Genomic DNA, 140905 nt, shown 5'->3' with positions numbered 1-140905 from the left:
TATACGGAGAGAGTATTTTTAGAAATAGGGAGTATGATGGAACTGAACAATCAGAATGAAGTTTTGAAAAGAAAAATACTTTAAAAATTAGAGAATAGTTGAAATCAAGGCATTGAAAAGCTACAACTAATACATAGGAAAATAATTGCTTCTTTGAGTGGAAGACAAAATGCAAGCAATTTGGTGAGAAACGTATAAAGTAGAGAGGAAGAGGAAGAGTTTTTCTTTTATATAAAGCAAAGAGAAAGAGGAAAAGTTTTTCTTATATTCAGAATTTATTAAAATAAAATAATAAAATTCAGAATAATTATGATAAGAAAATTACATAAATACCCTTATTTTGAACGAAAAAAAAGAATCACAGACTTCTTTCTTTTTATTATAATAAAGATGCGTGAGTTTTCCTCTCGCACTTTAACTTCAAAGAACTTGAAAAGAAATATGTTTGAACTATAAAGGTATTTATTGCGCATTTACTATCATAACTTAAATCTAATCAGAAACATAGAGTTTGACTTGTCTTGGAGGGATAATCTTGCTATTATTTGTGTAGTTGTAGTTGTCTAAAGTCTAAATCATAATGGTGAACCGAGTAAAGTACGTCCAAGATAAAATATCAAAATTCAATCTTAAGTTAATGAACTGAAATATCAATTTTTGGTATCAATCTGATGAATGATTATATTATTTTAGTGACGTTGTAAGGTTCCTTTATATATCTTGTCACACACACAGGAAAGTTTCTGAAGTATTAAAATTTAGGATCATTAGCAGTGACGGTTTCAAAGCCCTAATATTCCAAACAGTGCAGTTGTACATCTGCAAAACTGCGTGTATAAATGTAGGGCATGCAGGTACAGTCAGTACAAAAAAGAGGTATTGAAAGCATGCACAATTTAAATCCCACCCCACAAGAAATGCATTTAAAGGGTGCACCAACCCTAGAAGCCCACAACTAACATTGGTGAAATAAATATATAGGGGCCAAGGCGCGCTACTCTTATTGTGTCACATTAACTCAGCCTCCGAATGTGTTATATGGAACAAATTAATCTAATCGCAATTTTGACTTTGATCTATGTTTTTGAATTAAACCAAGGCAAAACACTGGCCATCAAGAAATTAATGAGTACGTAACCTTATGTATTAATTACTACATTGTGCAGTTGCCATGTGAATTACATCAATAGTGCTGTTTCCTACTAGACCGAGGAGGGTAAAAAAGCTATATAGGTTTGAGGAAGTGGGTGAGCACTCGAGATCCATATCAAGTTTAGGATTTAATTTGGCTTGAATTGAATAGCCTGCAATGTTGGTTGAGGAATCTCACTGGAATCAATTATGTATGGATCAAATTAATACTTTGTCATGGGTGAAGGGATGTTAGTTGAACCGTTTCTCCAGCCAAATTATGTGATGTCAAGGATATTAGGTGTCGAGTAGTTGGTATTATAAAGTCTATACAACTCATACAGTTATTCTTATTTTGATTATATATATATATATATATATATATATATATATATATATATATATATATATATATATATATATATATATATATATGTGTGTGTGTGTGTGTGTGTGTGTGTGTGTATGTGAGATCCATTTAGTTTAAGAGTAAGTTTATTTAAACTTACTTAACTTAATAAATCATGTTTTACATCAAATTTTAACTATTCAACCGTTAAATTAAAAGTTCTTAATGCATAGATTAAGTCTACAAAATTTTAAAAAATTAAAAAATTATTTTATATTCTGTTTCATTAATTTAAATCAACGTATAAAATATTTTTATAATTAACCGTCAATTTAAATTAATAAAATCGAGTATTAAATAATTTTTAATTGTTCTAAAATTTTGCCGACTTAATTTATGTATTAAGAACTTACACCAAATTTTAATAATCAAACTATTTAATGATTATTTGTCAATTTAAATTAATGAAACAAAATATTAGATAATTTTTAAATTTATTAAAACTTAGCAACTTAATATATAATTAAAAAAATTTAATTCAACGATTAGATAATTAAAATTTATAAAATATTAATTATTAAATAAAATAAATTTAAAAATAAATTTACTTTTAAAATAAATAAATCTCTTTATATATATATATATATATATATATATATATATATATATATATATATATTTAAGTGGCCCTTGTATATAATCAATATATATTATCATATAAAGTGGTCCTTGTATATAATCAACATCAATGTTTAAAGGATACCAAAAAGTATGGGGGTCTCCCTGTCACCATACGTGTCTTTCTTTTAGCTCTACTATTTATGATGAGTTCTTTTAATTCCTTAAAATAAAAAACTTATAATTTTGTTTTAAGAGGTCAAGAAAAAATACATCACGTATATGGCTACTTACTTAATGTGTGTTTCTTTTAGTTTACAATTATATCAGTGCTACACATTACATATTTGACTTATCTAGGTTAAGTCAGTAATTAATGTGTGTATACCATATACGGAGTATTTTATAAAAACTGGTTTTTAATTAATTAAGTTTAGTTATAAGTTAATGTGAGTTTTTAGTTAAAAATATTTACTGAAAAGTGACTCTAATATGATAATTGTTGTTTGAATAAATACTTCGAATAATTTTTTCTGGAATTTTTTTTTCTAAAGAAAATCAATTGAAGTTTTCATCACAATAATAGCAACAAAATATTACTTTTGAGGTTTGATAATAAAATGAATTCAGTTTTATTATAAGTTAAAAATAGCTTATGTTTAATTTAATTTACTAGTGAAAAATCAGTCTTTTACGTTAATTATTTGTCGTCAGACATACAAATAAGTGACATAAAAAAGATGCAGTAACAGTTTTGAAAATAAGTCAAACTATTATACGTTGGATTACATAGGGTCCGACGTAAAATTTAAAATCTACGTCAGACAGAAGCCACAACCGACGTAGATTTGAAATTTTACGTCGGACCCCTATTTAGTCCGACGTAAAAACCTTTTTATATCCCTGGTCGCGCCTTCGTCTTCCTCGTGCACGCGACCTAGGTTAATGTGTTTGGGCAATTTTCGACGAAGGTGAGAACGAGTTCTGGTTGCGTTTTGAGCTTCGGCGACTTCCAGCGAAGGGCGGCTCGTCATTGGTGGGTCATTCTCCATCTTTTTGACCGATTGGAATCCGGTGAAGGGCGTTTCTGAGTTTTCGGCGAAAGTGAGTTGTTATATATTTCCGGCGAGCCTTCCGTTCATTTCACTTTCATTGCCTATATATGAATCTTCGACGTTTTTGTTGGGGGAGGCTTTAGCGTCATGGTAGATGCTGGGGTTTGTGAGGTCAAGGATGGTGATGGAGAGCGGTTGAGTAACACGTGAGGTTGTTTAATGTGCGTAGAGGGCTAGGAGGACGGCCTCGAAGCCGACCTAGGGCTTCCGGTCGGTGACGCAGGAGAGGTAGACGTCGCCGATGACGGAGAAGATGTTTTATGTCAGACATGGTGGATCCGACGTAAATTTGCGTTTCCCACATTAAAGTCGGACTTATTTACAAGGTAAAAATTCCAAAATAACCGACGTAAAATACCTCTTTTGCATTAGTGATTATTAATAAACTCTTTTTTTTCAAATTCTCTAAAAATTTGTTTTAATTTATGTATAAAATAATTTTTTTTCTTTTATAACAAATTCATGAAGATAAAATTAACTGGGTTTGTTTTGTAAATTAAAATCAAATTATACGTACATTTTAATTTTTGAAAAAAATAGATGAAAAAACTTCTAGACAAAGCTAAGAGTATACACATTAGTTTAAAATCAACTTATACACTTTAGCTATAATAGGAGAAATACATTTAATTTATTTTATTCAAAATCTAATTGAAAGTTTTTCGTTTTTCTTACATTAAATATATATATGCCTACTAAATTTTATCTTTATTATATAAATTAGTGAAAAAAGACACTTCATGTTTTGTGGTGTCTTCCTTTTAAATGCACATGTTAATAGAAGTAGTGTGCAGTTAGGCTATTTTAAGAATAAATTAAACTTCTATATATAAAAAACTTTTACGTTTTTTATTAATTATTATCATATGATTCACACGATTTTTGTATAAGTTTGAAATTGTCAAAAATAATAAATGCGTCAAAAGAAAGAATCTCTTTTATATATAAAAATAGATTCAACGGAATTTTTCTTTACAACAAGCTTATAAAACACGTGACACAAAATTTCAAATTATATTTATAGCAGCAAACATTATTGTATGTATTAAAATATTCTACAGAGAGAAATAAAACTTAATAATTTTAGCATCTAATTAAAAAATAAATAAAGAAAATGAATAATTTAAATAATAACGAAGAATATTCTTAGTAAAAAAAAACACTCGCAACACTTATATAATGCGACGGAAAAAAACACTGTTTTATTGATACATTAATATGCACCAATAATTGATAACCAAGGTCTCAACTTGGCTATTGACCTTCATATACTGCTTTAATTCAATTTAAAGTTTCACTTATTACTAGCGAATTTATGGAAAATTCTAATACATTGACTCTATTAACTGTAGATATTAAATTCTGCAACCCTTTGAAATCATCTAAAGTGGAACTTGACCTATATCTACATATAACATTCGGATAAAAGAGTATTGAATATATATTATATTATATTATATGAGTTAATCATCGATATATTGTTAGTATAAAATTTTTTATACTAACAATCAATTATATTTTTTATTTTTTTATCATTAAATAAGTAAATAACATGACACTATTAAAAGATGTAATTGATTGCGAATGTAAAATGTTTACACGAATAAAATATAGGTGATTAACTTATATTATATTATATATATATATATATATATATATATATATATATATTATATATATATATGAGTTTATTTATATGAACATAGCTCTCACACAACGACCTTAAAAGACTCGTACGAAAACAATTATATTGTTGCTATTATTTTAAAATTAATATTTTCTGTATTTTATATAAATTAAATTATAAAAATAATAAAGTGAAGATAAGGGTCATCTTTATTATAATAAAAGGAAGGAAGTCTGTGATTCTTTTTTCCCGTTCAAAATAAGGGTACTTATGTAATTTTATCTTATCATAATTATTCTGAATTTTTATTTATTTTAATAAATTCTGAACATAAGAAAAATCCTTCCTCTTTCTCTTTACTTTATATAAAAGAAAACTTCTTCCTCTCCCTCTCTGCTCTATACGTTTCCTATCAAATTGCTTGCATTTTATCTTCTACTCAGAGAAGCAATTATGGATATCTATTTTCTATGTATTAGTTGTAGCTTTTCAATGCCAATTGATTTCAACTATCCTCTCATCTTTAAAGCATTTTTCTTTTCAAAACTTCATTCTGATTGTCTAGTTCCATCATACTCCCTATTTCTAAAAATACTCTCTCCATATATACATTGTCCACTTTTTCATTTTGGTACTTTTGTACTTCTAATATGAGGAATCACACTTTCTCTATCAATCATAGGAAAATCATTTTTAGATAAACTTGTATGAAGTTTTAATTTTAAAGGTTGGTTATTTTAATGTTGATGTATAGTAAACATATTATTAAAATTTTTATCCTTTTTACTTTCATCTTCTTTTTAAAGGACATGGCTAAGAGGTTTACATTACAAAAGGACATTGCAGTGGGGAGAATTGACTAGAAGATAAGAGTTCGTATAATAAGATTGTAGAGGCTGCCAGAGTTTAAGAATCCATTGCAAACAAATTCCTTGGAGATGATTTTTGTGGATGAAGAGGTTATTTTCTTCATAAATTATAACATTTATAAATTTCATTGTTGGATAGTGTAGTTTTTGTTTTTGCTTCTATTTGAAATTGTCATCTTCACAAAAAAAAAAAATATGATTAGTGAAAATATTATTAAAAGTTTTATCCTTTTTACTTTCATATTCTTTTTAAAGGACATGGTTCAGAGGTTTACATTACTAAAGGACATTGCGGCGGGAATAATAATTGACTAGAAGATAAGAGTTCGTATAATAAGATTGTGGAGACTGCTAGAGTTTAAGAATCCATTGCAAACAAATTCCTCAGAGGTTATGCCTCATACATGTACTGAAATTTTTTTTGAAAAATTATGTTGTATATATATTTCTTACTCTATGACTATTCTTCTCTCAATATGATTTTTTTTCTCTCTTTCAATGGTAAAGATCTCATTGCCTCGTTTATTTACTGCCAAACATATACCGTGCATGTGATTTTTAAATTATCTAACCATTTATTTGCTTGCCAAACTATAGTTTTCTAAATGTTTATGGTTTTGATTCATATTGAAAAGACAAAGGATTGTTGTATAACTATTTATGATTGTTTAGAAGGTTTTAATTGTTAATTTAAAAGGAAAAAAAGAACTTAACAGGTGGGCATTTGGCTTCTATTAGTACACTGCATACCCTCCCGGTAATATTGTCATTTTAGATTTGGTTCCCAAGCGAGATTCATTTAAGAAAATAAATAAATAATTTTATTTATTGACAGGTCGAACTTCTTAAATTTTCTTTCAATGTTAAACATTGTAAATTATTTATAATAGATATTTAACATTTTCTTTAGTTTATTCAGATTTTGAGTATTTAGAGACAAACAATGTTATGAATGATAATGTTATAAAAAAAATGAAATAACTCAAAATCATCCTGTGAAAATGTTCAATATTGTAATTACAGTAAATGTGTCAGAGTGTGTCATTCAAATGTCACTAATGGTGAGTGATAATATGTCTCAATGTTACATATTAACAATAAGAAATATTTTTCTATCAAAGTATTTAATTATATAAAGCACTTTAAAATGTAATTAATATATGAGTGTGTATTTTACGATTACAAGAAATAATATTCTAAGTGATCATTCCCGTGGACATTATCTAAATAATTTTATTAGAGGAAGTGCATCTAATCAAGTAGAATTATGTAGTATTTCATTGTTGGATATTACTAATGGTAAAATTAAATTTTGTAAAAGATGTCTCATTCTATTTATATGTTTGAAAATTAATGATTATTCATATTTTGTTATCATTATTACTAGGCGCCAACAGTCAAAATGTTTCCCCCTCTTTTGCTGGAGATAAACTATTATTTGGTAAAGTTGCACCTATGAAATAATATGTCTCAATCTTCTGATGTAACAACTGTCAATTTAACAGGTTAGTATTAACCAAAATTTTTTTGATATATTGTTTATTTCTCAAAATTATTTATGGAGAAATTTATTTACAAGGTTTTTTTTTTTTCATTCAATGATAGCACACATAATACACGTCGATCTAACACTGTCTTAAATAGAGTTGTTAGAAGAGGTGTATACATGAAAGAATAATTTACTCAATCTCCATTGTCAAATGTCACAAATGGTAATTTATGGAGTCTTATTTCTTTTGATATAACTATATTATTTAATTTTATAATATTTATATTTTTCATTTCTTATTTGATTATCCTTTTGTTTTGTTGTTTTGTAGTTAAGATATTATCTAACCAAAGAGCAAATCGCATATCAAATCAAAACCATGAATTTGGTGACATGTTGTTCGAAGAATGTGAAACAAATCATAATAACCATGCACAAGGGAAATGACCACAAAAATTAATATGGAACAATGATAGATTAATCAGAACTTCAAAGCAAAATGTACTCATTGACGGTATACATGAAGGTGTATCCACTACCGATTGTATGTCTTCAATATTGTATTTTATTTTAAGTTTCATATTTTAACCATTAATCTATTACACAAATGCTTATTATTTTCTTATAATAATAAACAATTTATTGCGATATTGGTGATCCTACTTGTGAGTGCCAAGAATGTGGAGCAATATGTGGTATTCTAAGAGAGTGCAAAAGGGTTACAATCCAGCAAATCCTAGATTCTCTTTGTGTTACATGTTCTATTGAAGGACAATTAGGTACACCTAATGATGTTTATACTCCTGAATTCCTTAATATTATCACTGCTTCTGAACTTCCAAATCATGAGGTGAAATTGAAAGTTGGTGTTCCGATAATATTGTTGAGAAATATAGATCAATCTTCTGGGTTGTGTAATGAAACTAGACTTATCATAACTCAGTTGGGTAAATATGTTTTGGAGGCAAAAGTGATATTATGCAGCAATATTGGACAAAAGATTTCTATACATCGATTGTCCTTAATTCCATCATATAAGAGAATTCCTTTCAAATTTCAACATAGACAATTTCCAATAAATGTCTCCTTTGTTGTGACAATAAATAAAAGCCAAGGACGATTATTGAAGCATGTTGCCATCTATCTTCCATAACCTGTTTTTTCACATGGTCAATTATATGTCGCAATATCTCGAGTCACATCTCGCAGTGGTCTGAAAATTCTTATTTGTGATGTTGAGGTAAATGGTTCAACATCTATTACTAATGTAGTTCATAAAGAAGTCTTTCAGACTCTCACATAGGTAACTTGCATTTTTTTATAATATTATAAAAGGAAAACATGTCTACTTTAGTTTTAATTTTACCAATTTTTCAACCATTTCACCAAGTTTATTTTTCAATGATGGATGTGTTCAGGAGTCATTACATAATTAATGTATAAGGTAAAAATTTAATTTTGTTTCCTTTCTATTTGAATTACTACATCTTTATACCATTTTAATATTACACCTCTTTTAAGTTAATTATAAGATTTATTTTCTTCATATTAATGCATTAGCTCATATTGTAGATGTTGATATTTTTGAAGCTGAGACACAATGCAAATTAGTTTTCCTAATACTTCATATTATGATGTTTTTAATCGTTTATGATTTTCATTTTATTTATATATTAAGATATTTTTCTTCATGCTACGTTTAGTTCAATTAATTTTCACAATTTTATATATATTAGTTATTAAAATAAAATTTATTAACTATAATAATTTATTTTCCGTGCAACGCATGAGCATAAGTCTAGTTGTTATAAAAGGGAAGAGTATTATATATTGAGTAATGGAGAGAATACGAAAACAAAATTTAATGAAAGACACTTCATTACGACAACTCGAAAGAGCATGGATAATATGAAATTAAAAAATTTTAACAATCTAATCATTAAATTAAAAGTTCTTAATATAAATATTAAATATACAATTTTTATAAATTTAATTTCTTTTATTTTATTTTATTAATTTAAATTAATGAATAATTATAAAATTATTTTATATATTAATTTAAATTCATATAATTCAGTATCATATGATATTCAAATTATTTAAAAATTAATAAACTTAATTAATACATTAAATTTTTTTAATTCAATGACTAGATAGCTAAAATTTGATATAAAATATAAATTATTAAATAGAGTACATTTATCAATACTTATTTTTTTAGAGTAAATGAATTCCTCTTTCTATATATATATAAAAAAGTAAGTTACACTAATAATACTCAGTTTTTATGAAATTGTACAAATGTTGCATACTTTTTCTATTTCTATAATAATCTATTTTAATTTTTTTGAAAAATATTACACTATCATTCTATATAAATTACTTTAATCCCTCTTAACTATTTGAAAAATATTACAGCATCACTCCTATCATTTTTATTTTTTATTTTTCAAGTATATATCCTCACAAGAACGAAGCAGATAAAGTGAATTAATGTAACTTCGTCGGCTTAACCAACCAACCATAGATTGGTCCAAAAGTGAGTCAACTAAGCTTGTTCGATATATACGATCATGGGTTGATTGAGTATATTACTCATATAACGTATGGATCATATATTGCGCGAAATTAAAATATCTTGCACTCCACTTTCAAAGTGTTATACCAATTTTTAACTTATTCTTTTTTAGTAAATTAAGATATCACTTAGTAAGAATCAAAAACTAATTTTTTTATATATTAAGATCTATTAAAGATGACTAATTTCTAGCTTACACGTAGGAGTTAAAGCACTCCCGATATATGTTTTAATAAAAATGATATTTGTTAATTTGTATTAAGAAAACTACAATAATTTTGTATTATTTTCATTATTTTCCAGTTAACTCCTTATTGCATTGAGGAAACTTCACATTAAAAATCATCTATTATTTTGTGAGGATAATTAAACTAGATAAAAGTCGGTGTATACTGATCGTAGTGTAGGTTTTCTAACACTTAAATTTGAAATAACATTTTTTAATTAAACTCAAAATTATAAACTATAAAATTAAAATATACTTTTTTATTCATGTAAAGTTAACGAGATTTGATTTTAGTCCCAATGTATTTGTTTTAACACTTCTAAACTTTTTTTTTATAAATTTTTAAAATAAATATTATTTATCGACTTTAAAATGAACATTAGAAACAAAAATAATAACATTGAGTAAAAAATAACATTTTTCAAAATTTGAAAGAAAAATAAAACTTCATAAAATTAAAATCAAAATTCGCTCATTTTACATAAATTTAAAATATATGAAAGGAATTAATTTTTTACTTCAAGAAATAAATGTTTGACAATATATAATGGTAAAGTTTAAATTTGGTGGAGTTTGGAGATAATGAGCGTCATAAAGTCTCATGAAGTCTGATACCCTTGATGAGATTCATATGTTTATAAATCAATTTTCGACTTTTTTACTTTAAACATATAAAACTTTGATTGTATTTCAACTTCTAAGTTAAGATAAATTTTTTTTTGAATAAATTAGTAAAGATAAAAAAATAGTTAAAAGATTATAACCATAAATTAGTTTAATCAAACAAATTTATTTTAATTAAATTAATTAATTAATAAATAAAAACTTATAAACTTTTCAAATATCATTTCAAACGCACATTGTAAATGGTGGAAAGAAACATGTTGAAAATGGGAAGAATAGTTTCATTTAGCCCCTCTTTGTTTCAAGGGATTTACTATTCACGACGAACGAAAGGTGAAGAAAGTTGACGTTTGTTTCCGCTGATTTGCACCGAAAGAAAAACGAAGAAAAGCGGGAGAATCCACGTGGCTGTTTCTCGCGAAGTTGTGAAGAAAAAGAGATGAAAGCCACGTAAAAAATGAGAAAACTCGATAATACCCCTGCCCAAAAGCTGAAAAGAGATGAAAAACTGAACCCCAGTGAGCATAATCGATTATGCATGACACATAATCGATTATGGGCTGAGGCATAATCGATTATGCCAGCCCATAATTGATTATGCCATACATAATCGATTATGGTGGCATATTTTTGCTTCCAGGCGTGCCTGGAACGGGCTGTTCCAGAATTAGAACGGCCCGTTCCAAACTACTAAAACAAGGATAATTTAGTAGCCTAGAACGGGCCATTCCAAAACTGGAACGGGCAGTTCCAAAACTGGAACGGGCCATTCCAAACTAGTAAATTGGCTTAAAAATCCTAGTTGAGAACGGGCCGTTCCAAATTGGCTGTTATGAGTAAAAATGCAACCCCAAATTTGTAATGTTAAAAATTTCTTAATTTTTTAATTGGTAAAAATTAACTTGTACAATTAATAAATGTATCTTCATTTCATTTTAATTTATGTCAATGATTTATCAATTTTTTTTAATTTATTAATTAACTTTCAAAAAATTTATTGTACATTTTTTTTATATTAAGAAAATTCTATTATTCAAATATTGACATCAAAAAGTGGAAATATAAAAGAAATAAAGTAATACATGTTTATAAAATTAAAATAATAACACTTTCATAAACATTAATAAAATAATGTTAGAAAATATAATTATCATAATATATTTTGTTATTATTATTTATTATTATAAATATTATTATTATTATCATTATTATTAATATTATTATTATTTATTATAATTAGTATCATTATTATTTATTATGATTCTTATTATTTTTCTAATATTTATTATTATTATTATTATTATCATTATTTATTATTTTTTTAATTAATTATACCTATTAATATAATTTAATTGTAATTATTATTATTTACAATAAATAATATTCTACTCATTTTTAATCCAAGGGTAAAAGTGTAAATTACATATTCATCTATTAAATTTTTAATTTTTATCTATCACATCAATCAATTTCTACACAAATTCTTACAAACTTTTCACTCACTTTTCACTATCTTTCCCTTAATCCAAACAACCTCACTTTCCACTCTCTTTCTCTTCAAATCTTTCCTTTTCCACTCTCCCAAATCCATCCTTCAATCCAAACACAACCTTAGCCCCTGTTTGTTTCAGGGAATTTACTGTTCACGACGAACGAAAGATGAAGAAAGTTGACGTTTGTTTCTGCTAATTTGCACCGAAAGAAAAGCGAAGAAAAGCGGGAGAACCCGCGTGGTCGGTCCTCGTGAAGTTGTGAATAAAAGAGATGAAAGTCACGTAAGAAATGAGAAAACTCGATAATACCCCTGCCCAAAAGCCGAAAAGAGGTGAAAAACTGAACCTCCAGCGAGCATAATCGATTATGCATGGCACATAATCAATTATGGTGGCATATTTTTGCTTCCAAGCGTGCCTAGAATGGGCCATTCCAAAATTGGAATGGCCCGTTCCAAAATTGGAATGGCCCGTTCCAAAATTGGAATGGCCCGTTCCAAACTACTAACACAAGGGTAATTTAGTAGCCTAGAACAGGCTGTTCTCAAATTGGAACAGGCCGTTCCAAACTAGTAAATTGGCTTAAAAACCCTAGTTGAGAACGGGTCATTCCAAATTGGCTGTTATGGGTAAAAATGCAACTCCAAATTTGTAATTTTAAATTTTTTTTTAATTGGTAAAAATTAACTTGTACAGTTAACAAATGTATCTTCATTTCATTTTAATTTATGCAATGATTTATCAATTTTTTTAATTTATTAATTAACTTTCAAAAAATTTATTGTACATTTTTTTATATTAAGAAAATTCTATTATTTAAATATTGACTTCAAAAAGTGGAAATATAAAAAAAATAAAGTAATACATGTTTATAAATTTAAAATAATAACACTTTCATAAACATTAATAAAATAATGTTAAAAAATATAATTATCATAATATATTTTGTTATTATTATTTATTATTATAAATATTATTATTATTATCATTATTATTAATATTATTATTATTTATTATATTTAATATCATTATTATTTATTATGATTCTTATTATTTTTTTAATATTTATTATTATTATTTATTATTTTTTTAATAAATTATACCTATTAATATAATTTTATTGTAATTATTATTATTTACAATAAATAATATTCTACTCATTTTTAATCCAAAAGTAAAATTGTAAATTACATATTCATCTATTAAATTTTTTATTTTTATTTATCACATTAATTAATTTCTACACAAATTTTCACAAACTTTCCACTCACTTTTTACTATCTTTCTCTTAATTCAAACAACCTCACTTTTCATTATCTATCTCTTCAAATCCTTACTTTTCTACTCGTTCAAATCCATGCTTCAATTCAAACACATTTAAGTGGTAAATGTCCTATAGTCCCATGGAAGGAAATTGTCGGTTGTTTTGTTCCTTATGATTGGTAATACTGCAGAGTGCAGAGTGCAAATCAGAGATTTACATGTTTTTCCCCTCATATGACTTCAGTCAGGGCCTCAGGCACATGGATCATGATTTTGTCAGACATGACCTCACTCTCATAATTTGCAACTACCTGCGCTAAGTGGGCCATATATTCACCTTTTTCAAAAATCACACATTATATAAGTCCCTTCCTCATTCCTCTACATGCATATCAAGTTTATATCTGCATATATATATATATATATATATATATATATATATATATATATATATAGTGCAGAGTATTAGTCCCAGCTTTGTTATTAATTAATTGTGATCTCTAGTGTGACCATGGCCAGTTGTATGGTTTTTGCATGTTACAATATTGTTATAGGAATAGTGGTGGCGCTAGGGAGTTTAACAGGTGCCGAGGCAAAACGTGCGTTCTTTGTGTTTGGGGATTCGCTTGTGGATAATGGCAACAACAACTTTCTGGCCACTTCAGCTCGAGCAGATTCTCCTCCTTATGGCATTGATTACCCATCTGGCAGACCCACTGGCCGTTTCTCTAATGGCTACAACATTCCTGACTTCATCAGTTCTGTTAATTAACTAACATTCATTCATATTTATGTCACATGCATCATCTCATTGATTATCATATTTATGTCCTATATATTGTGTAGGTCAACAACTTGGCGCCGAATCCACATTGCCTTATCTAAGTCCTGAGCTCAACGGGGAAAGATTGCTTGTTGGTGCCAACTTTGCTTCTGCTGGTATTGGAATTCTCAATGACACTGGAATCCAATTCGTAAGTGACATTAATCAATCTAACTAACTGACATTTATATAATACGTCACACATGTTCATTAATAATATATATATTAATATCGTCACTATGCACTTTTTTAGTTTTATTATATGTAGAGTCGAGTGTATAATATATTTTGTTGCAATCACAGGTAAACATAATCAGAATATACAGACAATTGGAATACTTCGAAGAATACCAGCAGAGAGTGAGTGCTCTGATAGGAGCTGAGGCGACTGAGCGCTTAGTAAATGGAGCATTAGTCCTAATCACTCTTGGAGGCAATGATTTTGTGAATAATTATTACTTGGTGCCTTTCTCTGCAAGATCCCGCCAATACAACTTACCAGATTATGTCAAGTATCTTATCTCTGAGTATAAGAAGATTCTGAGGGTAACTAATTCCATCAATTGTCTTTACTAGGTTAATTATAATAAAAATAAAAAAGTGTGATGACATGGGGTGTAAAATAATGTGATTATATATTTCAGAGGCTATACGATATTGGAGCACGTAGGGTTCTGGTGACGGGAACAGGCCCATTGGGTTGTGTTCCGGCGGAATTGGCCCAGAGAGGCAGAAATGGTGAATGTTCAGCTGAGTTGCAGCGTGCTGCGTCATTGTTCAACCCTCAACTTGTTCAGCTAATCAGCCAACTCAATAGCGAAATTGATTCCAATGTCTTCATTGGAGTCAACACGCAACTCATGCACACTGACTTCGTCACTAACCCTCAAGCATATGGTAAATTAAGTTACTTGCCAATTATTATGCTGCTACAATTATTAATATATTATACAGACATGACATGACCGTTGACCACGTACTTTTCATTAATTATTCAGCAGCAGAATAGGTATGCATGCCGTCCAAAGAAAATGTGGAGGGACAAAATTTTAAAATTCCTAAAAATGTGTTTTATTATTTATTCATTAATATTTTTTTTGTTATATAAGTTCTTGTATTTTAAATTCCTAAAAATGTATTTTCATAAGAGCCATGAATTATTTCATCCCTCACTTTTTAATATCCCAAGTTTTATAAAGATCTAAAACACATTTTTTCTTTTTAAAATTTAAACTAAAAAGAAAATAAAAAAAAGTATTTTTACATTATTATTATTCGGATTTTCTTAATTGTCTCTCTTTTTCTACAAGAGTCACGCATCTCACGTACAGTACACAAAAGGGGCTATTTAATAGGGATAAAGTTAATTAATTTAGGTAGAAGACACTTAATAGAGGCATGGCCCATGCATCAATCATATGGTGGGGAAGAAGATATCCTTTTTCTTTATTTTTCTTTGTTAGGATTTCAATAAATGTATAGAATTAATAGGGTCTCAGCTTTCAAACGATAGACCTGATTTTTTTTTTTTGTTGGAGGTGTGGGTACTTGTTTTCGCGACTAAATAAGATAGATAGCTAGGAAACTGATATTTCAAAAAAGATCAGCAATGTGGTATATAAGGATTCCTTAAAAGGTGGTATTGTGTCTACATGTGGCATTAAAGATTTTATGCTCTATAGTATATACTATATAGTAAAGGTGGTGGTTGAACATGCAGGATTTATTACAGCAAAAGTAGCATGCTGCGGTCAAGGACCCTATAACGGTCTTGGACTGTGCACCGTGGCATCCAACTTGTGCCCTAACCGTGACATCTATGCGTTTTGGGATGCTTTTCATCCTTCAGAAAGGGCTAACAGCTTCATCGCTCGAAAGATATTTTCAGGTACCACAGAGTATATGTATCCGATGAATCTCAGCACCATTTTGGCTTTGGATTCCAAGAACTAGATAGATAATCAAGAATTAAATATCATTTTAGTATCGCGTCGTCTCTTAATTTTGTTTCTAGCAAAAAGTCTACATGGTTAATTTGTGATATATATATATGTGTTGAAATTTGGTGTGTCATGTAAAGCAATCTCCAAGTGATATAGTGTGTCACTGAGTAGTATTTTGAAATGTGGTGATGGATGGATGATGGTCTTCCTTCTCATATTTCTCTTGGGCAGTACAAAAGAAATACTGCATATATAATAATTGAGTGTTTTTTATTTTAATTTTTTATCTCCAATCATTTCTTTTTTCATTCCTTTTAGTTATCGTACCCTCTTGTGTGAATGGTGATTATTACATTCCATGTGTTTGGTTCGGAGTTCAAGGCCCACGACGTGCCTCAAAAACGTTATCAAAATTTAAGTTTTATGGACTAGCTTTCGCCTTAAATGTCTGAAGGGGACGTAATTGCTGGGAACAAAAACTTTTTCTTTACTAACAACAAGGTGGAGAGAACATAATATAAAATTAAACATTAAAAAAAAAAAAAAAGAGGTGGGGCGAGGGGCGGAGGCGGATATAGAAATATCATAAAAATTAATTTATTGTGATTCGAGTTTTATGTCAATGTCCATGGCAGTGTTAGGATGATTCGTAGTTGTGATTCGACTTTAATTTCAATGTCCAAGGCAGTGTTAGAACGATTAGTAGTCTGTTGTCGGCTGAACAGAAATTTGCTCGGATATACACAATTAATATCTATTCAAATATATGTTAAATGGATACTTGAAAATTTTATTAATTTCAGCAGATATCTATATATCATAGACATCTATATATTCTATTGAGTTTTTTTTATTTATAAATAAATTAATATATATAGAGAGAGGAAGGCAAAATCCACTTACTTAAAAATAAATTTATCTAAACTTAATTTACTTTACCAAATAATTTATATTCTGCATAAAAATTTAACAATTCAATCATTACATAATTATTAATGAATAAATAAAGTTTGTAAATTTTCATTAAAAATATGAAAATTATTTGATATTTATTTTATTAATTTAAATTGACAAATAATTATAATAACTTAATTTGAATTATTGAAATGGTATATTAAATGGTTTTCAATTTTTTTTAAATTATAGTCTTAAATTATGCATTAAATTTTTTTGATTCAATAATTAAATCGTTAAAATTTAATGTATAACATAATTTATTAATTGAAGTAAGTTTAGGTAGACTTATTTTTTAAAATAAGTGGATCTCTCCTCATGTGTGTGTGTGTATATATATATATATATAGAGAGAGAGAGAGAGGATTCAAATGTCATCAATGTAATTTTTATCAACTATTATACCGCTCAATGACTTTCAATTAAATGTAATTTTTGTATTTAATCATTGAATTGTAATTTCATATCACCTAGTATATAAAATATGCAAAATTTAAAAAATATTGAATACTATTTGGTACCTTATTTTTTTTTATTCAGGTTGACGAATAATTATCAAAATATTTTATATGTTGATTTGAATTAATGAAATAAAATATCACATACTTTTCAAAAAATTTATTATTAAAAAAATGATTTATTTATTTATTAAGAACTCAATAGTAGTGGACTTACTTTTTGAGTACTTTCAATTAAAATGTTTGGTAGCTATTTATTTTTCTTTTTGAGAAATATAATTTCTTGATAAATATTTCTATTTCAATTTCTCAGAAAAATATTTTTATGGGAGTAGAAATTGAACTTTCATGTTAAGAGAAAATTTTTATGTATATAAAAAATATCACAATATCCATTTTAAAAAAATATCTTTCTTTCTCTCCTCCCATTTCTCTTGTTGCCTTTCTTTTCAACTCTGTCTCCTTCTATTTTTCTTTCTTATCTCTTTCTCACTCTCCGTTGCTTCCTCCCCCCGCCCCCCCCCCCCCCTCTCTCTCTATATCAATCTCCTTCTCATATCTTTATTTTTTTTTTTTTGTATCTCATTATTTATTAATACTGTTAATTTTAGTATTATTAAAGTTTATTTTGTTTATATGTTTTAATGATGTTTGTTAATATTTTATTTATGTATTTTTATTTTTTATTTGAATAAAATAAAATAATATATTTTTTATTCTTCTTACTTATAATGTAGTATTTTTCTTTCTTTTCTATTTTTGTTGATATGTGAAAAATTGTACTTGATCTTTTTAGTATCAAATTTTGTGGGTAGAAAAAAAATGTGTCAAAGCCTGTGGATGCATCAATCTAATAGTATAACTGGAAAAATATGATTTTTCCCACTATTCCTTTTCCAGAAGAACAAAATAAACTCCATTCACTTGAGTACCAAAAATATCGATGAGCACTAAGATAGTTGAGCCCGGACATTGACCTTCATATGGATACAGCCCATATTTGGTCTTTGAGATCCCTTCCGATATAAGGCCCAAACGGATGTTCCAACTTTCCTCCATCTTGAGCTGCCCACATGCTCAATTGAACTTAAAGCCCACATACCTTTTGAATACAGTGTGGGTACAACGATCACAGTACACACTCGATTACAAGTTGATAACAAAAAACACCATGTTGAATGTAGTGTTGGAAATACCATGGTAATATTATTCGAAAAATTATTAAGTGTTTTGGGTATTATATTATATTATAATTATAATTATAATTATATTTTAGAAATTTACATAATAAAGATAAATACTAAAGATTTGTATACATTATTAACGTCAAAATTTATTTTTAATTAGAAAATACCACTTATAGTTTATAAAAATAAAATAAATGACAGCATATTTGTTTTTTATGAAAAGGACGAGATAAAATAATTTTTAAATTATCTAAAAAATTTACTTAAGTTTTATTTAAATTACTATTATTGTTTTAATTTTTATTATAATATTTTAGAATCATATATTTATTAGTCTCTTTAAAAGTTTATATTATTTAACTCATAAAAAAGAATAACTTTTGCATATTCAATGAGTTTTCTTTATAAAAAAAAGACTTTAACTAATTTATAAAGCATTTTTTTTTGTTAAACATTGTGAGACCCGTAGCTTATTGCTTTTCCCTCGCTTCTCTCACTTTCATTATTCACTCATATTCTCTTCTCCCCAATTTCCCTACTCATTGTTGCCTGATTCTTCCTTCTTTGGTGAGCTAGGTGTTGAGTAGCTAATGATCTTGCTGACATTTCTCCTCCTCCGTTCTTCATTTCCTCAAGCTTGTTCTTCTACGTTTAAGCTTCTCTTTTTCTTCCCGTTGTCTCGGAGCTCGGTTTTTCTTCACACCGAGGTAAGGGAAGCTAGTTACTTTGCTGTTTTTGGTTGAGAATGAGTCTATTAGAAACTCATTTGCTGTTTGTTGGTGGTTGATCTTTGGCTGAGATTTAAGAAAAACTAGTTTTTAGGGTTTTTCGGGGTTGGGTGAAATTTTGGGGTTTTCCCTTGATTTTGGATGCATGTTGAAAATGAGTTATTTTTCTTGATGTTTGATGGAAGTGTAAACTTTTGGATGGTTTGCATGTTGGTTTCCTAGTATTTTTCGCAGGTTTTGATGAAATTTTCGAAGTAGGTAAGGGTTCCTGTTTGAATTTGCACCGGGCGCAGTTCTTTGCACAGGGCGTGATTTGAAATGAGAAATCTCTGGGTGAATCGCGCCGGGCGCGGGGAGAACCACGCCGGGCGCAATAGACCTCTGTAGGTCTCCGATTGAGAATTGAGCCGAGCGCGTTTTTAATGCGCTGGGCTTGCATTTGATTTTCAGAATTGGACTTTATAGTCTTCGTGAAAGTTATAGCCTTGGATGTTAGCTTTCCAACAGCGCTGGAATCACCCAAAAAGGAGTTTTAGAACTCCATATATGGCTATTATAGTGAAGAGGGGTCAAGCTGCTAGCATTACTTATAGCTGTTGCGGTTTTTAGAATTTTTAACAAGGTAGATGAAGGAATTAGGACTTGGTGTCTTCATGAGATTTGTAGGAAATCTTCTTATATTTCATATGAGATAAGGATGAGTATGGTAGGAGTAGTATAACTCCTGATGCGCTGTTTTCTGTGAAGGCTGCCATTTTACTTTTAGTGATTTGGTTAAGTTGAAAGTTGTTTTAGGTGCTTAGGTGTATTGGTGTTGTTTGGGTGAGTAATTTGACAAGATAGATGAGTTGTAAACAAGATGGTTGGGTCGTATTATGTGTTGAACATGTTGTACGTTGTGAAGTTGTTGATCATGCTGTTTTAAGTTGTTAATGATGAATGTTATTGAGCTGAATGATGATATTGATGTGCTGCGCTGAGCGCGGCCCTTGTCGCGCTGGGCGTGAGACTCCTTGGGAGTCTCTGCCTCGAGGGCGCTGGGCGCGAGACCAAGGGAGGTCTCTGCCTTGCCTGCGCTGGGCACGGGTTGGGGCACGCCGGGCATGTGAGACTCCTTGGAGTCTCTGCCTAGCCTGCGCTGGGCGCAATTGGGTATTGCGCCAGGCGCGAGAGAGCTTTGGACTCTCTGGCTAAGTCTCGCCGGGCGTAGGCACGCTTGCGCCGGGCGCGTTGGCCCTGGAGCCCTCTGGTTGTGCCACGCCGGGCGCGACCATGAGTGCGCCGGGCGCGTATGAGGATGTGAAGTTATATGCTGAACTTGCTGATAATATGGTTTTATGCTGATTAATGCTGCCAATGTCGTGTGATGAAAAGTTGTGTTGTGTTGTGTTGTGTGATGCTAATGCTAAACCTTATTGTTTGAGTTGAGCTGAATGATATGTTGATAGTTGTTGAATTATGTTGTAATTGCTGAGCTGAGATGTAATTGATAAATATGTTGTGCTGACTAGGGTAAATGCTAAAAAAATGATGTTAAGCTGTAATAGATGTATATCGCTATGCTGAGCTGGGCTGTTATTGATGATTTTAAATGCTGATTTATAATATGGTTGTGCTCTAGAATGATGAGCTGAGTTGTGAGTAGTAAGCTGTGTTGAATACTACTTAGCTGTGTTGTATGCTGATTTTGTTGTGTTGTGCTGTGAGCTGTTTTGCTGTGCTGTTTATTGCTGAGCTGTATGCTGTGTTTAGCCACTATTGTGGTGCTGTTATAGCCGCTATGTCTGTGTTGTTAGCCACTATTGTGGTGCTGTTATAGCCGCTATGTCGGTGCTGTTAGCCACTATTGTGGTGCTGTTATAGCCGCTGAGCGGTGTTGATATTGCTGAATTTGCTGTGGTGTAGTATAAGCTGTACGGGTGTGCTGATAGTTGTAGATGCTTTTATTTACATATTTATGTATGTATGTCACTAGCTTACCCTTTGTTGTTTCCATGTGGTTTAGACTGCGATAATCATACTATGTATGGGAGCAGAGCAGGGATAGGTTGGTGGCTAGTGGTGAGTCTGCAGCTGGCAGGCGGAGCTGATCCTTGTTGATGTTTTGTTGTTTCAGCTACTTGGTGTAGTAGCTTTGGATGTATTTTTGTACATTTTGAATCTAGTCAGACTTGGACATGTATATATATATATATATATATATATATATGTATATATATATATATTCTAGACACTATATGTATACACTTGTTCCTTTCTGTCCGATTTCAGATGTACGGTGTAGTGTGTAGTGACCAGCCGGGTCGTTACAAACATAGCCTAAGTATTTTTTTTTTCTAAAAGAAATACATGGACCCTATACCTGAAATTGTATCTCTAACTCTTTTATTAATTTCCCCTTCTTTGTTCCTCACTTTACTACATATCGAATATTCACCAACTAATGACATAGTTAAAATAATATATATATAAACGAAAGATAATTTTTATCTTATAAATCATATTTTTAAGATTGAATTAAATTGAAATCTATATTTTAAAATAACATTAAAACTATCCTATATTTATTTAAAATGATCACTTATTAATTATAAATATATATCAAGTATAGTAATATTGAACATTAAAAATGTATATCCATTTAAAAGGACTAACCAGAACTGGCCCAATCATTATAAGATAGTTAAAGCCTTAACTTTAGCCTCCAAAAATATTTTTTATTTATTTACAGAATTTAATGAATCAATTGTATTAGTACTAATTTTGTTTTGTTAGTCACTGTCTAATAAGTCTAGCATCGTAAGAAATAAGGTTCGTTTTTAGTATTGTAATTTTTTGTTGAGAATTTTATTTTTATTTTTATGGGTTACTTTTGATTTTCTTGTCATTCTTTCATCTTAAAAAAAAATCCAACTTTATAATTGGCTTTAGGCCTTAAAATCTGTTGAGCCGACCCTAAGACTAACTACCATTTATAAATATATCAAGCTCAATAAAATTGAGGGTTAAAGGTGCATTAATTTTTTTTCAAAATTTATATTTTTGTTATTTCATTATTTGTGAGTATTTTTCATCAAATATAATTACTAAAAACATAATAATTTACCGTTTATCCGTACCCCAATAAGAATGTAACAGGAAAACAGTTAATATGCTGGAAAACAGTTTTGAACAGTTACAAATAAATTCACTTTTTTGAGAGTACGTTTTCATTTAAATGTGCTAGAAATAAAGGTTTGGATGATAGTTTTGAACAATGCACTCGTGACTTTGTATTAACTAATATAAGTGATATACACACAACCATTTATAGTTTCGTTTACTTTTATTGATTAATCATATAATTCAAAGGGATGGACAGTAGCCGTTTTTTATATTTAATTTTTAGTTTTATGGGGGCATGTTATTGACTTTCTTTCACACTTTTCTTTTTTACTCAACCTTTATATATTAAATATAAATAATTCTCTTGTATAAGAGTATTTTTAGAGATTTAATTTTTTTGGTAAAATTTTTAGGAATTCTCTTAATTTCTTATTTAATTCAATTTTTATTTATTATAATTATTTATAAATTAAATTTTAATATTTTTTAAAATGAATTAATGATAAATAAAAATAATCTTATATGTTACAATATAATTTATTTATCATAAATCTAAAATATAATATATATATAATATTTTTTATATAAATTTTAAATATATATTTATATATTAAAATATAGTATTTTTTTTATATATAATTTATTATAAGTTTTAGTTAAATATAATAAATATTTAATTTATGCATTATTCAAAATAAGATACTAGTTTTATTCTGTACTGTGATATGATACTAAAAAGCATGCAAATATTTTTAGATCATATCAATATCAATAATTGTGCTATTATTTATTTATTTTTATATAACCCTTAGGGTTAACACTACATAGACTCTTTAAAATTAGTTAGAAAATTTCGTACACTATAATATTTCTCTCTCTTTTTCACAAGGATGAAATTGAAAGTAATAATTAATACTATCTTAAAATTTTAAAACAGTAAACAAATTGAAATAAAATATTTATTAAAAGTGATAAATAAAAATAATATTAACTTGTCTAAGAATTTAGTTAAAATATAATAATTATTTTTTATATTTTGATATTCAATTATGATTATGATAGGTAGGAAGAAACGTAGTACATGACAGTAAAAAATGGTATTGGAAGTGAGAAATAATTATTAACAGAGAATTAGTAAAGTGGGAAAAAGGTGAAAGGCGTTTGGAAGAACCAAGTTCAACTCGTGAGTAGCGAGAATTATTCATGACCTATAATATTAGTTGTATTAAAAGCATGCATCAACAACAGGAAACATACATGTTTTCACTTTTCCCCTTTTTTCGTCTCTTTCTCATTCTACAGAGGGGCTTGGGCGGCGGAAATTACTTCCATTCACGTACGTACTAGCTCGTCACTTTTCACGTGCCTCATGCACCTTTATAACAAGAATCATTCAATTATTCATTTTTAATTAAACACCACCTAAAAGTTGACGTACACAAAACTTAATTCGCTACTCAACTCTGCCCAAAATTCTTCTTTTATCTTTCTATATTCACTTTCTAGTTTGAAAAAATAAAAAAAAAACACACATAGTTAACCGGCTATAAAAAGCCTTGAACTCGATCACACTGTATCAACATCAACATCAACATCAAAGGTTGTTTTCAACTCAATGGCACTTCCCTCAGGTTTTGTTACCATGGTGACACTTTTTGGTGTGGTTTTGATAGCTGGGGTCATTGTCCCAAGGGTTGAGGCCAAAAGGGCTTTCTTTGTATTTGGAGATTCACTTGTTGACAGTGGTAACAACAATTACTTAGCCACCACTGCACGAGCTGATTCTCCTCCTTATGGCATTGACTATCCAACTCGTAAACCAACCGGTCGTTTTTCTAATGGCCTCAACATTCCTGATCTTATTAGTTAAGTATTGTTTCATAACTGTATATCTTTCTCTTTTGTTTATTGACAATCATTATGTCTTAATTTATGTCAAAGTTTACGGTGTTAAATAATAGAATATATGTATTTTAAATTGGACCAGTAGAATAAAAAACAAAATAATTAATGCAGTAAAAAATAATTACTAAGAGAAAGATGTGTTGTAGTAAGATCATGGCCTCAAAGCAAACTGTTTCATCAACCATGCACGTAACCAAAACTACACATGCATTTTCGCTTTTCATGTCCTATGGTAATTGTTAGCTAATGTGTTTAGTTTAATTTATTTTAGAGAATTAAAGTCTTCTTTTTAGATATTAATAAAACATTTTTTTTATATATATAAATTAGTCTGTTTCTCTTGAAGTAAGTGTCACTAAGCATGCGCTTACATGGTAATTAATCCAACTTTTTGTAGACATGTAATCGTAAATGTGTTAGTTAATTAACCTGCATGTTTTTGTTGATTATCAGGTGAAAGAATAGGTGCTGAGTCCGTGTTGCCATATTTGAGTCCACTGCTAAAAGGTGACAATCTTCTTGATGGAGCCAATTTTGCTTCCGCTGGAATAGGCATTCTTAACGACACTGGAGCTCAGTTTGTAAGTCTGCTACTATTTTTGTTATTATTATTTTTGTTTCCTCATTGGTTACTTCCTAAATAATTCTGTTTGAAACTCTGTCAATCGTTAATTACCAACACTCAGCTAGGGATTCATTTCTCATTGTACGAAGTGAGAGCAATAACTTTTAACGAAAAGTAAAAGTATTGCATTATTTATACAATATTTTTTCTACAACACGTACATGGGTTGTATAAACTTATTGTAAACAAATAATCTGCCAAAATTAAATTGGTGGGCAATGACTTAATTAATTTTGCAGCTAAATATAATCAGAATGTATAGACAATTGGACTACTTTGAAGAGTACCAGCAACGAGTAGCAGATCAAATTGGACTAGCACGGACTAGGAAACTTGTAAATCAAGCATTGGTCCTCATCACTGTTGGTGGCAACGATTTCGTAAACAATTACTACTTGGTGCCTTATTCTGCAAGGTCTCGCCAGTTTTCGCTACAAGAGTATGTCAAATATCTCATTGTGGAGTACCGTAAACTCTTGCAGGTAATCAAAAAACACACATTAATTAACTTTTTGTAACCAATTAAATAATAATATATTAATATGCTAATTAATAGCAGCTTATGTTGTATATCTAGCCAAATGAAATTAATGTTTTTGTGTGTAACAAATTAATTATTGCAGAGACTGTATGATCTAGGAGCTCGAAGAGTAATTGTGACAGGCACTGGACCAATGGGTTGTGTTCCAGCAGAATTGGCCATGCGTGGAACAAATGGAGGATGTTCTGCTGAACTTCAACGAGCTGCATCACTTTACAACCCTCAACTGCTACACATGATACAAGGACTCAACAAGAAAGTTGGCAAAGACGTTTTTATCGCTGCAAATACAGGACTGATGCACAATGATTTCATTAGTAACCCAGAAGCATACGGTACTACCTATGCATATCGTTCTATGTCAACTTTTTTCTATGAATAGCATTCACATTAAAGCTTAATTAACTGTCAACTTGTTGGGCAGGATTTACTACATCAAGAATTGCTTGTTGTGGGCAAGGACCCTACAATGGGATTGGATTATGCACACCACTCTCTAACTTGTGCCCAAACAGAAACTTGCATGCATTTTGGGATCCATTCCATCCATCAGAAAAGGCAAACAGACTCATTGTGGAGCAGATTATGTCCGGTTCTAAACGATACATGAAACCAATGAACCTCAGCACCGTCCTAGCATTGGATGCTAGAAAATAATTAATGATAACACTCATGTCTTCTTTCTGATTGTTATAAACTTGTATCAACTATCAAGTGTTTGTGACTCTCATAGTATTTAGAGTTGTGATTTCTCCAACAAATTATTGATCAATTAAATAACTGACTCATCTTCTGTTTTCCGTCGCCTTTCTTTTATATAAATTAAACGTCACTCTGCATCTTGCTAACAAAATAATTGAGGACATCAGCAAGAAAGTCAAATATAAAATTGGCGTTGGAAAAAAGAAAAAACTACGATGACCCGACGAATGAAGATTGCAGTATACAATTATTTGGAATTTGACTGTTAAGACTTGGCTATTTTTACTTTTTATATCTTAATCCAAGAATCACAATAACTCATCATTTATGTGATTTTGTTTGACATTTGTCCTTCAACATTGTTTCACTGAACATTACGAAAACTGTCACTATGTTTATGTTAAAAAATTTACAATTAAATGATTAATATGATTTCAAATAAAATAATTTAGGAAGGAAAGTTTCTTCCTTGATGGATTCTGAAATTTAAATAAAGTGATTTTAAAGTTTAAACAAACAATTATATAAAGAAAAAAACAGGAAAGTAAAATAAACAAGAATAATCAAGAATAGAAGGATATAAACAGTTTGGACTTTGATTTGCTTTTTAGCACAAATTTCAGTTGTTGGTGTTTCTTAAGATTATAACATGCATATAGTTCTTAAAATTCTCACACGAGTTATATAATTCTCATATAAATATTCGGCTTCTCGGTTCGAAACCAGCAGAGACTAGAGAGAAGAAAGGAGACCTAAAGACATATTGTAGATACCCTCAATCAAAAGGAGATACAACCAGTAAAATCCGGAACCTTTAACCATTCATAACAAACAAGATAACCCAGATTTGCCTCCTGCGCCAGAATAATTGACCGAAGCAACCCCAGTCCTGAGGCTGAGACATTGTATTCCATTCACATATCATCCATGACATGCTCCATTTATAATCATGGCATGCCAAACAAATCCAAACGGGCTGAAGGGTTACAGTCATAATCAAGTGTATTAGCTTTATTATACAACCTTAATAGAGACTTGATTTTAATCATTTCAAGGATGTCCTCTGTCTGCAGTCATATTAATACCTTGAAGATTTCTTGATTCCTTGCCATAAATGTGTTAGAATTTTCCTCTCCTTGATTGATCAAGCATCATAAACATGTTGAAATTAAAATAATTGTTGTGTGTATATCAAGGTATTACTCTTGAAGATCACCGCTGCTGTTGAAGGAAGAGAATGCATTTGACGGGATCCCTCGATCCTCTATAAACAGGCTTGTGAAGTGATGAGGTATCTTATTTATTCCCTAAAATCCTCTTGGAGAGAAGAAGAGTTGTGTTTTATCATATTTGGTGAAAAATTGGAGAGATCATGTTCAAGAAGAGTGAGATATTATTTAAGTTATCCTTATGAGAAAAAAGAGACAAATATCGTAATCCTACTTTTATAGTGGAAATTATTTGTTGGACTATGCTTCATTATTTTTTCTCATTCACTAATACAATTAGATAAATAATGTAAATTAGTTAAATAGTGTAAAACAAGCATAATTAACTAATGCTACATTATTTATCTAACTGTAATTTTCAAATTGAGAAGGTTTTTCTTGTAAAAATTCTGATGTTACCCCTCTACTCTTTGCATGTATGTTTGCTTTTGTACGGTACCTATTTTGTATTCACATGGAAGGGAATTTGATCACGGTTAACTCTCAATAGTGATATCAAAGCTCACTTGCAGAGCTTCTAGTTTATGCAACTCAAGATGGAGGAAGTTGTTGAAAGACAAAGAAACACATATAAGGGGAATTGAATGTGCATGTGTAAATTTTTCGCAAGTCTTTTTATAAGTAAGAATTAAGCAATAAGTTATAATACAGTTTTGTCCACAAAGCGTGAAAACGCAAGAAACAAAGAACATAACTATTTTTATACTGATTCACTCCACTGATCTACGTTCCATTACTTTTATAGCAGAATTCTATTGACAAAGGATAATACAAGTATTATTTACGGTAGTTTCATTTATGGCTGACACAATATTCTCTATGTTGGCCAAAACCGTAAACTCAATATGTATAAGTAAAGAAAAGGCCCTTTTATACAGGCTGGTTCTTGCAATTAATAGCCTTCAAGATGATATTACCATTTTTTTTAGCAATAGTACACATGTTTTGAGGACTGTTGTTTGCCAACAGACGCAACCATCCTTAATGAAGACGGGAGTTGTATCGAAATCATCATATATGAGATATTTTATGGTAGTTCCACCAACAGCCAGAACAGAGATCCTTGTTATTTTGTATATGGGCATGGAACCACGATCAAAAGAGAGACATTTGCTTGACTCTATGAGTTCATTACAACTCATCAAATCTAAGGATATTGGGTTTCATTCCTTTCCATATTCTATATATGACATTCACAACGTTTTAAATAGATTGATAGGTTGATCTGAGACATATATACATTGCAAGAAGGCAATGCTCTTAACTGATGCAACAAGAATTATTTTTGTCCGTTTGTAATTATTTTTTTCTTTTTTCTTATTGAACTATACCAAAACAAATATATGAGAAATTATAACATGGTTTTTAAACTTGTATTATAAATAAAATTTTAGTGACTTTCACTTTTATCACAAACAAAGTTTATTAATTTTTTATCTTGCACACCAATTGTATAGATTAAAGAAATAAATTTTTTATATATATATTTTGAAAGTATTTTCTATTTTTTTAGATAATAAACAATATTTGTGAGTGTGTACATGTTTAGTGTCTTTTTATGCATCAAATATGCAACAGAAAAAGTTATAATCACTTGATTAAATTTTATAATATAATACATATACATAATTTTTAATTTAAACAATGAATAGTTTTATTTTAATATTTTCTATACACTTTTAAATAACATTCTATGAATATTTGCTTTTGAACATGAAACATTTATTAATTCATAGCTAAAAAACATTCGACCTCAATTAAATATTTTAGAATTTGTAAGAATATGATTAAAAAACAAATTTTATAAATATTATATTGTAAAAAATATTTAATTTAAATATTTAAAGAATGGTAAGATATTATTTTTAAAACATTTATCATATATGGATATGATTTTATTTTTTAATTATTAAAATTGAATTTTTTTTTAAAAGTACATTATTGAAAAGATTGAAAAAGACATAACATATATATTTTTATTTAATAAAATTAAAAAAATTAAAAATTAATATTTTTAACTCATTTATTTTAATACAAGGTGTTCCTGTGTTAGGATACACACTTCAATTATCCTAGTTGTAGCGGGTCGGGTCTTGGGTTTCGGTCTTCTCGTTTCTTTCCGGGTAGTCCGAAGTGAGGGGGGTGTGCCTGCAAAGACACTCCAACGCTCAAGTAAGTGCTCGGCGTAATAAATGCGGTAGTTGAAAGTTGGTTACGTACCTTGAAAGGAGGTCTATTTATAGTGTTTCTTATTGGGTCGTGATTAGGGACTGGGCCCTGAAAAATTAGGGGACTAAATCGGCATATTACGTAAATTAATCTTTCCGTAATCACTTTGGTATAAATTCGTGCCTAGGCCGAGCACACCGACACGTTCCGTTCCATTAGTGGTCGGTTAGCTTGGGTGCTCGGTTCAGTCAGTCACAGGCTCGGGTACTCGACGTATTCGGGTACAGGGAATTGTATTATTAAATTCATGAATTGTCTTTAATTAACTATATAGATCTATTATCGTTACGCAACTTATCAATGTGGTTAACTATGTTGAAATAAAATGTAATCTTAAATAAAATTTAAAAAATGACGTTTCACCTTTTTTTTTGTAATGTTTATATTATTATATTTAATTCCTTGAAAAAAATATTATTATATTTAATTTAGAGAGATAAAATAACAGAAAGAGAAAATGGTAAATATAATAGGTAATGTGGTGAAAATAAAGAAAGAGATAAATTTTATAAACTATTTAAGAAAGAAATAAAAATAATAAATGTGATATATAATAGTCTTGGAAATTTATGAAACATTAATGATAAAGTTAAAAATGTAAAGGAAGGCAAATGATAAAGTCAAAATTTACTTGACAAAGCATAATAATATACGACCGAACAAAACAATGCCTTTTATATTTAATATAAATAGATTCTCTCAAAACTGGCAAATGGGAAATCTACACAAGAGTTAAAGTGAAATCTAATTCGATTTTGTTACGAATTAAAACTGGTTGCTATGAATGGATATATATAAAGAAAAGTAGGATTGTGAATCTCAAGCTTTCTATATATACATACGAAGCATTTCTTAACTGTTAATCTATTTATACATGGAATCTTTTTACTATTTAAATAAAGATTTTTACAGTTTTTAAGTGATAGCCAAGCTTTTTTATGAGCATCATCCATAAAAGGATACGGGGAATCCATAAGTTGGATTTGGATTGAATAATACTTACATGATTAGATAATAATTATTACTCATCCAATATACGAAAAAATATAATTATTGCGTATCCATTTGGGTGTTGAAAGTAATAACGTGATTTTTATCGAACAGGAAACAGATTGCTGAAATATTTTCATATCTGAAAAAGAAAAGAAAAATGAAACACAAGTTCGAACTACCATAACGGCTTCTCTTTTCTCTTTCACTTTAGCGTATATTTGTCCCCGATGAAAAATACAGGTGCATGTTGCTGAGTATTTATGCGGCTCAGGGTAGGACCGAATGATGTACCTTTCACTCTTTCATCATCGATTAATTTCTTAACAAGTTCCCAAGTCAAAGTGAGTGTTCGACCATATTTTCTCTAATTTTGTTATTCTCATTATAATGCAAAACATTTTCATAGTGATCCCACGTGTATGCATGCATGTCATTTCCTAAACTTTTGTTGATTACTTAACCCGAATATAGTTAATTTGTTTGTAGACTATTGTGCTATAAATAACTTGGAGTTGGAAACATAGGAGCAGTGACGAAATCAATGATTGTAATGGCTAACAACAAAATTTCAGCGCTGATTGTTGATGATGACTCTATTATTCGCAAAATCCACAAGACGATGCTTGAGCGTTTATTTAACATAGAGGCAGAAACGGTTAAGGATGGAAAGGAAGCAGTGGAACTGTGTCGTTCTGGGGCAAACTTTGACATTATTTTCATGGACAGAGAAATGCCTATCATGGATGGTGCTGAGGTACTAAATTAATTAACTAGTGTAATATGAATATGATTATAGTTGTTAATGATAAAATGTTTAATTTTATAATAGGCGACAAAACAGTTACGTGCTATGGGAGTGAAGAGCACGATTGTGGGAATCACTACCCGTGCTGGTGGCGAAGATAGAGAGGAATTTCTAGCTGCTGGTTCCAACCATTGCTTTGAGAAGCCTCTTGATCGTGCAAAGGTTGAAGTTGTCTTGCGGGAGCATAAAAAATTTACCATTTGATTCACCTTTCTCATTTTTGTAACAGACCATATAGCCAATTTTTTATTTTAAAAAAAAGAATACCATGTAGCCTATACGACCAACGTTTCTGCTGTGATGAACTATCTGCAACTTTATGTTTCTATTTGTTATTATTGGAACCAATAGCCTCGCACGTGGCCTATTTTTTCCAATAAAGAAATATTAATAACATGAATACTTTTCATGTTTTTTATTTTAAATAAATTTTATCTAAACCTCTAATTATACGGATTAGATTTACTCTTACTGGGAAAGAATCTTGATTGCATGTATGCACGATGTCAGTTTCTAATTTTGTTATTGCATTGGTAAAAAAATGTACTCTTTATTCAATAACATTCAAATAAAATTTATTTAATAATAAATATAATTAAAAATACATAAAAAAATATATATATTACGTAATATATATTATTTTAACAGTTAATTTAAGTAGACTAAATGTCGTTTGAATTATTAGAGATAGTAAAGGAGTAACATGAATATGATAGATGCTAAGTTCATTCATAATACCGATATCGTAACCTTTTTTATTAAAAAAAAAAATAAGTGTCATTTTAATATTTGCATGGGAGGATGCAAGTATCCTGAATCAATTTATATTTAAGGCTTTTGTCTAAAGGGAGCATCCTCAAAAAAAAAAAAAAAAAAAAAAAAAAAAAAATATATATATATATATATATATATATATATTACACTTTTTATTATTTTTCTTAGAGTTAATCACCTATACATTACCAGTGTAAACTTTTTTTACACTGACAATCAATCATATATTTTAATAATGTCATGTCAGTTACTTATTTAATGAAATAATAATAAAATAAATAATTTTAAAAGAAATGATTGGTTGTTAGTGTAAAAAACTTTACACTAACATTGTATAGATGATTAACTTTTCTTATATATATTTTGTCACTCAATTTTTAAAGTTATATATTTTGTTACTTCATTATTCAAAAATTATATTTTTATCACTTTATTTATTAACCATTTAATATTATTAATTCATCATTAATGTGATGTGTCAAACACTTATATAACATGTTAATTATCAACAAAAAAGTTATTGATGTAATATATGTGATAAATTTATAATCAACAAAATATGTCATGATAATTGTTAAGTATGAAAAAAATAAAATTTACAAAGTTTTAAGAATTGAGTAACAAAATTTGAAAAACCTAAAAAAAGGTGACAAAAAGGATATAATTAGGAAAAAAGAGTTTTCTTTATTATTATTTTTGTATAAATATGTAAACTAAATTTATAAAAAAGCTTTGTTAAAATTTAATTAATTTCACGATTTAATTTGATAAATCTCATACTCTGTATGGTTATGTCCTTTATAGCTAAAATTCTATAATACAATAGAAATCTATATTAAGAAGAAAAAAGAAATCGAATATTACATGCAATTAATACATAACGTTCTACTTCATATATATAGTAATTTTATATGTACTGTAACGTGACGCTGTAAATTGTTTTGCACGTGATGTTACACTGTAAACGAAAATAATTATCAAAATTCTAAATCTATAAACCAGTTATAATCCGACATATAAAATTTACAACAATAAAAGATAAATGGTTTATTCTTTGATGATATTTTATATATTTAACCGAAGAGTTAAAATAGTCTAATTCTTATTTATAAAATTTTAAGTTCAAATTTTACATTCATCATTATAATTTTTATAGATAAAATAAAAATAGTCTAATATTGTCACCGTAAATGTTCGAATGTATTTTATAATAAATGCTTGACACAGCAAGGGTAAATTTTTATTTTCCTCTTTCTCATAAATGTAACAAAATTTATTTATTTTTAATTAATTTTAGTCATAAAGATTTTTTTTAATAATCCTTATTATCTACATTGCTGTACAAAAATTCCATATTATTATTTAATGATAACGTAACATGCATTTAAACAAGTTTCCTCATATGCATTTTTAGGCCTCATAAGTCATAATGATTGCTTACATGTCACATTATAATTAAATAGTGAAATAGATTGTTTTAAAAAAATGAAATTTATATAAACTAAAACTAATAAAAGTTTTCTTCGAGCACTAAAATTCAAATTTACTATATTTACAAATATTAAAGACATATGAATATTAATATTATTTAAATAATTATATATTTTCCTTTTCTTTTTTCTAAATAATAAAAAAGAAATCTTAATCTTTTGTTTCTAACCTTTTTCTTTACATCCCAATAATAATAAAAAAATTGTTTTCTTTACTTTCATTCCTTAAGAGAATTGTCACACTACTCTGATTCACTTCAAGCTTTTTTTAGTCTTTATTTAAGACAACCACATCTATATTACAGTAGCTCATGAATGAATGCTACTTGATGTTTGTTTACAAATAAATATATTAAAAAAAAACAGCAATTCTTGGACTAATTTATGGGTATATATACATTGAAGTCGATGGGTTTATTTTTTGAGAAGCATTTGAGAAGTTCGTGGACTAATTTTTGGGTATATTGAAGTCAATGGACTTGATTATTGGGTGACAGGGTAGTGCTAAAATGAAGCAAGGATCCCACCAATGCACAGTTTATTATTATTATTATTTATTTTTTAATACAGTTGATTCAAATGAAATACACACTAATCATTATACTAAAGTAATTAAAGTATTAATGCATTAAATCAAGTTTGGATTTTAAAGTGGATTACGTTATATATTATAATTGTTTATTATATTTGATGATTTATAATCGAGATGAGAACACTACTAATCAATATCAAATAGGACATGTACCAAAATAAAATATATTGAATATGATAATTTAAATTTAAATTTTCAAAAAAAATTAAGAATCGTGCATAAAATAAATTTAAGAGATGAATCAAAGAATCATGTACAAAGTTGAAAAGGCTTAAATATATATATATATATATATATATATATATATATATATATATATATATATATATATATATATATATATATTACTTTGGTTAAACATACTTTTTCCATCTCCAGCCTTAATATAGTTAATGTGTGGCATTGATTAATCCCACATTGTAATAAGCTCATAAGTCTTAATATGATTAAAGTGTTACATTGAATATTTTTCACAATTCAAGAAACTCGTATTGAAAGGTTAATTTTAGGATTTTACAAATAAAGGTAATATCTCATACGGACAACCTGACTCAAAATCATGGTCATCATTGTAAAGTTTTGAAGTGATTGTCACATTGTATAAATCACATCAATATCTATTCTAAAAAGTTAATTTTGGAGCGTATTAAGATTTAAAAATATCTCTTTTATATTTATACCTATCTAAATAAACTATATATTTTTCTGCAATATTTTTTTAATATTTATTTGCCTTTTTTCTTTCTTATTTATTTTATTTATCTAAATAAGAAAAGAGTCATATCTCAAAAGTACAAATTAATTTTTGATTATCAATTTTAAAATATTGTATAAGCTATGTCCATAAACAAATAAAAATAAATAAAAAATCAAAATGAGTTGAGCTCAACAAAAAACAGTTCAAATTCTTATTAATTAATTATTTGTTACAATTAATAGTTAGTTACTTAATTCTCTTGTAATACATATCAATATAAATAGCCAAATTGTACACAGATAAAATTAGATTTTGCAATAATACTTTTTGAGCTATTTTAGCTTTCTTTGTGTTTAAAATTGATTTATCTAGCTAAGCATATTTGTTTAGATATCACGTGATGAAGATCATATTGTCTAAGAGCGAGTAAAGGTAAAAATACATATAAAGTTCTCTAACAACCAAATTAGTATTTGAACAATTGTTAATTATCATATTAATAATTGATTTTTTTAGTAATTATTATCTTTTATTTTTCAAAATGTACTCCCCTCATTTAGATAATCAAATTCGATATAAATTGGAAGCATGAAAATTGAAAAAAATATAATTATGCACAAAAAAATAAAACAAAAATTATGCATTCCCCTTCATTTTCTATTTTTATTTTCTTTTTGTCACTCCCACTTGTTTCCCCCTTATTTTCTTACTTCAGAATTCAGATGCATGTATATAGCCTCCGTAACGACAATAGAAGGTGAAATACAGCATAGAAGGAGGGCATTTTAGTCATACAGACAAAAGCGATACCTGCTGAGCCTTGCAATTGAAGACTCGCTGATGTTTATGTACCTACCGAGAGTAGTGGAGGTGGAGTGAGAAACGAAGAAATTGTAGTTTATCTTTCCTCTGCTGTTATATGCTTCGCGCTCTGCTTTTCCCTCAACATTGATTCGGAAATTGGTGATGGCTGTTCCAGTCGAAGAAGCCATTGCTGCTCTATCGACATTCTCGCTGGAGGTACTTCCTTAACCTCATTTTCTTTCTCTATTTGAATCCAATTTCTGTCACATTTTTCTCACCTCTTTTGTTGTGAACATTGAAATGAGCTTGTGGATCCTCTTTCCTTGCTACTTTTGCTATTGGTTGTCCGATTCAGTCCATCATTCGCTTAATTGGAGCTAATTCTAATTACAGAAACATCCGTTTGGTTTTGAAGTTGTGTTTGTTATAGGCAGCGAGCGGCTTCTATCTTTTCCTTATCCGAAATGTTTATTAGTCAAACATTGACTGAAACAGACTTCTGATCTGTGAATGCTAGATATACATGTAATTTGATGTTGAGGTTCCAAAATTACGCGTTGCAGGAACTTGAGGTTTTTGTTTCCATATATAGTTATTTTTCACGTGTAATGTTTTAGGGTTTGTGATTTGTTATGTAGGATGAGCAACCAGAGGTGCAAGGACCTGGAGTGTGGGTATCAACCGAGAGAGGTGCAACAGAAAGTCCAATAGGTACTTCTGTTTCTTCCTCAATTTTATTCTTCTTTGGATATGTTATGCATTTATGCTGTGGCTGTACTTAAATGCTTGAGCACTTTTGGCTTTGCTTCAAAGATGCATAGACTTATTGGTAATTACCATTTACCAAACTCCTTTTTGTAGAGTATAGTGATGTTTCTGCATACCGTCTATCTCTATCAGAGGACACAAAAGCTCTCAACCAGCTGGTATGCAGCTCTTGGACTATTTTTGTTGTTTAATTTTCCTTTATCTTTTGTTTGAGATTTTTATTTTTTTATTTTTTTATTTTTTCTGATTATAAATTTTAACTGCTTTGGCTAATACAAAATGCAGAATGTCCTTACCCAAGAGGGAAAGGAGATGGCATCAGTGCTTTACACATATCGCAGCTGTGTCAAAGCACTTCCGCAGGTAATTTTTCTCTTAAGCTACAGGTAGTTGAAATCAGTCAATGTATATAAAGTACATTGTCTTTTAGATAAATGAAGAAATTTTGTCAGAACAAAGAGAGTTAATCTTTTGGACTTGGAAGGACATTGTATTCGAAGACTACAGGGAATAATCCAAACTTACCATTTTTTTGGCTAGTTTTTCATGAACTATATATATATATATATGTGTGTGTGTGTTTATGTCAGCATGTGCATGTTGCTTTTTCAAAAGGCAAAGTTATTCAAAAACTGTTTATGAACAATTTATTTTTTATTTATATTTGTTTGGATGGTCTGGACCCAAAGTTCCAACTTCAAACCTAGATTTTTTTTATTTTTTTTTGGGGGGGAGGGGGAGGGTAATGAATGAATTTAAGTTTTGTGTGACTGATAATTTCGCTTAATGCAACATCATAATCTTATACGTTGCCATTTTCTTTTGCTTTGTTGATAATTGGCTATATTAAATTGACCATACATACTGGAGATCCATTTTAGTCTTTCTATATGCCTATATTGTTTTATGTAATTTATGCATTTTGCTACGATGGGGCAGCTACCTGATTCTATGAAGCAAAGTCAAGCTGACTTATATTTGGAGACATATCAAGTTCTGGATTTGGAAATGAGTCGTCTGCGTGAAATTCAGCGATGGCAAGCATCAGCTTCCTCAAAAGTACGAGATTTTCTTTTTCATATTATAGGGTACTTTATTATTTTACCAGAAACTTAGCTGGTCCAGACTTAGGACATTAAGTAAATCTGTAAATGTCATTTTTTATGCAGTTAGCTGCTGACATGCAACGTTTTTCTAGGCCTGAACGACGCATTAATGGCCCTACAATATCTCATTTGTGGTGTGTTAAAATGACTATGCTTTTTGTTGTAGTTTTTTTTTTGTATTTTTTTGTATTTTTTAATAGCTTTGTTCTCGACTCCAGGTCTATGCTGAAGTTGCTTGATGTTTTGGTGCAACTGGATCATCTTAAAAATGCTAAGGCAAGCATACCTAATGACTTTTCATGGTATAAAAGGTATGCATTTAATTTGCCTATGTCACTTTACCTTCAGGTTGAGGATCTTCAACTTTTCTTTCAGGTTCAGTGCTTCAGTTTGTTTCTGTTATATCTTATATCTATTTCTTATTGGAACCTTTTTTATGCACAAGCTTTAGAAGCATGTAAGTCGGTATGTGTAGTAATGAACAGAGCTTTTATCTGTTTATCAATATTATTGGGTTTCCATAATTCTTCAATTTAACTTCCGTAGAGCTGATCTAATGCTTTATGTATTAGAACATCTACATCACATTGAAGTACTTTACTACTTTAGGGATCTGACTTTCTGCCTCGCCCAAATTATTAGATTGAAGGAATAACCTACTAGTGGACTATGAAATTTTCAGATAAAGTTGTTTGATTGGGAACTAGGGGTCTGTGTGGATAAACTTTTTCAAAATCACTTTTAAGAGGAAAAAATAAGAAGAAAATCATATAAGCTTCTCCATAAGCTAATTTGTAGAGTTTTTCTCATATTAGTTTCTCCGAAAACTTATTTTTAACTCGTGCCTAAGATAATTTTAGCTTATGAAGAAATTTGTTTCATTTTTTCTTCCTATTCGTTTCTTCTAGAGGTACTTCTGAAGAAATTTATTCAAACAGACCCTAGATGGGGAATAAAGATTTCATTAAAGAAGCCTAAGGGTCTTACAGTTGTAATACTACTCTCATAGTCTCGTGTAAAACAGCATGGCCAGGGGTGCAAGGACAGCCAAATACTGATAATTACTTTAGTTTGATTTTGATATAAAATATAAAAGAACTCTCCAGTTTCTACTGGTGTTACAGTATTTTTTGTTTCATCCAGTTTCTTTTAGTTTTTTTTTTATATTTTTTTTTTATCAAGGAAATATGTTAAACCTTTGTTTGGTTTGAGGAAAAATAATGAGGAAATAATTTTGTGAATATTTGAAAATTTCTTGTTAGGATGAAGAGAAAAGTTAAACAAAGGAAAACTACAGAAATTACAAGTTCAATTTTTTTTCTCTGCAAAGTTTTTCTTATTTTGAAATTTAAATAACATTTTCTTTTCTGTTATTCCCTTTCTTCACATCCAAAGAAAGGGTGTGTCTGTGGGTCTTTACATAATTTCCTTTGTTAATTAAGTAATTATCAATCATCACTCTAGCTGATTCAACCTGCTAACCTTTTGTCATGTATGTGGCTGTGATTGTCTTAAGCAGCAATTTTGATGGAAGAAAAAGTTTTTTTTAACCACACCTTACTTCTCTTTCATCATTTCTTATTGGTTAGATGGAAAAGTTGGATGAGTTTAAAATGTTTAATAAGAAGTATGATTTCTATATTTGAAAAGTTACTTAATGAAGTTTCAGTCATTCATCTTGGTTTTTTTCCCCCTCAATTTGTCAGGACTTTCACTCAAGTCAGTGGTCAGTGGCAAGACACTGATTCACTGAGGGAGGAATTAGATGACTTGCAGGTGCGTAATTGTTGAAATTTCAAAGTTTGTGACATAAAATATGTAAATTTGTTATTCATTGATTGATTTATATATATATATATATATATATATATATATATATATATATATATATATATATATATATATATAACTTTTCCAAAATTCTCCTTGTTTCTATTGAACTTCAGAAAATGCCAAACCAAAGATGGTTGTGATTGACCTTTTTTAAATTTTATGTGCAGATTTTCTTGAGCACAAGATGGGCTATTTTGTTGAATTTGCATGTTGAGATGTTTCGTGTGAACAAGTATCCTTGAGACATGTATATCTACTTAAGATTTTTTTTGTTCAATATGACATTCTTGGCAAAACCACAGTGTCTACTCGATAGGTTTAACTTGTTAATATTTGGTTAATTTTGTTTATATATATATATATATATATTTGTAGAAAATATCTGTGTTTAGGGGGGATATGGGAACTGATTTAATTGACAAGAAAAATTGAGTGCTAGACTGCCACTTTGTGTTGAACATACAGTGATGAGAGTGTGTAGGAGGAGACTGGAGGATTTTATCCTTAAACTAGATATACTTTCATCCAAAAGAAGCTTGTAGATTTGGTCCATACTTGAGTTAAGAAAAAAAGAGAAAAAGTAAGAGAACAAATATATCTTGTGGCTAGGCTACCTCAGATCCTTCTTTTGATTAGTTACGCTAGTTTACAGTTTAAAGCAAATTAGAGGAAATCTAGATGATGAGAGGAGTTTTTATTCTAAAATTTAGGGGCTTGGCTTTTGTCCTTGAATAGTGAATACTGTCACATAGAAGTGCAAAGAACTCTTGCGAGGAGATTTAAATATCCTCTTTTTATTTTTTAATTTCTTATTCATATCCTTGACTTGAAATAATGCTGAAGACATACTTCAAGTTCGTGTAGTCTTTGTTGTAGAGTCTTTAGAATTGGATTACTTTGTTACACTTTTTAAATATCCTCCTTTTTTGTATTTTTATTTCTTATTCTAATCCTTGACTTGAAATAGTGTAGAAGACATTCTTCAAGTTCTTATAGTCTTTGTTGTGGAGTCTTTAGAATTGGACTTTGCACTTCTCTTTCCAGAGCGCCACATTCTATTGCGTGTTTTGCCTGTTCTTGTTGTCCTAGTGACATCATCAGAGAAAGATAGTGAGTCTCTGTACAAGAGGGTGAAAATCAACAGATTGATCAATATATTTAAGGTACTGTTGTATATATGCTTATTGAGAACATTATATAATAAATGACATTATTATTATTATACCTGAATTTTTTTACAGTTTAAGCACCAAATTCTGTCTCTATTGTCAAAAAGTTTACATCTGTGTATGTGTATCTTTTTATACTACTTTTACAGAATGAAGCAGTCATTCCTGCATTTCCAGATCTGCATTTGTCTCCTGCTGCAATATTGAAGGAATTATCAACGTACTTTCCAAAATTTACTTCCCAAACTCGCCTTCTCACCCTTCCAGCACCTCATGAGCTTCCACCTCGTGAGGCACAAGAATATCCTCCAAATTGTTTATTGTTTTTACTGATAAATTGATTCTAATTTGTTGTTATTGAACCAATATTTAATTTCCCTGTCCTCTGTCATCCATGAAGCAATGTTACTTTTACCACTTTCACTGCAGATAGATGAGTTGTGACTATGAATGATCTATGCTTTTGGATAACAAATTGCATGCTTTCTGTTCATTAAAGTTAAACAATACCAAGAGGGTGGTCTATAGTTCTTTTCTGATTATGGACAAATTTATTATATACTGTATAAGCTGGAATTTAATAATACATGAATTGAAAACTGGAGTGCTTATAGGTTCCACATGGAATTTCTATTAAAAAATTATTTAGGAATCATTTTTTACTTTTGAAGTGTTAACTTTTTATAACTTAGAAAGCATCTTCCTGCTGGGTCCTTTAGAATGTAAACTTGACTTGATACACATATCAGAGACATTATCTGATCATCAATCATATTGGAGCCATCCGTGCTGAGCATGATGATTTTGTAATTCGTTTTGCTTCTGCAATGAATCAGGTGCTGCCCTTTGCTCTGGCTGGGTTGCATACAGAAAGCCCTTTGTAAAATCTTTTTTTTTTTTTTTTTTTTTCTGCTGTCTGGCATTAAAACCTGATAGTTTGTTGTTTATCTCTGTTTTTACAGCTATTATTGTTGAAGTCAACTGATGGTTCTGATGTTGAATGGAGCAAAGAAGTCAAGGGGAACATGTATGATATGATTGTTGAAGGTTTTCAGCTATTAAGCAGATGGACTGCACGCATATGGGAACAATGTGCTTGGAAATTTTCTCGACCATGCAAAGATGCATCCCCATCTTTCTCTGACTATGAAAAGGTAAGGAACGTTCAAATTTTCTAATTATTGCTTTCTTCTTTTTCCTTGTATTTTCTTCTTATTCTTCTTGTTCTATTGGTTGTGATGGCTGATTGATGTTCTTATCTGGTACTGTACTACTGTACTGCCAATATTGACATCATTTTTATATTTGTATAAACTACTTAACTATTTATTCCAAAGAGAAATCCTAAAATACAATTTGTGATTTCAGTAATGTTGATACTCCTTGTTACTTCAAGCATGTTAAACACTTGAAACTTGAACCAGCCAATTTTGTTTTTATGTTAGCCACTTAAAACTTGACCATTTATCACGCTAATTAATCAATTATTGTATCAGTTAGTCACTTATTTTAAATCATTTAATTATTAATGTTAACCTTGCACAAATGTGATTTGGCTAATTGTACTTAAGTTTGAGTTAAGTTAAAGTTGACACCCTACACTTAAAATAAAAAAAAATGTATCTTGAGTGATTTCTTATTAAAATATGAAAATATTACCATATATATATATTGTGTTTCTTGTAGGTAGTACGATATAATTACAGTGCAGAGGAAAGGAAAGCACTGGTTGAACTTGTGAGCTACATAAAGAGTGTTGGATCTATGATGCAGCGGTGTGATACACTGGTTGCTGATGCTTTATGGGAAACAATACATGCTGAGGTCCAAGATTTTGTCCAAAACACATTAGCTACTATGTTGCGGACTACCTTCAGAAAGAAGAAGGACCTTTCTAGGTAGTATTTTAATTTCACATTACATGGTCTATATTTGTTACTTTCTGTAACTTATCTTAAATGCAGTATTTGATGGTTTTCTGAATTATCCTATGATACTTCTTTATAGAGTTTTGGGCTTGAATTCTATTTCTTCATTTGGACCCAAAGAAAAATTCCAGGGAAACAACTCATTGATTGAAAAGTCTGCATCATGAATACACATTACTTGCTTTATTTTCTTTTGATTGCTTATATCAAATACCCAAATATGGATTTTCAGGATTCTTTCAGATATGCGGACCCTTTCAGCTGATTGGATGGCTAATACAAACAAGTCAGAATCTGAGTTACAGTCCTCACAGCATGGAGGTGAAGAAAAAGCAAACATATTCTATCCAAGAGCCATTGCCCCAACTGCTGCTCAGGTCTGCATCATTTTCCATTCTCTTGCTGCCAGCTATATAATATGTTATTATTTATATATATATATATATATATATATATATATATATATATAAGTGAAAAGTTGCATTTATCAGAGATCAAAGTATCAATGCTATATATTGAACTCTGCTATCTATATAGATGTTTTGTTGAACTAGCATATGGACTTAATACTGTCATAGAAGAAAATAAATATACATAAAGATGCTCAAGTGCCTTTATTTTGAAATGTTGAACAAACATTCATTTGTGGTCATACATATTGGCAGACTTGTTCTTACATGTTGTGATCATGAAAAAAATATAATTTATTCTCTTCTTTTTCCTTCATTTTTTATATTAATTTTTTCAAACTCCAGTCTTCTGCAAGAAATTATAGCAATCAATTTATTCCAACTATATAAGGCCTTGCATGATAACTTTTGTTGAGAGGCTTATCAAAACTTGTCACCAAAAATTCTCTGTCCTGGTTTGGACTGCTTTACTATTTCTTTCTATGGGTGTGTAATTTTGTGGTTAGCATGCAATAGTTATTTAGCTAATCTCTTCACTACAGGTGCACTGCTTGCAGTTCTTAATATATGAGGTGGTTTCTGGTGGCAACCTTAGGAGGCCGGGTGGACTCTTTGGCAATAGTGGCTCAGAAATTCCAGTTAATGATTTAAAACAGCTGGAGACATTTTTTTACAAGCTTGGTTTTTTCCTTCATATTTTAGACTACTCAGGTAATGCTCTTAGATTGACCCTAGCATCAATGTTACTGCAAACACTCATCCTTTGGGCACTTTCTCTGTTGATAGATCAAACATCTACTCTGATAACCTCTTCCTCTCACTATCCCCTGCCCCCCATGGTTCCTTTCCTACATAAGGGAACTAGTTCTGAAGCATTACATTTTGTGTCATATCTCTGTTAATAACATATGTGGACCCACAAACATATATGCCTTCACGGTGCACTGCTTCCAATCTATACAGGGCTCTTCTACTCCCTCTTGTTTACATATGACTGAAGAATAAAAGGGTAAATTAGTCAAACATCTAGAAATTGAAATAGAACATAGATGCAATTGGGCTGACAGATGCCTGATCATTAGCAATATCATTTGGTGTCCATGCTTGACCTGTTATAGACATTAAAAACATCTAATACAAAACTATACATCATTGAATTGAGAGGGCAGGTGGATGTTTAAAGGATAGCTGAACACAACATTAAACTGACATCTTTATTACTTGGGTAGAATAGTGGCTGAATAAATTTCAGCTTTTTGGGTGCTATTTAGTTGTATGATAAATTGTCAAGTCTCCATAGATTATGTTATCGTGTTTGCCCCTGGCATGTGTTCCTGATGATGAAGATTGGTCCTTTTAAAGCATCTGCAGCTCATTTTTGGGCTAATGATTTAGCTGTCACAACTAGTCTTTTATCCGCTCATTATTGTCCCATAAGTGATAAGTATACCAATTAGGAGGTCACAGTGTCGCCAATTCTTTTAGAAAGTATCCTTAAAGATTTGATTTTCTTGGACTAGATAAGAAATGCATTAGAGTGTAGTGTAGGAAATTCTGAAAAATTTTGACCCTTTAACTTCTTAAACAGTTTAATGATATAGAATCCTCTGTATATGCCTCACTGCATTCTTCATTGTAATTGACTGGGGTGATGATGCTTGCAGTGACTGTTGCAACATTGACAGATCTTGGTTTCTTATGGTTTAGAGAATTCTATTTAGAGTCTTCACGAGTCATTCAGGTAATACTTATCACTGCAAAATTAATTAAATTTTAAATCGATCATGTTCACCAAAAACACTTTTTGATAAGACCAGCTACAAATTTCCTAGCTACCTGCAAGATATTGATTGCATCAAGCATTCACTCATCAGAGTCTATTTGTACTTGTAATTGAATATAAAAAAAACTCAAATAATGGTAGGCTAGCAACTTGAAATGGGAACATTTCTATGTAACAAGTTTCTCAATGTTATATTTCAACTCTACTCTGATAGCTTTTCACCAAACTTGTTATTTTTCTTATATGCATTTGTTTTCTACCTCCCCTTATGTACTAAATGTAGTCAATTTATTCCATGTAGTTTCCAATTGAATGCTCTCTTCCCTGGATGCTGGTGGATTGTGTACTTGAGTCACCGAATTCTGGTCTTCTTGAGAGTGTTCTAATGCCATTTGACATCTATAATGATTCAGCTCAGCAAGCCTTGGTGTTGCTGAAGCAGCGGTTTCTATATGATGAAATTGAGGCTGAGGTATTAGACATTTTAACTTATGCTAGATGATTATATGGTGAATTTCCTGGAGCAGTATAATATCTGATAGGGATGATTTTAGGTTAGGTGCATATGCTGATGTGCACTAAATTCGTGAGTAACTTATGTGCTGTTAGGCATCCAACAGATACTAAATTTAAGAGTGATAAAAAAGAGTAGTGAAATTGAGGACAAGAAGTAGAAGTGGGAATTGGGTCATAAAATTCTTGCTTACATGGCAAGGTGGGAAGAAGGGCAATCATGGGAAATCAAGGATGAAACCAGGGGGAACCCTTGTGGAGGCGAAAATTGACTGGGGACTTTTGGACAGGGAGGAGTCAGGACCCTTGATGAGCCTTCATTTTTACATGTTTTCTTTTTTATTTGTGAGCTGTTTGTAAATTCATGCCTTCTGTTGATATCAGTTTATACCAGTAGCAGAGAGTGAATTCTGGTGTTAGTACAAAACGATTTTTGCTTCTGATTACAAGTTTCGTATCATATGCTTTCTCCATTGATCAAATGTTTTCTGTTTATCTTTTCCTCACAGGTGGATCATTGTTTTGATATATTTGTTACAAAATTGTGTGAAACCATTTTTACATATTACAAAAGTTGGGCAGCAAGGTATGCTCATTTTTTTCTGGCTTATCCACCTTTCTTTTAATTATTTCACGGACTAACTTTTTTTTCTTATTGATGGATGCTAAATCATGCAGTGAATTGCTTGATTCTTCATTCCTCTTTGCTTCAGACAATGCAGAAAAGTATGCTGTGCAACCCATAAGGCTCAATCTGCTTCTTAAAATGACTAGAGTGAAGGTTAATGAATTACATCATCACATTTTTTTTTTCTTCCATGATTTGATTTGGTGTATTTAAGTGTAAGTTGGGTGTATACTACCTGCTTAACAAATTTTGGATCAGTCAACTTCAATCAAAATAGTCCAAGGTGGGCCAGGGGTGGGGGGATTGGAAAATATATTTACACCAGTATTATGCTGTTAGATCTCCCCTCTTTTTCTGGCAGGATTTGGAAACACCTGACTGATAGCCTGCTTTAAGTGAACAGAGCTTAACTGTTTTATTACTTTTATTTTTTTTAATATGTATCTGGGTGTTGCCAATTCAAACTTCATTATCATTGAGTGATTTTGGAATTATGCGACTTGCTATAAGTTGAGGAAGTATACAAAACAGATGTCTTTGTGTGCTATTATACAGCATGAATAAGTTGTTAAAATATTTTTCCTCAAGAATTTAATATCATACTGATTATTAGTCATCAAAATCTTCCCAAAAGTTACCAAAGTTTGTTAATCACATACTCCAGGTTTGAATTTTTGTAATGGAAACAACAGTATCTGAGATAGTGTTGCTCCTTTAATTGGTTCAACCCAACTCAACTTGGATTAGTTAGGGTCCTGGCTTTTGTATACTGAGAGTCTAAGCCCTAACGTAGTGTTTAATATGACTTTTTGGAACTAATCCAAAGGAAAAGCTGGGCCAAATACAATTCTAGAAAAACTAAAGTATAAAAGTAGTTTTTTCCAAATGAAGAAAACACAAAAAGAAGAGCTTTTAGATAAGCTAAATTTTAGGAACTTCTTCCTTCACATTTCCAAATCCCAAAACTCGGTAGCGTGCAACCCAAGAATTTTTAACCAACAATCAACTTTTAATCTGAAAAAAAAAATATAATTACTAACATCTTTAACTTTAAACTTTTTACTTTTACTGTAACCTTAAAGTATTTTTGAAGATCGAAAAAGAGTCAATCCAAAGGCTACCTAGGAATAAGCTTCTCAAAATTTGTTGTGATAGGTTGGGCCTAATGAGGTCAAGTGGTTAAAAGATTATATTAGTTGGTCTTAAAATGTTATTGCATTTATCTTTTAGTTTTATGTTATTTTATATTCTCTAAAATAGGATGAGGACACTTATAGGATCATCCTTAGTACTATTAGGTTATAAATTTGTATCCCTTTGGCACTTGTAGGCATGAATGGAAAATATGAATGTTACCTTCATCTTTTTTATAGCTTTCTATGAGCCCATTAATGGTAGATTCTAGGAATAGTGATAGTATAGTTTTTAGTTCTCTATCAAATGGTGCTTTCATTGAGAGTTGGGCTATGAAAAGAGCTACCCATAGGCTGGATTAAGGTGCAAATCGAATATTAATAGGTGAGTGAAGTCGTCAAAGAGAAAAAAGTTATCATTGGATCAATGTCGATAGAGTGAAAGTCGTGTGTCTATTGGCCTTCAAAGGAGGTGATAATGTTAGGAATCCTACATTGAATAGAATTTGAAGCTCAATGTGGGATTTAAGCCTTGATGTTCTTACACTTAATAGACTAATCTTTTAGGTTGAGCTCTCCTCATGTGCTTAAGTCCTAACATGTTGACTGAGAGAAGAAAGACATTTTGGTAGCTGTTTTGGTTTTCAATATTTTGTTTCTATGGAAATTCCATTTTAATCATTAATAAAGTTGTTGTAGAAATTCTGGTGTCAAAAACATGGAAAGCAGGTTCAATCATCTTGAATGCCACATCCTGCAACAAACTAGTAGAGATTGTTTTTTAAGAAAATGATTCTGAAGACTAAGATTGATAGTAACATGATTTACAAACTTTTATTTTCGTGGTTATTTCTTGTTCTATTTATATGATCTCGATCTCTCTCTCTCTCACACACACACACAAACACATGTTCTGCTTGATATCATAGTTAAAATTTGAGTGAGTTGCAATTACTCTCCCATGTGATTAAAAATCTTTTGATTGATGCACAGCTGCTTGGAAGGATGATTAATTTGCGAAGTTTGATCATTGAACGGATGAACAAAGTTTTCCGGGAAAATATTGAGTTTCTGTTTGATCGTTTTGAGTGTCAGGATCTTTGTGCCATAGTGGTCAGTGATTTTACCTTTGCTACTTCCCATGGCCAACAATTATGAACTATTTTTTCGTTTCTCAATGTTCATTAACTAAAGTAATACCCTAACTATTTTATTTCAGGAATTAGAGAAGTTGTTGGATGTCTTAAAACATTCCCATGAACTGCTGTCTAGAGATCTTTCTGTAGACTCTTTTAGTCTCATGTTGAATGAGATGCAAGAGAACATCTCCCTTGTATCATTTTCTAGTCGACTGGCCTCACAGGTTTGTTCCTTTGAGTTCTAAAGAAGTTCTTTAATTTTGATTTCTCACTTTCTTCTTTGCACAATATTGATAAAATGATAAATAACTTCCTGTATTTTTTAATCTTGAATCCTCATATTGAAACCACTATTTGAATGGTATTAATAATTTCATGACTTGATCTGTTTCCTACAATTTCATTGATCTATTTCTTTATGTATGCTAGATTTGGTCTGAGATGCAAAATGATTTTTTGCCAAATTTCATCCTCTGCAATACTACTCAACGTTTTATCAGATCATCAAGGACTGTTCCTGTTCAGAAGCCATCTGTACCCTCCGCTAAGCCTAGTTTCTATTGCGGTACTCAAGTAAGCATTCCTTTTACCGCCTTAAATAGTCATATATTTGTGACCATAAACATGTTAAATACAAATAGTTCAACTTTTAGCTCAACTTAGATGTTTACATGAGTAAAATATAATGTGATTTACTTCCTCTGACTGAATTTGTTTATCTCAGTCACTTACCATTTTGGGAAGTTCCAAAGTATATGTCAACTTGCATATAAGACTTTAGGAGGACCAATGTGCTAGGTGACTGTTCCAAGTACAGAAGAGTCTTTTTTCTGCTTTTGCTCTATTCATTTTAACAAAAATATTTGTGTTTCTTATATTCATTTTTTTTGTTTTACTCATTGAGAGTATATAATGAGGGAGAGGGAGATGAATAACTGTGCTTGTGTGTTTGCTTTCTACAATATTCTTTATATGCATGCATACAAGTTTCTCATGGTCTCATTCTATGTAATAGGACTTGAATTCTGCCCATCAGAGTTTTGTGCGACTGCATAGTGGATTCTTTGGAATACCTCACATGTTTTCTATTGTTCAACTTCTGGGATCCCGATCATTACCTTGGCTTATTAGAGCCCTTCTTGATCACATATCAAACAAGGTATGCCATTCTTTATATTTGCTAAATTGTGAATGATTCATTGCATAGCATTTGTTTTTCTGTGGAAACCTCCTAAACATTATAAAATACAATTTTATATATACATCAGCTTTGATAATAAACTATTGTAGAAATTTATGTAAACTAATTGAAATTCTCCTTGTTTCCTATCCCTTGTCACTAATGAAATTTTTTTATTATCAAGTATCAACAAAAAATCCTGTTATAATGTAATACCTTTTGCATCCATATTCAAGACACCTGTGCCCTATGTCAACAACAGGTTATGAAGTGCAGAGTTTTTTTGGCTATGGAAAACTGATCAATCGATTTTGTATAATCATGTAGAGCAAGATTTTGCATAACGAAGAGAGAATCAAGTGCCATTACTTTTCAAGATGTGAAAGAATGTCAAAAGTTTTGACCATAAAGTGATGTGCTAATCTATACATGCTCGTATGCTGAGGATATAGAAAGTGAATGATAAAATTTTACACGCAATTTTTCAAATACATAGATTCCACAATGACATTCATGAAAGTTTCTTACCATATTAAGCAACTGATTGTTTGGCATACATACATATTGGATGCTTATAGTTTGCATGTCTATATTTACTGATTATTGATATTTTAAAATTTAGACGTGGCTGACTAACTATGTAAATGCATGCTATTCCTAGATCACTTTGCTTGAACCAATGATTACAGGATTACAAGAATCTTTGCCAAAATCAATTGGGCTTCTTCCTTTTGATGGAGGCGTGACAAGTATGTGCTGACATTTTCCTTTTAAAAAGTTTAGTCTGTAATTTACATATATTTGAATGCTTAAAATTTATTCTTCTTTCAACATCTTCATGGAAAATTATGCATACTGATTCAATGTATAGAAAATTCTCGAAGTATAGAAAATTGTGAAAGGCAAAATCATTTACCAAATAATAGGGAGTCTTATCATGTTGGTGGTTCATATACTTGGATGTGCATGCATCCTACAATATTATAAATTCTTGGTAAATATGCACCAAATTATACAATGCTCAACCAAAAACACTTAGATAAATATTAATTATTACTAGCATGTATTTCTTTGTCCTTTCTTTTGAATAAAGTATACTAGAGCCCTTTTTTTCATACTTACAGAGCTACATATTTTCAAATTATGAAGTCATTGGCATAATGCATTTTTCAAAATCTCAATAGCACTGAAACATTTTGCTAGGACTTTATCAAGACATCTATATTTCATGGTCATTACAAATAGTTTTCTCATATACAAATTATCTGCACAATGAATCCAGTACATTGATACATGGTCATATCTGAGAAATTAATTCTTAAGATTATTTCTACACAGGTTGTGTGAGACTTGTTAAGGAACATCTTAACTGGGAGACAAAATCAGAGCTGAAAGTTGAGGTTCTTCATGGCATAAAAGAGATCGGAAGTGTATTATATTGGATGGGGCTTCTAGATATTGTGTTGGTCAGTAATGTAGTGCAGTGACCAATTTAATTAATGTAATTGCCGTCAACATAAGTTGAAGACTTAATAAATCTGTTTTTATATTTTAAGATAACATTTTTAAAAATCATATGCATTTTTGAACAGAGCCTAAAAATAAAAAACGGTGCGACAAAAACATATGTAATTTTAGCCAATTGTAGGATTTAAAGTACCAAAGGATACCTATAGTGAAGAACCTTTATGATGCAAAGCTGACTCAAAAAACAAACAAGGTATTGAAACTTAAAAGCCATGAAAAGCTTAGTAAATATTATGAATGAAAAGGAAATTTGTGTTTGCAGATGACTTACATGAACTCCTTATTTGGTCAGAAACTTAAAATAGATGGAGAGGACAAAGTTAGGTAGCACTAGAAGAATTTGGTTATTGCAGGCATAAAAATGGCAAGGAGGACCTAAGAACATATATATAAGTTGGAAGTGTTTGTGGGCTTGGTCTAACTTGTTCAATCCCGTCTCAATAGTTTAAGCTATTAGAATTGGCCCTTGATATGGTATCAGAGCCTCTGACCAAAAATATTAAGGAAATCCTTGCTGCCCCATTATTGTAGACAAAATTGAATTTCAGCATATGGTATTTGTCCATGCTTCAAGACCAAATGGAACTTAGATAAGGTGTATCAAGGATATAAAATTCTTCATGTGACTCCAAATAACAACTTAAGCTTTTGGAATATTTGATCCTTTATTATGGAAAGATTCTCAAATAAAATGGATAGGCAAAGAAAAAAGACAAAAGTGAGAGGTATTTAGGGAGTTTGGCATCTCATATAGGCTTTTTAAGAATCTGAGAGGAGATCTCATGCCAGTCAAAGAATAATAATTCATCATCGCCAAACTCCCAAACTAATTTTACAAGGATGAATAGTATTGAAGAATGAATTTTGCGAAATTGATAGTATTACATGTGAAATAAGTTGTAATAACCTCATTTTCATTCATTGTAGTTTATTGATGTTTTCATGTATGCTACTTTAATTTGAGAGTAGCAGTGATCAATATGTTGCCTTCTTGACAGAGAGAAAAGGATTCTATGGATTTCATGCAAACTGCTCCCTGGTTGGGCTTGCTTCCTGGAGCAGATGGTCAAATAGTAACTTCTCAAGATGGTGGAGACAGCCCTGTTGTTAGTATCTTTAAATCAACTGCTGCTGCAATGGTTTCATACCCTGGCTGCCCATCACCTACCTCTTTCCACATTATGTCAAAGCAGGCAGAAGCTGCAGGTGTGTTGTTGGATATGCTTTCTAATTATTTTGCTGTTAGCTTGGCCCTACCTCACCATAAATGCCTTCTACTAAGAGATACCCCACTCTTGATATCTCGAGATGCCTCACTCAATCTTCACAAAATAGAGATACAAATGCACACTCCCTTAGTGCATGAATCTTCCAATGAAAGCTAAAATGTCAATTTGATGGTTGAGTGTATTTGGCTCAAAACCATTAACCATTAACTATGAAAATCAAACAAAAATAAAGGAAATAAGGAAGGATTATAAAATAATATTAAATCTCTTAAGATACTCCTATTTACAACAGTAATTGATTATTTTGCTGTAATTTGATGGTAATTGATCAGGTAATCCATTACACAACCTCAAGGTCATTTTTAGTGATTTTAAGCAATTAAAAGCATAAAAATATTTATTAGAAAAGAAATTTGTTAGAATATATGGAGATAGCCAAAAATATCCTATTATATCTTACATTATCTTCTAGGATTAGCTTTCTTCCTGATTCCTCATTTATCTCTTAAGATTAGTTACCCTTATCATGATTTGTTTAACTAACTAGTTAGGATTATGATTAGTACAAATAAGGGTTAGTGCTTTAGGTTTTATGAACACATCAATACATTGTGATACATCTCATTTAATATCAGTTTTCTTTCCTTTCTCTTCCTCCCTCTACCTAAAACCCTGTTTCCAACAAAAACATTTATTATACCTTTTGTATTTATCAATAAAACTTTCTTACTTTGGTTTCTTAAAATCAAATCTAAGGGCTTGTTGTTACAGATCTTTTATACAAGGCTAACTTGAATACTGGAAGTGTGCTGGAGTATGCCCTTGCTTTCACTAGTGCTGCGTTGGATAAATATTGTAATAAATGGAGTGCTGCACCCAAGACAGGTTTCATTGACATTACAATTTCTAAAGATTTCTATCGAATATACAGTGGCCTCCAAATTGTGAGTAGCATCTTTCCACATCTCTTCCATTTCTTACGTTGCTTAATAAGTTGCCAATGCTTTGAATGATGAATTGACTTAACATAAAATTCTTATCATGTAGAATTTAATTGTTTGTTTCTTCATACACCTTTTATATTCATTGTGGGTTGACTTAAATGGTTTAAAATCTAGTCCAAGTTTACGTTCTTCATGATGCAGGTTCAACACCTCCTGTGACCTCCTGTGACCATTAAAATTTTATTTTGGTAAACATACTTACTCAAAGAGATTCTTTAGTCCCAAAGGAGAAATCCCTCTAGTGAACCTCTTCTGGTCCTTAGTTTGACAAGTAAAGTCCTTAGTCAAATTATGCACTACTAAGTTTAGAGTTTAGACTAAGTACTAAGTGGATAGTAATGCTTGGTTTGAGGATCCTATACATGCCATTGGCTCCCTGTCCAGTAATCTTAGGGGTGTCATCTCCTATCTACTATTTTATGGACAAGAAAAAAATACACCTTTTAGTTCACAGTTTGGGTAAATTAAATTGGTCCCTATTTAGTTCGTGCGGGTGGGTGTCTTAAATTTGGCTGAAAACTGAGTGAAGCATAGAAGCATTTCAAGTTAAAGGCGCCTCTTTCAATTTCAAGATGGCTAAAAATTAACTTGAACTACTTTGTAACATCTTGTTCAATTCATTAATGAATTTTCTTGTGCTTTTTGTCATCTTTTTTTTTTTTTTTTTCAATATATATTTTGATGTGTATTTTTCTTGAGCTACATAGGGATACTTGGAAGAGTCTGCCCAAGTGCCATCAAATAGTAATGAGAGGCTAGGAGATTCAGTTGCTTGGGGTGGCTGCACTATAATTTATTTGCTTGGGCAGCAGCTGCACTTTGAGCTCTTTGACTTTTCATATCAGATCCTCAATATTGCAGAAGTGGAGTATGCATCTGTTATGCAAACACACAAGAACTCACAATTTGTTGTGCAGGTTTATATTGCTTCTTCGAATCAAAGCCCAAAGAATATTTGCTTGTTTTACATAATCCTTATCTATTATAATAATAAAATTACTATGCTCGTTATTGTCCATACTTTGCTACACGAGCGTTATAGAAATGTTTTCCTTTTTGCTCAACATTTTCTTCTACCTTACTGCATTTTTAGAAAATTATGTTTGCTTTTTTTTTTTTTCAATTCACTAATACAATGACTAAAGATGAAATCAACTTTAAATTGATCATATTGTTAAAACAATCATTTAATTTAGATGGTTGTCATGTCAAATGTTTTAAGAATAGCCAAATAGTACATAGTAGCGAAGAAGCTGCGACTTGGTTAAGTGCAATTTAAATTCCAGGTCCTCGCTGCTTTAGTAGCAATGGCTTTCTTTGTATGTATCTTGCGTGCTGCTATTGATAGCATTTTTTATTTTTTATTTCTAACAGGGATGGGAAGCCTTACTGGAAGCAATGAAAAAAGCAAGGAGATTAAATAACCATGTATTCTCCATGCTTAAAGCGCGTTGCCCCCTTGAAGAAAAGACAGCTTGTGCTATTAAGCAAAGTGGTGCTCCATTACATCGTATAAAATTTGATAACACAGTTTCAGCGTTTGAAACACTGCCGCAGAAAGGTGCTTAAACGAGTAGTCTAGTTGTAGGCTTCCAGCAAATTCTGTACCTTGTCCCCTATACGGTGTATATGTAACGTTGTGTTGTATCATGTATGTAAAAGATACTATGTATGGTATATATGTTTCATGAGCTTGTGAGTTTCTATACAGAGGGAGCAACAACTTTTGTACTTGATTGATGATAAAAATAAAATGTTCGACATAGGTGTTCCATTTGAACAAGCTGTTGGACAAGGGCAATATTTAGCATGCTCGTATGAAACCAAGTCCAAATCTTAACTCCTACGAAAAAATACAAACCAAAATATCACTGTTAGAGTACAACTGTAGTGGAGCCCAGTCAGTTGGTAGTTACAACTGTCACTAGTTATTAGTTATAGTTATAATTGAATTTATCTAGTACAAGCTTGTACAAGTACATTTTCCCACCTCTCTGCAAGAGTAATTCATTCGGAGATCATTTTTGTTCATTTTTCTCATTCTCCAAGTTTTCTTGCGTCCACTTCATAACTTAGTTGATCTGACATCTTTCATGGTAACAAAGCTTGTTCTCGAAAAATGGCCACTCCTAAAAATCAAACTTCTGTACAATTCACTCTTGAAACCTTCTCTATTCCAGTTTTTATTCATGCTTAATGAATGTAATAGATGGTTGTTCTACTTCCCAACAATATTGGGAAAAGCTTGAAACACTTTTTAGCATCTCAAGCAAAAGTCAAGATGGAACAATTCAAAACGTAACAGAAGAGCATCAAGAAATATTCATCACCAGCAAGTGCTTATTTGCTGCAAGTTAAAGAAGATAGTGAATTCACTTGTGCGGTTGAAGGTTTAGTTTTGACAAAGGAACATATTGACATTATTCTTTATGGGTGGGATAAGAACATGATTCATTTGTAGCGTCAATTCTATCAAGATCCAATCTCAGTACTATTGAGGAGATCGAAGCCTTATTCATGGCTCAAGAAGAGTGCTTTGAAATTTACAGAACCTTAGGTCAACTTACCTCGTATCCAAATAAAAAAGACTAATCGATTTAGTGTTGTTAAATTTGATTCTCGTTTATTTTAAAATAATGATTAATAAAAGTTACATCTCGTGATGCAAATTAATCTTTAATTATTAGTTTTAGTTTTAGAATATTGTGAGAGTTATGTTCATGGAGGAAATATAAAATAGAAAAAACAATAATAACGATGTTAGTTCAATCCAATCCAAATTGTGTATTAGTATCATGTGCTTAGTTTTAAGATATGGGTCAACGGTACTTATTAGCAAGTCTTATTGGAGTGTGATGGCATGAAATAGAAAATTATCTAAAACCAAGTAACAATTCTTAAATTTTAAAATACAAATCATTTTCACAAATAAAAAATATATTACTTATTATGTTTAATTAAATTAATATTTAATTATAATAATTACTTTAATGTTTTAAGTTATCAAAAAGTAAAGTGTAAATAAAAAATATAATAGTGTGAATTCTTATAAGTATAACTTAGCGATAGTTAAGATGCGGAATATTTAAGAGAATATTAACCTCATCTTAAGGGAGTTATATACATGTTTTGGGTGTATTATAATCTTGAATTCTCTAAAGATATTTTTCAAAAAAAAAAATACTGCCATAATTACACTTGACTATAATCACTGTAGATTTGATATGCATATGATGTATGATTTATTTTAATAAATTGGGTGATTTTATATTTAATTGATTATATAATTAAAAATTGATGACAATAATAGATATAAAATATAATACTATTAAGAATAAGTCAAAAAAAATATTAAAAAATAAATATACACTAACTTATTACAAATTATTGAAAAAAAATTTATAGATAACATTAGAACATATATTAATAGAGGCATGCATTTTTTTTTTCTTCTATGTACATGTAAAAGAAAAAAAATAAAAATTCAATAATTAGCTTTAAACCAAAATAATTAAAATGAAAAAATATTAACATATATAAATATTAAGAATTTATTACTTTTGATTGAGAAGAATCATTTTCATACCGAATAACATATTCTTATTATTGAAATCAAATACATTTCATATATGAAAGGTTAGTAATTATTAAAATATTTTTATCCAAATTTTTTCTTTTATTTTGATATTTTTGTTTATTTTTATTATTTTATAATATTTCAAAAATCTAATAATGATTGGTAATTATTAAAATATTTTTATCCAAATTTTGCATTTTAATTTGATATACTTGTTTTTTTTACAATATTGTGAAAATATATAATTATTATAATATTTTTATCTAACTTTTCCTTTTATTTTGATATATTTTTATATAATATATAAATACTATAAAATATCCATTTTTTTCTTTTTTTTTGATATATTTGTTTGTTTTAAATTATTTTCGGTAGTAACTTTATATATTTGTTTGTTTTAATAATTTTCAATACTAATTTATTTTATAATATATATATATATATATATATATATATATATATATATATATATAATGGAGATTATTGGAAGGAATAAACATTTACAATAGATTTATTGAAGAGAATTTTATTAGAAATAATTATATAAGGAAATGTTATTTTATAATATTATAGAAATTTAATAATAATTAGTAATTATTTAAATATTTTTATCCAATTTTTTTTTTAATTTTGATATATATATATATATATATACTTATTTAATAAGTAGTTAGAAATCAAATCTTGACTCTTGCAAAAAGAATAAAACTCAAGTTAAAAGAAAAAGTTAAAAGAAAATATTCATCTATTTAATGTCTGTCAAATTTTTAAAAAAATTATTTTTGCGTAAAAAAAATGATAATAAATAAATAAATAAATAAATACAGTACATTTAAAAATACACACAAACTTTATGACCTAGATAGTAAAATTTTAAACACCCAAATATGAAAATTTAATTTATATTAAAAAGGAAAATGTTTAGAAAGAAATAATATTTATGAGATGGGAAGCAGCAACTCTTTTGGTAGAGATTTAATTGTGATTTTGTTACTTTACGGTATCTTTTACTGCAGGCAATCAATTTCTGATTTTGCATTCCTTAAAAACCCAACCCAACCCGTGGGTTGGGCCGGACCTGGTTGGTGGGTCGGTGGCGTGGCCTTATAACTTGCACAGTTTATTTATTTTTTATTACACTTGTCACCTTACGCTACGCACGCGGTATTTGACGGACGTTGCTTACTGTTTATAATTTGGTTAATTATCATCTCATCAGTCATCACATACGGAAGAGAAGAGAGAAGAGGGAATGAAGGTGGCAAGGTAAAATTAGAATGGCGAAGAGGGAGCGAGAGAGAGGAGTGTCGGCGTCGGAATTGAAGGACAAGTTGCGAGAATTGGTGAAGGCCATCGTGGACTCCGACGACTACACGCTTGAAGCCGCCGACGAAGCCATCGCCAGCCTTTCAGCTCTCAAGAATTTAAAGTCTCTCCATCACGCTCCCATTCCTCCTCCCCAATTTCGATGCCCCATTTCCACCCAATTGATGACCGATCCCGTTATCTTGTCCACCGGCCAGGTTACCCCTCTTTCCGATTTCAATTCTTATTTTTTAATTAATGATTTCGTCAAGCCTTATTCTGATTACTCATTAATTAATTAATGAATTAATGTGTATGCACCTGTATGTGACTATGTGTCCTGGTTTTGATGTTACTGCAGACTTATGATAGGCCATTTATTGAGAGGTGGTTGAATGAGGGGCACAGAACGTGCCCTCAGACCCAGCAGGTTCTATCTCACTCTATTTTAACTCCGAATTACTTGGTCCGAGACATGATTGTGCAGTGGTGTAGGGAGCGTGGAATTCAGTTGCCTAAGCCTGTTAAGGATGTGGACCAAGTTGTCACCAATGCAGACAGAAACCGTTTGAATTCCTTGCTCCGCAAGTTGTCATTGTCTGCTTCTGATCAGAAGGAAGCTGCCAAAGAGCTTCGCCAGTTGACAAAGCGAATGCCGTCGTTTCGAACCCTTGTTGGGGAGTCCACTGATGTCATTCCCCAGCTGCTCAGTCCACTGTCGTCGCCGGGCACTGACCCTGATCTCCATGAGGACTTGATCACCACGGTTTTGAATCTCTCAATCCATGATGATAATAAGAAGGTCTTTGCAGAGGATCCTGCTGTGATTTCTCTGCTTATTGATGCCTTAAAATGTGGAACGCTTCAAACAAGAAGCAATGCTGCAGCCGCCATTTTTACATTGTCTGCTCTTGATGACAACAAGCACATCATCGGGAAATCCGGGGCTATCAAGCCTTTGCTTGAGCTTTTGGATGAGGGAGAGCCTTTTTCCATGAAAGATGCTGCTTCGGCTGTATTCAATTTGTGTCTTGTGCATGAGAATAAAGGGAGGACCGTTCGAGATGGGGCCGTTCGGGTTATTCTGAACAAGATGATGGACCACATTCTGGTTGATGAGTTGTTGGCTATACTGGCACTGCTCTCCAGCCATCCCAAGGCTGTTGAGGAAATGGGTGATCTAGGCTGTGTTCCTTTGTTATTGGGGATTATTAGGGAGAGCACCTCAGAGAGGAGCAAGGAAAATTGTGTTGCAATTCTCTACACAATCTGTTTTAGTGACAGAACAAAGTTGAAGGAAATTAGAGAAGAGGAAAAGGCCAATGGTACACTGTCCAAGCTTGCACAATGTGGAACTTCAAGGGCAAAAAGGAAGGCTAACGGTATTCTTGAGAGGCTTAACAGATCTCCCTACTTAACTCACACTGCTTAGTGAAATTAAACCTTGAGAATTAGTAAAACCACCTCTTTGTTAATAGTTTTCTTGTGTTCTTCTGTACAAACCATCTCGGGTAGCTGTAAAAATGGGAAAGAGAAGTTCACATATTATGTACAGTAGCTTCACTTACAACCAGGATGAATGAGCAAAGTTTTTTTTACTTATTCCTTTATTTCATTTCTGTTTGATTCTTTATCCCTTTTCATAAAGCTCTTTTCTTTGTTAAAGGAACTACATTCTTCTACATCTATTTTCTCATTGCCTGACTGCCCGTGATTGATGTTTTTGCTTTCTAAATTTGTAAGTATTCTAAACTTCTTTGTCGCTTAGCTAACCAACTTTGAGTGCTGACAAAGTGTCTGTTTGTATTTTGTTAATGGCGCTACTGTATTTGTATGTGGTTTTCGTTGCTGGTAACTTGATATCTTACTGCTGAGAAAGCATAACTAATCAAAGCATGAGTGGGAGTGGGGTAGGGTCTCCTTTTGCTTTCTTTCCATCGCCAACCATTCAAGAGTGTCGGCACCGTGTTTATTGCTCTATCTTTACCGAACTTTCTATGTTTACACTTTAAAGCACCAATTAGAAGGGATTGATTGCTCATAGGTTTATGAATTCATGATATATAATATATTATGGTCACATACTTTCATCTCTAAATTGATATGAGTACTATTTTAACTTGTGCACTTTTTAATTCAAAATTATTTTTAATATACAAGTTCAGTGATAGACGCCACCATTATTGCTTTAGTGTCACCGACATTGAATAATATTCGAAGTCACTCACTCAGGAGTCAGGTCATGCATGCCTAACTTCAGATTCCAAATGATGTCCTGACTGTTGACTAATTTGCTATTCCATCGAATGTGTTGCGTTAACTTGTAAGGATTGAACATAAGCAGTGGAATGATTTGGTCACATATGATATGAATGAAGACCTGGTAGGAAATAAGGACTTGTCGGGCTAAATGGTATTAGTACTACTGATATACTAGTACCTTTCTATAATAATGTTCTTTGTACCTAGAGCTTTTATTTCATTCGTTAGTCGAAACGATAATGATTACTTAAATAAAATAACATGTGCTATTACTCTCGCTTCTATCCTAGGTTTGCTGCAAAAGGTTGGTAAATAGAGTGCTTAGTGACAGAATTCTATGTGTAAGTCCAAAAGGATGGCTGGTTTTTGGTTCGATTACATTGACTTTTAACCTTAGTTTAAGAGCAATTTTAGTTAGAGTAACTTATCAATAAGGAACCGTTGAATGTAAAGTATCCTCAGAGGAGTTCATGTGAACCGAAAAATATCAGCAAACAGAAAATTGTATAGAACAAAAATTAGACACAGTTTCATATATTTATAGATGTATTTTTTGTGTTGGTCTCCAATTTTGACTTTAATTTCAATAATTCACGTAATAAAATATTGTTAAAAAAATTATATAAATCATTGAGATAAAACAATGATTTTAATTGGAGAAAAATACAGAACAGTACCTAAGGCTGTGAATAAATTTTGTCCATTTGTATAAGTAACAAGTGCTTATGCAGTTAGTTACATGGGTACCATTGATGTTTAAATTTGAAAAATAGTAATGCATATTTGTTGCACGTTACTCTTCTCTCGCATTACTTGTCCTCACACATTACCTTCAATAAAATAATTATAAAATTGTCAAGATTTAAAAAAAAAAAAAATGTATGGATAATATTAAAGTAAAGTTGGAAAGTAGACAAGTGCAGATGGAGAGGAATTTGGAAGGTCCTTTTCGTGGGCACTATAAAACGCCACCCACTGCCCCCAAAAAGCTGTTATTTCGTGACGGAGTCCTTCACGGGCTCCACAACGCTTGTTCCAAAGTAAACCATGAACACCATTATTGTTGGCTGAAGCAATAAATGGCTATTTTTATGGAATCTTAAGTAATGGAAGGCTCTGTCGCTTTTTGGCTACTGTCTAGGAGATAATGATAACGTGCACTACGACAACCATAGCTATCAACCTCACTTGAAGTTGATGTCTTGGAATCTTGTTCAATTCCTGTGACCCATTTAATTATGTCTTTCTGGAGTTTATAAATTGATCTTTCGTATCATCTAAGCTAAACATTCTTCATTTCAAAAGTACATGAAACACGATCAAATTAATACTACTATACAATTATCATCAAACCCTTATTAATATATAAAAAGATACTCGTATTAGTATTCGTTTATTTTAAGTGGTCCTTAATTACAGAGTGGACGCGCGTCCTTCTGAGATTGACAAGCAAACACAAAAATGCCCCGCCAATATCATAATAAGGTTTTCCACTTTTTCCTCTCTTTCTCATACGTGATTTTCATCAATATCTTAATATCAGTTTCCTAAAGGCATGACAATGCACACTAACTTCTGATTCTGGCTCACCAATTCCCAACTATCCAGTGCATGTTCTGTTCTCCACACCATTTTTTCTTTTACTCTCCTCCCATAATTGTCCTAGGTTGTTGTATAAGTATATATCAACATAAGTTATTAAGTAGATGAAAGATAATCAGTAGAGTCATTACTAATTCCATCTCATAATAAGTCTGGTCTTATGTTTTATTTACAGATAACAAGAAAAACTAATAAAAAATCAAAAATACAAATTTTCTAATAAAATATTATTAAGAGTATAAAAGAAAAGCAATTAATATTATATTAAAAAATTATAACAACACTTATTTTGTGAAAAGAATAAGAAACGGTGAAAAGAACGAGGCATCATGATCTTCATCTGTTTGGTTTCCAACTTCCAAGATGGCCATGGATAGGTTAACTTAATTGAATCGTTAGGTGAAAGCGCGTCGAGACTATTTAAGGAAATTATTATGACCTCAAGTTAAAGCAAAAATAAGAAAACACAAGAAAGCGTTGAAAAAGACACATTAGACAGAAATAGAAAGAAATTATATTGATACTGTAACAATACGGACCCAATCCAGTCATAAGAGTTCAAACTACAGGCCCACTTAGCCTTGGTTCCGGAAAAATTATTAAGGTTAATTATTTTCAAGATCGTGAAACTTGAGAATGTGATATTTTCTTGGCATAAGCTTTGAATAAACATTCTCGTATATGGTTAATATATTTTCAAGAATATAAAATATTCTCCTTCTTTTCGTAAATGAAATATAAAATATTTATATTTATCTTCTCATTCCCATTTTCCCTTATCTATCAAATAAGTCTTTAATAAATTTAATTTTGTACACTTTCTTTTTTCTACAAAAAAAAAAAAAAAAATCACAACTGCATTTTTAAGATTTAAATCCCAGACTAATTATTTGATCAAAACAATCATACACACCCATTAATTTGTACACTTTAAATTAATAGGACCATCTGCATGACTTAAAGTATACTATACAAATATGTCTAATAAAAGGTAATTTAAAATAATATTTTATATTTTTTATCAACTATGTGTAATTAAACCATACTATTAGTCTCTTGTCCAATGAATCAAAAGATACTTATATAACATGATAAAAAATACATTTTTTTATAAACTATCACTATTTTCTTTTTATCAGAGATAATCTTGTTTGAATTAAATAAAATTAATATCTTACTAAAATTTAAAGCAATTTTAATAAGAGATAGTCTTTTATTTTGTGTAGATAAATAATTTTTCAATAAATATATATGAAAAACTAATCTTATTTTATAAATTAAAATTTTAATTTATATATAAAAAATATTTTGTTTTTCTTTTCTTCCATGAATTGTGATAAACTTATATGAGGAAAACCTTATTCAAAAACTATTGAATACCAATTGAGATGCTACACTAAAGTAACTCATTTTTATTTATTTTTTGTTTAAGGCTCACTTATACTTCAACGTCATATAAAATATACTTTTAAAAATTAAATAGTGAGATCGATTTGAGATTTTTTAATTGTTAAATTATCTGAGTTATTTAAAGTAATAAAAATATAGATCAATCATGATACATTATTAATGTAAAAGTTTACATTATCAATCAATTAAAAATTAATGTTAATATAACTTTTAAGTGAACTTAAATTCTAAACATTATCAATCAATTAAAAATCAACATTAATTCAACTTTTTAAAAATAATTATTATCAAAGTCAATAAATATACTTACATAAGATGAAATGTGATCAAATAGTATTATAAAATTAATTTATATTGTTAATATATAATTTTTTTTTCTATAAAAGACATGATTTTAATAAAATAAAATATTATTTGTGCGGACTCGAAAATGTTACATCATTAAATATGCTCAAAGTTACATTTTCATCACATTTTCTTTTTAATTCGCATAATTAAACTTGGTATAAAAAAATTTATAATAATTCTCACAATTTATTTAACCAACTAACTTACAATCTCTTGATCACATCACATCTTTGTATATAAATTAGAATAATTATATTGAATTAAAATATTTTCAGAGACTATCCTTTCAGTGACAATATTTTTATTGAATTCATTCGATAAAAGCATTTTTAAGAAAATTTTCTCAATCTTTCCTCTCTTTCAAATTCTTTTAAATTTTAAATTAAATTTTAATATTTTTAAAAATTATCAATAATTAAAAATAGCATTGTATTGTATTAAAAATTAGATTCATTATATCTATTGATCCCCAATTTTTCTTTATATTTTTAAATAGGTCCCTAAATATAAAAAAAATTATAATTGAATTTAAAAAAATTTCCTAAACTCTAAACGTAAAAAAATGAAAATTAACTCAATATTGTATCAATAAATTTTCTCTCCTATTTTTATAATTTGTAAAGTAGAAAATTTGAGGATTTATTGAAAATATATATATTTCTATTATATATATTATTATATAGGCATACAGTTATCTATTATTAATTTATGGTATTTGATTTGTAAAATTCATCATTATTCTATATTCTTTAATATGTATAACACAAAGTCAAGTTTTTCCCCCCTTCAATTTCTAATTTATTATCTTCTTACTTATTTTTTTAAAAAATTTATAATTGAAATATCTAATTTAAATAAATAAAATAAACTCTTGATCTTGGTGATATATGTTATGTATGCAAGTCATTGGGGCTAATAGGGATCTAAATACAAAACTTAGATGAAAAAAATAGGGACCTAGTAAAAAAAAAAAAGCTAAGAAAACTATTTGATATGAAAATTTTGTGTCAACATGTTCTACTATATTTTGAAATGGTCGAAGTTAATATTTATTTTCTAAAATAATTAAATATAAAAAAAAAGATAATTTTTTTTTTATAAATTCTTTTAAAAATTGGAGTCATTAAAATTGGCCTAACGTGATAATTTATTGAATTTAACTAAACTAGATTAAACTCTTTCTCTCGAGACTTCAAAATATTCAAACTGATTTAACTTAATAGGTTAAATATAGTAGCATGTAAAAGTATTAATAGAAAGTTACTCAACTTATTTAGTATAATATTTTATTTTATTTTTTCTTATAAAAATATTTTTTTGGCAAAAAAAAATGTGAGTAAATGAATTTGGCATTTCTAAATTATAATTTTTTTTAATGGAATTCATAATATTTTCCAAATTTTTTGTGATTAAAACCCATGATTAAGAGAATAAAAATATATTCTAAATTTTGTTTAAAGATGATATATTTAAGTTTCTGGTTTTTTTTTGGATTTTTTAAAACAAGATTCCTAATTATGAGGCTATTAACAACGATTATGAGGCTTATTAACGCTTAAAATACTGGTTAAAAGAAAAATAAAATGAAGAAATGAATAAGATTAGAAGGCATGACAATTCTGATTAGCTGCTAATAGACTTGTAAACTAAAGCAAACGTATAAGCTTTCAACACCAATGTTTCGTTAAGCCATAGACATCTCAAAAGCTCAACAGAGGTCAGAGACCCATATTTCTTTTAATTAATTAAATGGATACAAAAATTCATAAATTAGTTGAATTTAGTTGTTAAAGTTTTTGGGCAAAAGCGCAGAGCGCAAATCAGCAACGTCAATCTCCTCAATGTTCTCGGGTTTGTAGTAACCAGTAACAGGATCTGGCACCCACGAAACCTTGTATGTCGATGTTCCTTTCTCTTCCCCTGGCTTGGATGTCATCTTGCTGCTTCTGCTCATGGAACCCACTCCTCCCCTTGTTGCTACCGAATACCCGCGTCTGTTTATAAATCATCTCATTAATTCACTACTTAGTACTTAACAATCATATCATTGTACAATTGAAAAATGATTTAAAATTTTAAATATATGGTACCTGGAGAGAGCCTGAGAGAATCTATCTAGGATGAGAGCAGAGAAAACCTTGGAGTTGGTGAAAGAACGAGCCATTTGTGATTAAATTGGGTTCAACTGGGGAAAGCTTACTTGTTTGAAAAGAATTTATGTAACAAATCAAAAAAATAAGCTGGCCAGAGTGTGTTTTAATTTGAGAAGAGATAGGGTGATTATATATAGAGAGAAGAGGCGTATGTAAAGAGAAGAAGACAAGACATGAATAGGCTTCAGAAAATGAAGTTTATGTGGAAGCCTTTGGTTTGGTGCCACCTGGATGCTGGTAAATTCGTAGAAACTGGTATAAGGAATAAAGGTGGCAAGACTTGGTCTTAGAGTCAATGGCGGTGGATGAATGAGCTAGTGAGATGAACCTGGTCATGCTTTTCACTTTGACTCACATCTTTTCTACAATCTATTCATTAGTTCTCCCACTATGCAATGCATGAATTATATGTGCACAATCAATGGTTGTTACGCATCTTTACAAGTCCAAAATTTTAGAGAACCTTCCTAACACTCTGTTCTAACTCTGTCTCTTTTGACCATTCAATGCAAGTTGAACTTAAATCAGTACTAGGGTGCTTTTATGGTCAACTTATTAAGACCATCTTTTCTCAAATTACTAAATGAGTCTGATAAGTAATTTCACATCCTTACATTTTAACAATTATTTATTTATTCAGTAATAATTATCTTATTTATATTATAAAATTAAAGATATTTTTAAATTTATTGTCTTCACTTTTAATATTCATTTATTTTAACTAATTCTTCAAACCAGTAATTATAAATATGAATAGAATATGTCAAATTTTAAATATTATTTTATTGTTTAACATATTTAATTTAATTAATAAAACAAAATTAGGCTTATACTTATAAAAATTTGTTAGATTTAATATTGATTTTTTATATAAATTTATTTATTTACATTGGTAATGTATTATTTATTTATATTGATAATATATTTATATTATCAATATAAATAAATAAATTTATAAAAACAAGTATCAATATTTTTTATCACCTCACTTAACTGTTTTACATATCACATTTATACAAAATTAAGAAATTGCAAATAAAAAATCTAACACTTGCATTTATTGTATATTTTGTAAATGAGTGCATATAAAATGGTCCTTTAATAGAAAACGGTTCCTTTTTATTTTTTCTTTGTAATATTGTATATGTAATTTTGAGATCACTTCATGTATAACGTGTATTTGAGTTTGTTATCATAATTATTTTAGTTTGTTAAATTAGGAGTTAGATATTTAAAATATATCAAATAATATATAAGAAATATTTTTTAAAATTTTTTTAGATAAGCATAAGATTACCTTTTTTTTTTATTAAATTTTAATGATCTGTGCGTGATTGTACATTAATATATATGAGTGTGCATGAATTGTTCCCGTAAAAAGAACATTTTTTTTGTGACATTGTATATACTAAAATTTAATATTATTGAATAAATTATTTTTTATCACATAAATTAAAAAATAATTCACAATAATATATAAAAAAAATATAAAATATAAAAATATTGAAATTATCATTAATCTCCCTACATTATAAATGTGGTGATTTTTAACTCCTTTTCTTTCTCATCTTTAATCTCTCTTTTCTTTTCTTTTCATGTTTTCTTTTTTTATTGATCCCGTTCTTTTTTCTTTCATGTTTTCTTTTTTTATTGATCACGCAGCAGCGACATTATTTATATTATCATCACCATACTAAGTCAATAAAAACTAAGTGAAACATAGTGAATCAAACTGAATTTCAAATTCGTATTATCATTATTTAAGGAGACATTAATAAATGAGTAAAAGTCATAAATTTTAGGGGAGAAAATGATGCCCATATGAACCTTTACACAGGAAAAAGATGAATCTTACACAACAAAGAAAAGAGAATTTGTGGCTGGTGGGTGAGGAAGAAAGAAAACTGCACCAAGTGATTACCCAAATGCATGTGTTAAGAAGGTCAAAGCCATAATTACGAATGATAATATAAAAGATAAAACAAATATAACAAAATATCTATATAAAAAAAAAAATCATGCATACCAAGAGAAAAAGTTATTGTGAACATAATAAATTCATGCAAGACAATGTGCCAACAACAAATAAGAGTGTTGTTTTAAGAGTCTTTAAATTTATTTTTAAAAATTTAATTCTGAAAAGTTAAAATATAAACACTTTCAGAAATAAGTTTTATAGCACTTTTCAAAAATGAGTTTGAAGAATATGAATATTTTACTAAATAAAAACATAAAATATACGTTTAGTAATATTAGGAGATACACCTTGCAATAGGGTACGTATATGGATTTGAGTCCGCGGATCAGTCCGTAAGTCCGTGGATTTCGTGGATAACGGACCCGTTTTTTTCAAATCCATATGATTACATCTAATTTTTTAGCCCGGCTTGTTAAGTCCGCGGACTTGGCAGATTTAATCCGCGGGCTCGCGGGTTAGTCCGCCGACTTCACATTTAATATTTTTAAATATTATAATTTTAATATTAAGTTGTGTATTTAATTTTTTAAAATTATTATGACATTAAAATTATGTTTAGTTGATATATATTTGTCATTTGAATTATTTTTATGACATTTTAATGTTTTTATTATTGAAAGTTTGTTACTATTATTTAAGTATTTGTAATTATTTTTATTTTAATATTTTAATATTTAGTATTTTAAACTATTTTAACTATTGATAAATTTTAGTATGATAAAATTTAGCTTATAAATAAAAAATATTTTTTTCTTCTAATTTTATGTATTTTTATTTTTAAAAATTTATTTTTTTAACCATTATTTAGGCCCGCAGACCAGTCCGTTATCCGCGAATTTTGACGGGCCGGATACGGACTTAATAAATAAGTCCATTTATTTTACGAACCAGACTTATCCGGCCTGTATAAAATGCAGGTTTTACGGACCGGGCCTTAAACGCGCTGGACTAGTGCGTATACCCACCCCTACCTTGCAATAATAACCAAGATTTATTAACAGAAATTGGGCCAAGCAGATGAAACCGGTCCAGGATGATTAAAGCCCAATTATTTTGCAGCTACCCCGCCGTGGCTTAGGGTTTTACTTTACCCCGTCCTGGAACTGGAAAACCAGAGTCAGTTGGAGAGTGCAAAATGTCTGAAGTCAATGCCAGCCCTGAAATCCCTCAAAACAACACTATCTACATCAACAACCTCAACGAGAAGATTAAGATTGATGGTACGCTATTTATTCCCTGTTTCCGCGATTTCAATTTCAATTCATTATTCATTATAGTATACATTCTTTGAATGCAGAATTGAAGAAGTCTTTGAAAGCCGTATTCACTCAGTTCGGAAAGATACTCGAGGTGTTAGCTTTTAAAACCCTCAAGCACAAAGGTCAAGCTTGGGTGGTCTTTGAGGATGTCTCTTCTGCTTCCAATGCTCTGAGGCAAATGCAAGGTTTCCCCTTCTATGACAAGCCCATGGTACCGTATCACATGCTCCTTTACATCTTCTATTTCACTTTTCAACTCCAATATTCTTATCTATAAATACAACTATCCTCAATGACAAGGATCCATTGACTATAAATACAGTCATAGTTAATTTAACATAGACTCCTCGGTGGGTTATCATTTTGTGTCAAATTAACTATGCTTTAGTTTATGGGGTCTCAAGGATACATCTCATCCTCAATAGGTCATGAGGGAAAATTGTTATTGTAATTTTATCGAACAACCTTTAATTATTAGTTCGGGAGTCAATCAAATCAGATTTTATATTTACGTAGCAGTGTAGCACCAAAAGAGAGGGAGGATTTTCTGTGAGATGGTCTGTCACTCTGTCTTCATGATGTGGCATTAGGAAATTGATAATTATTTCCATCTGAATGTTCCCAGGCTATGCATATTGCTTATACCATTGTCTGTTGCAATAATGGTTACTTACTTTCTATTGCTGGAGCTATATTTTAATTGGTCATATACGTGGTTTCACCTGTTAATCTATGATATGAATATGATTCCATAGTCTTGCTGGCTTGACCCAATTGATGTTTAGCAAATCTCTAGTAGAACTGTTTTCTCGTTAGTGTGTATCCATTTTGCCTCGCATGCTGAAATAGAACTTTGACTCTAATCACCTAGTCAAATAAAAAGTTAGTATAATTCATTTTAGAAGTGAATTTTATTGTAATCATGTATCTCATTTGTATTTTTTTTAATGAAAGCTCTTATATTTTCTGTTTTAAATTTTTTGGAAAAAGGAACTGATTGATCCAAACAACTTGCTTCTTTATTTTACTTCATCTCATTACTTTCTTCTGTTGATTATATAATGCAGTTTTCTGTCAATTTGTGACAGTCTATAGAACTTATCCTTTTCAAGAAATTGAATTTGATATTGCTATTTATCCAGAGAATACAGTATGCAAAGACCAAGTCTGATATAGTAGCCAAAGCAGATGGTACTTTCGTTCCTAGGGAAAAGCGTAAGAGGCATGATGACAAAGGTATAGCACTTTTTAAGCTCATGCCCAACAATGACAATAAGATCCAATAGATTCCATGCAACTGTCTCCACCTTGAAAATCAAAGGATTATTCTGTTTCTTGGGATATTCTCTCCCCTTGAAAATATATTATTCTTTTTCATGCAACTGTCGCATGGCTTTTATGGTTCAAATGAATTTCATGATTTTGTAATTGATAATATTGAATAAGGAAGAGTTGTAATAAACATTATATCTGACTCCATCCTGCCTTTAGGCTCCAACGGCATGTGTAGTTATTTTATGGGCCATGTAATTTTATGTTTTATTTAATGCATTACATAATCAATAAACAATTGCGTTATAGGGAAGTGTGACCTTTTTACATTTTGTGATAATTTTTATGTTTCTGTCCGCAAGAGACAGGCTTATTCCATACTGGTGAGCATCTAGATGCAACACTTGTGCTGAAAACCTGTGTAGTATGGACCATACAAGTGTTCATGTTGTTACACACAATATATTCAACGAACAACTTTACATGGAAGTAACCTGGTTAAGTTTTCTTGCAGGCAAAAAACGGAAGGACCAACATGATGCTAATTTAGCTGGAATGGGCCTAAATCCAGCTTATTCTGGTGCTTATGGTGCAACACCTGCTGTAAGTTTCTTCTGCTGTTGTAGTTTTTGTGGGGGGGAGGGGGTCAATCATCAATGGTCATGTTATAAAGACTTACTAATATGCTAGTAAAATGTCTCCTTTAAATTTAGCACCTTTAGAGTTTGTTGTCTTACAGTAATTTGTCTCTAACAGGAAAATGTTTTCTTTTCAGCTTGTCGGTTTGCCTTCAATTATTTTTTTGATTTTCTGATAGATGCCTTCAAATATAGGAGAAAATGTTCTTTTAGTAGAAAATGAGACTGGGAGAGATATTGTTATCATCTATAGAAATTATGGCGAGATGAACACTAAAAACTTCGTTTCATATTCCTTCTGGTCACCATGTTTACTTAGTTTCTCTTTCTTATGTATTTGTTGTTCAAGCAATTTCTCTAACATAGAGTCTACCGCAGATACCCTATCCAGGTGGTGCAAAATCTATGGTACCTGAGGCACCTGCACCTCCAAATAATATTCTCTTTATTCAAAATCTTCCCAATGAGTCCACTCCGATGATGCTGCAAATGCTCTTTCTCCAATATCCTGGATTCAGGGAAGTTAGAATGGTTGAAACAAAACCAGGAATTGCCTTTGTGGAATATGGAGATGAGATGCAATCCACAGTGGCTATGCAGGCGCTGCAAGGTTTCAAGATAACCCCACAAAACCCTATGTTGATAACTTACGCCAAGAAATAGATAGTGGTTTCCTGAACTTATGGTATGAGAAGGGGAGGAATCACATTTTCAGCAGAGTTGTTAATCCATTTAACGCAGTGGTGTATCTTAATTGGTATCTAGCTTTGATTTGGGCAGCCTGATTCGTGTGTAGTTAGGGATAATAACTGACATTTTTATACAAATATGTATTTAATAAATTACTAGCTGGTTCAAATTTATCTGTTACAAAATTATTTTACTTTTTCTAGGATTGTCATTTGTCTTGCTTTCGCCTTATTTGATGAATTTCCTGCAATCATTTACTGGGCGAAGTTCAACAAGTAAACACACGATGCCTTCCTTGTGTAACTATGTAATCATTTTGCTTTATCTTCTTGTAAGGTGATATCTCTGCTTAATTTTTGAAATTTTGGTGTTTTATTTGTCCCTACATTGGCCAAGAGTAGAATTTAATAGTGAAAGCTTTTTCAATGTCTAACATAAATTCTAAAAGCGGAGAATTTGGATTTACTGCAGTACAAAATTATGTTCTTCGTGTTTGTACAAATAAATTTTTGTTTATATATATGAAGATCAAACAACATGCTTTTGTGAGTACACCTGTTTTTTTTTTATCTGCATAAAATATGTAAGCTGTTTTTTTCGCTCTGTATTGTCAACTGTTAACATAAGTAGTGCTTGACTATGTAAACTGTGTATAAATGTAGTACCCATACGAAAGAACAAAAAAAAGGGTGCTCTGTAGCTTATGTTCATCCAATAAATTCACTTTAAATTTTTGTACCGGTATACCCTATGCAAGCCACGGGCATAGGGTGCCTTGATTCCAGTCCCATGTTCCCCGTCTTCTGGTCTCTACTCTATGGATGTTGGCGAATAAGGAGGGGCAATTTTCTTTGATATTAATTGGTTTCATTAATCAAAGAGTTGGTCCGTATCAGTGGCCAAGAGGGTAAACAGAATGAGGTAATGGTATTGACTCGATACTATCATGGCTATTAAATAAGTCTTTGTTCACATGTGACTAGGTTCTGATTCGGAGCAAATAAGTTTAAAGATTTTTTCAGTTCTCAAGTTTAATGGACAAGGAAGGAGGCACCTTTTTGTTGGGTTAATGTTCCTTTTTCTGAAGCATAGTCAAAAACACACATCAAGTGCCGTAGAATTTTAGCCGTTTGGGAGCATGGTTGAGTTTCACATGTGTTTGAACAATAAGGGTGTGTGACCAAATAAAGCTTTTACTGCATATCAAGTGTAGGATGCACACGCCAACATTTAAGTCCTTAGATTTGACAATGATCTCATCAAGAATCTATGTTCTTCACCCACAAGATAGAGCATGGCGATTTTAAAGTGATAACAGTACCAAACCATCTTTTAAATGACACAAAAAACTTGCTCTTCCTTACATTGACCTTATCAACTCTTTAATGCATCAGACATAAGTGCTCATCTAAAATTAGGCATCCACTGTGACAAACAAGCACCATTGCACTTTGTTTTTTAACCTTTGCGCACATTTCAACTTATATGGCAATGGAGGATTCACCAAATCGAAATGATGGCCGCGTATGTGTAGAAACTCCTCACTAATATTTAAGCCAATGTCGCACGGCACAGATTCTCGCATGCTGTGAACTAGTCTTCGCAATATGCTCAGAACATTGTCTGGTCACGAATAATTAATTTGCATTAAAGGTGAATCACAAGTCCATTGCAAAGAATAATGAGCATTGATTAATATTATCCCCTAACAAGAAAAATGCAAATGTATAACAAACCGTGGTTGTGCTTGCTGGTGTGGAAGTTGTATCCTTCACAGCGAGTGTTGATTATTAACTTTTTCTGCTCTCGGATATTAATGCACCCTTTGAAATTGTTGTAGTGAAGCCTCTGTTAAACCACCAAAAACTTTGGGGGAAAAGGTAAGGACCTATTACATATAGGGAATGATATCTACCTAGGGAGCCTCCCAACTTTCTCTAAAACTCCTACAAGTGCACACATCACACATGCACATGCCATACTCAAAAACTTGCACCCAACACGCAAAGCCTAGGTGCACTCATACATTATTCTTCTCCCCCCTCCTTGCACCATCCAATTCTTCATGAACGGAGACAAAACAAAAGGCAACGTGGGACCCAAAATTCTTGATCCAAAGGATGGCATTTGATTTAGTACAAGGAAAAACTTGCCTCCTTGCTGCAGTGAACATCAAATGAATAAAGGACTTCTTGTTGGCTTTCTTATTACACATACATGTACATTAGTACTCCTCCTTAGCCTTTAAGAACCAAACACATTAGTGTATAATATGATCTTCGTTTATATTATCAAATAAAAAAAATATACTAACTTGTCTGTGCTGAATTTTAGGAGGAGAATTTTGCAGTTTACTTTTTTTATGAAATTGAAGCAGACAAGACTCTAGTTGGGTTTCCTTCAATATAGCAGCTACCTGTTTGTACTGGCATGACGGTATGGTGTGACACAGTTTTTTTTCTTTAATTATTATTTTTTCTCCAAAGGAAGACCTGAATTTCACTCATTGTTCCTTAGATGACTCTATTTTCTCTCTCTAAAGTTGCAGCTATAAATATTGAGGCTTTCCCCGAGTCTAGTTCAACTTCCATGAAGCTCAAGGCGACATGTTCCTTACTGGTTGAGAAACTCCTCGTTGGAGAAGCAGGGCACGTGCAAGTGTTTTGGCTCTCAAATGCCACTCAATCTTTGCACGTGCTCCCCTTCTCCAACACGGGTTCCTCCTCCTTGTGCTGTTTCTCCAACATTAATTGTGAGGTAATTGCTTTTATCTCCTCCTGCTCCTATATATCCTTGTTCCTACGTAAAGTTATGCAATTTGCATCTTCTGAAGCATGTCACTTTCAAATTGAGGTTTCCAATAACTATAGAGGGAAAACTTGACAAATCACTACTAACAACTTGCATACTAAAGAAGGGTGTCTCATGTATGAACACATTTACATTTTACATTTTGGAGTCTTGGACTGAAAGTTAAGGTAATGTAATAACTGAGCGCCAGACTTATAGTGTAATGCATTACAAACATATACATGAATATTTCAAAGTGTGGAGCAGCACATAACACAGCAAGACTTGTGGTGTGATCGAAACTTTTTAAAGGACTCATCTCAAAACCCGTTTAAAATTTCTCTTCACCAGAATTTAGTATTACAAATCTTTTATTTTTAATTAATGAAAATTTCGAAATATAAATTTTTAAATAATTGTAAAACATATTTGACCATTATTTATTTTAAATAGAAATAGTATGTTTATGATTAATTAATATGATAAATTTTAGTAATTTTATAATTAAATATTTTCTGAAGTTTTATTCTTATTTTCAATTTAAAGTTCTTAAGAGTTTTTTATAATTAAGATTTTTTAATATATATTTTCTTCTATCAAACATGATTTTTTTTTATCCTCATGTCACTTTCTTGTGAATTGTTAATACCAAATGTTAAGAGATTTCGATAAAAGGCTAAATTTAAAAAAATATATATATTATTTCAAGATTTAATTGATATTTTAGTTCCTATAATTTTTTTATCGCTTTACAAATTTTTCTAATAAAAAAATGTAAGTTTTAGTTCTGTTGTTAATATCTATACTAACATGGCTACCGTCAATATCACTAAAAAAAATGATGGTGTAAAATCACTATATAATTTTAGCGAGTGTTAAACCACTAAAAATTTCTTCTATTACATTTTTTTTTGTCATCTATTACAATTTCAACTACATGTGACATGCCCTAATACGTAGATAATTTAATTGAATCATTGAAAGAAACTTTCTTCTCAAATGACTTAGATGAACTATTCATATTTTGATATAGGCTGATGAGTGGACCTTTACCACTATTCCTTGACCCAAATCTAGATGATACATATGATGTAACCCTTGATAAGGCTAGAGCTTGCTCCAAATATGTATACCCTTTGATGAAATTCTATTAGAGCAGTCTTTGGTTTTCCTCTCTCCCATTTTCACGTTGTTGCTACTTTGACTATCTAAAGAGCTTTCGAAGATAGTTGTTTCAAATTCATCACTGTCATCCAATGTGGCAATAGAAGATGACAAGAATGGAATCTGTATGAGCAGATTGTGGTTTTCTTTCTTCTTTTTGTAGAACAATTTTAATTTTACACCTGACAATAAATTTTGTAGGAGTTTTACACTACCAGAAATATTTTGTAGTAGTCTAACATCAATAGTTGTGTTAACGATGGCTAAAGCTTAACTTATATGCATGTGTAGGGACTAAAAGTTACAACGTTTTCGTATAGGAAAAAAATTATGAAGTAAGAACATGTGTAAGGACCAAAATATCAATCAAACCTTATTTTAATTTTTTATATTATGTTAATATTCTCATGCTAAAATAGTTCTAGAATTAATGTTTCTTTAATGTTAAAAAATGAATTTCCTTTTGAAATATTGAAAAAACAACAAATTAAAAACGAACACGCTGCATTAATTAGTAGATAATTTTGTTTTTTTATATATTTATTTGAAGAGGTCAACTTCTTAATAAATCACAGTATTATAAGAGATTGATCTTTAATTAGCTTTTGAGTAGAAAATACTTTGATTTAACGAACAAATATCTTTCTTTACTATATATATTTTTTAAAATAAAAAACTTGTATGAACACAATTTTTGTTTTACATATTTATACTTTGATACATTATAATAAATTAATTTAAATTGGTGAAAAAGAGACATCTTCTAACTCTATTAATTTTATTTATAAGTGATATAAAATAAAATATAAAAATAATAAAAGTTACAACATGTAAATAAAATGAAATATGTATAATTAATTAAGAGTAGAATAGTTTTGAACAAAAAAATAGAGAGCAAAGGTAGTTAGTGTAGTTCTTATTAATAGAGTAAACAAATATTTTATATACATTTTTTAGTTTTACCTTTTAAGAGATATATTGTGAAAAAAATATCTAGAAAAAAGTAAAAATTAAAGAAAAATATCTTTTATATATTGTCATAGATTAGTTAATAATGTTCATTATATTTAGGGAGTCTATTGAATTAGAATTTCAAAAAAAAAAATTTAAAAATATATCATAAAAAGGTCTTGTATATTCAATCAATATTTTTTAATATAAAAAAATTATGTGATATTTAATTAAAGTAATTAATTTTTTTTAGGAGTATATCAAAATTTAGTAATATTCAATTAAGATAATCAAAATCTTTTGGAAGTACATAATAATTTTGTGATATTTAATTAAAAAAATTTCACTTAAAAAAAGTTTATTGATATTTAAAAATATAAATTTTTTAATAAATTATTTTGATGGGTTAATTTTGTGAGACATTTTAGTAAAATTTATATATAATTTACTCATCTAATGATCTCACAAAAATTATTGCAATTTCGTATGTTTTTTTTTTATTTCTCTCTTCTTCTTTTTTTTTTTTTTATCTTTTTTCTTCTTTCTCTTCTCTATCTCATCTTCTTTTTTTTGTCTCTTCCCCCCCCCTCCCCCTCTCTCATTTTCTCTTTTCTCTCTTTTGTTCTCCTCTCTCTCTCCCCCTTCCATCTCACCTTCTCTCTCTCTCTCTCTCTCTCTCTCTCTCTCTCTCTCTCTCTCTCTCTCTCTCTATATATATATATATATATATATATATATATATATATATATATCTTTCTAATCTCCCTCTATTTTCATGTATTTTCTATCTCTCTTGTTCATCTGTCATTTTTTTCCTCTCTATATTTTTTTTCTTATCTTTTTTATTTTATTTTATTTTTTATTTCACCTATCAATATTTTTTTTGTATTTTTATATATCAGTATTAATGTATAATTTATCAATAGTTATTTTTAATTATTAAATATTCACAATTATTTTTGAATTATTAAATATTATTTATTGTTAAATTCTTTTAATTATTAAATTTTAGAAATATTTACTTTCAATAAAATTTAATATTAAAATATAAAATCTGTAAACATATATTAAAATATATTTTAATAACTTTACCGATTAACAAATATAATAAATTTGAATATATTATTCAAATTCAATAATATAAATAAAGAAACATGAATAAATAAATAAAAAATATATAAAAAATGTTACTTAAGATGAGATGAAGTTAGAATCAATTATTTACTAAAAAATTAAAAATTTATTAATTTTATTTTTTTAAATCAAACTTTGTCATTTAAGATTTCTAATTAATTGTATTATTTTTTTAAAAAGTCTATATTATCCTTTGAAATCTAATAAAATCTTTTCAAATTTTATAAATTCTTAAGATACAAATTCATTAAAATTTATATTACAAAATCTTAATTAAAGAATTTTTAAAAAAAATCTTTAAAATTATTATATTTTTATAAAATATTTTTTTTTAAATTCATTAAATTTTTACAAAATCTTTTAAAATTCACAAAAAAAAATTATATTTATATTTATTTTATTTTTTTTTACAAAATCTCAATCTATTATACCTTAAACTGTGACTTTAGGCTTCATTATATTGCTACACACAATACAGGGCTTGAACAAGTAATGGACTGATTCGTTGGGCAATGCCAAATTGCGAATAATATCAGTCCAATTCGTCAGGCCTGACAACAGAATTCGGGCTAGACATACCTGTCACACATCTTGCCTTTTCCATTTTTGGATCAAACTGGTTTTACTTGCTAAAATTACTATGCATTATGCAAGGATCCTTTTTTTTTCTCTCTTCTTAACAAGGGGTATATTTTAGACGTATTATGCATTAAATTTGATGCAAAATATAATAAATATAAAAGAATATTTTGCATTATTGTTGATAAGCAGCAGCATTTATTAGGAGGTAGTATGACATCACACGTATAGGCTGAGCACATAATAGCAACGAAGAATCATTTAAAAGGAATAAATGCAATCACCGACTATAATGAATGCAAGACATGAAAGGCATTAAAATAAGACATAGAGTAACTATCTTTGCTCAGAGAAACACATGGCCAGTCCTCTCCTTTCCCTCTCAAAAAATTCTCTGAAATGATGATATCTGATGTACTCAATTCCAACATATACCAATACCACCCGTCTTTTCTTCTGCATCTTCAATTTACCTCTTAAGCATAATATAAATTATAATGTCCCAAAAATCAACTGAAACCTAATCTTGCTTTGAGTTGCGCAAAAACTAAATCTTATCAACGGTGCAGATACTATTACATTTCACAATGCTATGACACAAATGCATTTATAATCATGTATTGGTTGAAGTGAAGAAAGAAAATTTATTTTTCGTTAAGACAGGACATTTCCCCCCTCCTTTCTCTTCTTGCCAGGAAAAACTAAACAAATACATCTCTTAAAAATAAGAATAGACTTCTTAAAGAATGAAAATTCAAATAAAGCTCCATTTTTATTTAGAAAAAGTACATTTTTTCCCTTTTATTTTAGTGATATTCATGTGAATCGTGAGTTAAATGCGCCAAAACATAAATTAAGGTTCATATATATACTTATCTCTACTTTTTTTTTTAATATTATCTAATGATATATATATATATATATATAAGTATGCATACACGAACAAACTTTATTAAGAAAGAGTTAAATCACTCAACTCAATCTATTAGAATATAGAACACAAATGAATTGATTAAAATAAAAACAAAAATAGTACATGAGTTATTTATATATATACATACACGAACCAATAATAACCGAAGCCAACTGTCATAACTCAGAATGGTTACACAATAACAGAACACTTGCTAGCTTAGCTATGCCTAACATTGTAGTATTATAATCTATTCATGAATCTCTAATTCTGGAAATTGATTTCAGTGAACAAGAATCATTTTTTATGGTTTATAATTTTAAGTATATGAGATCATGTGCTAGGAGTAATATGATCTTATTATAATTAATTTCGTTCCTCTCCTCTATTTTTATATTAAATTTAAAAAGTTTAAAAGAAATTTTTATATTATCTCTATACGTATTTACAAAATTTTCTAGTACCTGATCTTTAGACCATAAATACATGAGTTCCTCTGTTGTAGGCAGTGGTGATATTGTAAAAATACGTCGATGCTTAAATTAAAAAAAAAAATGTTATAGTCTTTCTTCCTATATATGTTTATTTGTTTCTTTTCTAAATAGTTTTTGTTTCGGCCTCAAATACACTAACATAACTAGGATTATTTTGAAGGATTCAATTGTGGTAGTAAATTAAAAAGATAATTTTTTTGTTAAGAATTAAAGAAAATTATAATGAGTATTGTGGTTAGTTGCAATTAAGGGAAACAATACAACTGAAATATTGATTAAAAAAGTTGAATAAATTTATTTAAAAATTTGCAAGATGTTACAAACAAACTTCTGAAAGAAAGAAGAGTGATAACAACGAGATTGAAATCACATGAGATGCATATAAAATTTATTCTCAAGATGTTCTTGATTCATTTAGGTTAGAGCATGTGTGATGGTTGTTGAAGGATGAACCAAAATGGTTAAATGCATCATTCGAATGAGCTAATAAGAGAATGAAGATTTTCGCTTCGGGTGTATACTCGTCATCTTCTAATATGGAAATACCACCAAGTGGCGAATACAACTCAACTTCACTTTCTATGGTTTGTCCAATAGTGACAAAAATGGCAAAAAGAAAGGGAAAATCAATCTCAAATGACACAATTATCCTCAATTCAATAGAAAAATTAGCATGTATCAAGCATGCCTGTGACAAAGAATTGAGCATGAAAGAGCAAGAACCTTGAGTATTAAATCATCTTCAAGGATACATATAGTATGACAATTTCACAATTACGATATCATGAAATGTTGTGTAAGAAAATAAAAGAAAAATATGAAATTGAGTGAGACTTTTCATTAAAATAAGTGTTACTTAATGCAATAGTGTTGTCTATGTCTAAAATATGTCTTTATTAATGTAGTTTTTTTAAAGTTATTAATATGTTATTTATGTTTAAAACTTTTCATTATTATTGTAATATTTTTGTTAATGCTTAAAATTTCTCGTTATTAAAGTAGTCATTAGTCAAACTAGCCGTTGGAAACTAGTTTTTACTCAAACAACTTTATTTTTATGTAAAAAGATTTTTCATACCTTTCAATTATGCAAACAAATATCATCTTATGCTTAAATTCTCTTAACATTGATATTTTATAGTGTTTCTTCAAAGGGGATCCAACAATTCATTTTACAAAGAGAATTTTAGGGATGAAATCATTGAAGAACTGTACACGAGGTTGGTAACGGAGAGGCAACAAACAACTACACATAGGCAGAGACAAACTCATATCGAAAGGAGTCATGAAAAATGACATGCTCAATTATTCAATGACTACTTCTGCAACAATCCAATATACACAAAAGAGCAATTTTGATGATGATTTTGAATGCAACGACATGTGTTCCTTTGCATTGTACAAGTATTGGGCAAACATGATGAGTATTTTCAAATAATAGTTGATGCAATTGGAATAAAGGGTCTTTCTCCATTGCAAAAATGCATTGTTATTATTTGTATATTAGCATATGGATCATTAGTTGATAATGTTGATGATTATGTGCGAATTGGAGAAAACACTGTAATGGAGTGCTTAAGTAAGTTTGTCCATGGTATTTGTCGAATCAATCTTTAGAGTAGAATACTTAAGAAGATATAACAACAATGATATTCGGTGCTTACTTTAAATTGGAGAAAGATGTGATTTTTCAGGTATGTTAGGTAGTATAGATTGTATGCATTGAGAATGAAAAAATTGTCTAACGACACGAAAAGGATAATATTGTCATGGTGATCATGAAAAATCCACTATCATGTTTGAAGCATTAGTCTCACAAGACTTATAGATATGCATGTATTTTTTTGGTGTTGCAAGTTTAAACAATAACATCGATATGTTCAACAAATACCTCATATTTAACAAATGATATTTATCTAAAATGAGTTATGTTGATTAAGACTATCTCAATGTGATAAGGAAATAAAAGGAAATTATTTGTCCAACATCAAGAAGCAACAAAAAAGAAGAATAAAAAGGATGTGAAAGATGTATATACACACCATGATTATGAAAAATGAATGATTCACATATGATGATAATTTTGATAAATTCTATTTTAATACCTTAAAAAAATCTGCATCGAAGATGCATAACGCAGATGTCCCGAACATACGGTAAGCTTTTACTTTCGTGAAGTACCTAGTTACTAGGCCTGCCAAGTTTTCTCAACGTAGGCTTATAAATCACGTACCTTCACCTTGGCCACAAAATGTGGTTTGAATATGACACTATTAAACCTCGATCAATTTGAAGCACATGCATGAAACCCTGTCTGGGACCTGTCAGATTTGTCGTTTGAATCGTGTTTCACAGGCCACTTAATTTGGACTTCAAAAATAAAACTTAAAAGTACACCTTCTTCGCTATCAGAAATATTAAAAGAAGATGGTTAAGGCTCGAGCATAAAAAGTGAAATATATTTTGGGTATTTAAAATTAAAGAAATAACATATTTCCACTATGTTAATTAGTGTAATAGTTAAAATAAATAGACCAATATAAAAATATTATAAAAAAAAAATTATCACCTATTATTGTCAATATCTTAAAATACAATGTTACAATAATAAAGTAAATGTGTAATAGTGAAAATAAAGAGGATTGGCTCTGGTAATGAATATTTGTGTCAAATAAAAAAAATGTTTAGCAAACATTGATAGACATTCGTTTGATAATGGTGGAGCTTGTCGTACAGCTCACGTATTTTACGCAGGATTGAGGCGAGAGACGCGGACACACAGAGACGCGTTTTGTAGTAAAAAATAAAAAATAAAAAACAAATTGAATACTTATTAGTAGAAACATCAGCGTCACAAGAATGGCGTGAACTCAAGTCAAGGGTCCACCCACAGATAACAATTTAATTCCACCATTATAAATGCAAACACCAAAGCCATTAAAGCATGAGAATTCCATTCATTCTAAGCATTAATTAGAAAAATAAACATATATTTATATATATATATATATATATATATATATATTTATATATAATAAAAGTCATTTTAGCATCATACTAGTACTACTAGCTAGTGTTTCTAAAAAATAAAAATAAAAATAAAAATAAAAATAAAAAATGGTTGGAGAGGTTGGTGTTCAGGAAACGCAAGCAGCAGGAACCAGACACTTGGAAATGAAACCCAGCATTTTCTTCTGCACATGCAAGAAAGTCAAAAAGAGCGATGAGGAATTGAAGGAGCAAAAAATAATTTAAAAATATATAAAATAAAAAAAAAGGTTAGGTTGGGAATTGGAACCCGCTTAGTAGTGCGGAGTAGCTCTGGTGGGATCTTATAGAGATCTTCATCAAGGGGCTTGGCACGTGGCGGCGGAACGGCGTCGTATGGTTTCCTGGGGTGTTCCGTGACGTGGCACACTTTCCCCTGCTTTGGCATGTTCACCTTTTCTTTTTCTTTTTCTTTTTCTTTTTCTTTTTCCTTTTCCTTTTCCTTAACCACAACCCTCGTATCCCTGTTCCTCGTCCCCTTTTTAAGACAAGGTTTGTTGAAATGGAGAGCGTAAAGGTCACCATCGCTTTCTCCGGAGGAGGAACTGTATCGAATCAAGCCAGCTTGTCTCGCACTCTCGAAGTACTGAGTGATGGGCAATTGGTTTGCGTAATCCCAGTTTCCAAACGCTGGTATTTGCCCGCTTCTCTTCCAGTATTCCTACAATTCATGATTAGTAATCTGCAATCTGCAAAACAAAAAGGGGAGAGGGAGAGGGAGAGGGAGAGGGAGAGTGAGATGTGAGGACAAGGCTTACTTACATCCATTTCAAGATACAAAAATCAAAATATGGGTGGGGCTGCTGCAACACTTTAAACTTTAAACTGAGGATCTGAATGCTCTCAAAACTCAAAAGTGAAAAGTAGGTGGCTGTTACTGTTACTGTTACTGTTACTGTTACTGTTACTGTTACTGTTGCCAACTATGACCCAATGCCTGCAAACTCTCACTGTTCACTCTCTCCACCTCTTTGCCTTTATAAAGGAGTTAGGAGTTAGGAATTAGGAGTTAGGCCCCCCACCCCTTTCTCTGCGTCATTCCTTTTATTTATTTCTTCTATCCACCTACACTTTTCTTTTATTTACCCACCCTCAACCCTCATGCACTTTTCTTTTAATGTTTGAATACAATTAATACACGCACACTAATCACTCATTTTCACTCATTTCCACGTTTGTGCTGTAAAAAATATTCATTTCATCCCAACTAAAAACACCCATAAACTCTATCAATTAATATAATTATTGATGTTAGAACAAGAGATTTAAAAAATGTAAAAACAACGGTTGTATATATGGAATTCTTTTCCCAGTTTTGACTCCCTTTAAGTTGGGTGAAGATACTCTTTACCACTCATCGATGCTTATTTATTTATTTATTTTAAAGAGGAGGATTGGCCAATAGTCAATAGCATATAGTGTACAAGTCAGCGAAGAAAACGGATGTCGTGGGGCGACAAGATTTGCAGAAAGAAACCATGGTCAAACTGAAGCAGCCATGAGTCAAACGCCATATAGGTTAGGAACCGACTAATTTGGTAGCATTATTTTACTATTATTTACTTCCTCCCCCATTGCTCAAATCACAAGAATCAATCATCTTTAAAACTTAGATGAATGGTGTGTTCGTATTATATCTTTCTTTACAGTTGAATTTCAAAGCAAGCTGAGAACATATTTACGTTTAACATGTATTAGAATACGAGAAATAAGTAAAACAAACATGTACTAAGTTAGGCTAAATTATATTTTATTTTTAAAAGTGACATATGAATAACATTATTTCAATTCATCTTATTTGTTGCATTTATCTATCATTCTAAATATTTAAGACAGTACTAATTATTATTTTGTGAATTATAATCTTATTAACTAAAGAAAGAGAAATTATAACGCATGAAATGTCAAAGGAATAAATAAGAAAAATAAATGATATATTATATACTTGCAAATGAATTTATAATTAAATAATATATATTGCAAAAAATAAAGATTCTTTACACTATTATATATAACTAGTATTTTAATTTGTACAATGTATTGATTAAATATCTATTATATATGATTAAAATTTATAATAAATCATATATACAAATAAATACTATATTTAAATATATACATAGATATTTTTAAACACATAAATTATATTTTATATTTATAATATATAATTTAAATTATAGTACAAGATTTTTTTTATTTATTGATATTTTTATTTTAAAAATATTAAAATTTAATTTATAAATAATTATGATAAAAAAAACTGAATTAAAAAAAATTGTTGAAAAAAATTCTTAAAAATACTTTCATGTAAAATAATTATTCATATTTAATATATAAGAATTAATTACAAAATGTCATACATAATAATTTTATTAACTTTTGTAATAATTATCTTAAAAATTATAATAAACATTAATTGGTATTAATGAGCATTATGAAAACTTCTGTATTAATAATACATACCTATTAAACTCTAAATTTATTATAAACAAAGAAATTAATTACTTTTTTTAATACATCCAGTATAATGACTGATAAAAAAATAGATACAGTATAATGTTTTCTTTATTCGTCGTTAATAGAGATATTATAGCCTTAAATGGGACATAACAAAAGTCAAAAAGGAAACGTCAGTGTATATAATTTGGCTGAAAGATAAAAAAAAAACAACAAAAACAAGGTTGGGATGAGCTGTAACGGAAAGATAGTACTGTCAAAGTTAGAGGTTTTGCTATTTGAAGAAGAGCACTAAAGAGTACAAAGCACGGTGACGGTGTAAAAGGGAAACGCCAAAAACAACACACTTGTTACCCATGTTTGACTTACTACCTATTTATTTTCAACTTAGAAAACTACTTTCAAAACTTTTAATTAAAAATAGTAAGTCAATATATATATTTTTAATTCTTATAATTTTAATCATTTTATCTTTTAATTTTATAATTTAAATCAACTTTTTATTTTTTATATTAATATATTTTTTCATCTATTTTATCCTATAATTTAAGATAAATCTTTTTAATTTTTATATTTATAATTTATTAATTCTCTTAGTTCTTATATATCGCTAATTTTTTTTAATATTATTTATTTTGTGTCAATAATAATATGATAGAAATTTTTAATTTTATTATTGCATCACTTTTTCCTTATTATTCTTAATAATTTATTAATGTTATTTTCAAGGTAAAAGTTTTTTAATTAATAACAATAAATAAATGCAAATATTGTGATTAAAAGTAGTATAAAAATATGAATGCAATTTTGGCATAGTGGTGGTGGGGAGTGGGGGGCCTCTCTTTGAAAATGTGACATCCATTAGTCAAAGGAACGCGCATTTCAACCACATGACATGACACGCCAAAACCTCCTTGCATGTTTCCTTCAATAATACGACACTTATGTCCCCTTCCTTTCTCATATCTCATTATTTTTTTATTCACAAGTGAAAATAAAACTATCCTTCCACCAATCACACTTCACACAGTGGAGTTGCCCCACGTGACCAACTCCCCCTCTATGCATGCTTAATTCATGGAATTGGATGTTCACACCGTCATGCATCGGTCACTCAAATTATCATACTAAACTTATTGTAACACCTAATTCATTCATTTCAACCTAAGATTTGTACTACCCATTTAATGCATTATATTTAAAACACCTACCAACAAATCATTGGTTGAGTGAGATTAGAGACGGACTTCTTAAATAAAATTTCATGTTTTAATGTTATGAATGAAAAATAATATATTTGAAATTATCTTTCTTCTTGATAATAAAAGATTAATAATTTAATTTCATATTAATCTTGAAATCTCTTTCTGCTTTTTTTTTTTTTTAATTTTTTATTTATAATTATTTTTTATTTTTATAACTGAACTAATGATTTAGTTTGAAAATATCTTTAGATGTGCAAACAGTATCTAATTTTCGACATTTTTTTGGGTTGGTCTATTTTTTTGATATTCCAATTTTCAACTTAGGCACTTATACTATAAGTGATGACGTGGCTTCACGGCCAATGGAAGTTTGAGACTCCGAGGGCCTACACCAAATTAACCGTTTCTTTGGATCAAGCTCCAACACCCTATCAAACCACAATAAACTTTAGCAACAAATCCACTGACTGACAGACTCTTCACTTGGATAAATCCAAGTTTAGGCCCATGACAATTCTTTGCTTTGGATTGATTCTTCCTTAAAAGAAAAGAAAAACAAATTATCTCATCTCATCAACCGCATCACAAAACAAGTCATTCTAAGAAGAAAAGTTTCATCACTTTTTTATAAAAAAACATGCTAATACTTGGTAACAAAAATATTCAATAAAAAGGTAGAAAGTTTGATATATTAATAACAAAAAAAAACTAGTGAATGCATCTCATTTCAATGATTAATATTATTGATGGTTATATATATTAGTTGAGAAAATAACACGGGTAGCATATAGCAGTTCTCGAGTCGGAATGTCCAAACCAAATATTTTTCAACTAATATATACTATAACATGTTGAGGAGGCACGAAATCAGGTTGAGATCCTCTACATTTCTTCCATTACTATAATTTTGGACAAATAAATGAAAGGGAAATAATACACACGTAATGTAAGGTATAATTTATTTTCCCAGAAACATAGTAATGGAAGAAATGAATAAGAAAAGAAATGAAGAGGAACTTTTCCTGTCTTGCAATGTGTGACCAAACATACCATAAACCTAAGCAAATACGATACTCTGAATATATACAACAATGAGAAACGCAGTTACAAATATTTGAGTAACTATCAGTATGTCAACATAAAAGCAATGATCTAGGAGGAAAGATATCTAAATGCATGCAATATTTTTAGTCAATGAATAAAAAAGCAAAGAAAAAATTAACATGATCAAAAAAAATTTGTTGCCAAGTTATCTTGGAGTTGGTTTTCAGACTTATCTTAGTTTCCTTATCGGCAAGGCACGTCCAAAGAGCTTTTCTACTTCACCGGCTTCCATTTGGAGCCCATTAAGTATCTCCATTTCTTCTTTTGATAGCCCTCTTAAGAAATTTTCCTCATCTTCTTGAAATACTTTGAACCCTTCTGCCAACTTCTCAAACAATGAGCGTTCTGTTTTCCCTACCTTTTCTACCTCTTCTTCTAACTGTTCAACTTCCCTCACAATGGTCTCCTCTCCTTCCTCCACCTTTTTCTCCAGCCTTTCCACCAGGGAAGGCTCAGGTCCACACGTGTTATCTGTCCTGATGAACTTGCTGAAGTCTCTTCCCACATTCTTAGCTGCCTTTTCAAGTTCAGGAACTATAGATTCAGGCAAAACTGCACTTCTTGTGTATACAACAGCACCTCCATAACCATCCCATGCATCGTTTCTGCCTCGGTAGTATACAAATACGTAGTCATCTGGTTTATTCTCGATCTGCGATGACAAAATATACCTGCATATGTATCATTGGTTGTAAATCTTCTAAAGTTAACTATAGACTCTGAATCCTCATGTATTGCAAATATGAAGTAATTTAAGATATGCACATGTAAAAGGAAAAGCAACATTTTATCTTGTCCATTCTTATTCTGAAGTTGGAAAATGATATTTACTTCCTCCAGACACTTCATTTTGAATAGCAACATGCGGGGTGTGTAATAGATACTATTTCTATCACATTTAATTACCCCTATAATAGCCTTATTAATGATGTTTCGGTCTTAATTGATTAGTCCTAGCATCAATTTGAATTATTGGGTAAAATAGGGCTTCAAACTATCCTGACATCATTCGACACAATTTTTAGTATTTTAGCCATAACTTGAGCAATAGACCTTTGATGTTGATATTCTTTACATATTAGGAAAGCTAAGAGAGGAATATACAATTCTTGTGAAATGGAGTTTGGGTCAATTCGAGCATTTCTTTGATAAAACTCAGCTTGAAGTTAGGCCAAATGTATAAGGTGCGCATGCATGGCACACCTCTTGTATTTTGGACATATCATTTAAACTTTAAAGTCCAAATTAGGCAAATGAGATATACTTGAAAAGCTTATTCCATGGACTAGTAGTTGGGCTAAGGGTAGTCCTGGAATTAGGAAAGAATTGATAGTTATAATTATAAAAGAGTAAAAACAGAGTGCGAAAATAGATTTGGATCATTTGTGTAATTGTGACCTTTTGGATTCAAGATTTTTCATCTCTTCTTGCTTGCGTTATGTGCATTTTTGAGTTTCTCAATCGGAGATTGCTGTGGAGGGCTCTGAGACTCGTTCTTAATTCTATTTTAGATTCAAACTTCCCATTCTTTCCAAATTTGTTTGCAAGCATGATTATGCCTGTGAACTAAACCTGATTAGGTTTGGAAATTCATTTCAGAATTTTGTTTAGAGGCTAGAGTAACAAATTTGTGGTCGAAGTTAATTGGAACATTCTCAAATCAATTGGACCTGAACATTGGAGTTGCAATTGCAAATTGGTGCTGTCATTCGTTGATTTAAATTTCTATTCAAATTTTGTTAGCTGAATTTTAACCTCCAGATAATGATCAAAATCCCTTTTTCTAACTCTCTTATCTTCATTAACAAACTTGTTTTGGTCACCGGAAGAATGACTTAGGTTGTATCTTACACTACAAGTAAGTAAAAAGCTAGTTTTATTTTGGCTCCAGCACAACCCACACGTCAATTTGCTTCATGTGGATACTGTTACCAATAACTATACATGTGTAGCTAAGTATAAATTGAAAAGAGAGCTTATGAGGAAGAAATTACCAGTCATCTTGATAGTGAAGGTACTCGTTGTCATGATTGTAGAGGATCCCGGGATAGGAAGGATCTTGTACAAATGTCTGAACAGCGGACCTAGTAAGAAATCCAGCATCCGGAGTCCGTATTCTCCATGACAAATTACCCACAAGTTTGTTGGATTCTGTGTGAAATTCATGTAACTGGCAGTCGAAGGTATCAAAGGTAGGATTTAAGCCACTAGTGATGAACCACTTGCCACTGAAATCAGCAATGTTAAAACTATTAACAAGGACAGCGGGATTTGGAGCAGGAAATTCTCCAACATCAGATTTTTTGGGTACACATTTCTTCCGTGAGACTGCACACTCATTGAATTCATCAACCACACTGTTTTCAAACAGGTCCCCACATTTAATCTGGAAAAAATAAGAAGAAAAAGAAGTTTCATAAGCAGGGTTTGAAGACATGAATAATGGTGCAGGCATGAAATCAACATAAAGCACAGGACTAACTTGGCATTCAGTCTCATCGGGTCGATTGTTGCAAGTTTGTAGACAAGCAATGTTGGCAGCACAAGATGGGTTTGAAAGACACTTAGCCAGTTCTATCCTGCATAGACCAAAAGAGTATCAAATTGGAGGCCTATTGTACAACTTTTCATCAATCTGTTAAGGTGAAATGTAAGGAATATATGTTATTATGGCAGAACAAGGACAAGAGAAACAAAGATCACAAACCTGCAATCCTTCAACAAGCAAGCACAAGTTTTGAGAGCATCAACAGCATCAGCTGATGGAATGATCATTAAAACAGATATCAAAATGCCAGCTACTGCCGTGACGCGTAAATTACTCCAATCTTTGAGAAAAACAAGCATTCTATCTACCGTGAGTTTGAATATCTGTTCCTATCAAAACAAGGGGTAAGTTAACTCAGAAGATGGACATTGGATATCAAGGTGTTAACTTAGGAACAAAACTTGCATTTTCACACAAAGGGTAAGCATGATTGCGTTAACAACGAAGTGGGGTAAACTAAGCCACAGTTACTTACCCGAGGTATTTTTGTAGTAGTAGGGGAAGAATATCCTTTCCCTTGGCCCAAACCGCAAGATTGGCGATAAGGTCTTAACAAGCGCAAACGTGTTGATTTTCTGGCTGAAGACAACACTTTGAGCACTACCACACTAGGAGCATATTTAAATCCTCTTGTTCTGTCCCTACCCGTAAAACCTGCTTTTATACGTAAATTGGGAGTGCCTGTGCTTTCCCCATGGGATAACAACATTGAGTGTGCACCCCACGTTGCCATATGTACACACACTATATAATAATATATGTATATCTATGTCCTCACCTCCAAATGCAACCTGATACTGCCCAAAAAAATTAATACGCAAGATTAACAGCATATCATTTAGAATGCAGAGGTAGTCACGGTTCAAAATGGTGCGCTAAAAACTGTAACATAAAACGAAAACATAATTGCATACCCACTAGTTGTCATTAGTCAAGTTCCAAAATTTAGTTAATATGTGAGAAAAACAGAAGTAATTGAGAGCAGAGAAATGATTTAGAATGAGCAGAGTGGGAAACATGCCTTGCGGAGGCCAAGTGCAGGTAGAATGAAAAATTTAGAATAAGAAAATGTAAAAAGAAGAAGAAAGAAGGGACGCAGTAGCATAAGATGAGATAAGAACATGATGATGGTGTTCGTGTGGACTGCAAACAGACCCGTCACTGCAAACACAACAAACACGTCCACGATTTCATTTGCTTCCAATTTCCTTGCAACTGGACTCAATATTCCAAGTCCAATACTTTTCTTTCAAGGCCCACTTCATAATGCTTAAATAGTAATAGAAAAGAAAATTCTAAATGTTATAAGGGTCACGATTAATTTTTTTTTTTTCTGTTTATTTATAACTATATATCTTTAATAAAATATGGTTAAAAACTTAATTTGGTCTCTTATAATATTTTTTATTTCAATTTAGTTTCACTTTAATTTTGTGTTTCAATTTAGTCCCCAATAATTTAAATTATTACAATTTGGGACTTCCGTCCAAATGATTTAAACGGGATTAACTCCTAGTGACGTGGACGCCACTTGAATGCAAAATTAACCCTCCAAGTGTGAAACCAGAACGGGCCGTTCTGGCTCCAGATACATTAAAAAAAATTTAGCATCCACGTGACCAATAGTTAACTCCGTCTAAATCATTTGGACGGAAGTCTCAAATTGTAATAATTTAAATTATTGAGGATCAAATTAAAACAAAAAATTAAAATGAGACTAAATTAAAATAAACAAATATTACAAGGGACTAAATTAGGGTTTTAACCATAAAATATTACTGACAAAACAAGGAATTCACCCTAGTTAATCTCATCATTTTGTCGGTAAGGATTTTCAGTCAAAGATTCAAAAATAAAGAATTACATCTTAAACACTTTCACTTTCTATTATATTTTTTTTTTCAAAACAATTATCTACTAATCACAATTCAATTTCTGATCCAAAATCTATTAAAGTTTGAAAATTATTTTCAAAATAAATATTTTAAAAACATAAAAACTGGCGATTACTAAATCAATTACACGCTATATGTGATTAATTACTTTGTTTAGTTGTATTTTAATAGTAAAATAAATCAACCACACCTTATTTAATCGATAGAAATGGGAAACCGAAAAGAGACAAACTAAAAATATGATTTTTACCTTATCAAAAGAAAGAATTGACATAGTAAAATAGGAACATGGTTGCTAGAGTGCAATGGCTTTAACAACTATTGATGGATATTCGTTTTTCCTTTTGTAATTTTCATTCATTGAAAATGATACGATAATATGTAAAAGAAAGAAATTAAGAGAAAAAAAATGACACACAAATTACATGATTCAATCAATATAATCTACGTCCATAAAAAACTATTTTTTAATTTTAAATAAAAAGAATTTTCTGATACACATGCCTTATAGTCCTATAAAAAAATAAAATATAACAACCTCTTAATACTCTATTACAATCTAAATAAACATATGAAATAATAACAGCTAAAACATAAAATCAAAGCATCTCAACAGAAAACTTGTTGGGCGATAATTGACAATATATTTTGTTCATTTAGTCTCTTAAGTATTATAGAAAAATTATTTACTTATTTTTTTTAAAAATCTGAAGTACCTGCATCATAGGAAACAAAGTCATGATAAAACAGGATAGGAAAAATTGTATAAGGCAGAAATATATATTGCTTGTAATATGTATACATGAGTATTATTGCAATGTTAATTTACAACTAAGGAAGGGCATTATGATCTTTTTTGTTACAGTGAGAATACGGAAAATTGAAGTTAAGAATTCATACAAATCACTCATACCCCGGCTCATCCTAGTGGTACAAGTGCATTATGAATACTTACAAAGAAAACAGAACGATATTATTAACTACTGCAAACCATGGATATCCGGCCAAAGGGTATCAGAATAATATGATTAAAAAATGCGAAAGGTTAAAAGAGTTGGTGATTAAAGCAAGGGCCATGGTGCACAAGCTGTAATCTGATGACAGTGAGTAAGCGAGAATATCCACATCCAAACGATGTTATCGAGAAAGATGACTCTATATCTACGCAATTTTTGGTTGCTCTGCCATCAACGTTACGCTGCTTCACAATGGACTAATATAATTTCTGTGGCAGGTAAAAGAAGTTTGCGTTGGACATGAAAATAAAAACCCATTTACATCACCACCTTTTGTTGGCATTTTTATTCCTTACAACCCTCCCAGAGAATTCCTCACTCCTATCTCCTGCACCCAATGATGCACAAGGTCAAATCCTTTTCCCTTCCCTTTTCATTCATGACATACTCTTTTCATTGTTAGACTATATTCTCATTATTGCTATATGTTAAAATATATATATATATATATATATATATATATATATATATATATATATATATATATTATGTAGAAATACATTATACAACCAAAAGCTAGTTGAATAGTTTGCATGCATGAAGAAGTCCTAGGTTGATTGGTGCAGGTACATGTGTGCTGAATTTCAATACGACACAATATGTGACATTTGGTGAGTGCAGCAGTGTGAAAGACGACATAAACAAATGGGGTGAGGACGGGTTTCCTACCACCTTGTGCTGTCGAAATGCTCTCTCGGTTTTGTCCAATGCATTGGCCTCGCAAGCCCTTAACTCAACATCACAATTGTTCATTTCCCAAGATGAATTACAGAGTTGCACAGAGTCATTTCATCCGCAACAAGGGATGTCACTCGATTCATGTGGCTTTGACAACTTGTCCCAAGGCAGTTGCAGATGCTCCAACTTAGTTTTGCAGGAAGTTCGAAACGTGCAACACTACCAAGACGCGTTGGACAAGTGCTCCCACTTCGATCAACCCCTTGATCACTCTTGTGCAGATTGCACTGGTGCAGTGTTTAGCTTGATAAATAGTTTATATGCTGAAGATGCCAAGGGAAAGAACGGTACTGAGAAAGCCATATGTGCGGTGGCAACTATTGTTGCTCTTGCAACTAACGATCCTTCCATCATTGACAAAGTCTTACGTTGCTTCCCTGATTCAGAAACAAACAAGAGTAGCCACCTCTACCATTTTATTTTTTCAAGTTCTTGACATTTTACTTTAGTTATAGTTGAACATTTGAACCAAATGAAACTGACTAAACATGTTTTCGGGTCCCCAGGATCTATGGTGAAACCCTTGTTGAGTGTGGTAGTGGTTGTCCTTGCAATATTTCTTGTGATTCTTATGGTCAAATGTTTGTCCAAGAAGAAGGCTCATAGGAAGGTTTACTTGAAAGAGATCACTACATGGTCTGGATTGTACTGGTTCTCCCATACTGAAATTGAGAATGCCATGAACTATGGTGGTGAAAAGATAAGCCTTGGACGTGGGAGTGCGGGCCAGGTGTATAGAGGGGTTCTTCCCAGTGGTCAAGTTGTGGCCATCAAGCATTTGACAAAGAGTAACACCTCTGAGTCTTTCACTCGAGAAGTTGAAGGCCTTTCCAGGCTTCGTCATCCAAACTTGGTGTGTCTCTTTGGATGTTGCATAGAAGGGGATGACAGATATTTAGTCTATGAATTTTGTGCAAATGGGAATCTTGCTCAACATCTCTTAAGTAATGTCCGCTCTCCTAACCTTCACTTTTCAATCATTTGACATGTCTGATGTGAATGATGAGATGACTTTAATTTACCTTTAGCCTTTAGGATTCTTTTGTTTTTATTCCCTTTGAAGGATTTATGTATATTGACTTATGTGTGTGTGATTTTGCCCAGGAAGAGATAGCCACTTGACATGGGAAACAAGAGTCAGAATTTTGAGAGATTGTTCATTTGCACTCAAGTACCTCCACCATCATATAGAAGGTTGCGTTGTTCACAGAGATATAAAGGTACGTACTGACATGCAATGAAAAGTTGGATATGTTGTATATTGTGCACTTGAAAACGATATGTACATATGCTTTCAGTTAGCTTTATGGTAATAATGCCTCGCCTGTTTTTAATTTTTAGCTTACGAATATTCTTTTGACTGAGAAATACCAAGCCAAACTGTCGGATTTTGGACTGGCAAAGGTGATGGGGATTAAAGAGAGCAAGGTTTTTACTGATGTCAGAGGAACCATAGGCTACATGGATCCAGAGTACATGAGTAATGCCAAGCTAACCTGCGCCAGTGATGTATACAGTTTTGGTATTGTTGCTCTACAAATTTTGTCAGGACAGAAAGTCATAGAGTTGGATCTTGATGCCAGAGATCAACTCACTAGGAAGGTATACTTGTAGGGAATACAAAAAAGGGTCAACAAATAATGTCTACATTATTATATACATGCCCTTCAACCCAAAAGTGAGTTAACTTGAAATTGTTTTTGTAGGCAAGAGATGTGAGTATGGGAAAACGTCCACTCTCTGATTTTGAAGACCCCCGGCTAAATGGAAAAATTGATAAGGCAGACTTTGAGGCCATCCTACAGATTGCAGTGTTGTGTGTTGCCAAATCAAGCAAAGGTCGACCAACCATTGAGGTTGTTTTTGAAGAATTGGACAAGGTTTGCAAGGACATGGAAACCCGGATGGTATATATGATTTGTTACTCCAAAACTCAATCTTATAACTAGAGAGTTTTGTTTACAACTTAATGTGCTCAAGTCCTTTAATGTGTTTAACAAATTGACAATAGTTTTTGTTTCTGCAGAAGCCAAAGCAGGATGAGAGTTCATCAACAATATCCACCCCAAGCTCCAAATCCTCCAAATGACTCCCCTGTGACATAAAGGGTATTGTGCTGGTTGCTATACACGTGTGTGTGATGAAACTTGCAAATGTAGTGTAAATGGAAATTAGAAGATGAAAAGATGTATCTTGTTGCATATAATACTATTTTCAGCATATAACTATTACGAAGGTACAAAATTAGGAGTGTGACGTACGTACAAAAATTTCCCTTATGGCTCTCTCTTGGTCACAGATCTGAACTCTTCCTGCAAAAGGTGTTCTGCCAAACTGCAGGTTCTACAAAATAATTCATGTGGTGGCAAAAGAAACAAAATTGTTGTTGCAAGCGTGTTATAGACTTATAGTAATGGCAATATAAATTCACAGCTACTTTTTTTTCTTCTTAATTTTATTGCGGCATCTGCCAGTTCCACAATAATAATGTATATTTGGATATTTAATAATGAATGGAATGGAACGTACTAATATAGTAATAAGATTGAATTTGATAATCTGATTATCCTGGTGTGTAATTCCAACCATCTCCTGATACATTGATGTTTGACATGCATGTATGTTCACGAACAACTCTTTCCTTCATTTTCTTAGGAAGTCGTAGAACAGAAACTGCCAAAACGTGACGATTAAGCCAATAATTCTATATGAAGTTATCTATGAGATTAACCTCGTAAGTGCAGAAAAAATGGTGATGAAAGTGATGCCCACCTCATATTTTAGTTCATCCGTACAAGTTGACCAATAATATTTTTTTTTTTCGTTCGAAGTATTTATTGCCTAGTGACTAATCTTCTCACTACGTTAAAAATACCTCAAAGGATGGGATGTCCATAATTTACTTCTTATTATACTCACGCAAAAAAAAAATCTTAATTAATTTTTGTTGCTTAACAAATTATGTTAAGCATAAAAATATTCTATTATTATTATTATTATTATACTAATATTATTAGATTTCTTACCACTTTTTTTACCGTCACCCATCATCGTCCTACCATTTATTAGTTTAAACGTTGTGGTCGGGTCTCATTATAATTTCTGAGCTTACAGACATTATCATTGTTATAATTTTCATAAAGATAATAAAAAAATATTATAATAATTAATATAAAAAGTACAATAATAATTTTAATATTATATTATTTTTAATTTTATTATTGACCAAATAATATATCGTATAAAATATTGTCCAATCCTTTTCGTGTTGTTCTTATCCCGTAGCATAGTGTCTATCAAAAAAAACTACTGGTCGTAACAAATAAGGATAAAAACTTCTGCTTTTATTCAGCCTCCTTCGGATGTATCTACAAATTTTTTCGTTTGGTAAATTGTCTTTGACCTTTTAAACCCCTTTTCACAAAAAAAAAAAAAAAGATGTAAGCAGGTTGGGTTAGACTAGGTTTAAATAATTTCGTTACTCGATTCAATCAAAATTTAATGGGTTGGATTGAGTTAAATTTGTGCAATTTAAAAAAAAAAACACAATCCAACCCAATCCAATCACAAACGGATTGGGTTGTGTTAGATTAATCGGGTTAATATAATTATATTTAATTTTTTTATAAAATTTTAAATATTTTAAAATAGATTTAAATCATTTGATACATTATTACAAATTCAATGTTATCAATGTATAAAGTAAATAATGATACAAATTAAATCCTAATATAAATTTATTAATTTATTACATTATTATCAACTCAAAAAATTAAAATTAATTAATATAAAATAAATTTAAAATAAATATATTGTAATATTACAATATTATCAATCTAAAATACAAAACTTGTTACTAAGTAAGAGTGATAGTGAGTATTATCTTGAATAAATAATCATTCAAACATTATTATTATTATTATTATTATTATTATTATTATTATTATTATTATTATCGGGTTGGGTTAAGTCACTAACAGGTTGAAAACACAAAACTCATTATCCAACCTGTGTACTATCGGATTTTGGTCAGGTTGAATTGGATCTAACCTAAACACTAAAAAAATCTGATCCGAACTCATTGAATTAGTTTTGGTCGGTTCGGGTTCGCAGGTTACTTAAACCCTCTTCCACCCCTAAAATAAAATAAGGGTAAGTTCAATGGTCATAACCATTTAACTCTACTATTTGATTGGTTACATAATGTTTGTGTTATTATTTTATATTAATAGGGAAAGAGACATTTTGTGAATATATATTTATTTTTAAAGAAATTTATTTTAAAAATATGATTATTAAATGCAAGAGTAATAATCTCTAATATAAAAATAAAAATCAAAAGGGAATTACGAAAATCTATTATCTTTATAATAATTATAAATTAAAAAACAAAGTTTATTTACCTAAAATGAAAGAAATGCACTTTGTATTTTATTTTATAAAAATTTGATTTTATCACAAATTTTAGTTAATTTTATAATTAACAATTATAAGTACATTTTAAGTGTACTCCATTATTTTAAAAGACGGAGAGGAAAGACCATCCTAATGGGCCAAGGGAAAAATAATTAATTAATCTTTAAATTTTACAATTAATTATTTCTTTATTAACTTTTTTCTTACATTATTTCTTATTAACTTACTAATAAATGATTGGTTTACACTATTTATTTACCTTAAATCTCAGTCATTCAAAAAGTTTGATATTTTAACATTCAATAAAGCATAATAATACTTATGAATTCAGAATAACAAATCCAAAATTAAAACCAATGAAATCAGAATTAAGGGAAACAGAGCTCAAGTGTTAGCTAGTCATTAAAAAGACTCAACCACTACTACTATTGACAAATCAAAATGCTAAGCTATAAAGTAATTTGACCGATTGGGTTCATTTGTTCATTCATAAGTTACTAATAGGTCAATAAAAAAGGACAAATTGTAAAAGGTGTAGTGAAAAAGTTTGGAAATATCTATCAAATATTGAATTAATAAACTTTAAAATGCTTAAAAAATATTTAATAAATGTAATTAAGCAGATAACTTTAAATTTTGATTTTAACTCATTTAAATAAATAAGGTAAATTTAATCATCATATATATTTTTTTCATAAAATAAACTTGAATTTCATAACTGAAAATAAATAGTTATTTTAAGAGTTGGTTTCAACTCAACTTTTATCTCCCTACTAGTTAATACTTAATACAAATGGAACAGCATTTATGATTGAGGTTGCAAAAGTGTGGAAACTCGAGCATATGAGATTCTGATTCTGATATTTTGTATAGCATTGGCGGTATGAGATGAAGAAGGGCACGTCATGATCTTAGAACGAACACTTGCATGCTCACTCTTGCTATCTCCGCCAAATCATATTATAACTCTGTGTGTCTCACCTTCCCAATGCCTAACTCTGTGTTTGGTTCCGCGTCAACAGCATCTGAATCGCGTAAAAAACGTGAAAATCAGAAGCAAATATTATTTGCTTTTCATCAAATTGACGTGATTCTCTTTGAAAACATAACTCAATATGCGAATCCAAACACACGCTAACGCTAAGAGAGAGAGCCACGTCCTCAAACTAGTGCACCCTGGAGGCTTGGTAGAGCTACACCCCAACCCAGTCTTAGCTTCTCAAGTCATGAACATGAATCCTCGCCACAACAACGTTTTCTTCCTCGTACCTTGCAACATCATCCGCCATTTGTTGATATCACTCTTTTAACATGACAGAATATATGACAGTACTTCTTTCAACTTATTCAAGAACTTCGATCTTTGAGGTGTTATGTAATTTTAGAAGGGATTTCAAATAGAATTTGCTAATTGATAAAGTCACGTAGTCATAGTCATATATGTGAAACTTAGAAAAATGGCGCCTGTGATGGAATGGAGCATTCTTCTCCGCAGGTATTGGATACAATGAATAAATAAGAATTGATTCCCACATGCATATACATATATAGATGTAATTTGTGACAAAAGGAATTAATAACATTAGAATTGCCAGAATTTTTAATTGCATAATACAGACAAGGATTGTAACTGATTCCAATAATGTCAACAATCCTCTATGGAAATCCAAGGTTATTGTCTCTCTTTTTTTTCTTGAGCTAAGAGGTACATACAGATATACCGCTGAAACCTACTCAAACAAAACAAGAAAATATGTAGATATATATATATGGTTGTCCGAGTTCCAAGTTTAAAATTAGAGGATAGCAGATATGACTTGTTTCGCTCGACCATGATGTATTAACAGACATTGACATGAGTATACAAAGTATTGTTGATAATCTCTATCGATAATGAACACTTCCCTCCTCTGATTCCCTGCTGATGCTATGATCTAAATGAATGCTGCTCCTTTCCCTGGACCTTAAGCTGCTGTCATTGTCTGACAGAACACTCTCGCTGCTGATTAGGCCAATTGAAACATTCCCTTCTGATGGCCTGCTTCCACTACGCTGGAAAAGATCACCACCACCATCTTCATTGCTGCTATAGGATGAACTGACGGACCCCTTGTGACTTAACACTCTCACAGAAGACCTTTTGCTGCTTTTTTGGCTCGCAGAAGATTTTTTACTGCTCTTTTGTCTCAAGGAAGATTTCATGATGCTTTTCCTACTGCTTCCGTTTTCTGAATCTGAACTATAACTGCTTCTGCTCTTGCCACTTGATTTGGAGTAGTACTCCTTGGTCTCCTTAATGTCTTGTGGACTGTAATTATGTTGGTTTTCATTCTCATCATAACCATACTCAGATTCTGAGGCCTCTTCACTTTCTGTGTATTTTGCACTAACCTGTTTTTGAGAAATCTCATCTGGAGGAGTGGTGGAAAGAAAACTGAGAGCAGTCACAACATCACTCATCAAAGGACGGGCTGCTGCTTCCTCCTGCAAGCACATGGCTGCAATTGCAACAACTTGGTTCAGATCCTTTTCCGGGAAATTTTTGTTCAGATTTGGATCTGCCATATCTGGATATCTCTTTGGGTCCCTGAATATGGGTTGTGCCTGCTCATTCATAATAGGGAAAACATATAAAATTAACAAAATATATATCTGGGGATCAAATTAGCTGTTAGAACTTGGTATTGTAACAACCAGGATCATTTTTATGCCTATTATAGGGACAAATATGATATCAATACGTTTTTAAAATTCTAACACATTCCACCACAGCATAATGTGTTTTCACTGCTGGGTGAACCCAACATATCCCCGGTTAAGATTCAGACTTGTATTTCAGAGTATTAACATTTATTTAAGGAATTGATCTCTCTCACCACATATGCTTGTTTAACAAGTCTCATTTATGAATTCCACCCAACAATAAAATATGTGGTACTGACAAAATTTCTGGTAATAAGAGTAGGAGAAAACAGTGACAAAAAGAAAGAGGGTGTTTAAGGTTTACCCATGAAACAAGATTTTGCTCATCGTGGGGCCTTGTGGTGTCAACGGCACGCCGTCCAGTTATGAGCTCTAGCAAGACAACTCCAAAACTGTACACATCTGATTTCAAGGTGAGGTTACCTGTTCTTACGTACTCCGGAGCACTGTAACCATAGGTTCCCATAACTCTTGTGGGTACAATGTTCATCTTATCTTTACCAGCAAGTTTGGCCAGTCCATAATCAGATAGTTTTGCATTGTGATCATTATCCAGCAAGATGTTCGAGGATTTCAAGTCCCGGTATATAACTGCAGGACTTGCTTTGTCGTGCAAGTACCATAGTCCTTTCGCGGCATTTGATGCTATTTTCATTCTGCTGTACCAATCTAAAGGAGGTTCATCTGCTTTCCTCTCTGTTTTAAAACCAAACACATGATTTATTTTAGTTCTACAAACCATAACTGGAATGAGCAAAGGTTGACACAGCCTTGTAGCAAAAGCAATAAGCACAATAATCTTATGGATAAAACCTACATACAATATCATAGGTGTTATCGCGTTGTTCTCCGATCATAAAAAATTGTCTCAGTAATATGCATAATAATTTTTTTATTATTAAATATCAATGCGTATTACGAAAGTAAAACTTCATTTTTATTAGAAAATAACACCAATAATACTTTGTAAGTTTTGTTCTAATCTTATATTATATATCTGCATAAGTCAAAAACATGGATAATATGGAGAAACAAGGCAGAGACAATGCACAGTGTAGACATAATAACATTATATAAATGTATGTGACAAAATTGAAATTGAAGAAGGATTATACTGATAAAGGGTGACTACCAAGAAGGCGGTGTTCTAAAGAGTTTCCGGGCATGAACTCATACACCAAAAGACGTTGATCTCCATCAGCACAATAACCAGTAAATTTGACCAGATTTTCATGGCTCAAGAGACTTAACGACAAAACCTCAGCCAGAAATTCCTTACTACCTTGCATCCCATTTCGGTCTAGTTGCTTCACTGCTACCACCTGAAGAAGGGAACAAAACAAACATGCTAACGAGAAAAAATATAAATAAAAAAATAATGAATTTAATTATCTTTTATGCAGTGAAAATTGAAGGCCTTGTGATATGACCTGTCCAGTTGCAGGAATTGTCCCCTTATAAACTCTGCCAAAGCCACCTTCACCCAGCAAACTTTCTTGGCGGAAATTCTTTGTTGCAATTGCCAGCTCACGGAATGTGAAATTTTGTGCTTGAATAGTCGTAGTAGTATCAACTTGGTTTGTTGGTTCGTCTGGCTTTGGTTTCTTTACATCTGCATGTCACCCCCAACGTATATTTGAAGCCTTATTATGATAAGTCAAAAAAAAAAAAACAAATAGAGTAGAACTTCCAAATGGCATTTCTATTGATCTCTCACTCCATCTTACGATTTAAACTCATCTTGTATGTATACATATGTTTTGATTAAATAAATGGCATTGAACCAAGTAAGTTTCTTTATTAAAAAATAAAATAAAATAATTACCCGTAGGTGCTTTTGTTGTTACAACGGTTTCATGTGGTGTAGGCCCTTGTGGTTCCTTCTTGTTGCTGCTTTTCTTACTCTTTGAAAAACACGGAAAACAATTCATTATTCTAAGTGTCTAGAATCAAAGAAGAAAACGTCCAAGAAGGATTCCTAGCTATGTGAGGCAAGGTTATGGTTCTAAACAATAATAGTTTCAAGCAGGAAGAAAGTGAACGTGAAAAAAAAAAAAAAAAAAAATCTAAGACAGCATGAACTCTATGGTTAAAATGAGTAATGCATGGACGGAGGTTCCCCCAAATGAGATTGAAGGACCCCGCTTGAGGGAAGAAGAGGCTATAAAATAAAATGAAAGGGAAATCAACAGCAAAAGGTGAAAGGAGGAGGAAGAGGAATGAATACATGCATGTAAGACGAGGAAAATGGTTCAGAAGTTTCGGAGAGAAAAGGGGAAAATTTTGGATGGACATCATTATGAGTTGTCCTTTTAGTTGGCTTCCGACAAATGTGGAATTCATGGTTCAGTTTTTGGGCTCAAAACCAAATGACTTGCACGTCACTTTCATTTTTTGTCTTCCAGCCTTTTCCTTTGGTTAATTACGGTTACATTTTGACTTGCATTTTTTTTTCTCCATAAATATTTTGCATCTATGCTATATATAGATTATGATTTCTTTTTTAGCTGGGGACAAATTAATATGGTTTTCAGTTCTTCAAAATTGGAATAAATATCGCAATGCTACATAGAAGGTGGAAGAAAGATCATTGTCTAAGGACATACTTGTAATTTTAAAATTAAGTAAAATAATAAAAGAATTGATTACCATAAGCCACATTGCTTGTCCACGGTAGATTTCGTCTCATTTTATCAAAAAATTATTATTAAATTAAAATTTTAAAATACATAATATTAAAAAAAATTGATTTTTGATTCAAATAATTTGAATTTACAAAATGAATCAAATTATTAACAAGCTTGAATCAAATTGAATTCAAATTAAAAAAAAATATATCAAATTATGAACTGAATAAATATTATTACATCAAATTTAACTAAATTGTGTTTGATTTAAGTCGCCTCAGAATCCGCTCTCATTTTTTTTAGGGTTTAAAGCACTCCCTTTTGTTTTAAGAATCCAATTAAAGTCAAAGGAAAACAATTAAGCAATCAAATGCTTTTATTACATGCATTATCAAATCTTGATTTTTACATAACAATTTTTTAAAACTAATGAAACAAAAATACAATCAAACATCACCAAGAGCATGAAGTCGGCCGAAAATATAAAAGTTTGTTTGATTGGATTGTTTTATGTTTCCATTTTAAAAAAATAGAAAATACACATAAAAATGTGTTTAATTTTAATTTTAGAAAATATTTACATTTTCAAAAGAAGCCAGAATTTGAAAACAGATAAGTGTTGTTTTCAGTGCTTCCAGAAATGTACTCATAAAAGACGGTGTTTTTTATTCTTCGTCATCTCTTTGACGCCTGCATCCTACGTATTTTACTAGAATTCTCTTCATGTTTTTTCCTTATTTTATATATACAAATTGATCGTATATTCACATGTTCTATATCTTTAGGTGCAGAGAACGCTATTTAAATTTTAGTAGCAATCATGTCTTATATAGTAATATTAATATTTTTATAATTTATTTGATATAAATATTCTGTATATTTTTATTAGATATGATATGTATTATTTAATTATAATTAAATATTGATTGTTAAATATGATTATTATAAATTTTAGTTAAATATAATATTTATTTGCAACAATATATATATTTATATATATATATATATATAGTAACGGATCCAGAAATTTTAGATAGTAGATATAATATTTATTCATATATTTCTAGTATTAAAAATTTTATATATAACTTTAAAGGCATAAATATATATCATAATTTTTTTACAAGTTTTTATATCTACGAATACCATTAAAGATGAAAATAAATTAGATTAGATTAAATTTTATCATAATTTAGTAGGTTTGAACTTAACTTTCTTTAAAAATATATATCATAAATATGACTTATTTATTTATCATAGACATTTTTTAAATGTTTGGTTAGAACTACAATCCTAAAGACCTACTTTATAATAATTTAACACTATTAAAAATATAAAAATAAATATGTTAAATTTTATAAATAAAAAAAAACAAGTTTACTTTATTTATGATGTAAACATGTTTTTAATATCTAATATATATTTTTAGATGATAATTTATTTTAAAATATATTTTATAATAATAATTCTAAATAGGATATAAATCTTTTAATTTTTTATTTTGATTTTTATAATCAACGTATACAATAAATAAAAAATATAAAAAGTAAACATACATATTACAAATCTTATTTTATCAAAATTTTAATATATTACGTTATATATATATATATATATTATAATTAAAAATTTTAAAAAAAATTAATTTGTTATTAAGGAGTATTCTTTATTACATAAGAGAATTAATCTTCTTCAAAAGTTTGACAGACATCAAATAAATAAACATCTTCTCCAAATCTATATTCTACACACACACACATACATATATATATATATATATTATTAGAATATAATTTTTATTTCTTAAAATATATTATTTTTTAGATAAAAAAAATTATGTATGTGTCAAATAGTAGTGAGAACAAGTGCCCCCACTATGTAGAACATAGATCCGTCCTTATATATATATGTAAATACTATATTTGAATATATATAAGTGATATTTAAAATTTATATAAATAGATATTTTTAAACATGTAAATCATATTTAAAAATTATGATAAATAATTTATACTATAACATAATTTTATTTTAATTATTAATAATTATTTTAAAATATTAAAATTTAATTTATAAATAAATATAATAAAAAAATCATAAGAAAATAAAGAATTCTTAAAAATTATTAAATTGAAGCATAAAACCTAAAATTATTTCCATTGGAGATAAACTCTTAAAAACACTATAATATAAAATAGTTTTTCTTATTTAATATATAGAGGTGAATTTATTATTCAAATTTTGATTGTAATGTTTATACAAAAAAATATTTTATGAACTTTTATTGAAAATAATTAAACAAACACATTCTCTAAATTTCAATATTAGAAAATGAAAATTATTTATAAAAAAAATAAAAATAGAAAATATTTTTGAAAGCCAAGCATACCCTAATTTATTTTATTTAAAAATCAAATGATATAATTTATATTCGTTTGGATTATATTGATTTTTATATATATCCACAAATTAATCTAACATCTAACATCTAACATCTAACATCGTGCCGTGTATATATATCACAGATTCACAGGAGTATTTCTAATGAAAAATTTTAATTTGAGTTATTAACCCATTTACTGAGTCGGTTGTTAATTGCTACATATAATTTAAAAATACTTACTAGTTTTTAAGTTTTTTTTTTTATATACATTTACTAGCTTTTACTCTAATGGTACGGTCTAACTTGAGTTTTTAATTTATTTGAGTTTTACTTTATTTCTGGTACAATCTAACTTGAGTTTTACTTTATTTCTTCTCTCAAATAATAAATTTTATTTTGATCTGAAAAATTATTCTTTTAACCACAAAGCAACCTGGATTAAAGTTACGTATGTAAGTAATTTATATATATATAAAAAAATCTATAAAAACTCAAGTGTTCAAATAGTATTATCAAGTTACTTAACTTGAAAAATTAATAATTAAAAACATGTAGACTATAAAATTGTAAGTAGTTATAGAATAATTTAGTTAAAAAGAAAAAATTAAAAGGGGAATGAAAATGCATAGGGACATGGGAGTGGGTGAAGCGGTGTGGTGAAGAAAATGGTAGTTAATCTGATGCACATGCAAACCAAAAATGAGGCACATGAGAAAGCGGTTCCCTACACACGTCAAAAGAGTTTCCAATTGCAGTAAAGATGTCAATGCAACGTAAAGCCACTTGCTTCACTCCCTGCCTTTGAAACATACTATGCTAAGCTCAATCTCATTCTACTACATATGAAACCATTCCTCTATCATTTCTTCACCGTTTCTCTTGTACCAAATAGGATCCAAAGATGAAATAGAGATTATTTATTGACCGGAATTAATGAATAATTCTATCTAATAACATAATTATAAAAAATATATATATATTAATCAAGTTAAAATAGCAACATGTCTTCATAAAATAATTCAATAACTTTGTTCAATAACATATAACAATTTTAGGCAAGAAATTATTTGCTCATGTGATTTTAGGTTGGATTTATTTTTCATGCACAAAAAAGAAAATTGAATTTATTCAAGTCATGTGGTGAAAAAAAAAATATTAAAATTAATCATTAATAAAATGAATACTTCGCTTCAATAATAATATGGTGATTAAAAAAATGTAACGATTTTATTTTATTTTTTAAATGATATACGAAGACATGGAAATTTTTTTTTACGGTAGGAAAAAATAATCTGAATGTATTATCAGTTTTATCAATGTTAGTCTTTAACTCGCCTAAACTTATTTTTTTTTTTAAATGTCAGTCTTTAATAGCATTTGTAAGTATTTATAAGTGTTTTTTAAGTAAAATTTTTATTACAGTAAAAGTAGCTATACGTAGAGAATACTCTTTTTATTAGAAGATACATAGAAAATACTTATGCAATATTATATTCAAATTATTAAATAATTTCACATTTCCTTTTGAGATAACATTTTTCATTAACATGAGGATTTAAATTCTCAAATACCAATTTAAATTAATTTTAGCTTTTCAATATTCATTATTTAATCTCAAATTTTAATTCTTTATATTATTAAATTTTTTTTTTTTGTTAGTGAAAAAAAAAATAACAAAAAATAAGAGAAAACAAGTTAATTACCCTTATGGCAGAATAGAAAAGACTAATTTTATTTATTTATTTTTAACTTCTTTTTCTTCTTCTTCTTGAAACTCCATTGTTTACGTAATTTTACTTAAACTCGTAAAATAATGTAAAATGAAAAGTTTGCAAATTAATTATTCAACGATTCAATCGTCGGTTAGGTTTTATTTTTTTTTGCCGCCATTAATAAAAAAAATGGTCGTTAATTAATTTGATACTTCCGAGGTGTAACCATTGCTCAAATACCGAAGAAGGGTTCACGGAAGAGCGTACACAGGCAATAACTATCGCAACAGAGCATTATCTTTTATTTTCATCTTCTTATTTATTAATTGACGCATTCAATAATAACACATTCTTAAAATTAAAATGCTCAAAAGGAGTCGTTTGACGTGGATATCTTATAGGATGCTTTTATGCCATAAAGATAAAGAACCTTTTCTCTTTTTATTTATTCTTTATGAAAATAAATTAGACAAGAGAAAAAACACAAATATTTTTTTTTTTTTAATTGATTGAATTAAAAAGAAAAAAAAACTATTGTATTTGTTTAAGTTTAACTTTTCTCTTTTTATATATTTTTTAATATACAATGTAATAGGGTAATGTTTTAATTTTTATAATGAAATATTATAAGTAATTTTAAATTAACCCAATTCAATAAATCTCCATTGAATATTTAACATTCCTTTTTCTTCGAAATGGAATCCTATTCAAAAGTACCATTGAGCATAAAATATGGAGAAGTTTTAGCCACAAGTTTTTATTATCTCTCTTATATATTATATTATATATAATATATACACAAATTGGAATCTATTAAAAATAACAAAATTATGTGGATTAGATCACTCTTTATTTAGTTAACCTCCCGCATTATTTGATTGTTTTTAATAATTTTTTTAAAAAAATGTGTTATGTGAATATGTTAGCACTCCTCTAAATGTGAACATTTTTCTTAAACAAAAATTGAAATTGTGATTTGATAGGTGTCAAGGACTAAGCCTTTTTACTGGACGCAAACCTCCCTTGTATCCATAAGTAAGGTTCCTCAAATTAATGGAAAAGTGGGCGTTAGCATGGTATAAGCTGGTGTTATTTACTTTTGTGTGTATTGTAAAAGAAAAGTGAATAGTATTATTATAAAATGGGTGCGGCAAATAAATAAGAATAAGGAGGATAGGAGGAAGGTGAAGCTTAACCGCTAAGCTTCGGTGGTATTGAAATTGAGTAGTAAGTTGTAGACGGAGAGGAGAAAAATAAGAAACGAAAGAGCATTGTTTTGGTATGGTTAATAAGGTTATGGTGGTGGAAGGGGAGTTTGAGCATCTTCCAGAAGATGTGATAGCGAATATACTTTCGTTCACCACTCCCCGAGATGCCTGCGTTCTCTCTTTGGTCTCATCCTTCTTCAAATCTGCAGCAGAATCCGACGTCGTATGGGAAAAGTTCCTCCCCTCCGATTACCACGCTATCATTTCCCAATCCTCAAACCCTATCACTTATACTTCCAAAAAGGATCTCTACCTCCAACTATGCCATACACCCCTCCTCATAGACGATGGCAATAAGGTAATTAAATAATTCATTTCTCTCTTATTATTAAATAATAATATAATAAACTTTACATGGAAATGAATGAGCAGAGTTTTAGGCTGGATAAAGTGAACGGGAAAAAATGCTACATGCTCTCAGCTAGGAGTCTCTTCATTGTCTGGGGAGATACTCCTAGGTATTGGAGGTGGACTAACGTTCCAACAGCCAGGTACCTAATTATTCCTTAATTCTGCACTTATTATTATTATATGATGAATGATGATAGAGTAATAAGGTTTGGCGCAGGTTTTGGGAGGTGGCGGAACTTGTTAGTGTGTGTTGGTTGGAAATAAAGGGAGTGGTAAAAAGCAGCATGCTGTCTCCAAACACATTGTACGCGGCCTACCTTGTGTTTAAGCAACGGGATGCTGGGGCGTACGGCTTCGAGAACCAGCCGGTGGAGGTGGAGGTGTCGGTAGGGGCTGCCGGAGGAGGTGGCGGTGGGAGGCGGACGGTTTACTTGGAGGCGGCGACACCGCGGAGGCCGCGTCACCAGATTGTTCCTCGGATATTCAGCCGCGTGCGCTCTCGTTTCCTGGACAGTTTCGATGCGGCGCCGCCTTTGCCGTCGGCGGTGGAGGGGGCTTCGGGAGGTGGAGGTGAGTACCCGAGGGAGAGAGGCGATGGGTGGATGGAGGTGGAGTTGGGTGAGGTGTTGAAGGGCGGCGGAGAGGGAGAGGAGGAGGTGGAGATTGGAGTTTACGAGGTGAAGAGTGGGGAGTGGAAAGGGGGCATTCTTGTCCAAGGAATCGAAATAAGGCCAAAACTCAAAAATTGAAATAACCAGGCGCCACTCCCCACTCTACAATTATCATTTCTACTTTACTTTATTCACCATTTCTTTTCTAACTCTTTATTTTATTAAATGCTACTATTTATTTCAATCTCAATAAAAATACTCGACGCTTTTTTAATCCACAGTTTTTATCGTTCTTTGCTTTTAATTTAACGCCTCCTTTATTAAATTCTTGCCTTCTTAGTGATAGATTTTGTTTTTGTATGGATTTTATTTATATTTCGGTTTATGAATGTATTTGATAAAATTAGTTTATAAATTAGTTAAAAGTTAATTAATTATAATTAGAAATTAAAAAATTGAAGACTTATAATTATTTGATTGAGTTCAAAGCGTTTGGTAAAATTAATTAATAAATTTTTTTATAGAAAATAAACTGATAAATTAGTTAATTAATTTAAAATAATATATTTATTTATTTAATAATGAGAGTGGAATAATTTTTAATTAAAAAAGATAAATTGATTTCAAGTAAATTAGTGAATATGAAAAAGGAAAGAAAAAAAAAAAAAAAAAAAAGAGTCTAAGTTATAAGTTACTTTAATTAATTTATAAATATAAATTATAAATTTTTAAAATAATTCTCTTGCCAAATAATTTTATAAGTTGATTAAAAGTGTTTATAGACTTATGAAATATCTTGTCAGAGCACTTTATATTATAATTCTTATATTTTATTTTATTTTTATGTACTTATATTTTATTTTTTAAATTACACATCTTAAGTAATTATTTTACATAATTAAAAATTATAACAAATGTATGTATATTAAATTTATAATAAATAATTTAAATTTTGGCACAGGATTAATTTTAAATTGAAATATATAGGTAGTTATGAAAAAATAATATATACATATAAAAAAATGGTAATTTGAGATAGATGGTAAAAATATTATTTTGCTAGCTATGAATAGAGTTGTTTGGCCAATGGGCTAAGCTATGAGAAGTGGATCGCTCCACCTTGATCGATTGCACAGTTCTTTTTTATAATTTTATGTATTTAAAAAAAATAAAAATATTAGGCTAAATAAGTTTAATACTTTTAAGCATGAATTTTCACTTGTTTGTTTGACTTAGCTTTTTTTAGCACCAACATAAAAAAGTTGGGCCTTTTGAGTTTATCAAACCAAGTCAATTTTGACTCTTCTAACACATTGATATCCTTGTAAGTGGTAATTTATAAATGTGTCTTTTATTTTAATGATAGAAAGTCTTATTAATGTACAATTAAAAAGTGGGACTCTTTTTCCAAGAATTCTAATGAATGGTATATGACTAAATTTGCAATATCATTCTTTTTTATCTTTGAAAGTTTTTTTAATTAATTTTTTTTAAAAGTTAAAAACATGATTATACACGAACATATATCATTCAAAATTACATTAATAAATTTGTAGACATATTAATAAAATCTTGTTGGGTTGTTGACACCAAAATCTTAAGATATTAAGATGGTGAAACTCTCTTCAATGGTGGTGACCTATTTGTATTATAGTTGACATTGATCAATATTCAAATTAATAGTGAATTAATTACACAAGTGAATTTGATATTATATCATAATCTAAAACTTTAAGGTATTAGGTTGATGGTCTTTCTCACTTATATATTACTTAACATGCTCAACTTTAACTGATGTAAGACTCATTTCACGCTTAAACTCTATCAAATCTATGGATACTTATAATTAAAAATGTTGAAAATAGATCAAATTTATTAAATCAATTCATTGAGTGTGCCAAAACTGGACCTAGGAGCAAAGGTTCTGTCATGGATGTATCTCATGATAATGTTTGATGTTGGTTATAACATGAGCAATGCGAAACTTCAAATAATAAAATGCACAATGCATTTGTTTGATTAACTAACTCACCATTATGGCCTTTTTAACTTGTGGATCAATTGCATGTCAACACAAAAACAACATTAGTGAAACCACGAAGAAAGCAATGAAATTTATTCAAAATTAGAAAAGGGAAAATTGCTCAATTAAGATCTTGCTCGTATTCGACAATCACAAAAACAATAATAAAAAGGGAGAAGGAAAATGGGAGAGAGATGAAAAAAATTACAAGGAAGATGAAAATAATTGAAAAGTTTCATTGATCAAATTATTAGTAAAAAAAATGTATCACATAGTTATATAAAAGATATAAATTTAACTATCAATAAATTTAAATTTGGTACATATAGTATTGTTTACATCGTCTTAATTATTATATTTCTTAACAAGGTTTTGTTATTTTTTTTAAACAAAGTTTGAAAACCACCACTTTTGTTTTGCCAAAAAAAAAAAAAAAAACTCTTTAAGAGCTATTATTAGAGAGCAAGGAGGGTAGAAATAATTGAAAAAATTAATTGATCAAAATATTAGTAAAGAAAGTACATCTTATAGTTGCATAAAAGAGATGAATCTAACTGATCAATAATTTTAGTACACTACAGATTACTTACAAGCATTGTTCATCATTTATATCGTCCCAATTATTATATTCCTTTACAAGATTTTGTTAAATTATTTTTTGAAACAAAACTACTATAGAATAAAAGCATTTATTCTTGTTTTTTAATTTTCTAAATAAAATTAACGGGATTGTATTAAAAATTTAGAGAAAGACTTTTGTTCCCGGATAATCTTAACTCAAAATAGTCTGAAAATAACTATTTTAAAGAGAAAAATTAAATATATTTCTCGCATTATAATTACGTCTTTCGGTTTTAAATTGAGAGCAATCATTAGGAAAACGAGGATTTCAAAATTCACAATTCCTGAAAGCTATATATTTAAAAATAAAAAGGTTTAAATATATTTTTTCTTTTTTATCACGTTGGTAGATAGTATTTTGTACAGGGATAATAATTAATAAGTTTCTCTTATTATAAAGAAAATAAATAAATTAATAATATAAAAGAGTTGTGTGAAGTAGGACGAGAAACAGAAAAAAAAAAAAAAAAAAAAAAAAAAGAAGATAAAAACATTTTAGCAAATTTGTACTGCCCGAACACGGAAATTAAAGAGAGAAAAAAAAAGGAAAACAAAAGCAGAGAAGAACAAAAAGAAACAGAAGTTTGTTTTACTGCGGTCCACCATCTCCTCAAATTCAAGAAACTGAAGCTAAATAACTACGACGACGAGGAGGAGGAGGAGGAGGAACAGCAGCAACAACTGTACCAGAAACCGTCACTTTCAAACACAAATAACTGTAAGCTAAGGTGCTCTCTGTGTGTTTTTTTTTCCAATAATTTTCACACATATTTTCAGCCAAAGTCTCTTGTTTGTTTTCTCCTGCATCATATCCCCAATTATATCTCGCTTCCAAGTTTCTGGATGTCTCGATTTCTTTTATGCTAAAAATAAAAATTAATTTTGAAGAATACATGTGTGTATGTTGGTCGGTTTCTGTGAATTGTTTTGCCAAGGGAAAATTCCACCTCGTAGTTTACAAAATTTTGATTACGGATTCGGAAATTGAAATTTTCAGATTGCGAATTGTTGGATCCGAAGGGAGTGTTGAGAGTTCCGGTCGTGTCCAGTGCCTCGTTTAATTTATGACCTAGGTGAGCAATGTGGTCCTTGTTCCGTGACTGTGACCCCTCGATTTGAAGCTAGAATATGAACCCCTCAAATATATTATCAAGAGACTGTGTTTCACGTCGATTTTATGCTGCTTTCTTGTTTGTTGATGAAGTAGAAAGATGAGAGTGTTCTACGTTTTAATGCCTATGAGGGGGTAGATTGATTGGAGTTCACTAGGTTTTTGTTTTGGTTTAAATGAAGCTTGCAGTTATTGTGATGTCCTCCTATATTCCCTTAGAGTATGATCTGTGTTTAATTATTTATAAGAAAACAAACACAGTGAAGCAGTCTTGTGCTGGCAACAAGTTTTAATGAATTAATTACTGGAATTATGTGCAGGACCAATCAACTATTTGGGAAGTTTAGGCAAGGTCATGTTTGCAAAAATGATAACTCAAAGTAATATTCTTCAGAAATGTGGATTTTATGCAGGCTATAGCAAGTTAGTTGTAGGTTGTAGGAACCTGCAACTATAAATGCAGGTTGTGGATACATGTACTTGAACAAGTTCCATAGAAATTGCCAAGGATTAAAAAATTATTCTTGTGTATGGTTGCTGTGATTGCGCTCTATCTTCACCCGCGACCATTAAATCTAGCCTAACAAATTCTGAATTGTGATTATGGCATTGAAGCATAATTTATCTATAATCCTGCATTTATATCATTCATGAATGAAATGCTTGATTTCAATCCCCATCCCCTGATACCTTAAATGTATAATTTTTCATTATCTCTTTAATTAAATTTAAGAAAATGAATTAAAAGGCTTCCAAGTTTATGACAAAATCAAGTTAAGAGGGATGGAGAACTAGAGAGTCATCTTCTAATTATTTTGGTCTCGCTATCTCAATAGCGTTTACACTCTTAGCTTGTTTCATTCATGTAATCTTTTCTGTGTATTGAGATATTGATATAAGAGCATGTTACACTCTTATACAGATCTACATGTAGTAGGTTTGTTTGACAATAATTTAGAATCATAACGGTTGCAGGGGTTGGTTGAGTGGAGTAAGATAAAGTCTCGTATTTGATAGGTTATAGGCATGTATTCCCGCTTGTTTCTTTGGAATGAGGTGAATTTAAGTTATCTATAACTGTAAGTGCTTTCTGAGTCTTGGAGCTTTCCTTATCTTGGACTGAGGCACCATCCCCTCTACATATTTATTTTTCATGAAAAAATGCTTAGTTCAAATAATGTTACTCGGCTCCTTATAAAATTTGAACTTCTCTTTGTCAAGGAACATGTTGATTTTATGCCAGAGGTGAATGTTCTACTTCTACAAATTTTGTTGGCAGCCTCATAATGTTCAGGTTGAACAAACAATTATCTATTTACAAACTCTTATGTTAGTGTATAAGTTTGTAGATTTATATTTTAAGTCTACTGATGGGTCCTTTTACTTTTTTCTCCCTCTGCAATTGTTTTCATTTTGAATAATCCAATTATTGAACATCCATTATCAGTTAGGTAGTTACGTTGCTTATAGCTTGTTTGTTCTTTACTGTACAATGATCCCAAATTTCCATTGTTTCAATGGCTTTCTGTTCTGAACTATATAGAATTTAACCATTCCTTCTCGTATGTATTGCAGAGAGCCTGTAATTGGCTGAAAGTTTAATATGATGGGATTTTTCAATTCGTATCCTTGGAAGCCCTTGATAATTCATACATATGATGGAAACCCTTAGAGTCAGATGACATTGCTCTTTCCTTGTTTTGGTGGATATATGGCTAATCATTCTTTAGTTTTAAATAACACATCTGTTGGTACTGTTACTGTAGCAGAGCAGCCATTAGTCATTGGGCAAGAGTTTCCCGATGTGGAAACCTGCCGAAGAACACTGAAAGATATTGCCATAGCTATGCATTTTGATCTTCGGATAGTTAAGTCAGATCGCAGTCGTTTTATAGCAAAATGCTCCAAAGAAGGGTGCCCATGGCGTGTCCATGTAGCAAAGTGTCCCGGTGTTCCAACTTTTACTGTAAGAACTCTACAAGGAGAACATACTTGTGAGGGAGTTCAAAACCTCCATCATCAGCAGGCATCAGTAGGTTGGGTTGCAAGATCTGTTGAAGCACGCATTCGAGATAATCCACAATACAAACCAAGGGAAATACTGCAAGATATTCGTGATCAGCATGGAGTTGCTGTTTCTTACATGCAAGCTTGGCGGGGGAAGGAACGTAGCATGGCTGCACTCCATGGAACATTTGAAGAAGGTTATCGTCTTCTCCCTGGTTACTGTGAACAAATAAGGAAAACCAACCCTGGTAGCATCACATCTGTTGTTGCCGCTGGACAAGAAAATTGTTTTCAACGGCTGTTTATTTCTTATCGTGCATCTATTTATGGCTTTATAAATGCTTGTAGGCCACTTTTAGAACTGGACAGAGCACATCTCAAAGGAAAATACCTAGGTACATTGCTTTGTGCTGCAGCTGTTGACGCTGATGATGCTTTGTTTCCTTTGGCTATTGCTGTTGTTGATGCTGAAAGCGATGAAAACTGGATGTGGTTCATGTCAGAATTGCGGAAACTTCTAGGAGTAAACACAGACAACATGCCTAGACTGACAATACTATCTGAAAGGCAAAGAGGCTTAGTGGAGGCAGTAGAAACACATTTTCCCAGTGCTTCACATGGCTTCTGTCTGCGTTATGTTAGTGAAAATTTCCGTGATACATTTAAAAACACAAAGTTGGTAAACATCTTTTGGAATGCTGTTTATGCGCTTACTGCTGCTGAATTTGAAAGCAAGATTACTGAGATGATGGAAATTTCACAAGATGTTATATCATGGTTTCAACAATTTCCTCCCTATCTTTGGGCGGTGGCTTACTTTGATGGTGTTCGATATGGCCATTTCACACTTGGGGTGACTGAGTTATTGTATAACTGGGCTCTTGAATGTCATGAACTCCCAATAGTACAGATGATGGAACACATCCGGCAGCAGATGGTATCTTGGTTTAATGATAGGCAGGATATGGGCATGAGATGGACATCAATTCTTGTACCATCAGCTGAGAAGCGGATTTTGGAGGCAATTGCTGATGCTCACTGCTATCAAGTACTCCGGGCAAATGAAGTTGAGTTTGAAATTGTGTCAACTGAGAGGACCAATATTGTGGATATACGGAGTCGTGAGTGTTCTTGTCGCCGTTGGCAGCTGTATGGCTTACCATGTGCCCATGCTGCTGCTGCACTTATTTCTTGTGGACACAATGCCCATATGTTTGCTGAACCATGCTTCACTGTACAAAGTTATAGAATGACCTATTCACAGATTATTAATCCTGTACCAGATAAGAGCCAGTGGAGAGAGCAAGGAGAAGGAGCAGAAGGTGGAGGCGGTGCAAGGGTTGATATCATGATTCGCCCACCAAAGACTCGCCGGCCACCTGGAAGGCCTAAAAAGAAGGTTCTACGAGTGGAGAACTTTAAGCGTCCCAAAAAAGTTGTTCAATGTGGTCGCTGTCATATGTTAGGACATTCTCAGAAGAAATGCACGATGCCCATTTGAAAAATTTATTTACTTGTTGAAATATCTCTTGTTTCAGGGACATTACCTGCAATAGAATGAATGTTGTGTTTGTATTGTAATTTAAATGTATTCTGAACCAGTCAATGACAAAATAAAAATCCATTAGTTTTTGCCATAGTTTTTCATCAAATGGTAGCGGGCTGACTTCATGTCCGTTTCCTTGTTTCACTTAACAATTCAGTTAATGTCAGAAAATTGCCTTGCCAGATTGTCTCTGTTCTGGTTTTTGTAACGTAGTTTCACAATGATTTGAAGTTGGGCAAAATAACTTGAGCTGTATATCATCATTCCTCAAAATGCTGCTTGGTTTTCAGGTCTTTCAATTTTAGTTAGTTCCCTTGGTACATGCCTTTCTTGTTTGAATTTTTTTTTTTTAATGAATTTCACTTTATAGGAACGATAAAGACAAAGTCGAGAATCTGATCGACTGCATTAGGATACTGTCATGCAAAAGCATTTTCAAATGGCGTTAGGTGAGAAATGTACAGATACTCGGAAGATTTTTTTTCTTTCTTTTTGTTTTTTGGGCGACAGATGAATGGAAGATGTAACTAGATATTTGTTTCCAATTATTGCATATTGGACCAGTTGTTGGCAGCATTTTCCCAGTGCATTTTCGATTTTTTTTTCTCTCGTTTTGCTTTTATAATTGTTGGATAAAATGTTGCTTGAACCTAATGCAGGTTTCCGTATTTCAAGCTTTTATGCATTGAAGTGCTTCTGCTTTGGTAGCAATAATTATTACCCGTCAGACTTTCTTCTGTGTTTGTTCGGGGGTCAGTTTTGAAAGTCAAGTGAATCCATAAGAAGTAACTCAACACAACAGAATGGAATATATAATTATAATTACTAATTAATAGGCACATGATCACAACAGTGACATTCCATGCTTAGAATAAGTCGAAATTACATAATAATTAATAAATTAGTCTTCTGACCTTTAGAATAAGTAAAATTACAACATAAAAGCAGTGCATGACTTATTTTGCAAAGCTGCACTGAGCTTCTGGTTCATACGGAGCAACACATGACACTGCTCATTATTAATTAACTGAAGCCGGCCTTTGGTTTAATCATTGATGCGCCTTTTTGTTCCGTGAAAACTGTTCGTACCTCCTAGTTTTTACCAATGACCATGCAGCTACCATACGGAAATAAATAAGTAATGCCATTTATCCTTTTTTAATTTCACGAATCAAACACAAACATTCTTGTCATTGATCGATGAAATAAAAAAGGTAGACGGAAATTATGGATGGGGGCAAAAAGAATGAAGGATCAGTGATTGAAATGGAAAGAAAGTGGCAACTTACAACAAATTTGTGTTGGTGCAAAACATCATTCACGTGCATGTCCAAGACAATGAAGAGCATGATCTTATTTTGTTTCTCAATCATTTCTTTGTTATGCCTATGCAATTCAAAGGCTGGTGCAGTAGTAGAGAGAGCCACGTATATAGTTCACATGGACAAGTCTGACATGCCCAAAGTTTTCACTTCCCAACATCACTGGTATTCATCCACCGTCTCCTCCCTCGACTCCACTACTCCTCCACACGACAACATTAACCTAAACCCCTCCATTTTGTACTCCTACGAGAACGCACTTCACGGCTTCAGTGTCACCTTGTCACCACACGAATTGGAGACTTTAAAGCGAACCCCAGGTTTCATCTCAGCATACAGAGACAGAACAACAAAGCTTGACACCACCCAATCCTACTCCTTCATCTCTCTCAACCACTCCCACGGCCTCTGGCCCGCTTCCAACTACGGCGAAAACGTCGTCGTTGGCGTCATCGATTCAGGAATCTGGCCCGAGAGCGACAGCTTCAACGACCATGGCATGGTAGCTCAGACTCCTCCAACGTGGAAGGGAAAATGCGAGGGTGGTCAACACTTTGACCCCTCTCTATGCAACTCCAAACTCATAGGCGCAAGGTACTTCAACCAAGGTGTTGTCGCAGTGCACGGCGCTGAAATTGGCGCTAACTCCGTTAGAGACAGTGTGGGACACGGGACACACACCTCGTCCACGGTGGCTGGCAACTACGTAAAAGCGGCGTCGTATTTCGGTTACGCCAAGGGCACCGCAAGAGGAATTGCGCCACGTGCTAAAATTGCCATGTACAAGGTTGCGTGGGCCCAAGGCGTGTACTCCTCCGACATTCTGGCAGGTTTGGACCAAGCAATATCCGACGGAGTGGACGTGATTTCAATCTCAATGGGTTTCGATGCGGTGCCGTTGTACGAGGATCCTGTAGCGATAGCCGCTTTCTCTGCTTTGGAGAAGGGCGTGGTGGTTTCATCTTCAGCTGGAAACGCGGGTCCGTTTCTCGGCACCTTGCATAACGGGATTCCGTGGGTTTTAACGGTTGGAGCCACCAACACAGAGCGTTGGTTTGGCGGCACGTTAATTCTGGGTAACGGGAAAAGGTTTTCGGGGTGGACTCTCTTCCCAGCGAGTGCCACCAGTAGAGACCTTCCTCTGGTTTACCTTAACAACGTTTCGGCGTGCGACTCTTCTCAACTGTTGTCGCGTGTGGCACGTGGCAGCATCGTGGTATGCGATCCCGTTGGCGTTGTGGATGTTTTCCAACAGATTGAACACGTGTCGTCGTCTCAAGTGTATGGAGCTGTGTTTATATCAAGTGATCCCAGAGTGTTTGAAATGGGAAAAATGACGTCTCCCGGGGTTGTCATTACTCCTCGGGATGGGGAAACTGTGATCAAATATGCGCGTGGCGAGCCACGCGCTTCTGCTACTATCAGGTTTCAAGAGACCTACGTTGGAACGAAGCGGGCCCCCACGGTGGCTACGTATAGTTCTAGAGGCCCGTCTTGGGGGTGTCCGTGGGTTTTGAAGCCCGACGTGGTGGCACCTGGGTCGTCAATTTTGGCGGCTTGGGTTCCGGATTTGGCCGCGGCCCAAATAGGCCCAAACGTGTTGTTGAATAATGAATACAATTTGTTGTCAGGAACGTCCATGGCGTGCCCTCATGCTTCGGGTGTAGCGGCTCTTTTGAAAAATGCACACCCTGAATGGAGTGCTTCGGCTATTAGGTCCGCGTTGACAACCACGGCCAGCCCAATGGATAACACCGGAAAGCCCATTGAGGAGAACGGAGAGTATCCTCGACGGGCTTCTCCTCTAGCCATGGGGGCTGGCCTGATTGACCCTAACCGGGCCCTTGACCCAGGTTTGGTTTATGATGCCACCCCTCAAGACTATGTTAACCTCCTCTGTGCGATGAATTTCAGCCAGGCCCAAATCTTGGCCATTACTAGATCAAAGAAATATAATTGCACGAGGCCATCTTATGACCTCAATTACCCTTCTTTTGTGGCTTCCTATGCTAACGAGACAAAATTCCGGAGAATTGTGACTTACGTGGGAGATGGTCCAGCTTCTTACACGGCACGTGTGAGCTCACCCAATGCCACTGCCATCACCGTGTCTCCCAATAGGCTCGTCTTCAAGGAAAAACATGAGAAACGGAAATTCACATTGACGCTCAAATCTCAAATGGAAAAGGAACAACATGTTGTGGCTTTTGGTGCACTCGAATGGGTTGAAGAAAAGGGAAGGCATGTTGTTAGAAGTCCCGTTGTGGTGGTACCTAGGAATCCCCAAACTGGGATTTAACTCCTTTTCCTAATTATATAAATGTCGTGTTCTTTTTTAATGTTTATTGTATGTTGTAATATCATGTGAGTGATGATATATATGTATGAACTTGCAATCTTATCTTATTATACAGTATAGACGACTTTTCAAGCTCAACTAATTACAACATCCATCCATAGATGGGCAACTGGGACAAAATTCAACAGCTTTATATAGTTACTTGCAAAACTGTTTGCAAGAACATCAAGTTCTGTTTAATGTTTCAAAATAAGTCGGTCTTGGAGTAGAGGGGCAGCCAATATAGTGAATAAAATCTTCGACACGTAGCACTTTAAATTTGGGATGTGCATCCATTGCAACATTGTCAACCCGATGTTCAAAAATCTTGCCATTCTTGTCGAGTTTATACTGGGAGGTTCCATCAAACCTGCCACGACTCTCCCACGGAATTCGTGGAATTCCATGAACAGTCCAGCGAACCATGATGACGTTCTCAACAGGCTGCCACACGCTGGTCATGTCAATCCACAAAGCCTTGAAAAATATTCTGCCATAGAATCGTAAACCCCAGAAGATTGACTTGTAATTCTCAATGCCAACCAACGTATTCAAAGGATCTTTGAATACAACATCATCCCTGCAACAACCATATATCGTTTCTAGTCACAGCAAAATTGAATTTCATATGCTCATAGAACCTCTAATTCCAAAGAAAACAAGAACAAGGTGTTTGATTTCTCTAGTTGAACTTGAGAGATATAAAATAAGCACCATAGTTTAATTTATTACACATGTAAACATTTAAAATGAAGTAATTTATGGGAACCTGTATATTTCGAAGGAGGGTTCTCTGTGGAAGAGAGCAGGGAAGTCCTCTCTTAGAGAGCGAATAGCATACCCCAAATTCACGTAATATTTTTGCTTTTCTTCTTCTTCTTTGCTCCCTCGCTTCACTGCAGCTGAAAACTGATCGTACCTACTTGAATTCTGATCCAAACCCAAAACCCCACTATCCTTAACTTTGCAACTCACTTTTAACCCAATTGCCTTGCCCTTTGGGAAGGGTTCAAAGTTGTGTAGCTTCCTGGGTTTAGGGTTAGGGTTATGGTTCTGCACAATTTTGGGGACAAATTCCTGGGAATGGATTAGAAGGGCCATGGTTATGAGTCACAATTTTTGGATGAAAATGAAAGAACAAAATGCCATTTTTGCAAGAAAAAAATAAAGGAGGGGAATGAAAATAAGATTAGATTTATGGAGTTATTGAGTTGGAAAAGTCTGTGATTGGTTGGATTTTCTTTCTTTCTACTTTTTGGGCCTCTCCTTCCTTCTACTATTTTCCTCAAATAAAAGCTTGATAGAGAAAAAACGAAGAAAGAAAGAGGATGGAGATAAAAACTTGGACAGAAGAATAATCCTTTCGGAAAGATTAGAATCTTTGGGTGCCTTGGGTTTAGTTGAAAGCATATTCCCTTACTTTCCTTTTTCTTTCATTTTCTATATTTTTATACCCGTTTTAAAAATACTTAGCTTGTTTAACGAATGAAAATTGTTTGAGATTATAATAGTTAATTAAAAGTTGAGATCATATGTTTAAACATAATTTTAGTTATTAAGTAAAAGTTAACTATTATAATTCTCAACTTTATTCGACAAAATGAATATTATTTTTAAGAAGGTAAATAAAGTACTTTTGAGATCAGCAGTAAAGTAAAACAATAATGAATTGGAACTTGTTCATTTTTTATTTTTTAAATTATTCTAGTTTCTAAAAAAATAGGCGGTGCAGTTGTAAAAGGAAAATAATACTCAAACACCTTATGCTACATGATATATTAAGAAAAGAAATAAGAGATTTTTTTTAGAAAAAATAAAGTATATTTAAAGTCATAAAACTATAACTTCTGGTTGAGAGGGTACACTACATGACATAGAAGTTAAACTCTAACACTACTGTTTTATTTCTACAAAAAGAATTATTGTTTTAAAATTAGAATAACAAAGCAAAAGGTATGAATGTCTTTAGAATTTAAATTGCCGTTCCGTTACGAGTTTGCAAATTACAACAGAGGACATAATAATTCTTAATTAATTAATTGTGTTGGGTGATTTTCGGTTGTAATGAAAGGAGTGTTTGGAATTTGACTGTGTTGTCTTTCTTCCTTGTGACTCTCTCTTTCAGTTCTTCAATTTGATCTACCTGTGTTGCTTTTCCCACCAAACCAAACAAATAGCTAACATTAATGTTCTAGTTTTTTTTTTATGGAATATCGCGCCATGACATTCGACGAGGTTTCCATGGAGCACAGCAAGAGCTTCATCTTCGCCTTGCAGGTCTTCAGATCTTTCTCCTTTTTATTTCTATCACAAATGCGATTCAAAACTATATTTTCATGTCTGTTGCTATTGTTTCTGTCTTGTTCAAATTCATAACAATTTGAGATACAATTCATATCAGGAACTTAAGAACCTGAGGCCTCAACTCTATTCTGCTGCAGAGTACTGTGAGAAATCTTATCTACAAAGTGATCAAAAACAAATGTAAGGATACTTGTGTGTTAATGAGTATTTTAGTTTGCTGTTCTATAAGGAAACTTTACCTCCTTCCTTTAAAAACTGGTGATTTGGCTGGAGTGCTCTTCTAAGTGCTAGTTAGTTCTTTACCAGGTTGTCAATGTAACCTAGATATTTTTGTGACAGCCGATAATTCTTCTGTATTTGAACTGCATGGATTTCTCCTAAGTTTTACTTTCTTTATGCGTCAGGGTACTTGACAACCTTAAAGATTATGCAGTAAGAGCCCTTGTTAATGCTGTTGATCATATGGGAACTGTGGCTTACAAGTTAAGTGACCTTCTTGAGCAGCAAACATTTAATGTCTCAACCATGGACTTGAAGGTCTCAACTCTGAATCAGGTAATTACAAATATTCTCACGAGATCTTATTGAAATATATAAATTCCATTTGGAGTTGAACTGAGATAGTTTGCTTACATGCAGAAACTTCTTACATGCCATATTTACAACGATAAAGAAGGTCTTCGACAACAGCAGTTGTTGGCTTTCATTCCTAGACATCATAAGCACTACATTTTGCCAAGTAGGGCTATCTGTACTTCTAATTTTCTTCTAGAATTAATTATTGACTCTACAAATCTATAGATTTAGGGTTTCTTATGGTTCTCTTTGTTTCTGTTAACAATGCAAGCTAGATTCCGTCAATAAAAAGGTCCATTTCAGCCCACACAGAAAGATTGATGCAAGACAAAATCCATTTCAAACCAGAACTCATCATTCTTCAGGTCTGTTGTTGTAAAATTGTCCCTTCTGAAGTTTTTAGTTTTGACGTGTGTTCTCCCCGCACCCCTCTCCCTTTTCCCTTTTCCCTTTTCCCTTTTCTTTTGGTTTGGTGGCAACTAGTGAACATCATATTATTTAACTGAATGTGTATACTGTATCTAGGTACCCCTATTTCAAAAACTCTTTCATGGCATTTAGCTTCAGAAACTAAGTCTACCTTAAAAAAACAGAGTTCACGCGCTTCAAAATAGTAAGTTTATATTTTGCTGCTGTGTTTGCCTGTTGATTTATTTGATATGCACTTCATTGATGGCATTATTGTAGTCAAGATGCTGAGTGCTTTTTAAATATTTTAAATCCACTTTTGCAGCACCAAGGGCTCAAAATTTTCTGCCAAGACCTCTGGAGTTTTCCACCTTTTAGGTATGCTGAATAACTGTATCCCTTGTATTATATACTTCAGTTCAATTGGGCAACCAATGGTTATATTCTTCCTGTATAAACAATAGCCCTTACAATTTCTAGTTTCATGCTTGTAGATAGTGAAGAGAGGATGTGGATGAAACCCTCATCAGCACAACTTCACTTAACAAATGGAGTTCCTACTTCTAGTGCAGCTACCCAAACTTTGGGTGTCACAGGCAGGGTAATGTTGCTTTAATCAGGAGGTTCAAATACCTACGGGTGGCATGCTTGATAGAATAGTCAAATGTGATCTATTTGTTGCTATTTGTATCCTTGTGTTTGAAAAACTATGAATTTTTGCTTAACATTGCTACGCAAGATCTTTGACAGAATCTATTAGGGGTAGTATTTCAGAGAGAAGTTCCTTTCTAGGATAAGATAATCTATGTCTAATAGGGATAAAGGGGTATTTGACTGCTTAAGTTGATAATTTAGAAACTAGCAACTCTTTGGAGTTCGTTGCACCAGTAACTCAATCACTTAATACTTTTCAAAAAATAATTATAGATTACCATTCACATTCCATTGCATGCATCATGTTGTCATAGAATAGTGGATTTAAGCTTAACTAAACCCTACAAAACCGGCTTGTAAGGTGAGGGTTGTTTTCCACTTATATACTATTTAATTGCCTAATCTCTAGTTGATGTGGGACTTGAGTTTTTTCCAATACACCCTCCTCACGTCCAGCACTATTGGGCTTGGTACGTGGATAAATGGTAGGTGGCCCTTTTTCAATAATCTAGAATTGGCGGGACTTGAAATACACCCCCTCATGCCCATGGTGCATGTATCAATGAATGGTAGGTGGCCCTTTTTTAATGACGGGACTTGAATACACCTCCTCATGCCCATGGTGCATGTATGAATGAAAAAGGGATAAAGGGGTATTTGACTGCTTAAGTCGATAATTTAGAAACTAGCAACTCTTTGGAGTTCGTTGCACCAGTAACTCAATCACTTAATACTTTTCAAAAAATAATTATAGATTACCATTCACGTTCCATTGCATGCATCATGTTGTCATAGAATAGTGGATTTAAGCTTAATTAAACCCTACAAAACCGGCTTGTAAGGTGAGGGTTGTTTTCCACTTATATACTATTTAATTGCCTAATCTCCAGTCGATATGGGACTTGGGTTTTTTCTAATACACCCTCTAATACACCCCCCTCACGTCCAGCACTATTGGGCTAGGTACGTGGACAAATGGTAGGTGGCCCTTTTTCAATGATCTAGGATTGGCGGGACTTGAAATACACTCCCTCATGTCCATGGTGCATGTATCAATGAATGGTAGGTGACCCTTTTTTAATAAAGGGACTTGAATACACCCCCTCATGCCCATGGTGCATATATCAATGAATAGTGGGTGACCCATTTTTAAGAATCTAGGATAACTCTGATACCATCTTAGAATAGTGGATTTAAGCTTAACTAAACCCTACAAAACCGGCTTGTAAGGTGAGGGTTGTTTTCCACTTATATACTATTTAATTGTCTAATCTCTAGTCGATGTGGGACTTGAGTTTTTTTCAATACACCCCCCTCACGTCCAGCACTATTGGGCTTGGTACGTGGATAAATGGTAGGTGACCCTTTTTCAATGATCTAGGATTGGCGGGACTTGAAATACACCCCCTCATGTCCATGGTGCATGTATCAATGAATGGTAGGTGACCCTTTTTTAATGACGAGACTTGAATACACCCCCTCATGCCCATGGTGCATGTATCAATATATAGTGGGTGACCCACTTTTAAGAATCTAGGATAACTCTGATACCATCTTAGAATAGTAGATTTAAGTCTAACTCAACTCTACAAAACCGGCTTGTAAAGTGAAGGTTGTTTTTCACTTATATACTATTTAATTGCCTAATCTCTAGTCGATGTGGGACTTGGGTTTTTCCCAATATGTTGACATATATTACCAAGAGTGCATCATCAACAAATGAAGTATAATAGATGCGTGGTTGGTTGTGTTGTGAGGCCAAACTCATACAGGATGACAGTTAAGGGACCTCCATCTAGTGAGGAAAAGATGCATTGGCAATGTCTAATTAAAAGATTAAACTTTAAGTTTGACAAGAAATGCAAAGACAATTTAGTCTTTGCATTGTGTTACTAATAAGATTGAAATTTAGTTGTATGATGCTCATGAAATTTCTTGAAACAGTTTCATATCTATGTTAGATTATAAATAATTTCTACCAAACATTGGAGATTCTATCAAACTGGTACGTGAAATTATGGAGAATATATACCAGCTAGCCAGTTTGCATGAACTTAAGAGTCTCAGAATTAAAGGACGAGTTTTTTTTAGTGCTTTTGTGGCATAAGTTTGGCGAAGTTACTGATGATTCTGTGTCTGCAGGATGCATTGAAAGGTTCCAAACCATTGACAACGTTTGGGTCCTTTGACGATCGAAATGGACGTGGAGCTGTCCAAGTTCACACTCGCAGTAAAAGTGTGCTATCTAGTTTCTTTATCATGCAAAAGGCAACTAAGTTGGTGAATGCCGGTTCTGTCTTATGATACCTCTCAAGGCAAATGCAACCTCAGCAATGTGAGGATCGATGTCACTTTGTTTTTGATAAAAAGAGGAGTTTAAAAAACAACTTTGACATACCCAAATGCTTAATTCACTTTTCTTTGACCTTGCGTTCACTAATGAACAGAATTACATTAGTTTATATTTCTAGTTCTAATCTTTGAATAATGACAGTGTATAGTTGTAGCCGGTATCCCGTAGTGATGATGGTCTCAATCTTCTGCGCGCTACATTACTCAAGAGTCAAGATATAAACTTGTGAATCACTGAATTGTGTGATCTATAGATATCGTTGGAGAATTTTTTGCACCATATATACTTGTTGTATTGATACTGTGAAAAAGGTTTGACTTTGTTGTCTTGTGATGCTCCGTAAAATTTTCCAAAATCAATGCCATTTTTATTTGTTCACTTTGTTAGTAATTATTAGTTGATCATCCATAAAAGCGCTTAACTCTGCATGGTAATTAGGATGTGAAATAAAAATCTAAATGGTAAGGGTAAGGTAAAAGAGTGCGTTTGCCGGGAGTCGAACCCGGGTCTATTGCTTGGAAGGCAATTATCCTAACCGTTGGACTACAAACGCCTGCTGATGGCAAGGGATATGTATTTATATAGAGATAATAAAAATATACATAGTAAGGTAAAATTATTGCGTTTGCCGGGAGTCGAACCCGGGTCTATTGCTTGGAAGGCAATTATCCTAACCGTTGGACTACAAACGCTAGTTGACAGGGCATGTATTTATAAGTATAATTTTATTTAAGCTTTATGTTCATATATAATTCTTTCATCGTTTTATTTTATATTAATTAAAAATACAAACTTGTGCACTTTACTAAAAGAAACAATGTCAAAACAATTGATATATTTTTCTTATGTTACAGTTAATCTTAAAAGAATTTTAAAAAATAAATAAATAAAAATAAACGGATGGTAAAACACAAACTTCTGGTTTGAGTTCAACCGGTTTAACTGCTCAAGGTTTTGAGCCGACAAGTTAATGAGGTGATAAGGATAATTTACATCTAATGATATGAAATGTATTAAAACACAATAAAATGTATAGTTTTGAGACCTTATATACAGACATATAAACACCTTTATTTTTTTTTATAAATATTGTCTGTTTTGCAAATTTTATACTTTCCACTGTGACACATTCAAATGTAGACTTTGTAGTTGGGATATTAATTTTACCAAACTTAACAAATAGACCCTAAAAGAAGAAAATGAAAAACGGCGACTATGAATTTTCCAATTTCCAAATCAGTCTTCTAACATACAAGAAGGATGAAGTCAATACGAATAAAATTCAAGGAAAATAAACTTTTTTTCTCTTCCAACATATATATAAATATGTAGATATATCATTTAGTAATTTATGTGGCTAGAACTATGAACATGTCATCGTAATTTAGTCACTCCAAGGTTCACCATGATACATTAGTAACGCAACACGCGGAAAACAAGATTTGACGGAATCCAAATCTCCAGCTACAGTAACAGTAAGGACATTTCATGTATCAAAATTGAAGAGTTGCTTCTCGTTCATGTAAAGCTTCCATAAGAGGTCAATCCACTGCCAACAAAAGGACCAAACATGCATGGAACTTGGACAGGATTTCATGCTCCTCCACCAAGCAATTAGTATCAATATTTTTCCTACTTGCTGCTTTATCAGTTTTACTGCATCATATTCTTGGTGCTGCATTAAGAATCACAAGTGCATCAGTTGTGCCAGAACTATATCGACATACATGTATAGACTCTGGTAAATAAAAAAGCAAGCATAGAACAGTCTGGCGTTGCCAGATTAATAATTAATAATTTATTTACATTCAAGACAACCCGATGAGACAATTATGAACCACTAAAAAAATTACATTTTATTTGGGAGGGACAATGTACTGAACTAAGTTGCATGGAGCAACAGTTTGTTTAGCTCGACTACAAAATTTAGCTCAAATCAGCAGAACTATGCTTTATAATAAATATGACAACTTAGGATTAGTAAATTTCTTCTACGACTATAGGAACAGAGTCCAGAACTATTGACAATACACTAAAAACCATTCCTATTACCCGATTTCACATGGACTCGAGAGGAATGCAAAGTCGAGCTCATGTGATGCGTGTTATACATTAAAATAAATCAGCTTGGGTATAGATGAGCCAAAGTTAAAGAATCTTTGCTTATTCTGTTTATCAAAGGAACTTTATAGGTTGGTTAGTTCATTAAATTAAGCTCAAATTGGAGTTAGTGACTTATGGCTATAAAAAACACTGTATAATTCTGAGTATCTACCTCCACCAATTGTTGCTTCAGGCAATCGCTCAATCGAGTACTTGTGCTTGGTGATGTACATAATTGGCACACCGGGAATCTGCAATATAGAAACCCAGTTCATGCTTCACGGGTCATGCATCAGGACCGATATCAAAAATATGAATGCAAATAAATGATTAATGAATTTACCTTCCGGATCCTCCTCTTCAAATCCCGATCACATGTTGCAACAATGTAGCACTTATGCTGCTTCCAAGAAAATTGTGTAAATAAATTGGACAAAAAAAAACCGATGAAATAAACAGCATAAAGGTGTTAACTAAAGTGAATATTTGCAATAAAATTATTTACTTAAGTGAATATTGAATATACATTGCAAAAGCCAAGAATTTGGAAAATAGGGTTCATACGACAAGTGGCACTTGAATTCAATATCAAGACAAGTGGCACTTGAAATTTGTCTGCATATCTAGATAACCATATACAACAAATAGATTTAAAATACTAAAGTCCCATAAAGTAGAAAATAAATAACTAGCACATGACCAGGAAAAAATATTCGTGAAAAGGTTATTTTTCATCCCGTCTGAAAATCATGAATTCATCTTAATCATCAAATTGCTCCCAAATGCTTCTAAACATCTATTAGATACTTAAAAAAATCACACCTGAGTAACTCTCTCAACAAGGCAGTCATCAGCATATGTTCCTTTATGAGTACAGAGTATTCTCTCAAATCGAGGATCCTTGGCAATCCTGTCAATGTCATACATAGAAGAGCTAAATTAATACACCCAGAAGCTGAAACTAGAACATTATAAATTCCTTTCTCAACTAGACTGAGCAATAGCTTACTTGAGGAATATGAACAATAGCAGCATAAAAAAGAAGATAGTAACAAAAGGACGTGATATTTCAGAGGAAAAATAAATTCAAGGAGTCCAGTGTTTTGTTTTACACCCTTGTCACCTTGACCTTTAAAAAGAGATGTTTTGCCCTTTGTGAATTAATTCACTCACATTAGAGCTCCCATGTGTCTCATTAAAAACACATAATGTGATAAATTTTGAAATTTAAGTCAGATATATGATTTCTTTTAGCTTCTGGAAAATAAGGAGTTTTAGTTTAGCAGATAAATATTCAATGGATTTGTTTATTATTACCCAACCTTCAATTCAATTAATAAAGCACATACATAGTGAAAACACTTGCAGATGCATGGACAAGCCCAGTATGCACACATAATTTTGATTTTATAGAGATGCATCCCAAGCTATAAGAATACAAATCAATCAATAATGATCAAGGCACAAGACACAATCTACCTTAGAGCTACACGATATTTTTGGCCTAATTTCTCAAGTTCTGCCATCACACAGTCTGTGATACAAGGGGTGCCTGAAAATCCAAATAAAGGTCAGAAAAAAATGCGGCATGTTCGATTCAAATATAAAGACCAACTTCTTACTCATGATAAAGGCCATCCACCCATCACAACATAATCTCTAAAACTTAATACAAACCTCAACATTCACCTAAACTTAAACAAGAAATTCATAAATTGAAACAAGTATGCTACTCCAAACTCACATTTTGCATATAAGCAGTCCATCATTCCTTTCTCCAGATCCAACTACATGAACAAAGCCAAATAATTGTGAGGCACAAACAAAGAAGCTTCATAAGACAGTGATGCAACTCATACAGCTTTAATTAGATCCATCACAAACTAAAATGCTTTAGTATTTAATTCTCTATCAAAGTGAATGCTAGATTTATCATCCCAATCCTTTGAAGAAAAGCTCAAAAGAATCATATGGAAACCATTATTAGAATCATATATTATACCCTCAAACAATCTACTCCAAGGAAAGTTGTGCAGGTAGAACCAGATATTGTAGCTCATTTGTTTATTTACAAGAGGGGAACAAATACTACCCCAACATACATTATAAAATAAATAAAACTAAAGCAAAACAAAGCACACTCACTTTATTTTGGATGGAGAAATTGATGAAGTTGGTATCCACCAAAACACGATAAGGGGGTCCTAATGCGGTATTGTATTGAAAGAATAGTGCTGAGGAATGACTTGGACTGTATAATCAAAACAAAGCTTGTTAAAACTGGGAGAGTAAAAAGAAGAGAGGACACGGTTTTACAAGGAATGAGGAATCAGAAGGGAAAGAAAATAGTGAGAATGAAAGCTTACATGTTTCTGGGTAACTTTTCCTTTAGAAGGTTTTTCTTTTCTGGGTTCAATACCTCTTCTTTATAACTGAATTTAAAACAAATTCAGGCAATGAGAATGTAGATAAAAGCAGGCATAATGGAGGAGTAATGTATATGCTATAACAGTGATATATAAGGAAGAAAAAAAATCACCTTTTGAATGCTTTGGAAGTGACAACCTTCTTCATTACCGCAAATTTGGGTCCTTTTTTAGCTTTACCCATTGTGGATGGAGAGAAAAAGCTAGATAATGCAAAAACCTAGCCAGAACAAGCTTCTTCAGTAGTTTGTAATGGTTTATCAAAGTTCATTGAAGGGGTTCTTTTTTTTTTTTGACTGATTGGCATATTCATTTTGATGGATATGTAAACCAAAAAGAAGATAAAGAAAAAGATTAAAAAAAAAACTATTGGAACCTAGCTGGTGTCATGCAGAAAATTCAAACTTACCGGAGCCTACAAATTAAATAAGGACAAACTTGCTACACTTTCATTAAAGTATAGCTTTCCAGTTTCCAGATTACTTACAAGGCTAAGTAATCTTCAATTTGCATTTTGTAACAACAATTATAACAACATGACTCAATCTACCATTAACAGGTATTGCAAAGAGAAAAGAAAAAAACACTCAGGCATGGTATAACAAGTGTAAGTTCTACTTTTACTACTAAAAAGAAATGACAATTAATAGGAATAGAATTATGCTCCAACCATCATAGTAATTATCAATAAATATGTAAATTATCACTATACACCACCAAAAATAAAAGTCCTCAGAAACTTCACAGATGAATATTAACAAATATATCAAAGCAATTAGTTCAGGTAGTGGGTATCTAACATGTATCAGCATTTCATATTCAACATGAGACAGAACGTGTGCACTGTTCCAACAGCTCAAGGCACACCTATCATCACCATTCTTGCCTCTAAAGCAGAAAAATAAAACACAATATAACAGATCATCCATGATTACACAAAAAATAATAATTCTCCAAATTAATAAAATTCAACATTAACGTTCCTTAACACACGCACACGAGCTTTAATTAGATTTGTCAATGTTAGGTTCCGAACTCGTGCAAGACTAGCAACCCCGAGATATTTAGAGATTAATTAGACTAAACCATGTCCACATCAAGCTTCTAATTGATATCACTAAGTAAATGGCAAAGAACGATTGAATTGAATATGTGGAAGAGAAAGAAAATTGTGCGAAAATAAAAATTAAGTAGAGCAATGGGGGAAACAGAAACAGTACCCGTGTGTCTGAGTTGTTCTAAAACCCTAACGATACTCCCAGCCGAGAGAGAGAGAGGAGTCCAAACCCACTACCCGTTTTAATATATAACTAAAAATATAAAATATGTTAAATTATATATTTTAAATTTAATAGAAAAATCATAATCGAAGATACAAATATACTTTTAATAATAAAAAAATCATCTATGAATAGAAATACGTTAATTAAATAAATTATAAGAGTATTAATAGTTGTAATATAATGTAATTATTAATTACTTCAGAATAAACATTTCTTCTTTTTTTTAGAGCTCGTAATAAATATTTCTTATCATGTTTTTAACATGAAAATTTATACCAATTTGTAAAATTTGGTATAAATAAATTTAAGTGATTTTTATCTATATTATAGATAATTTTTATTAGTATTTATTTTCCTTATTCATCAAGTGGTTATGAAATTAAAATATATTTTTATTAAAAATAAAATCTACATTATTTTAAAAATATATATTTAATACTTATTTTAAGTAATTGGAATATCTAAAAGCTTATATGTAATAACAATAACTTATGCACCAGGAATAAAATAGTAAGTATCAAATTAAATTGATCAAGTTTTTTTCAAATAGTAAATAAATATTTTTTATTTTCATATATTTAATTATTGGTGATATTAAAAATTCTATAATAATTTTTTTATAGATTATGTATATCTTCAATTAAAGACAAACTTTTTAAAACTGGATAAATTCATTATAAGCCGTAAAACTCTCTCGTTTCGAATTTCAAACTTCAATATTTTATCTCAAGGATTTTTTGTATATTCTTACTTGAGTTTTTTATATATATTAAATAATCATAATACATTGAAATGTAGGTTTTTCTAAAAGCAAATGAGTGTATGATGGGAATATATATATATAGCATTAAAGAAGTTTTACATAGATGAAAATTAAACTTAAAAAAAATTAAAAAGAGAATTCCTGAGAAATGCCATTTTATATATAGCATTAGCTTGAGTACCCCAAACCAAACTAGTTACAAGGAAACTGAATTTAACAGAATAAAGCCACAACACAAGAGAAGGGAAGGCATTAACTTCAAACACTGGCCTTGATGTTTGTGGAATATCCAGTTTGCTTATCAGCAGCTCTATCCCACAGCATCACTCCCCCATACTTGCTAGACTTTTTGACAAATGGCAACACTTGTGCTTTCAGTTGTTGCGTTGTCACAAACCCACTACCAGCTGCAGATGAAGAAGCAGGAACTCCAACATAAATCTTTCTAGCCTTAATGGACGACACCCACTTGTTCCACGATTTCTGGAACTTGCCAGGGTTACTAGACTCAAACTGACACGGTCCATTGTTGTAAAACTGAACCCACACATAGTCAAACAGCCCCGTTGACAATGCCCCTTTAAGATGCTCATCAGGGAAGGGACACTGAGGTGCAGCTGTTAAGTACACTTTTCTGCCACCTTTTCCATGCTCAGAGAGCCTCCTTGCAAGCACACCATAGAACCCTTCGCCACCACCAACTTCAATGTCAAAATCCACACCATCCAACACTGCATCACCCAGAGGCCTTGACCCTGCTTTTCCTCCCAAGAAGTTGTTCCATATGTAATCTGCTACGGTTCTTGCATTTCCTGCGGATGACAACGAGTAACCCGGGTTGCCACCTCCGATTGAGATCAGCACCTTGATGCCTCTGTTCTGGCAACTTTTTATTTCTTTGCTCAAACTTTTGCAACCGTTTGATGCGGGGTCGCAGTGACCTGCTAGATTCACTTGGGGTTTGCGCCCGCTGCCAAATGCTGACAGAAAGGCTATGTTCACTATTTTGTACAGTCCAGAGTCGCATGTTTCCGTCAGTGATCCCTCCTTCTCGTTCTGGCCCCAGTATACCACCATGTCTCCTGCATTGCTACAACAAACCAATGCAAGGAAACTCAAGAGAAAGACAATTGAAACGCTTTGTGTTTTGTTATTGCCCATTTCTATCTTCGATTCTTACTCACCGAGTTAGCTAGGGACCAATTATAGAGCCTCAGAAAATGTTTTACTACACAATGCAGATTGCAGACTCTGCAGTTCTTCTTTCTTTCTTTTTTCAAAATTTATTGTCGTTTTATTGTTAATTTTTTATAAAGACTACAATTATCTTTTATTGTGTAGTTGCGTTATACGTATAATATTCAAGACTCCAAATTACTATTAAACTGAAAGAATTGCATGCAAGTTGATCTGGGTGTACACTGATATTATTTCTACATGTTAATAAACATTACATTTAAATAAATTAAAACAAAAAAACAAAACTCAGTTAGTTGAGCGTAATTATCTCAATCAATGTGTCGGTATGTGCCACACGACGTGACTGAAGACAAACATCAAGAGCAAAGCATGTTAAAGTAGTATTCATTTGCCTAACTCTTTCATTTGATATATCCATTTGCCTAGCTCTTCGTACGTGGAATCTGTTCTTTCTAATAACTTTTCTTTTGATTATATCTTGATCCATTTATCAAAAATTTTAATCTTATACCAAATGCTAGTGTTTATGTACGAAATACCTCCGCTGTAATAATCTAATAACATTCTAAACTCACAGCATTTTAGTGTGTCTCAACCCTAAAATTAGGTTATAATGTTATATACACATGTTTCAAAACAACAAAATCCAATGTAACTTGCTTTGTATTTTAAAAATATTGTTAATTTGTACATTTATGAGAGTAATTTATCTTATTACATGTCATAAGGTTGATTAGATGCTGATTTGTTGAAGAATAATTAGGTATATTTCAGATCCTGTTATGTAATCATTTTATTATTTTGAATTTAATAAAATCTTTGATTAAAATTATGGACTTGTTATCATGATAAAAATCATGATAAAAACAAAAGTCTTTTATTATTTTAATCTAAATTATTTTTTATCATAACATTATTGTAAATAAGACAACAATAATTTGGATAAACTAATATATATATATATATATATATATATATATATATATATATATATATAAGTTTTTATTGGATAAAGATTAATCTATCTCATTTATTAATTACATATAAGGGATATCGATCGGTTGTCCACTACTCTGATCTCTTTGCACCGTCAAATAAATTACTCATCCTATACGATGTTAGTTGTTAGAATTTTAGTAATTTTTTTAAAGTTTAAATGTATTTTTAATCCTTATAAAATTAATAAATTTTGATTTTAATTTTTATAAAAAATGTTTTTCATTTTTATAAAGTTAAAATTTTTATTTTTAGTCCTATTTTTATGCGATCATGTTTTAATTAGTTCTTATTTATTAAAAAGTTAAGTAATTTTCTTAAATGTTATCTACAACTATTATTAGTATTGTATCGATATTTAATTTTTTTTAAAAAATTATAAATTCTTAAAATAAATATTATTTATTCACCTTAAAATAATCATTAAAAATTAAAAATAGTTAATTTAGACTTTAAAGGAATGAAAATTAAAGAAAAACATTTTACAAGGATCAAAATTAAAATTTACCTATTTCACAAAAACCAAAATAATGTTTATAAATTTTAAAAGGATTAAAAATAAAAATAAATAGAGAGACCAAAATCAAAACCATTAATTTTATAGAGACTAAAAATATATTTTAGCCTTTTCTAAATTTAGTGAAATTATTTATGAATTTCAAATGAAATTATGAGGTTATTCAACACTTTCAAATTTTTTATATTTATTTTTGTTTTAAAATAATAATTTATTTGTATTTTTATTATTTTTAGTACATGAGTTAAATCTGTAATACATCCCATCAATTTTACTGACTTTAAATCAATAATACCAATTTTATGGAAATTGAAATGAAATACACTTTCCATTTTGTGAAAGTGCAAGTAGATGCTCCACTATCAACAACTCCATTCTACTTGGTGGTGGAACTATGCTAGCTTCAGGAAATCCATAGAGGCCTAGTGTCGATCCAAGGCTTATCTTTGTCAATTTTGAGTTCATTGGTTGTTTTGTTGCATTTCATAATGCATGAACCTTTGTGCTCAAAATTGGTTTTGATGGATATTGTTGTTACGAGTGTCCCTTAAACACTATATGCAAGATAAATGTATTATGTAATAAATATAATACAACAAATCACCTAATATAGACATGAAATCAATCAACTATAGTTTTAAAAATAATGGCAAAAGTGACCAATGATTTGCCAAGCTTCTCCATAATGATACGTGAGATTATCTTAGGAAGTTAGGAGGCCCATGCATTTGGTATAAAGTTATGGAAAAATATATTATTTGAAACATGTGTGAAAAGACTATAGAAAAACTTTAAAATCAACTTACTTTAACTTTGTCCTCAGTCTAATCCAAACCATTATATTACAAAAGCTAAAAAAAAAACTGGTTATTGTGAAATTAAAGAACTTTAAAATTGGATGATGATGATTTGGATCATTTTGAGAAAACCATTCCTTGTCAAGAAATTATGGTGATCCATTCAAGACTAACCGGACACCGTCAACTAATTGAGAAAAATTGATATTATAACCTGGGAAGAAATTATTTGAAGTGCAAAAGAAATACTGTAGTAATTTAAATTTAAATTTTTATTAAATTTATTTATATAATAGCGAAGTTCAAATCTAGAGAAAACAAAAATCATAATAATTGAAAATAAAAACTAACCTTTAGTTATATTATTGATATTATTATGAGTATAATATTGTCGAAGTATGAGTTACGTTAATGGAAGTGCATTGAAATAAAATTTTAAACAATTTTTTTTTTACAAATTTTAAAATATTGTATGAAAATAGATTTATAAGATTTTTTTTAAAAAAAAACTTTATAATAAACTACTAAATATTTCGTATATATGCACCAACATGATTGTTATTGGTTTGTATATTATTTTTTTCTTTATAACTTATAAAATAAGTATTTTTAAGATATTTATATTTAATAATTATTATAATTCTTATTGTTAAATTCATAATATTTGTTCTTTAAAGTAGTTTCATTTACCCAAAAAAAATAGATAAAAATAAATACATTATCACGATAATTCATACTATATATAAATGTTATCTCATTTTTTATTTTTTTCTTTTTTTAACTCATTTATTCTTTAACTTCTTCATCTATATTTATTTAAAATATTTTATTTTTATCCTTATTTATCATTATAATCTGAGATTCTTTTAGTAATTACATACTATCTTTTATATTAATAGACACTATTGAATAATTATTTTCTTTCACAAAATAAAATAATGATCACTATTATTTTAATAACTTTTATTAGTTTTACTTTTTTAATAAATATGTATAGATGTGTATCTTTCCTTTCTCTATACTATATTCCACTTTTTTACATCATTATACTTTCTATAATTATTTAATCTTCGATTTATATTTTTGATGGATATGATAATTTATACGCAAGGTACATTTCAATCATGATAAAAAATGAACTTTTAACATTTAAGTCTTACTTACCTGTGTAGGAAGATTTGCATACTAAAAAATAAAAAAAATAAAAAGAAATCAAAATAAAATATTAGTTGATCTTTCTTTCCTTTTTTTTTTTCTTATGTGTAACTATTTTATAACAGGATATTTTGTAGTTTAATTTTTAAAGACAAACAAAGACTTTTATGAGAGAATAAAAAAATATTTCATATATAAAATTTAATTAATTTTTTGAATATATTATTTTCATGAATTAGATAATTATCCATTAATCATGAATAGATAGGATAAACTTTATTTTCTAAATAGATTGAATGAATTAATCTCGTAAAATACTTTTTTAATAAATTATTTTTATCGGTCCATTTTCATCCAACTAAAGAATTATCCCATGCATTACACTGAGTGGCAGTGCCACCCCTAGTCCAAAAGGATTTGTTTGGGTTCCAATTGAAGTAGTTAGTTATCCAAGAAAGTGGCTTTCACTTACGGCCCCACAACCCAGTTCAGTAGTTATTTACAGCTAATACTTTCATTTTTCTCCAACTTTACTAAATCATAAACAGAAAAAAGAAAAAAGCCCAAATATAAACGCGGGCCCCACACTCGTTTTCTCTGAAACTTTCCCTCTCGCATCTCAACACCTTTCTTCCGCCGGAATCACAACCGTTCATTCTTTCTTCGCCGTTCATCTTGCCGCAGACCGAAGAAAGAATAAAGATGGTGTGGTAAGAAAGAGAGAGAGAGAGAGAGGAATGTCGCCGTCGCCGGCGAAGACGCAGCAAGTACTGGAGATCAACTTGATCTCCGCGCAAGGCCTGAAGCCGCCTTCGTCTCCCCGGCGAAGCCTCCAAACCTACGCCGTCACGTGGATCGACCCCGCAACCAAGCTCCGGACGCGAGTCGACAAGCTCGGCGGCCACAACCCTACCTGGTACGACAAGTTCCTCTTCAAGGTCACGCCGGAGTTTCTCGCCAGCGACACCTCCGGCGTCTGCGTGGCCATCTACGCCGTCGGCACCTTCCGCGACCACCTCGTCGGCACCGTGAGGTTCCTCATCAGCAACATGCTCTCCTCCGCCGACCTCGCGGTGCCGTGCTTAAGCGCCTTCCAGATCCGGCGGCCGTCCGGGAGGTTCCTCGGCGTGATGAACATCGGCGCCATGGTGATGGACGGGTCCGGGTTCCCGGCGCTGGAGAAGATCTCAGCGATCGGGTACCGCGACCTCATGGGAGAGAAGATACAGCAGCTGCGGAAAAAGACGGCGAAGGAGGAGGAAGTGGTGTGGAGTGAATCTTGCACGGAGGAGGGGGAGGGAGAGGGAGAGTCGTCGTCTTCTTCGTGTTCGCCCAAAACGACGGCGTTGAAGGATTGGAACGGAGTGAGGGAATTGGCGGGAAATAAAGAGTTGACGATTTCGGCTTCAGGATTCTTGTGCTGTTTGGTAACGCAGAGGAGTATTCGCCAACAACTCAGCCCAACCAACCCCACTGTACAAAGGTAGATAGATACGTCCCAACTACTATCATGGACGGTCCAGATTCTTTTTCCAATCCAACGGTAGTGATCGCTCTTCACTGATGTATAGTTTTAAGCATTTAGTTGGTGGCATTCCATTCCAACTTACGAGGAAAAGCCAATGCTTTAGCGCTTGTTAATTTGATTTTTGTTTTCCCCCCTCGTAAAATGGTAAATATGAGCACAGCACAATTGTCATCTCAATTACAAAAATATTATTCTCACTGTTCATGGTACTGAAGTTTCTTTTACTTTTTGGGTTCATAAAACAATTTAGTCATCTGTGGCTCTGTCAATGACCTAAAGAATGGTACATAGTTGGGCCTTTCCCAAGCTCGCACTATATTCAAACAAGTTCAAAATCAAAGACCCAGTTTCATATTAAATTTATGGTTCAAATTAATTTAAGCACGTATTATAATTAAGTATAACGGTTTCAATTTAATTTTTTTTTAAAATTGTATCTAATTTTAGAAGAGACAGATCCTTGGCATATGTCAATAAACTTGAAAGGGTATTTTTACAATAATATTTGGAGACTTGTAAATGGAAAATCACACTTTCCAAAACAGTAAATACAATATGTTTAGATTATAGTTAAAAAATTAATTGAATTAAACTTAACTTTGTGAATAATTACTATGAATAAAATTTAAAATAATAATTACCTACATCATTTTTTAGATAATATCTTACAATATTCTCGTCACCTTTTTACCACATATACACATTATTCAATATCATTAAACAATTGAAATCAAAATCAGAATTATAATTATAATTCAAATTCAATCGAGAATTTCATAATTAACTGACAAATATTAATGCTATAAGTTGGCAAGTAACAGACACCTTAAACAACACAATTCAATCCCTTATTCAAAATAATTGCTTAAATCATAAACTGCACATCTGTCAATTAAAATTATAAACCATTGCATTTTATGAATTTATTCTTCCTTCAAAACCAAACCAGTTACACAG

General features: G+C 31.1%; 19 protein-coding genes and 2 non-coding genes across 38 annotated transcripts; 12 read left to right on the top strand and 9 right to left on the bottom strand.

Moving 5' to 3' along the window:
- The first annotated feature begins 13829 nt into the window (after nt 1-13829).
- LOC109797009 (GDSL esterase/lipase At5g33370) lies at nt 13830-16427 on the top strand. Its single transcript, XM_020356890.3, has 5 exons — nt 13830-14140; nt 14229-14356; nt 14509-14751; nt 14850-15102; nt 15926-16427. The coding sequence occupies exons 1-5, from the start codon at nt 13894-13896 to the stop codon at nt 16156-16158; spliced, it is 1104 nt and encodes a 367-aa protein (XP_020212479.1). The 5' UTR covers nt 13830-13893; the 3' UTR covers nt 16159-16427.
- A 7692-nt stretch (nt 16428-24119) lies between these two features.
- Nucleotides 24120-26451, top strand: LOC109797523 (GDSL esterase/lipase At5g33370). The gene is made up of 5 exons (XM_020357580.3): nt 24120-24445; nt 24939-25066; nt 25350-25592; nt 25734-25986; nt 26076-26451. Exons 1-5 carry the CDS (start codon nt 24196-24198, stop codon nt 26306-26308), a joined length of 1107 nt encoding a protein of 368 aa, XP_020213169.1. The 5' UTR covers nt 24120-24195; the 3' UTR covers nt 26309-26451.
- Nucleotides 26452-30283: 3832 nt separating this feature from the next.
- On the top strand, nt 30284-32306 carry LOC109795841 (two-component response regulator 24). Its single transcript, XM_020355390.3, has 3 exons — nt 30284-31145; nt 31291-31558; nt 31634-32306. The coding sequence occupies exons 2-3, from the start codon at nt 31346-31348 to the stop codon at nt 31811-31813; spliced, it is 393 nt and encodes a 130-aa protein (XP_020210979.1). The 5' UTR covers nt 30284-31145; nt 31291-31345; the 3' UTR covers nt 31814-32306.
- A 3610-nt stretch (nt 32307-35916) lies between these two features.
- PIR121 (transcription activator) lies at nt 35917-55099 on the top strand. 2 transcript variants are annotated; one of them, XM_083059182.1, is made up of 30 exons: nt 35923-36182; nt 36605-36677; nt 36828-36892; nt 37020-37097; nt 37674-37793; nt 37904-37974; nt 38059-38151; nt 39547-39616; nt 39841-39905; nt 40641-40836; nt 40992-41148; nt 41590-41678; nt 41805-41996; nt 42529-42740; nt 43003-43147; nt 43723-43891; nt 44845-44921; nt 45265-45435; nt 45986-46062; nt 46155-46257; nt 48231-48350; nt 48457-48600; nt 48806-48949; nt 49392-49535; nt 50218-50305; nt 50895-51022; nt 52082-52289; nt 53084-53256; nt 54024-54233; nt 54691-55099. In XM_083059182.1, the coding sequence occupies exons 1-30, from the start codon at nt 36129-36131 to the stop codon at nt 54883-54885; spliced, it is 3831 nt and encodes a 1276-aa protein (XP_082915308.1). In that variant the 5' UTR covers nt 35923-36128; the 3' UTR covers nt 54886-55099. The 2 variants fall into 2 exon arrangements, with proteins under 2 accessions (XP_082915309.1, XP_082915308.1); XM_083059183.1 differs by lacking the exons at nt 53084-53256; nt 54024-54233; nt 54691-55099 and having other exon boundaries at nt 35917-36182; nt 50895-51057; nt 52082-52154.
- Nucleotides 55100-58055: 2956 nt separating this feature from the next.
- LOC109795730 (U-box domain-containing protein 9) lies at nt 58056-59800 on the top strand. Its single transcript, XM_020355252.3, has 2 exons — nt 58056-58416; nt 58560-59800. Exons 1-2 carry the CDS (start codon nt 58171-58173, stop codon nt 59628-59630), a joined length of 1317 nt encoding a protein of 438 aa, XP_020210841.1. The 5' UTR covers nt 58056-58170; the 3' UTR covers nt 59631-59800.
- A 5616-nt stretch (nt 59801-65416) lies between these two features.
- On the bottom strand, nt 65417-66089 carry LOC109797621 (indole-3-acetic acid-induced protein ARG2). Its single transcript, XM_020357722.3, has 2 exons — nt 65911-66089; nt 65417-65814 (listed from the first exon to the last, which is right to left on the bottom strand). Exons 1-2 carry the CDS (start codon nt 65982-65984, stop codon nt 65601-65603), a joined length of 288 nt encoding a protein of 95 aa, XP_020213311.1. The 5' UTR covers nt 65985-66089; the 3' UTR covers nt 65417-65600.
- Nucleotides 66090-68975: 2886 nt separating this feature from the next.
- On the top strand, nt 68976-72012 carry U1A (spliceosomal protein U1A). The gene is made up of 5 exons (XM_020355315.2): nt 68976-69171; nt 69249-69421; nt 70353-70446; nt 70997-71085; nt 71499-72012. Exons 1-5 carry the CDS (start codon nt 69087-69089, stop codon nt 71781-71783), a joined length of 726 nt encoding a protein of 241 aa, XP_020210904.1. The 5' UTR covers nt 68976-69086; the 3' UTR covers nt 71784-72012.
- A 10760-nt stretch (nt 72013-82772) lies between these two features.
- LOC109797409 (ubiquitin hydrolase) lies at nt 82773-84622 on the bottom strand. The gene is made up of 3 exons (XM_020357440.3): nt 83646-84622; nt 83134-83544; nt 82773-83029 (listed from the first exon to the last, which is right to left on the bottom strand). The coding sequence occupies exons 1-3, from the start codon at nt 83649-83651 to the stop codon at nt 82973-82975; spliced, it is 474 nt and encodes a 157-aa protein (XP_020213029.1). The 5' UTR covers nt 83652-84622; the 3' UTR covers nt 82773-82972.
- Nucleotides 84623-87603: 2981 nt separating this feature from the next.
- Nucleotides 87604-91382, bottom strand: NPQ1 (non-photochemical quenching 1). 6 transcript variants are annotated; one of them, XM_020358353.3, is made up of 6 exons: nt 91112-91382; nt 90673-90994; nt 90357-90526; nt 90132-90228; nt 89644-90035; nt 87604-88320 (listed from the first exon to the last, which is right to left on the bottom strand). In XM_020358353.3, the coding sequence occupies exons 2-6, from the start codon at nt 90928-90930 to the stop codon at nt 87819-87821; spliced, it is 1419 nt and encodes a 472-aa protein (XP_020213942.1). In that variant the 5' UTR covers nt 90931-90994; nt 91112-91382; the 3' UTR covers nt 87604-87818. The 6 variants fall into 6 exon arrangements, with proteins under 6 accessions (XP_020213942.1, XP_020213947.1, XP_082915306.1 ...); XM_020358358.3 differs by having other exon boundaries at nt 90357-90520; XM_083059180.1 differs by having other exon boundaries at nt 90673-90988.
- Nucleotides 91383-92957: 1575 nt separating this feature from the next.
- Nucleotides 92958-97180, top strand: LOC109796530 (putative receptor-like protein kinase At2g42960). Its single transcript, XM_029271239.2, has 7 exons — nt 92958-93457; nt 93675-94244; nt 94353-94790; nt 94951-95066; nt 95188-95448; nt 95553-95753; nt 95873-97180. Exons 1-7 carry the CDS (start codon nt 93349-93351, stop codon nt 95933-95935), a joined length of 1758 nt encoding a protein of 585 aa, XP_029127072.1. The 5' UTR covers nt 92958-93348; the 3' UTR covers nt 95936-97180.
- Nucleotides 97181-99819: 2639 nt separating this feature from the next.
- LOC109797467 (putative serine/threonine-protein kinase PBL26) lies at nt 99820-103171 on the bottom strand. Of its 2 annotated transcripts, XM_029271140.2 has the most exons (6): nt 102791-103171; nt 102396-102577; nt 102098-102287; nt 101270-101661; nt 100654-100866; nt 100416-100570 (listed from the first exon to the last, which is right to left on the bottom strand). In XM_029271140.2, the coding sequence occupies exons 1-6, from the start codon at nt 102894-102896 to the stop codon at nt 100556-100558; spliced, it is 1098 nt and encodes a 365-aa protein (XP_029126973.1). In that variant the 5' UTR covers nt 102897-103171; the 3' UTR covers nt 100416-100555. The 2 variants fall into 2 exon arrangements, with proteins under 2 accessions (XP_020213106.1, XP_029126973.1); XM_020357517.3 differs by having other exon boundaries at nt 99820-100866; nt 102791-103170.
- A 5622-nt stretch (nt 103172-108793) lies between these two features.
- Nucleotides 108794-110191, top strand: LOC109797698 (putative F-box protein PP2-B12). The gene is made up of 3 exons (XM_020357813.3): nt 108794-109253; nt 109328-109446; nt 109524-110191. Exons 1-3 carry the CDS (start codon nt 108969-108971, stop codon nt 110053-110055), a joined length of 936 nt encoding a protein of 311 aa, XP_020213402.1. The 5' UTR covers nt 108794-108968; the 3' UTR covers nt 110056-110191.
- A 2882-nt stretch (nt 110192-113073) lies between these two features.
- LOC109796643 (uncharacterized) lies at nt 113074-117316 on the top strand. 10 transcript variants are annotated; one of them, XM_029271141.2, is made up of 5 exons: nt 113074-113279; nt 113559-113634; nt 114648-114751; nt 114894-114966; nt 115248-117316. In XM_029271141.2, the coding sequence occupies exon 5, from the start codon at nt 115351-115353 to the stop codon at nt 117178-117180; it is 1830 nt and encodes a 609-aa protein (XP_029126974.1). In that variant the 5' UTR covers nt 113074-113279; nt 113559-113634; nt 114648-114751; nt 114894-114966; nt 115248-115350; the 3' UTR covers nt 117181-117316. The 10 variants fall into 10 exon arrangements, with proteins under 10 accessions (XP_029126974.1, XP_082915302.1, XP_020211955.1 ...); XM_083059176.1 differs by having other exon boundaries at nt 113074-113289; XM_020356366.3 differs by lacking the exon at nt 114648-114751.
- A 668-nt stretch (nt 117317-117984) lies between these two features.
- LOC109796640 (subtilisin-like protease SBT3) lies at nt 117985-120984 on the top strand. Its single transcript, XM_020356363.3, has one exon. The coding sequence runs from the start codon at nt 118453-118455 to the stop codon at nt 120844-120846; it is 2394 nt and encodes a 797-aa protein (XP_020211952.1). The 5' UTR covers nt 117985-118452; the 3' UTR covers nt 120847-120984.
- Nucleotides 120927-122260, bottom strand: LOC109796641 (uncharacterized). Its single transcript, XM_020356364.3, has 2 exons — nt 121655-122260; nt 120927-121465 (listed from the first exon to the last, which is right to left on the bottom strand). Exons 1-2 carry the CDS (start codon nt 121984-121986, stop codon nt 121072-121074), a joined length of 726 nt encoding a protein of 241 aa, XP_020211953.1. The 5' UTR covers nt 121987-122260; the 3' UTR covers nt 120927-121071.
- Nucleotides 122261-122455: 195 nt separating this feature from the next.
- On the top strand, nt 122456-127558 carry LOC109797899 (protein ABIL1). The gene is made up of 9 exons (XM_020358059.3): nt 122456-123162; nt 123287-123369; nt 123594-123744; nt 123829-123928; nt 124041-124130; nt 124291-124378; nt 124499-124551; nt 124668-124774; nt 126970-127558. The coding sequence occupies exons 1-9, from the start codon at nt 123091-123093 to the stop codon at nt 127129-127131; spliced, it is 906 nt and encodes a 301-aa protein (XP_020213648.1). The 5' UTR covers nt 122456-123090; the 3' UTR covers nt 127132-127558.
- Nucleotides 127559-127661: 103 nt separating this feature from the next.
- Nucleotides 127662-127733, bottom strand: TRNAG-UCC (transfer RNA glycine (anticodon UCC)). Its single transcript has one exon. It is a non-coding gene; the product is annotated as a tRNA-Gly (tRNA).
- Nucleotides 127734-127800: 67 nt separating this feature from the next.
- Nucleotides 127801-127872, bottom strand: TRNAG-UCC (transfer RNA glycine (anticodon UCC)). The gene has a single exon. It is a non-coding gene; the product is annotated as a tRNA-Gly (tRNA).
- Nucleotides 127873-128461: 589 nt separating this feature from the next.
- On the bottom strand, nt 128462-133029 carry LOC109798182 (uncharacterized). 2 transcript variants are annotated; one of them, XM_020358436.2, is made up of 10 exons: nt 132930-133029; nt 131823-131929; nt 131650-131715; nt 131429-131534; nt 131028-131070; nt 130763-130835; nt 130106-130193; nt 129627-129683; nt 129456-129534; nt 128462-128855 (listed from the first exon to the last, which is right to left on the bottom strand). In XM_020358436.2, the coding sequence occupies exons 2-10, from the start codon at nt 131891-131893 to the stop codon at nt 128842-128844; spliced, it is 597 nt and encodes a 198-aa protein (XP_020214025.2). In that variant the 5' UTR covers nt 131894-131929; nt 132930-133029; the 3' UTR covers nt 128462-128841. The 2 variants fall into 2 exon arrangements, with proteins under 2 accessions (XP_020214025.2, XP_082915304.1); XM_083059178.1 differs by lacking the exon at nt 132930-133029 and adding an exon at nt 132510-132580.
- A 795-nt stretch (nt 133030-133824) lies between these two features.
- LOC109798169 (basic endochitinase) lies at nt 133825-135351 on the bottom strand. Its single transcript, XM_020358415.3, has one exon. The coding sequence runs from the start codon at nt 134914-134916 to the stop codon at nt 134014-134016; it is 903 nt and encodes a 300-aa protein (XP_020214004.1). The 5' UTR covers nt 134917-135351; the 3' UTR covers nt 133825-134013.
- A 3398-nt stretch (nt 135352-138749) lies between these two features.
- LOC109797678 (Calcium-dependent lipid-binding (CaLB domain) family protein) lies at nt 138750-140139 on the top strand. The gene has a single exon (XM_020357786.3). It carries the CDS (start codon nt 139158-139160, stop codon nt 139905-139907), a length of 750 nt encoding a protein of 249 aa, XP_020213375.1. The 5' UTR covers nt 138750-139157; the 3' UTR covers nt 139908-140139.
- Nucleotides 140140-140905: the final 766 nt, after the last annotated feature.

The sequence above is a fragment of the Cajanus cajan genome, chromosome 6, assembly GCF_000230855.2.
Source record: "Cajanus cajan strain Asha chromosome 6, NIPB_CcT2T_4, whole genome shotgun sequence".
NCBI lineage: Eukaryota > Viridiplantae > Streptophyta > Magnoliopsida > Fabales > Fabaceae > Cajanus > Cajanus cajan.
The sequence above is the reverse complement of the archived record's forward strand: the minus strand, read 5'-3'. Positions and strand labels throughout refer to the sequence as shown.

Excerpts from the sequence above, each read along its gene's own strand:
- LOC109797009 (XM_020356890.3), top strand. The coding sequence starts at position 13,894 with ATGGCCAGTTGTATGGTTTTTGCATGTTACAATATTGTTATAGGAATA. Across the intron at positions 14,357-14,508 it reads ATGACACTGGAATCCAATTC|GTAAACATAATCAGAATATA; the intron begins GTAAGTGACATT and ends TTGCAATCACAG. Across the intron at positions 14,752-14,849 it reads AGTATAAGAAGATTCTGAGG|AGGCTATACGATATTGGAGC; the intron begins GTAACTAATTCC and ends TATATATTTCAG.
- LOC109797523 (XM_020357580.3), top strand. The coding sequence starts at position 24,196 with ATGGCACTTCCCTCAGGTTTTGTTACCATGGTGACACTTTTTGGTGTG. Across the intron at positions 25,067-25,349 it reads ACGACACTGGAGCTCAGTTT|CTAAATATAATCAGAATGTA; the intron begins GTAAGTCTGCTA and ends TTAATTTTGCAG. Across the intron at positions 25,593-25,733 it reads AGTACCGTAAACTCTTGCAG|AGACTGTATGATCTAGGAGC; the intron begins GTAATCAAAAAA and ends TAATTATTGCAG.
- LOC109795841 (XM_020355390.3), top strand. The coding sequence starts at position 31,346 with ATGATTGTAATGGCTAACAACAAAATTTCAGCGCTGATTGTTGATGAT. Across the intron at positions 31,559-31,633 it reads CTATCATGGATGGTGCTGAG|GCGACAAAACAGTTACGTGC; the intron begins GTACTAAATTAA and ends ATTTTATAATAG.
- PIR121 (XM_083059182.1), top strand. The coding sequence starts at position 36,129 with ATGGCTGTTCCAGTCGAAGAAGCCATTGCTGCTCTATCGACATTCTCG. Across the intron at positions 36,893-37,019 it reads CAAAAGCTCTCAACCAGCTG|AATGTCCTTACCCAAGAGGG; the intron begins GTATGCAGCTCT and ends TACAAAATGCAG. Across the intron at positions 43,892-44,844 it reads TCATATTTTAGACTACTCAG|TGACTGTTGCAACATTGACA; the intron begins GTAATGCTCTTA and ends TGATGCTTGCAG.
- LOC109795730 (XM_020355252.3), top strand. The coding sequence starts at position 58,171 with ATGGCGAAGAGGGAGCGAGAGAGAGGAGTGTCGGCGTCGGAATTGAAG. Across the intron at positions 58,417-58,559 it reads TTATCTTGTCCACCGGCCAG|ACTTATGATAGGCCATTTAT; the intron begins GTTACCCCTCTT and ends ATGTTACTGCAG.
- LOC109797621 (XM_020357722.3), bottom strand. The coding sequence starts at position 65,984 with ATGGCTCGTTCTTTCACCAACTCCAAGGTTTTCTCTGCTCTCATCCTA. Across the intron at positions 65,815-65,910 it reads TTCTCTCAGGCTCTCTCCAG|ACGCGGGTATTCGGTAGCAA; the intron begins GTACCATATATT and ends ATTTATAAACAG.
- U1A (XM_020355315.2), top strand. The coding sequence starts at position 69,087 with ATGTCTGAAGTCAATGCCAGCCCTGAAATCCCTCAAAACAACACTATC. Across the intron at positions 69,422-70,352 it reads CCTTCTATGACAAGCCCATG|AGAATACAGTATGCAAAGAC; the intron begins GTACCGTATCAC and ends CTATTTATCCAG. Across the intron at positions 71,086-71,498 it reads CTTATGGTGCAACACCTGCT|ATACCCTATCCAGGTGGTGC; the intron begins GTAAGTTTCTTC and ends AGTCTACCGCAG.
- LOC109797409 (XM_020357440.3), bottom strand. Across the intron at positions 83,030-83,133 it reads TACTCCGCACTACTAAGCGG|AAGAAAATGCTGGGTTTCAT; the intron begins GTTCCAATTCCC and ends TTGCATGTGCAG.
- NPQ1 (XM_020358354.3), bottom strand. The coding sequence starts at position 90,930 with ATGGCAACGTGGGGTGCACACTCAATGTTGTTATCCCATGGGGAAAGC. Across the intron at positions 90,229-90,356 it reads TGCTTGTTGAAGGATTGCAG|GATAGAACTGGCTAAGTGTC; the intron begins GTTTGTGATCTT and ends TGGTCTATGCAG. Across the intron at positions 90,036-90,131 it reads CCGATGAGACTGAATGCCAA|ATTAAATGTGGGGACCTGTT; the intron begins GTTAGTCCTGTG and ends TATTTTTTCCAG.
- LOC109796530 (XM_029271239.2), top strand. The coding sequence starts at position 93,349 with ATGAAAATAAAAACCCATTTACATCACCACCTTTTGTTGGCATTTTTA. Across the intron at positions 94,245-94,352 it reads TGATTCAGAAACAAACAAGA|GATCTATGGTGAAACCCTTG; the intron begins GTAGCCACCTCT and ends TCGGGTCCCCAG. Across the intron at positions 95,067-95,187 it reads TTGTTCACAGAGATATAAAG|CTTACGAATATTCTTTTGAC; the intron begins GTACGTACTGAC and ends TTTAATTTTTAG.
- LOC109797467 (XM_020357517.3), bottom strand. The coding sequence starts at position 102,896 with ATGAATTGTTTTCCGTGTTTTTCAAAGAGTAAGAAAAGCAGCAACAAG. Across the intron at positions 102,578-102,790 it reads AACAACAAAAGCACCTACGG|ATGTAAAGAAACCAAAGCCA; the intron begins GTAATTATTTTA and ends GGTGACATGCAG. Across the intron at positions 102,288-102,395 it reads CAATTCCTGCAACTGGACAG|GTGGTAGCAGTGAAGCAACT; the intron begins GTCATATCACAA and ends TCCCTTCTTCAG.
- LOC109797698 (XM_020357813.3), top strand. The coding sequence starts at position 108,969 with ATGGTTAATAAGGTTATGGTGGTGGAAGGGGAGTTTGAGCATCTTCCA. Across the intron at positions 109,254-109,327 it reads TCATAGACGATGGCAATAAG|AGTTTTAGGCTGGATAAAGT; the intron begins GTAATTAAATAA and ends ATGAATGAGCAG. Across the intron at positions 109,447-109,523 it reads ACTAACGTTCCAACAGCCAG|GTTTTGGGAGGTGGCGGAAC; the intron begins GTACCTAATTAT and ends GGTTTGGCGCAG.
- LOC109796643 (XM_020356373.3), top strand. The coding sequence starts at position 115,351 with ATGACATTGCTCTTTCCTTGTTTTGGTGGATATATGGCTAATCATTCT.
- LOC109796640 (XM_020356363.3), top strand. The coding sequence starts at position 118,453 with ATGGATGGGGGCAAAAAGAATGAAGGATCAGTGATTGAAATGGAAAGA.
- LOC109796641 (XM_020356364.3), bottom strand. The coding sequence starts at position 121,986 with ATGGCCCTTCTAATCCATTCCCAGGAATTTGTCCCCAAAATTGTGCAG. Across the intron at positions 121,466-121,654 it reads CCCTCCTTCGAAATATACAG|GGATGATGTTGTATTCAAAG; the intron begins GTTCCCATAAAT and ends TGGTTGTTGCAG.
- LOC109797899 (XM_020358059.3), top strand. The coding sequence starts at position 123,091 with ATGGAATATCGCGCCATGACATTCGACGAGGTTTCCATGGAGCACAGC. Across the intron at positions 123,163-123,286 it reads GCTTCATCTTCGCCTTGCAG|GAACTTAAGAACCTGAGGCC; the intron begins GTCTTCAGATCT and ends AATTCATATCAG. Across the intron at positions 123,929-124,040 it reads TAAGCACTACATTTTGCCAA|ATTCCGTCAATAAAAAGGTC; the intron begins GTAGGGCTATCT and ends AATGCAAGCTAG.
- LOC109798182 (XM_083059178.1), bottom strand. Across the intron at positions 131,535-131,649 it reads GAAAAGTTACCCAGAAACAT|TCCAAGTCATTCCTCAGCAC; the intron begins GTAAGCTTTCAT and ends TTGATTATACAG. Across the intron at positions 130,194-130,762 it reads AAATATCGTGTAGCTCTAAG|GATTGCCAAGGATCCTCGAT; the intron begins GTAGATTGTGTC and ends TGACATTGACAG.
- LOC109798169 (XM_020358415.3), bottom strand. The coding sequence starts at position 134,916 with ATGGGCAATAACAAAACACAAAGCGTTTCAATTGTCTTTCTCTTGAGT.
- LOC109797678 (XM_020357786.3), top strand. The coding sequence starts at position 139,158 with ATGTCGCCGTCGCCGGCGAAGACGCAGCAAGTACTGGAGATCAACTTG.